The sequence below is a fragment of the Bos grunniens genome, chromosome 6, assembly GCF_055505025.1.
Source record: "Bos grunniens cultivar Pamir isolate PY7600 chromosome 6, Bosgru_T2T1.0, whole genome shotgun sequence".
Taxonomy (NCBI): domain Eukaryota; kingdom Metazoa; phylum Chordata; class Mammalia; order Artiodactyla; family Bovidae; genus Bos; species Bos grunniens.
This window is the reverse complement of record NC_141170.1, coordinates 105,382,470-105,526,648: the sequence shown is the minus strand read 5'-3', so window position 1 is coordinate 105,526,648 and position 144,179 is coordinate 105,382,470. Positions and strand designations below refer to the sequence as shown.

The 144,179-nt window shown below is 39.1% G+C and overlaps 4 protein-coding genes and 2 long non-coding RNA genes across 36 annotated transcripts; 3 read left to right on the top strand and 3 right to left on the bottom strand.

The window, feature by feature from the left end:
* Positions 1–36,800: 36,800 nt before the first annotated feature.
* On the bottom strand, positions 36,801–54,228 carry LARP7 (La ribonucleoprotein 7, transcriptional regulator). Of its 11 annotated transcripts, none has more exons than XM_086407124.1 (14): positions 54,154–54,228; positions 52,333–52,655; positions 48,442–48,642; positions 48,189–48,289; positions 48,032–48,115; positions 47,737–47,901; positions 47,561–47,654; positions 47,141–47,488; positions 46,919–47,063; positions 44,852–45,000; positions 44,052–44,173; positions 40,603–40,762; positions 40,261–40,352; positions 36,801–37,123 (listed from the first exon to the last, which is right to left on the bottom strand). In XM_086407124.1, exons 3-14 carry the CDS (start codon positions 48,638–48,640, stop codon positions 37,043–37,045), a joined length of 1,740 nt encoding a protein of 579 aa, XP_086263250.1. In that variant the 5' UTR covers positions 48,641–48,642; positions 52,333–52,655; positions 54,154–54,228; the 3' UTR covers positions 36,801–37,042. The 11 variants fall into 11 exon arrangements, with proteins under 11 accessions (XP_086263250.1, XP_086263255.1, XP_086263257.1 ...); XM_086407129.1 differs by having other exon boundaries at positions 44,052–44,170; XM_086407131.1 differs by having other exon boundaries at positions 47,141–47,485.
* Positions 54,229–54,420: 192 nt separating this feature from the next.
* On the top strand, positions 54,421–110,316 carry ZGRF1 (zinc finger GRF-type containing 1). Of its 14 annotated transcripts, none has more exons than XM_086407116.1 (30): positions 54,421–54,694; positions 57,623–57,708; positions 58,539–58,619; positions 62,804–62,863; positions 64,356–64,541; positions 65,209–67,390; positions 70,703–70,776; positions 72,984–73,034; positions 75,081–75,167; positions 76,836–77,021; positions 78,786–78,888; positions 78,982–79,079; positions 81,434–81,557; positions 83,645–83,700; positions 85,202–85,340; positions 85,855–86,039; positions 86,827–87,023; positions 90,615–90,754; positions 94,163–94,306; positions 96,780–96,891; positions 97,955–98,217; positions 99,505–99,664; positions 103,137–103,214; positions 103,415–103,562; positions 105,141–105,268; positions 106,937–107,060; positions 108,363–108,539; positions 108,675–108,809; positions 109,528–109,789; positions 109,965–110,316. In XM_086407116.1, exons 2-30 carry the CDS (start codon positions 57,640–57,642, stop codon positions 110,123–110,125), a joined length of 5,910 nt encoding a protein of 1,969 aa, XP_086263242.1. In that variant the 5' UTR covers positions 54,421–54,694; positions 57,623–57,639; the 3' UTR covers positions 110,126–110,316. The 14 variants fall into 14 exon arrangements, with proteins under 14 accessions (XP_086263242.1, XP_086263241.1, XP_086263235.1 ...); XM_086407115.1 differs by having other exon boundaries at positions 96,777–96,891; XM_086407109.1 differs by having other exon boundaries at positions 83,645–84,303.
* Positions 110,317–110,539: 223 nt separating this feature from the next.
* Positions 110,540–132,988, bottom strand: LOC147371159 (uncharacterized). The gene is made up of 2 exons (XR_015165932.1): positions 132,849–132,988; positions 110,540–111,382 (listed from the first exon to the last, which is right to left on the bottom strand). It is a non-coding gene; the product is annotated as an uncharacterized LOC147371159 (long non-coding RNA).
* On the top strand, positions 132,406–134,850 carry NEUROG2 (neurogenin 2). Its single transcript, XM_086407136.1, has 2 exons — positions 132,406–132,535; positions 132,908–134,850. The coding sequence occupies exon 2, from the start codon at positions 132,909–132,911 to the stop codon at positions 133,719–133,721; it is 813 nt and encodes a 270-aa protein (XP_086263262.1). The 5' UTR covers positions 132,406–132,535; position 132,908; the 3' UTR covers positions 133,722–134,850.
* LOC147371157 (uncharacterized) lies at positions 133,888–137,621 on the bottom strand. 2 transcript variants are annotated; one of them, XR_015165934.1, is made up of 3 exons: positions 137,451–137,621; positions 137,106–137,255; positions 133,888–134,136 (listed from the first exon to the last, which is right to left on the bottom strand). It is a non-coding gene; the product is annotated as an uncharacterized LOC147371157 (long non-coding RNA). The 2 variants fall into 2 exon arrangements; XR_015165933.1 differs by lacking the exon at positions 133,888–134,136 and having other exon boundaries at positions 136,883–137,255; positions 137,451–137,620.
* Positions 136,234–139,831, top strand: LOC147371156 (uncharacterized). 7 transcript variants are annotated; one of them, XM_086407141.1, is made up of 5 exons: positions 136,234–136,368; positions 136,950–137,127; positions 137,239–137,391; positions 138,868–139,047; positions 139,673–139,831. In XM_086407141.1, exons 1-5 carry the CDS (start codon positions 136,366–136,368, stop codon positions 139,705–139,707), a joined length of 549 nt encoding a protein of 182 aa, XP_086263267.1. In that variant the 5' UTR covers positions 136,234–136,365; the 3' UTR covers positions 139,708–139,831. The 7 variants fall into 7 exon arrangements, with proteins under 7 accessions (XP_086263267.1, XP_086263269.1, XP_086263264.1 ...); XM_086407143.1 differs by lacking the exon at positions 139,673–139,831 and adding an exon at positions 138,560–138,600 and having other exon boundaries at positions 138,868–138,997; XM_086407138.1 differs by lacking the exon at positions 139,673–139,831 and having other exon boundaries at positions 136,950–137,121; positions 138,868–139,363.
* The last annotated feature ends 4,348 nt before the right edge of the window (positions 139,832–144,179 follow it).

The following is a 144,179-nucleotide window of genomic DNA, read 5'->3' as shown; positions in this document are numbered from 1 at the left end:
TAACTTATATGCAGAGTACATCATGAGAAACACTGGGCTGGAAGAAACACAAGCTGGAATCAAGATTGCCAGGAGAAATATCAATAACCTCAGATATGCAGATGTCACCACCCTTATGGCAGAAAGTGAAGAGGAACTAAAAAGCCTCTTGATGAAAGTGAAAGTGGAGAGTGAAAAAGTTGGCTTAAAGCTCCACATTCAGAAAACTAAGATCATGGCATCTGGTCCCATCACTTCATGGGAAATAGATGGGGAAACAGTGGAAACAGTGTCAGACTTTATTTTTGGGGGCTCCGAAATCACTGCAGATGGTGATTGCAGCCATGAAATTAAAAGACGCTTACTCCTTGGAAGGAAAGTTATGACCAACCTAGATAGCATATTCAAAAGCAGAGACATTACTTTGCCAACAAAGGTCCATCTAGTCAAAGCTATGGTTTTTCCAGTAGTCATGTATGGATGTGAGAGTTGGACTGTGAAGAAAGCTGAGCGCAGAAGAATTGATGCTTTTGAACTGTGGTGTTGGAGAAGACTCTTGAGAGTCCCTTGGACTGCAAGGAGATCCAACCAGTCCATTCTAAAGGAGATTAGTCCTGGGTGTTCTTTGGAAGGAATGATGCTAAAGCTGAAACTCCAATACTTTGGCCACCTCATGCCAAGTGTTGACTCATTGGAAAAGACTCTGATGCTGGGAGGGATTGGGGGCAGGAGGAGAAGGGGACGACAGAGAATGAGATGGCTGGATGGCAACACTGACTCAGTGGACATGGGTTTGGGTAAACTCCGGGAGTTAGTGATGGCAGGGAGGCCTGGCGTGCTGAGATTGATGGGGTCGCAAGAGTCGGACGTGACTGAGCAACTGAACTGAACTGAACTGTGTGTTTGTGTGTGTGTGTGTGTGTGTGTGTGTGTGTATGCGTGTGTACGAAGGTAGGTATACATTAAGTTCTATACAACTTTATCATTTATGTGACTCATATATCCACCACCAAAGGTAATATATTAAAGAGTTTTAACACCACAAGGATCTTTCACATTGCCCTTTTATAGACACCTCTGTCTGTCCTTAACCCTGGTAAGCACTAATCTGTCCTTTCTATCTAAAAATGTTGTCATTTCAAAAATGTCATATTTAATATAAATGAAATCATGTATTAGTATGTCATCTTTTGAGATTAACTTTTTTTGTTGAATTCCCAATTAAGCTGTTGCATCCACCAGTGAGTTTTTCACTCCTTTTTACTGCATAGCGGTATAACTTAGAATCTTAATACTATAAGAAGTGTGCTGTTATCAGATGCCACAGGATCTCCTATCACAACTTATTTTAAGAAATCACATCACAGTGGCTCTAACCATCAGGAATTATGTTATGAGGTTGATATAGGCCATGCCTGTTTTCAGGAATGTAATGGTAACTTCATGAATATCGTCCTGGATGTGGCTCAGGACAGTCTTTCCAATAGAAAATATGTAATATTCAGAAAACATTTCATTTGTTATGTGCTTTATCATTTTGTCAACATGATTTAATTTGAACTTAAGAGACAGAAACAGTCACCTTGGGTTGGAGGAAACCCAGAAGACTTCTGATGTTCTTCTCTACTGGGATATCTTCCAGCTCAACCAGGGCAGACTGCCTGGTGCCTGAAGAGCTAAGGTGAAAACCAGCTATCTGAGGAGGGCACCCGGGCAAGCAGTCTTTCATGGACTCACCCTTGTGTTTGGAAAAACTTCCTCTTGAAGAACAGGGAGTATCTTAGTGTACTAAGATAATATCGCCCCTTCAGAGCAGTTAGCAAACTGTGAAGGAAAAGGAAGACTGAGGAAAACTACAAATTTAGGACACATTTAACTTCACAATTGCTGAAACAGCTAACGTGTTTCAGAAAATGTAAAATAGTATGCTCTCAAATAGCACTGTTCTACAAAAGGAAACTAGAAGAGAAAACAATTGTGCAAATTCATAAGAATTCTTGCATATAATAGAACTTGTTTCCTTAGTGATGTTAATTCTTGGTAAGGGAATGGGGGAATATAAGCATAGGAAATCAAGTTAGACGTAGATTTATAGGTGGGAAAATGTACATTTGACCTTCTATGTATTTTTAATCAATTAAAATGTGATATAAGAATCTGTAAATAGAAGTAGAATATTCATGGGCAACTAGGAAAATCTGAATAGCAAATTTCATTGGTTTGCAGATGGCACATAAATGTGAGCTTGTAAAAATAGATCAGAAAGAACAGGAGAGAAATGGAGAGTAGTTTATGTCTGTGGCAAAGAAAATAACGTCTAGATCCCCAAACTAAACAATTATTTTCCTATTTCTGCAGAAAGTGCTTATATATTAGTTAGTTGTTAAGATAAATATCTCTATTTTTTTCAGTTTAACACGCAAGCAAATTTCAGTTTGTGTCCTTGGAATAGATTCCTCACTTTTATGCCGCCTTCTTTTTTTTTTTTTTTACAGTGCAAAAAGGAATATGGAGAATAATAATGAGAGACCTGAATGAGGATGAAACACCCTTTATAGGTCAACTATTCAGGCCCTGTCAGCATCTCTAACTCAGCATGTCCATAGCCACTTCAGCTGCTTCTCCATGTTCTCACAGAGAAAATTGGAAACTCAGAGGTTATCTCTCTCCTTTCTCTCTTCGTCCAGTCATGTCCACATCACTTATTAAATTCTCTTCATATCAGTTTCTTTTGTCCCAGTCCACTTCTCTTTCTTCATGGTTGCCACAATCTCATTTCAGGCTCTCACTGCTTTTTTTTTCCTCCCTGTTTTAGTGCAGGAACTTCTTGACTGGCCTGTCCCACTCCAATCCTGTGATCTATCTTAGAATGACCTTTATAAAGCAAATGTCTAACCAGGGGACACTTCTGCTTCCACCCCTTCAAAGTTTCTGTATCGTACTCAGGAAAAAATCTAAACTCTTGAGTTCAGCGCATGAAGCTCTTCACAGTCTACCCCCAACTACCATTCCTATACCTGCACACGTGTTCCACCGTCTTGCCTTCAGACATCCTGCTCCTTGTCACTCAAATGTTCTTCCAGTCTCTAAAACGCAGCTTAAGATCCCTTTTCTAAGTCCTGCTACTCCTACTCCCATATCAGTCTCGTTAATTTATCTGTCTTACATCCTTATTTTACCTATCTTACTCATTCATTCATTCAACAAACGTCTGAGTGCCTACGTGTGCCAGGTATTATATCGTCATAATGTGATGATGATTTATGTGTCTCTCTTCCCCACTTGAATGCAAACTCTGTGGATTCTGGGTTCAATTTAAATACAGTGTCTAGTGGATGGATGGAGATATTTAAGGATAGCTGACAGTGTTTCTTATAAGCATCAAAAATTTTTTATATTAATCATTTTATGTAGAAAAATTTCTAAGATATATTCTAACCTCCCTGCATTCTAAAAAAAAAATACGGAGACTGCTTGACTCTTCTAGATGACTCCTTATTGCTAGTCTTGGAAGTATTTGAGTTCTCCCTCTACATTTTTCTGTTCCTTCCTTGCTGATACGAAATCACCTGTCACTTGGTACTGTTGTCAATTTGCCGCCTGAGGCAGCTGCTCTTCTAACACCATTCTGATCTGTTACAAGTTCGGAAGCCACATCCTGAAAATTGCTATAACTGAAACAAGCAAATTGCTACAACAAAACACAGACAGATTCAGAACGAGGTCCTGAAGACTCTCTTCTGAGAACGGTCATGAATTCGAGGGTAGCAGTAGTACTCTTGCCTGGCAAATCCTGTGGACGGAGGAGCCTGGTGGGCTGCAGTCCGGAGTCGGACACGACTGAGCGACTTCACTTTCACTTTTCACTTTCATGCATTGGAGAAGGAAATGGCAACCCACTCCAGTGTTCTTGCCTGGAGAGTCCCTCGGACGGGGGAGCCTGGTGGGCTGTCGTCTATGGGGTTGCACAGAGTCGGACATGACTGAAGCGACTTAGCAACAGCAACAGATAGGGAAAAGGGCTTCCCTTGTGGCTCAGCTGGTAAAGAATCTGCCTGCAATGTGGGAGACCTGGGTTTAGTCCCTGGGTTGGGAAGATCCCCTGGAGAAGGGAAAGGCTACCCACTCCAGTGTTCTTGCCTGGAGAATCCCAGGGACGGGGGAGCCTGGTGGGCTGCCGTCTCTGGGGTCGCACAGAGTCGGACACAACTGAAGCGACTTAGCAGCAGCAGTAGCAGCAGTCATGACAATTATTTTTGCCTACTAAGATTGCTTTCCTTCATGATTCTTTGAGCTTTAGATAGAAATGGTATTAATGTATGGTATTGTAAAAGACAAATCACAAGATCAACTTAATTAAAAAATCTGACACAATCTGTGTATTCTTCAGTATATGAAAAGAGCATGAGCTTTGGAGACAGATAAATACAGGCCCAAATCTTTGTTCACTTTTTGGGTGACCTTTGGCTATCTCCCTTAATTTCACCTATAAGATCTGTAACCTGAAAAATAGATATAAAATCACCCTTCTTACTGACTTGTTTGCAAATAGAGTAAGATAATAATTTAAATAGTCAACAGTGATGTGCATTTAAAATTTTGCTGAGAGTAACTCTCATGTTAAGTGGACTTACCACAGTAAAATAAAAGAATTTTAAAGAAAATAATTTAAGAGTAGTTGCCTATTTAACATTTCGTCTTGCAAAAATGAGCACCTGCAAATAAGATAGGGGTATACTTCAATAGTAAATAGAAAGTTGAAGTTTCAGCAAAATGATAGATCATTAAAATTTCACTGGGCAAATCCTATAAACCCTTTAAATGTATGCTATCAGTGCCTCCTACAAGCAATCTTGTGACCTTTGCTAGTTTAGGATTATAGCCTTACTCAGGCTCCTGTCAGGAGCTCTCCCTTCTACTCTGAGTGGCTCCTCTTCCCTCACAGACCACCAGGCCATTTTTGGAGAGGGTTTTGTTATTTGGACTCTAAAACTGTGCTGAGCATTCATATCTAATAACTCATTTAATCACACTAGACAGGGTTTTTTTTATGTTATCTTAATTTTTAAGTGAGGTATAATTGACAAATAACATTATATTAGTTTGAGGTATACAATATGATTTCAATATTTGTATTATTGCAAAATGACTACCACAATAAGTCTAGGTACCATCCATCACCATGCATAGTTACAAAATTTCTTTTTCTTGTGATAACTTTTAAGATTTACTCTCTTAGCAACTTTCAAATATGTAATACAGTACTATTAACTATAGTCACCATGGTATACATCACATCCCTATGATCTATTTATTTTAAAACTGGAAGTTTGCACCTTTTGACCTTCTTCATGCATTGTACCCTCCTTCCTACCCTCCAGATTGTACTGTTCTTACACACAGTTTACAGATAGAAAAACTGAGGCAGAAGTTTAAGCCGAGTTGTTCAACATGATAGCCACTAGCTCATGTGGCATGTGAGCATTTAAAATGTAGCTTGTCTGAATTGAGATGTCAGGGTGAAGTACACATAAGATTTCAAACACAAATTAGCACAAATTAAAAGGATGTAAACTATCTCATTAATATTAGTTTACATTGATTGCATGATGAAATAACATTTTGCATATATTGGCATAAGTGAAATACGTTATTAAAGTTGATATCATTTGTTTCTCTTACTTTCTTTAACATGGCTATCAGAAAATTTTAAATTGCTTATGTGTCTCATATTATGTTTCTGTAGGACAACTCTGGTTTAAGCAAATTACCCCAAATGACCCTGGTAGTGTCAGAGGCAGGGTGAGAAACAAGCGGTCTAGAGGACTTCCTGGTGGTCCAGTGGGTGGACCACTGGGCGGTTAAGAAATCCACTTACGATGCAGGGGATGCAGGTTAGATCCCTGCTCGGGGAACTAGGATCCCACACACTGTGAGTAACTGAACCTGGCCTGCCCCAACTACTGAGCCTGCATGAAGCAACCAAGATCCTTTGGCTGCAACTAAGACCCAACACAGCCAAATAAATAAATATCAAAAGGAAAAGAAAGACCCAGGTGCTCTGGTCTGGTCTCAGAGCATGAGCTCTGCCCTACTGAATAAAGCACTTACTGAGTCTGGGCACTTAAAGTGAAAGTGAAGTTGCTCAGTCGTGTCCGACTCTTTGTGACCCCATGGACTGTAGCCTACCGGGCTCCTCAGTCCATGGAAATTTTCCAGGCAAGAGTACCGGAGTGGAGTGCCATTTCCTTCTCCAGGGGATCTTCCCGACCCAGGGATTGAACCCAGGTCTCCAGCATTGCAGGCAGACACTTTACCGTCTGAGCCACCAAGGAAGTTTGGGCATGTAGTGGAAGCACAAATTTAGCAAATGCAGTTTCCTTCTATATTCATTAATAACATGTCCCTTTTCCTGCACCTCTGCTTTCTTCTAAACTACTTAATAGATATTATCCGATTTAATTTCTATAGAAAGCCTACTGCTGCTGCTGCTGCTAAGTTGCTTCAGTCGTGTCCGACTCTGTGTGACCCCATAGATGGCAGCCCACCAGGCTCCCCCGTCCCTGGGATTCTCCAGACAAGAACACTGGAGTGGGTTGCCATGTCCTTCTCCAATACATGAAAGTGAAAAGTGAAAGTGAAGTCGCTCAGTCGTGTCCAACTCTTCGAGACCCCATGGCCTGCAGCCCACCAGGCTCCTCTGCCCATGGGATTTTCCAGGCAAGAGTACAGGAGTGGGGTGCCATAGTTGTCTGCTATTATTATCCCCATACAGACAAGGATATTGCAGTCTAGAGAGGTTAAGTCCCTTGGCCAAGATCACAAAAGCAGTGAGGAGTTAAATTATCTCAGAATACATTCATTAGCAAGGATCATAACATTCAGTGCATCTAAATTGCTTGAGACAACTCTACTGGGCATGCTCTGTGGAATCAGTTCAGTTCAGTTGCTCAGTTGTGTCCAACTCTTTGTGATGCCATGGACTTCAGCACACCAGGCCTCCCTGTCCATCACCAACTCCCCGAGCCTACCCAAACTCATGTGCATTGAGTCGGTGATGCCATCCAACCATCTCATCCTCTGTCGTCCCCTTCTCCCGCCTTCAATCTTTCCCAGCATCAGGGTCTTTTCCAATGAGTCAGTTCTTTGCATGAGGTGGCCAAAGTATTGGAGTTTCAGTTTCAACATCAGTCCTTCCAATGAATAGTCAGGACTGATTTCCTTTAGGATGGATTGGTTGAATCTCCTTGCAGTCCAAAGGACTCTCAAGAGTCTTCTCCAAAAAAAAAAAAAAGAGGCTTCTCCAACACCACAGTTCAAAAGCATCAATTCTTTGGCACTCAGCTTTCTTTGTAATCCAACTCTCACATCCATACATGACTACTGGAAAAACCAAAGCTTTGACTACACGGACATTTATTGGTAAAGTAATGTCTCTGCTCTTTAATCTTCTGGAGAAGGAAATGGCAACCCACTCCAGTACTCTTGCCTGGAAAAATCCCATGGACGGAGGAGCCTGGTAGGCTATAGTCCATGGAGTCACAAAGAGTCAGACACGACTGAACAACTTCACTTCACTTCACTTTAGGTTGGTCATAGCTTTTCTTCCAAGGAGCAAGTGTCTTTTAATTTCATGGCTGCAGTCACCATCTGCAGTGATTTTGGAGCCCAAAAAAATAAAGTCTCTCACCGTTTCCACTGTTTCCCCATTGATTTCCCATGAAGTGATGGGACTGGATGCCATGATCTTAGTTTTCTGAATGTTGTTTTAAGCCAACTTTCTCACTCTCCTCTTTCACTTTCATCAAGAGGCTCTTTAGTTCTTCTTCACTTTCTGCCATGAGGGTGGTGTCATCTGCGTATTTGAGGTTATTGATATTTCCCCCAGCAATGTTGATTCCAGCTTGTGCTTCCTCCAGCCTAGCGTTCCTCATGATGTACTCTGCATAGAAGTTAAATAAGCAGGGTGACAATATACAGCCTTGACGTACTCCTTTTCCTATTTGGAACCAGTCTGTTGTTCCATGTGCAGTTCTAGCTGTTGCTTCTTGACCTGCATCTAAGTTGTTTGAGACAACTGTACAGGGCATGCTCTGTGGAACGAGTAATTCTAGGTATTTGTTAAGACAATCTGCAGTCAGGAGGTTGAAATCAAGTTTCAGATCCCCGTAGTCACATAGAGACAACCTCAGAAAAATATCAATGCTGTCATATTTCTTCTGTCATAAGTTATACATCATTTCCAATATGAATTAATGCTAATCAATATATTTTAAATTTGTAATGCAATCAATCAAAATATTTCCAATTGTATACAAGTTCCTTTGTAGTACCTTGTATGCCAGATAGCTGATGCTGCTGCTGCTGCTGCTGCTAAATCGCTTCAGTCGTGTCTGACTCTGTGCGACCCCATAGACGGCAGCCCACCAGGCTCCTCCGTCCCTGGGATTCTCCAGGAAAGAATACTGGAGTGGGTTGCCATTTCCTTCTCCAATGCATGAAAGTGAAAAGATTTCTAGTACTTGTCATTGTACAGTCAGCTTAACACATTACTTTTTATAGGATATTTTGGAACTTTTCAGCTTTCAAAATTGAAATTAAAGAGCAAATGAAAAAAAAAAGAAAAGAACAAATGAATTTAATATGCCCTTATTACAAATCTTTGAGATAATTCAGAGGGGGGATCATATCAATAATCATTTAACAATTACTAATTGTGTTTTAATTTTCAAAAAATTAATTTTGTGTCTAGTAGTGAAAAAACAACAAGAAAATACCTTGCTTCAACGGAGCTTATGTTCTAGCCAGGGGAATGGTAGGGGCAACAGATATTACAAATGAATATGTAATATGAATATGAATATTCAGGTGGTTAAAGGGCCTATGGAGAAACCCAAAGAAGAATAAAGACACAGAGAATGACAGGAGAGTGGTGGATGGAAATGGGGCTATTTTTAATAGGAGAATCTGGGAAGTTCTTTTTGATGTGCTGACATTTACACAGGGACCTAAATGAAGTGATGAAGCAAGACTTTGCAGTTATTTTGGGGAAGAGAATTCCAGGCAGAGGGGAAGGCAGGTGCAAAGGACCTAAGGAAGGAGCAAAAGGCTAATGTGACCAAAATGGACTGAACACGGGTAGGCGATGAGGTCAGAGAGACGTGAGGTGGGGCAGAGGCAGAGGGCTGGATAGGCCTCAGTAGGGACTGCTAACTTCATTTTGATTGGCACTGAAAGTCTTTGGAGGTTTTCGAGTGGAAGAGTGAGAAATTCTGCGTCATGCTCTCACTGCTTTATGGAGAATAGATTGTATGCAGCAAGAACGAAAGTAGGGCCAGGGGCAGTTAAGAGCTTCCTCCAAACGCCCAGTTCTGGAAGTTTGGCACATTAGACTAGGATGGTACCAGTGCAGGTGATAAGAAAGGTCAGATTTGGGTTATTTTTGGAGCGAAGGCTGACAAAACCTGATTGGATATGAGATATGGGGAAAAGCTGCATTCAGGCAGCTAAACCGGCCTGAATGCATAGGACTTTGTCTTCATTCATTCATTCATTTGCTCATCCTTTCGTAGCGTCTGAACTCTGCCACTTGTCACCTGCGCCCAAGCCAAAACTCATGTTCATACAAAGTAATCCCTCCTCCTCCCGGATTGTTTTTTGAGTGATGTTGCTGTTGTTTTTATAAAGATAATTTTTCCCTTTAAAAAACAAGCTACATCTATAAAAAGATATTTTTTAAAGAAATAGAGGGAAAATTATCCTAGTTACATCTCCCTAAATCTACTACTAATGTTTTGTATATTTGTTTCCTAGTACTTTGCAAGATGCAAGCATATTTTTACATAATGACATTATTGGGCATAATCTATCATCTTATTGCACATTTAGCTTTGCCTTTTGTCTACAGAGTACTCAAAAGTAGCATTTATAATGGTTACTATTTCAATCACTATTCTCCTTGTGGCTTCTTCCAATTCTTCATTATTTATTATAAGCAGCCCTGAAGGAATGTTTCTAATTTTGGATTATAATTTTACACCAAATTTTCAGATTTGGATTGCTGGGTCAAAAATAATGAATAATTTGCCTAATAACATTCATTTAAAATATATCTATTAAATATCTGTATAAATAAGACCAAAGTTAAACTGAACTTGGTGAACATAAACATTTTTTGGAGGCCTAACATCTAAGTTTTCGGTAAAAAATCCCAGAAGAATAATCTTTTTCAAATTTTTTGGTTAATAGGTGAAAAGGCAGTTTTAAACTTCTAGTACTATGGCTTTACCATTTATTTCAAAAGTAACACACTTAAAATGTTTTAGAAATATTGAAAAATAGAAGTAGGAAAAACACTTTACTCATATTACACCCTCAAAGTCACTGATAGAATATTAGTGGACTTCCTTCCAGTCTATTTTTTAATGCTCAGATTATTTTTATTTTTCAAAAACGTATTGAAAAATAATAATATTTTTCCTGGAGAAGGAAATGGCAAGTCATTCCAGTATTCTTGCCTGAGAAATACCGTAGGCAGAGGATCCTGGTGGGCTACAGTCTATGGGATCGCAAAGAGTCAGAAATGACTGAGCGACTGTACATGCTGCAGTGTCATGTCCTGGAATGGAATACAGTCACAGCTTCAGGTTTCCAAGAGACAAAATCATATTGGCTTAATTGAAGAACGTATCCCAGAGAAAGCACAGCATATCAGTTCACAGAATTTAAGAAGGTAGAGGTTGCTAATCCCAATGCCCTGAGAACACTGGTATTTCAGACTTCGTGGCTGGTTCTTTGGAAGGCTGAATTGCTTAATATTTTGATTGTATCTGATGAGTCAGAAATCCAAAACCACATCCATGTTACATAAACATTAAATCCAGAGCAGCCAAAAAAAAAAAAAGACCATTTGTTTTCCTGCTATAAATACAATTTCACATTCCAGTTTATTCATTTAGCATCTTTCCACACAGTTTTCATGCCGCTGCTGCTAAGTCGCTTCAGTCGTGTCCGACTATGTGCGACCCCATAGACGGCAGCCCACCAGGCTCCTCTGTCCCTGGGATTCTCCAGGCAAGAATACTGCAGTGGGTTGCCATTTCCTTCTCCAATGCATGCATGCATGCTAAGTCACTCAGTCGTGTCCGACTCTGTGTGACCCCATAAACGGCAGCCCATCAGGCTCTCCTGTCCTTGGAATTCTCCAGGCAAGAACACTGGAGTGGGTTGCCATTTCCTTCTCCAGTGCATGAAAGTGAAAAGTAAAGTGAAGTCACTCAGTTGTGTCCAACTCTTAGCGACCCCATGGACTGCAGCCCACCAGGCTCCTCTGTCCTTGGAATTTTCCAGGCAAGAGTACTGGAGTGGGTTGCCATTGCCTTCTCCTTCCTTCTCCACACAGTTTTCATAAACATACTTAAATAAAAAACTTTTCTTTCTTTCTTTTTTTTCTTTTTAGCCACAGGGTTTTTGGGATATTAATCTCCTGACCAGAGATTGAATTTGAGGCCCCAGCAGTGAAAGTTTTGAGTCCTAGCCATTGGACCTCCAGGGAATTCCCATCCCAACTGACTTTTTAAATGACTGTCAGTTGGAATGAAATGGAATGGAATTTACGTGGATGTTAATACGATCTGTCTTTGACTATTGCTAACCCACCCATCAGAATTTAAGCAGGTTAATCCATCAAGCTCAGTGATTGTTTCAGCCGTTCCTTCCTCAGCAAGCTATTAGCGTCTACTGAACAGTTTTCCAAAAAAAGAAGGCTTATAGAAGTTTCTATGCTAGACTCTCTACAGTTTCCTTAACTATCCACCTATTATATTTAGTGTCTTTAATTCTATCTTGGTGCTACATCTGTTCTTATGTAGCCTTTCCAATTCATATGTTGTTTTCCACTTTTAAATATATTGGTAAGTCATCATATACACATTTTAAAGTTACATATAATCTTCATCTTCTTTATTAAAAAAGCAATGTTCACTAAAGAATATTATAAAATATACAAGGGGGAAAAAAAGGAATTCAAGAGCTGTAATCCAAGCAACAATGCTAATTCCTGGCATACACTGTTCTACATCTTTTTTTCTTTTTGGCCACGCTATGCAGCATGTGGGTTGTCTGACCAGGGATCAAACCAATGCTCCTTCCAGCGGAAGCACAGATTCTTAATCACTGGACCACCAGGCAAGTCCCCTCCCCCTGCCTTTTTTTTTTTAATGTATGTATATATGCCCCTTGCAGTTCACCTGCAACCATGTTATTGGTCATCAACAATTGAGAATAACCTAACTTTTCATCTTGAAGGGAAAAAAAAAGCTGCCTCCTTGAATGGAAGTTTCATATTGTTGTAAAGTTTTTCTCAAAGGGATGCAGGAAGCCTCACCTGTTCAGTTCAGGGCAGGGAAAAGACAAAGTGAGAGAAGGCTGATGTCAAAGAAAATGGAAAGAATAAGTCAAGGTCGAAGCGGAAGGACAGGCTTCAGAGGCACTGGGTCCTCAGCTGCTGTCGCTTCTCATCTTGCATTTGGCCTCCTGCCGGACACCAGCGCCTGCCCTCCACCCCCCACCCTCCTCCTCTGTCCTGCCCTTGAGAAGACACCCACTAAGAGGTGAGCCTACACTCCCACTCCTGTGCTAGCCGCACGGTGCAAATCCCCATGAGATTCAGGCTGGTACTGAGTTATCCCTTAAGCTCCTAATGATCAGCCTTGTTTTAGGGAACTTCCTTGTGTTTGGGAGACATTCTCACTTCAATAAAAGATCAAAGAAATCTCTTGCCACAGGAATACGCAATTTAAATAGTTTACTCACGTTCAATGTTCCATGAAATAATGAAACTGTATAGAAACTGTATGCTTCATATTTATATTCTACTTTATAAAACATTATCATTTGTGCTGGTAAAACATGGGTTTTGGATGTAATTTAAAATTGAAATCTTACTCCTGACTTTCCTACTTACTAATTGTGGGAACTTCATTAAGCAATTTAATTCTCTAAACTTCAATTTCTTTAGATGAAATGAAGCTAATAGTTCCCAACTGCAAATGTAAGTCTTAAATGAAATGATATATTTTAAATGACTAATAGAGTGCCAGCAGATAGTTTTTTTAATTCTTTATTTCTTATTACAACTATAATCGTGTCTCATGTGTATTTGTTGCAACTGAATTAAATAGATTAGCATATATAAACATGAGTTTAAATCCTTTGCCAGCATAGGCATCTGAGAATGTTTGCAAAGGAGACAGAAATTGCCTTGGTCCTTCAGTGTCGCAAAATGGTGCTTAGCACCGTCACTTACATGTAAGTACCCCAGGTTATGGAGTCTACTTGGGTGCTTGTCAAAGGAAAGAAAGGGACTCAGAATTTCAGAGTGACCAGTAGGACACAGATCTAGGAATTTTCACGTGTGTTGCCTGAGACCCTGGACTACTGAATTGATACAGGAGTTTGCATTAGCAATCAACTCTGCTACTGCTAAGTCTCTTCAGTCGTGTTCGACTCTGTGTGATCCCATAGAGGCAGCCCACCAGGCTCCCCCATCCCTGGGATTCTCCAGGCAAGAACACTGGAGTGGGTTGCCATTTCCTTCTCCAATGCATGAAAGTGAAAAGTGAAAGTGAAGTTGCTCAGTCGTGTCCGACTCCTAGCGACCCCATGGACTGCAGCCTACCAGGCTCCTCCATCCATGGGATTTTCCAGGCAAGAGTACTGGAGTGGGGTGGCATTGCCTTTTCCGAATCAACTCTAGGGACTCTCAATATAAATCTGGCTCAGGCAGAGAATTTAAGAAAGAGAAGAGAAATAATTGTCCTTCGTCATCCTTGAATGAACTTAGGGTCCAAGAGGGGAGAGAATATGAAGCATTAAAAGTTGCTCAGAATAGCAAATGAAGCAACTGACAAACAACTAATCTCAAAAATATACAAGCAACTCCTACAGCTCAATTCCAGAAAAATAAATGACCCAATGAAAAAATGGGCCAAAGAACTAAATAGACATTTCTCCAAAGAAGACATACAGATGGCTAACAAACACATGAAAAGATGCTCAACATCACTCATTATCAGAGAAATGCAAATCAAAACCACTATGAGGTACCATTTCACGCCAGTCAGAATGGCTGTGATCCAAAAGTCTACAAGTAATAAATGCTGGAGAGGATGTGGAGAAAAGGGAACCCTCTTACACTGTTGGTGGGAATGCAAACTAGTACAGCCACTATGGAGAACAGTGTGGAGATTCCTTTAAAAACTAGAAATAGAACTGCCTTATGATCCAGCAATCCCACTGCTGGGCACACACACTGAGGAAACCAGAAGGGAAAGAGACATGTGTACCCCAATGTTCATCGAAGCACTGTTTATAATAGCCAGGACATGGAAGCAACCTAGATGTCCATCAGCAGATGAATGGATAAGAAAGCTGTGGTACATGTACACAATAGAGTATTACTCAGCCATTAAAAAGAATACATTTGAATCAGTTCTAATGAAGTGGATGAAGCTGGAGCCTATTATACGGAGTGAAGTAAGTCAGAAAGAAAAACACCAATACAGTATACTAATGCATATATATGGAATTTAGAAAGATGGTAACAATAACCCTGTATACGAGACAGCAAAAGAGATACTGATGTATAGAACAGTCTTTTGGACTCTGTGGGAGAGGGAGAGGGTGGGAAGATTTGGGAGAATGGCATTGAAACATGTATAATATCATATATGGAACGAGTCGCCAGTCCAGGTTCGATGCACTGGATGCTTGGGGCTGGTGCATTGGGACGACCCAGAGGGATGGTATGGGGAGGGAGGAGGGAGGAGGGTTCAGGATGGGGAACACGTGTATGCTTGTGGTGGATTCATTTCGATATATGGCAGAACCAATACAATATTGTAAAGTTTAAAAAAAAAAAAGTTGCTCAGAATTTTTTTATGATAAATTAGCAATGATTGGTCCCCCTCTAATGATGGGTTAACAGTGAGAATATTATTTCTGGAACAATGTATTTTGAAACTTTTCTCTTTACTTTTTTAATTTTACCTCCTGTCACTAAAAAAAGAGCTTCATGCTCACATTGCCAGCAAAATTCAGGGCAATGCCTGGCTGGTCTTATCTATAGACACGGGAAGAGAGAAAATGAGGTGATTTCAGAAAGATGATACTCTGTGCCTAAAAATATCCTCCTACCCCTGAAATTCTATTTCAGAAGCTCCTTGTAAAATGCCTAGCACAGTGGTAGCACATATGTATTAACTGGTCAACATGTGATGGCTATTTCTATTACCAGATAATATATAAAAAATTGTATATTATGTTTACTTTTTTTTTTTTTTTGATCATGCTGCAAACATGCAGGATCTTAATGCCCTAACCAGGGGTTGACCCCGTGCCTCTTGCAGTGAAATCTCCAAGTCTTAGCCACTAGACTGCCAGGGAATTCCCTATTTTTACCTTTACAGTTTTGTGTCTTGGAAGAGAAGTACTTTAAGATGTTTAAGGTCACATTATTCTGCTCAGAACCCTCCAGTGGCTTCTCATCTGCTCTAGAATGAAAATTAAAAAAAATTTTGCAGTAACCTCCTTACCCTCAAGGACCTCTACCACCCGATCTCCAGCTCCATGCTTGGCCTCACATTCTACCGAGCTGTCCCCGATCTACTCCACAGCTGCGGGGCTAGCCTTGTACCTCAATAGCCAAGGCACGCTCCCACCACAGGGCTTTTGCATTTGATCTTCCTGGACTTAAAACCTAGACTCCCCCCCCCAAAAAAAAACCTAGACTCCCCCATCTCATATCCTGCCAGGTCTTCACTCACCTGTCATCTTTTCAATGACACCAACCCTTCCCGGCTTTATTTTTCTCCATAGAATGTGCCATAATCTAAAATAGTGTGTATGTGTTTCTATATTGATTGCTGTCTCCTTCCACTAGTGCATTAAGGTCAACAAGGGCAGATATATATTTTATTGCTGATGCTTAGCCATTGATAGCTACACAGTAAATATTTGCCAAAAGAATAAATGAATGAATCATATATAGTGCCATTTGAAATGCATTATCTAAGAAAATATTTTAGTAAAAGTATAATCTTGAGAGGGGGCATGAGAATCAGATGGGACATCCAAGGAGGTAAAGAGCACGGACCAGAACAGTCTTAGAAATCAAAAGATAAACTCATCTACCTGATCATTTTGCAGAAAGGCAAGCCTCTTTGGTGGGCCAGAAACAATACTGCATTAATCTAGGTGATTGAAGAAAACCTAAACCTCATCTCAGAAATTCCACTGTATTAAAACCCTGTTATGGACTGCCCCGGTGGTCCCATGGCTAAAACTCTATGCTCTCAATGTAGGGGGTCAGGTTCCATCCCTGGTCAGGGAACTAGGTCCCACATGCTGTAATTAAGAGTTTGCATACCACAACTAAAAAAAAAATATCTTCAGGCCTCAACTAAAGATCTTGGATGCTGCAACTAAAAAAAAAAAATCAACAATAAATCAGTCAATCACTCTTTTGTGGTCATTTCTCATTCATGTTAATAGATCTCTCCTTTTCCTCTAAGAGCACTAGAGCCAAAAAAGAAAAATTACTTCAAGGGCCCGGAAGGGAATGACTTAACTAAATATAGCCACATCGTACTGTAAGAAATAAAGACTGTGTAAGTCTGCCAAAATCAGATGCTATCAACAAGGAACACATTCTGTTGTTCCTTTCTTCAACCTTGAGATGGGAAAATTTCAGAAACTAAGATGTGCAATTCTCTATTTTCATATCATAATTAGACATTTAAAATGATCTTGTATTTGGACCATCTTTTCCAAGTGTGAACTGGATATTTAAAGGCAGAGGCTACGTGACTCCAGACAAAAATACACTGTATCATATTGGGAGCCATGTATGCCTCCTCAGCTGCCGCAGGAACATTTGTCATGTGGTGACAGCATTCTTCTCACTTCTGATAGCACGCACACTCTCACACCAGTGCCCAGGGCCTCTTCAAGTCTCTGTGTCTCTGTGAAGTCAGTTTTCAAGAACGCTTTGAGATTAGAACAAGGTAAGAAAGGTGTTAAGCTCCCTCCTACTTTTTCAAGCTATTTCAAAGGTAAGTATAGGATCAGTAGAGACAACATTTCAGTGATACACAGATTGGGGCTGGAGGTGTAGTGAAAACACACACTTCTTCTGCCCTGCACAGGGTCTCAGAGCCTTAGGGTTAAACGCCAGCTTTGGATGCCAAACCAAAGCAGAGTTGTCCAAAACTTGCTCTGGAAAACTTTTAATTATAACTCTCTCTTTCTTGGCATAGGTAAGTTAGGAAGCAGTGATGCAGTGAAAGGCTATTTTAAGGATGGTGTTCTTTTTTTACTTAGACGTCTTAGGGGAAGAGAAATTAAGTATAAATAGAGAGGGAGTATGTTGGAGGCAGACTATAGGTTACCCCAGAAGGGAATATGATGTGGGGCATAAGCAAGTAGAAGAAGCCAGATGATTGCAATAATGTGGCCTATGAGCTAATAATACACTTCCATGTATAATCATGAGACAGTCATGAGAACAGTGGTCCTCAAACTGTGGTCCCTGGACCAGTGGCGTCTCCATCACCTGGGAACTTGCTTCAGCTGTAGAGTGTCAGTCCCACCCCAGACCTACCGAATCAGAAACTCTGTGGGTAGAGCCCAGCAAGTTTACCCAGCCCCTCAAGGAGTCTGCTACACACTAAAGCTTGAGAACCACTGAACTAGTGAATCTGGGCCCTGTGCAGGAGTTCTGCAACGTTAAAGAGCTTCAGGATCATCACCTGGTGATAGATCACAGCCTCTAACGCCATGCTCAGACTAGGCTTTTCATCAGTCCTTGTGGGCTTGTGAAAGAAAGGAAAGGAGGGAAGGGAGGACTATATTCATATATCTCAAAGAAGCAGAACTTAGCAACTTCCATCATTCATCTCTCGTGTCTTGGTTTTTGTTATACTCAAGCAAATTTACAAAGAGATATAAACTACTACACATAACAAATAACAAGGACATATTGTATGGCACAGGGAAATAGAGCATTATTTTACAATGACTTTAAATAGAGTATAATCTGCATAAATATGGACCATATTGTACACCTGAAACTAATAAAATATAACAATTATACCTCAATTTGAAAAAAACAAATTTACAGAAAAATTAATCTCCAACACCATTTAAACTGTATGAAGTGGGTGTGCATAATATTTTACTGAGCTGAAATCAGTGTATATGCATTATCTTTGCAATATGATTTTAATTTTTTATTTATGCTTTTACCTTTATCTATTAAGGATATGAGGCTACCGCTTGTTTTTCACTTGGTACACACTCCCATGTATCAGTTTACCCAATATGTTTTTCATTTTTATACTTTATAATCTTTCTGTGTGTTTTCTTTTCAGTGGCTTAGAAATAGAAAAGAACTAACTCTGATTTTTATGACAAACAGTGGCAAGAGCATTTGAATCTCCTGCAGAAAACAGCACTGACTGCTACCATGTGCTAAATTCAATTCAAATAACAAAGAAAAAAAGAGTCAGTCCCAATTCTGTAGAGGCAACAGTCACATGAAGTAATTTAAGGAAATTAATTAGTAAGAAGCACCACGGTACTTAAGTGATTAGAGAATACACAGCAAAGAAGTGATCAGAATGGGAAGGCTCCCTGAAGAAAATTAAGTTTTGGATCAGCATTGAGAGGAAGTGATAGCTATGGACTGGCAGAGAGTAGGATAGTCACTCCAGGTTTACAGAATGGCCTTTCCAAAGGCTCAAAGACAGGAACTAGCAAGTCATATGCTGGGTGCTATTTGCCAATTAACTTGGCTCAAGAAGAAGGTCATGTTAGGGAATAACAAAAGTTGAGGTTGGAGAGTTGACAGTAAGCCCAGAATGCTAAACTGAGAGATACGGTAACTAGTAAACAGGGACTCTTGATAGATTTATAATGAGGCAGTGATGTGGTAAAAACAATTAAAAAAAAGGTTGACATCTGAAATGAATGCTGATGTAGAAGTAAAATCCATAGGTTTATATTGTTGGCAATATAAGTCATTTAGAGCAGGAATTGTTGTGAATAAGACATAATTGTTTGCACTATTATATCGCTCTCCTTTTGTTTCTGCACTTAATCTGCTTTATAAGTCCCCTATTCCCCAGCATCACTATGTAAAATAATTCGCACGTAAGTCAGATATGACTTAGCAACCAAACAACAACAAACTTGGGCTGGAAAAAAATCTCTAACACACCAAATTTCTATCATGCAGAAGTAGCTCAGGTTTTCAGAACCAACGCTAACACTGTATTTCTGCACTACATTTCTGAGCCTCTGCTTGCCTTCAGCTGTGAAGGCTGTACCACTTTACCTTAGTCAATCCGGTGAAGTCACTGCTTGCTACATCCTCTGTGTACAATGTCAGTTTCATTTAAGACTTGAGTTTCACCATCTTTAACTGGAGCAGCAACAAAGCTGGAAAAAGCTCTTAAAAATCTTGATATTTTAGAAATGTCAAAGATATTAAATAGGAGGAAAATGTGATGCTATCCAGTCCAGTACTAATCCTGAGCTTTATTTTTCTTTTTGATAGTCTACATGCATACCTGGAAAATCCCATGGACGGAGGAGCCTGGTAGGCTGCAGTCTATGGGGTTGCTAGGAGTCAGACACGACTGAGCGACTTCACTTTCACTTTTCTCTTTCATGCTTTGGAGAAGGAAATGGCACCCCACTCCAGTACTCTTGCCTGGAAAATCCCATGGACAGAGGAGCCTGGTGGGCTGCAGTCCATGGGGTCGGGAAGAGTCGGACACAACTGAGTGACTTCACTTTCACTTCATTTTCATGCATTGGAGAAGGAAATGGCAACCCACTCCAGTGTTCTTGCCTGGAGAATCCCAGGGACAGGGGAGCCTGGTGGTCTCTGGGATCGCACAGAGTCGGACACAACTGAAGTGACTTAGCAGCAGCAGCATGCAAAAGAAGGCATCTGTAAGTGAGCTCTAGTTGTTCACTCTGGGGTCCGTCTATATCAAGGATACCATGGTGAATTTAAATCAAGAGCAGATTTGACGAATAATAAATCAGTGTAGGAATTTTGCCAAGACTTCACAACCTGGAGGTGATGATTTCAAAGAGAAACTTTCCCAAACCAGTTTAGGACTCTAAGAGCTAGGGAGAACAAAGTATTGAAAAAGCAGAACTCATGGTCTTCTTTCAACACATGCTAAGGGTCAGCACTAACTTTTGGCCAAAAGTATATAGAAATGAGATTTTGTTTTGGGAAAGCAAGCCTCTGGGATGGTGAGAAAAGAAATGTAAGGATTTCCTACTTGATATAAACCAAAGAAAATCACTGGGTAGCTTCCTGGCCAGCAGACGCCCATCATTCTTGTATTTTCTTCTCTCTTTTCACTATTTCAGTTCCTCATGGGTGCCTGTGGGCCCATCAAATATGATGGAGTCATAAAATATGTATGTTGACCTTGAAAAGCAAACCATACATGCTCAGAAAGGAGAAAGGGAGAAAAAGAGAGAAGAAAAGGAAAGAGGGGGAGAGGATTGAGAGTGTGACAATTTGATTAGTATGGAAAAGTCTCCTTAATTGGGAACTGGGAACGTGCTCTTCCCTGACTTCTTTTTCCACAATTCTGAGTGTGATTATGAAGCTACACTTCAGCGTGCTTTAGCATTTACAGATTCGTTTGTCACACGACACGACCCTCATATTCGTTAGTGTTCACCTGTAGGAAGAGGGACCGCTTCAAAGAGTGGTAGAAAATGGGCTCGTTGAGCTTAAAGAACAAGCTTTTGCAGTACATTTGGGGGATTTTTTTTTACCGCAGGATACACTTGACTATTCGTGGTATTTCTATTATTATTTTTTAATCTCTTTTATTATTTTTTATTATTTCTTATTTTTCTTTTATTATGTTGATATACATTCTTCTATACCTAATTTGTTGAGAAATTTATTGTGAAAGGATGTTGAATTTTGGTAAATTCTTTTTCTGCGTATGTTGAGGTGACCAGCATCTCTTTTTTGATGCTTCCTATGTTCCAGGTGCAGATCTAGGCACTGGAGACACCTCATTTGAAATCCCAGCTCTGCCATTTACTTGCTGTGTGGCCTTGGACAAGTTTCTCAATTTCTCTGACCCTCAGTTTCCTCAAAGGTAAAATATATCTCCTAGGACTGTTCAGTCATTCAGTCGTGTCAGACTCTTTGTGACCCCATGAATCGCAGCACGCCAGGCCTCCCTGTCCATCACCAACTCCCAGAGTTCACTCAGACTCATGTCTATTGAGTCGGTGATGCCATCCAGCCATCTCATCCTCTGTCGTCCCCTTCTCCTCCTGCCCCCAATCCCTCCCAGCATCAGGGTCTTTTCCAATGAGTCAACTCTTCGCATGAGGTAGCCAAAGTATTGGAGTTTCAGCTTCAGCATCAGTCCTTCCAATGAAACCCAGGACTAATCTCCTTCAGAATGGACTGGTTGGAACTCCTTGCAGTCCAAGGGACTCTCAAGAGTCTTCTCCAACACCACAGTTCAAAAGCATCAATTCTTTGGTGTTCAGTTTTCTTCACAGTCCAACTCTCACATCCATACATGACCACTGGAAAAACCATAGCCTTGACTAGACGGACCTTTGTTGGCAAAGTAATGTCTCTGCTTTTTAATATGCTACCTAGGTTGGTCATAACTTTCCTTCCAAGGAGTAATCGTCTTTTAATTTCATGGCTGCAGTCACTAGGAGCAAATAAATGCACAGTGCTTGTAACTGTGCCTGGCACAGTAACCAGCTGTGAGTATTCTTTTACTGTTAATTCACACAGACATGTGTAATATAAAAGATGAAAATCAATACCCCATCCCACTCTGCATACATAACCAGTATTAATAGTCTGGCTAGTATATGTCCTATTTTTATATGCATATATCATGAATTGCAGCAAGAGTCGGACATGACTGAGCGACTGAACTGAACTGAACTGATAAAATTTACACCTAAATTAGGTGTGTTAATTCTATTACATGAGTGGGATCATTCTGCTCTTGAACTTGTTTGTTCACTTACCTATGTTTATTTCATTTATTCAGAAAGAAATGGATATTCACAATATATCACATAGAGTTAAATACAGGGACTTCCCTGGCGGTCCAGTGGTTAGGACTCCATCCATGCTTCCAATGCAGGGGGTGCAGGTTCAATTCCTGGTGGGGGAACTAAGATGCCACAATTAAGTGGCCAAATTTTTTTTTATTTAAACAAAATTAAATACACTATACATAAATTAAGTCCCTTCCTACACACCTGGGCTTTCCTGGTGACTCAGACTGTAAAGAGTCTGCCTGCAATGCAGGAGACCCAGGTTCAATCCCTGGGTTGGGAATATCCTCTGGAGAAGGGAATGGCAACCCACTCCAGTATTCTTGCTTGGAAAATCCCACAGACAAGAGGAGTCTGGCAGGCTCAAGTCCATGGGTCACAAAGAGTCAGACACGACTGAGTGACTAACACTTCACTTTCCACACACTCATAATAAAATATGGATAGGATAGTGACTTCCAGGCTGGCTTGAACCAAGCTGGATATTTTCTGGTTAGAGAGGATAAACGTGTAGTAGAGAATAGGGGCCTTTGGTAAGCTGGTAAATCTGTTTATTCATCGTCATTGAGGTCAGCCTTTCTTCTTTAAAAGTAATCTAATAAATCTTGATATATGATATATTAAATCTGAGACTAATGCCAGATCCATCCAAACCAAAATAAGTCCATAGAAACAGAGAACAGTCCTTAGGGCTGGTATTAGGTAGGATCAGTGAGGAATGCAAGTGAATAGCATAATGTGATTAGCAGCTTCTTCTTGTTCAGTTGCTAAGTTGTGTCGGACTCTTTGTAACCCCATGAACTGCAGCATGCCAGGCTTCCGTGTCCTTCACTATCTCCCAGAATTTTTTCAAACACATGTCCATTGAGTTGGTGATGCCATCCAACCGTCTCATTCTCTGTCGCCCCCTTCTCCTCCTGTCCTCAATCTTTCCCAGCATCAGAGTCCTTTACAAGATGCTTCTTTGCATCAGGTGACCAAAGTATTGGAGCTTCAGCTTCAGCATTAGTCCTTCCAATGAATATTTAGGGTTGATTTTCTTTAGGATTGACAGGTTTGATCTCCTTGCAGTCCAAAGGACTCTCAAGTCTTCTCCAGCACCATAATTCAGAAGCATCAGTTCTTCGGCACTCAACCTTCTTTACGGTCCAACTCTCATACTCACACGACTACTGAAAAAACATAGCTTTGACTAGATGGACCTTTGTTGGCAAAGTGATGTCTTTGCTTTTTAATACTCTGCATAGGTTTGTTATACCTTTCCTTCCAAGGAGCAAGCATCTTTTAATTTTGTGGCTGCAGTCACCATCCCCAGTGATTTTGGAGCACAATAAAATAAAACATGTCACTGTTTCCATTTTTTCCAATCTGTTTGCCATGAAGTGATGGGACCAGATGCCATGATCTTAGTTTTCTGAATGTTGAGTTTTAAGCCAGCTTTTTCACTTTTCTCTTTTATTCTCACCAAGAGGCTCTTTAGCTCCTCTCCGCTTTCTGCCATTAGAGTGGTATCATCTGCATATCTCAGACAGCTTATTCTTAGAAAAGTGTTTTAATCAGATAACTAAAACACTGAACACAAAATTGGGAAGAAACAGCGTATCCAAGGATTCATTCAGGCATCGACAGTGAGCAACTGGAGCTCAGAAACAGCAGGCATATTCAGAGGTTAAAAAAAGAAAATTATAGTGTCTTAGAAATTTCTCATTAGGTGTTCCTTTCTTCCAGTTTCTCTTATTTCACTTTGAAGATGGAAAGTTAGATCCTTTAAAGTGGCAGGAGAGAGACATACTCAGATTACTTTAGAATATGACACAGATGTCAACTCACCAGCCATTCCAGTCAAGCCTGTGATGAAAGCAGTCCTGTTGGAGAACCTCCCAGGAGCTCAGCTTGTTCCTCAGCGACCTACACCCGAGAGTGAAGATACCTCGGGGCCTGCTGGCACACTGACTGGAGTCACTGGATTCCCCCAGGCCAGCACACACATGTGCCTTTGCTCTGGTCTAGTCAGTCATGGTCACAGTAGCAAGTAGGTTCTTGACATGCATGGCATAAACCACATTAACTTTACAGGAGAGGCAAAGAAAGGCTGTTAGAAATATTTAGCAGGCCCTTACTGAGGATTTCATGGCCCAGCCTCCTCTATACTCCACTCCTTACCTGCCATGAACATATCTAGGAATTTATCCTAAGCACACACGAATACTTAGAATAATAAAAAAACAGAAAACTGAATGTCAAGCAATAGTGGGTTGATTCATAAACTTTGGGAGATAACGTAATGGCATACCAAATAGCTATTAAAAATAAGGATGCTATTTTAAGAGATTTGATGAATGATTACCATATGCCAAGCATGTGCCGAAAGGTAGGTAATATTACTATCTCTACTTTGCAGATTAAAAACCTGACTCGAAGAAATTTGTTGACAGAAAAACCTTTATAGTATACTACTCAGTAAACATAGAAAGTTATGAAACAGTGTGATATGATATATAGAATTTTGATGAATTTCTTATTTTCTTATATATTTTCTATTTTTTTCCTCAGAATTTGTATTATTTATGTATCTGAGATATAATAGCAGGGTAACATTTTTTTTTAATCAAAAATTTAAAGTTAATTTTCAGTACTTGAGATAATTTAAAAATAAATATATTTCCATTCCTTTAGTATTCCTTCCTTACCCTTAATAAAAAAAATTTTTTTTTAATCTAGAGAAGGGGCAAATAAAGTTGGTTTCCTTAGTAATAGCACCAAAAGCTTCCAAACATTCTTTTTGTTCTTCCCATTACTTTCTTTTAAAACTGTTTGGATTTCCTGAGTAATAGATATGCATACTAATTATCGGTCCAATTTTATTCCAGGGTTTTTCAAAATGATGACTGTGAAAATGGCCTGATTCAAAGTTTAAACCAACAATTTTAACAGCTTAAACAAACAATTAAGTGGGTCACCATCTCCTCCTAGAATCTGCAGAGCCTTTCCAACACTAGTTTAAGTTCAAGGGCCAATGTCTTATTGCACAAATGTCAGGAAGGGTTCTCATTTTAAATGTAAGGATTGTGTTTAGAGGATTCTTCAACTTTCTATTCATATTAAAAAAATTAAATACAAGTAATGCATTTTAAAAAATATGCAAACAGGACAGAAAGACATAATATTCTTTGTCTTTACTTCGGTTCTTCTTCACTGAAGGGATTGCTATTACCAAGTTTCCTGTGTATTATTTTAAAGTGTGTTTAATACATTTAACAGCACATGTATGATATATGCTTTTTTAAAGGAGACATTCTCTTTTTAATATGTTTGCCCAGATGGGCTCACACTATGATACTGGTTTGTGACATCTTTTTTCTGCTTCAGTTTAAATGCAACAGAGTATTCAATTGTATAAATGTGGTAGTTTAGCCACCAAGTTATGTCTAACTCTTATGACCCCATGGACTGTAGCCTGCCAAGCTCCTCTGTCCATGGAATTTCCCAGGCAACAATACTGGAATGGGTTGCCATTTCCTTCTCCAGAGGAATCTTCCTGACCCAGGGATTGAACCTATGTCTCCTGCATTGCCAGCAGATTCTTTACCAGTGAGCCACCAGGAAAGCCCTGTGTAAATGTACCACTATGTAAACAATTAGTCTCTTTCTGATGATTTAGGATTTTTCTTTTAGAAGTAATTCTGGAATGAGCAAAACAGTGATCAAAAAAGAACATCTAAATGTTTGATTCTATTTACATAAAGCACAAAATCAGGTGAAATTAATCTATGCTGAGTCCTCACTTGGTGAAGGGAGTGGGAGAGGTTTCTAGGGTACTTATCTGTTTTTTGATTTGGGTGCTGGTTATCCTGGTTATTTGGAGAAGGCGATGGCACCCCACTCTAGTACTTTTGCCTGGAAAATCCCATGGACGGAGTAGCCGGTAGGCTGCAGTCCATGGGGTTGCTCAGAGTCGCTCAGTGAGCGACTTCACTTTCACTTTTCACCTTCATGCATTGGAGAAGGAAATGGCAACCCACTCCATTATTCTTGCCTGGAGAATCCCAGGGACAGGGGAGCCTGGTGGGCTGCTGTCTATAGGGTCGCACAGAGTCGGACACGACTGAAGCGACTTAGCAGCAGCAGTAGCAGTATCCTGGTTATTTGAGTACAAATGTATCCCTTTTGTAAAATTTCACTGATGTTTACTAAGCTTTAAAGTACGTTTTCAGTATACAAGTTGTACTTTAATAAGAAATTGAAGAGAGTTGTTAGTGCAATTGCTGTTTGTAAGACTTAAACGCTGGTCCTTCTGGCAGCACACTGAATACGTGGGTTACTTTCATTGAGTTTTAGTTCTGTACTTTTGCATGTTTAAATGACTAAATATATGTTACAAATAAATGAATGATATATGTGACCTTATACCCTCTTCTCCAGACTACTGCTCTAGCATCACAGCCTCAATTAGCACAGCTATGTGGGGGAAACCCAAATCCCTGTGTTTGGCCTCTTGCTATTATCTGATCATGGTTCCTATTCGTCCAATAACCTGTAAAACATCACCACTTAGAATTCCACCCCCAAATTAGCACATATTAAGAAGCTAAGAATCATGCCTCTACCTTACCAGTCTACCTCTTGAAAATCAATTCTCCTTCTAACCCCTTTTTATTCTTTCTTAAAAATCAACTGCTGTGTTCTGCTACCCAGCCTAGAATCCCAGGCTTTGGCTCTTCCACTTCCATCAACATTTATTAAGTCTGATGAATCAATACAGATTGTCAGCTCTTCCTTGGACCCAGGCCTTGCATTCTTCATACCCTTTCCATTTTCACTTAACTCCACTTTCTCATGACTGAGATATTCTAGTGGGTTTCTAATCTTGTTTCACTGGTATCTGATTTTCCTTCTTCACTTCAAAGAGTTACATACTGATGTTGGTTTTATTGGACTGATATTTCATGATATCTTTCCCTTGCTTTTCCATGGGGATGGTCTTGATCCCTGTCTTCTGTACAATGTCACGAACCTCATTCCATAGTTCATCAGGTCTATCAGATCTAGTCCCTTAAATCTACTTCTCACTTCCACTGTATAATCATAAGGGATTTCATTTAGGTCATACCTGAATGGTCTAGTGGTTTTCCCTACTTTCTTCAATTTCAGTCTGAATTTGGCAATAAGGAGTTCATGATCTGAGCCACAGTCAGCTCCTGGTCTTGTTTTTTGCTTCTCCATCTTTGGCTGCAAAGAATATAATCAATCTGATATCGGTGTTGACCATCTGGTGATGTCCATGTGTAGAGTCTTCTCTTGTGTTGTTGGAAGAGGGTGTTTGCTATGACCAGTGTGTTCTCTTGGCAAAACTCTATTAGCCTTTGCCCTGCTTCATTCTATATTCCAAGGCCAAATTTGCCTGTTACCCCAGGTGTTTCTTGACTTCCTACTTTTGCATTCCAGTCCCCTATAATGAAAAGGACATCTTTTTTGGGTGTTAGTTCTAAAAGGTCTTGTAGGTCTTCATAGAACCATTCAACTTCAGCTTCTTCAGCATTGCTGCTTGGGGCATAGGCTTGGATCACTGTAATATTGAATGGTTTGCCTTGGAAACGAGCAAGATCATTCTGTCGTTTTTGAGATCGCACCCAAGTACTGCATTTCGGACTCTCGTTGACTATGATGGCTACTCCATTTCTTCTAAGGGATTCCTGACCACAGTAGTAGATATAATGGTCATCTGAGTTAAATTCATCCATTCCAGTCCACTTTAGTTCACTGACTCCTAGAATGTCGATGTTCACTCTTGCCATCTCCTGTTTGACCACTTCCAATTTGCCTTGATTCATGGACCTAACATTCCAGCCTCCTATGCAATATTGCTCTTTACAGCATGGGACCTTGCTTCTATCACCAGTCACATCCACAACTGGGTATTGTTTTTGCTTTGGCTCCATCCCTTCATTCTTTCTAGAGTTATTTCTCCACTGATCTCCTGTAGCATATTGGGCACCTACCGGCTTGGGGAGTTCCTCTTTCAGTATCCTATCATTTTGCCTTTTCATACTGTTCATGGGGTTCTCAAGGCAAGAATACTAAAGTGGTTTGCCATTCCCTTTTCCAGTGGACCACGTTCTGTCAGACTTCTCCACCATGAACCGTCCGTCTTGGGTCGCCCCACACGGCATGGCTTAGTTTCATTGAGTTAGACAAGGCTGTGGTCCGTGTGATCAGATTGGCTAGTTTTCTCTGATTATGCAAAAAAGCAAAATGGCTGTCTGAGGAGGCATTAAAAATAGCTGTGAAAAGGAGAGAAGCAAAAAGCAAAAGAGAAAAGGCAAGATATAAGCATCTGAATGTAGAGTTCCAAAGAATAGCAAGGAGAGATAAGAAAGACTTCCTCAGCGATCAATGCAAAGAAATAGAGGAAAACAATAGAATGGGAAAGACTAGAGACCTCTTCAAGAAAATTAGAGATACCAAGGGAACATTTTATGCAAAGATGGGCTTGATAAAGGACAGAAATGGTATGGACCTAACAGAATCAGAAGATATTGAGAAGAGGTGGCAAGAATACACAGAAGAACTATACAAAAAAGATCTTCACAATCCAGATAATTACAATGGTGTGATCACTCACCTAGAGACAGACATCCTGGAATGTGAAGTCAAGAGGGCCCTAGAAACCATCACTGCAAACAAAGCTAGTGGAGGTGATGGAATTCCAGTTGAGCTATTTCAAATCCTGAAAGACGATGCTATGAAAGTGCTGCACTCAATATGCCAGCAAATTCAGAAAACTCAGCAGTGGCCACAGGACTGGAAAAGGTCAGTTTTCATTCCAATCCCAAAGAAAGGCAATGCCAAAGAATGCTCAAACTACCACACAATTGCACTCATCTTACATTCTAGTAAAGTAATGCTCAAAATTCTCACAGCCAGGCTTCAGCAGTACGTGAACTGTGAACTTCCAGATGTTCAAGCTGGTTTTAGAAAAGGCAGAGGAAGCAGAGATCAAACTGCCAACATCTGCTGGATCACTGAAAAAGGAAGAGATTTCCAGAAACACATGTACTTCTGCTTTATTGACTATGCCAAAGCCTTTTCCTGTGTGGATCACAATAAACTGGGGAAAATTCTGAAAGAGATGGGAATACCAGACCACCTGACCTGCCTCTTGAGAAACCAATATGCAGCTCAGGAAGCAACAGTTACTGGACATGGAGCAAGAGACTGATTCCAAAGGAAAAGGAGTTCGTCAAGGCTGTATATTGTTACCCTGCTTATTTAACTTATATGCAGAGTACATCATGAGAAACGCTGGGCTGGATGAAGCACAAGCAGAAACACAAGCTGGAATCAAGGTTGCTGGGAGAAATATCAATAACCTCGGATATGCAGATGACACCACCCTTATGGCAAAAAGTGAAGAGGAACTCAAAAGCCTCTTGATGAAAGTGAAAGAGGAGAGTGAAAAAGTTAGCTTAAAGCTCAACATTCAGAAAACGAAGATCATGGCATCCGGTCCCATCACTTCATGGGAAATAGATGGGGAAACAGTGGAAACAGTGTCAGACTTTATTTTTGGGGGCTCCAAAATCACTGCAGATGGTGACTGCAGCCATGAAATTAAAAGACGCTTACTCCTTGGAAGGAAAGTTATGACCAACCTAGATAACATATTCAAAAGCAGAGATATTACTTTGCCAACAAAGGTCCAACCAGTCAAGGCTATGGTTTTTCCAGTTGTCATGTATGGATGTGAGGGTTGGACTGTGAAGAAAACTGAGCGCTGAAGAATGGATGCTTTTGAACTGTGGTGCTGGAGAAGACTCTTGCGAGTCCCTTGGACTGCAAGGAGATCCAACCAGTCCATCCTAAAGGAGACCAGTCCTAGGTGTTCATTGGAAGGACTGATGCTAAAGCTGAAACTCCAGTACTTTGGCCACCTCATGCGAAGAGTTGACTCATTGGAAAAGACTCTGATGCTGGGAGGGATTGGGGGCAGGAGGAGAAGGGGACGGCAGAGGATGAGATGGCTGGATGGCATCACTGACTTGATGGACGTGAGTCTGAGTGAACTCCAGGAGTTGGTGATGGACAGGGAGGCCTGGCGTGCTGCGATTCATGGGGTTGCAAAGAGTCAACACGACTGAGCGACTGACCTGAACTGAACTGAACTTCCCTTGCTTAAAATCTTCAGTTGCCTTTATGGCAAACCTCTGAGTCTGACATTCAAAAAATTTCTATAGACTTATCCTTATCAACCTATCCTTTTAGCTTTTCCTTCTTTCTTTTTACTTATCTTTTCAGCGGCTGAGATCCTTTGATATGTTCCAAACATGCCAGACAAGTTCCAAATTTATTATTTTTACATTTGCCGTCCTCTCAATTTCTGGAGCAAATGGCCTCCACAACTGGGTATTGCAGAAGCGTGGAGAATTCTGACTCAACTTAAGCAAAAGGTAGAGAACCCTCAATTGACTGAGATTAAAATCCTCCATGGGATGTGGGGCTTGAAACCGAGTTGAATTATATAGGAAAATAAAGTTACATTTCTAGGACACTTTAGTTTGTGGGCTGACTTCTACTGCAACAGAAACAATGGATTTTGTAGTATTTTAGGTAAAGATGTACATTATTATTTTCTATACTCATTTGGTTCAGAATGTAATTTATCAACTGAACAATGAATTCATGAGTTAACCCCCAAGATGTTTAATTGCTAACGATCCATCCTAATTTTGTCCATATCCCTTTATACTAAAATAAGGATTAGGCAGGTGTATGTTTGAAAGGTTACTTCATAAGTAATTCCACGAATTGCTCTAAGTACAGGAAAATAAACTCCTTAAATCATGACAATTTTTATTTACTCATACCACTAGAGACTCATGGAAATACAAATCTAAATCTATTCCAGGCAAAAGATTAACAAAGCAAGGGGCTTATTAAATGGATTCAAGACATAAAATAGCCTTTTCTTTGCCTGGCCATAAGCTATGTCTATTGCAGGGATATAAGCATGCTGATATTGGTATTGTCATTCTTTCAAATAACTGCTCATCGGTATAATTATTATTGTGTATACTACTGTAGATTCCAGTTGCATGGTGATAAAGTTCTATCAATTCACAATACAGCATATTACCCCTTTAACCCTATCCCTGACCACACTGGGTAATACTAATCTTTTTTGTCAATCTAATCAATCCATAAAAGGGCAGAACACTTTATTTTCATTTTCTAGATTACTAATGAATTTATGGGTCTGTTCATTAAGTTTATTGGCCATTTATATTTCGTTCAGTTCAGTCGCTCAGTTGTGTCCGACTCTTTTACGACCCCATGGATGGCAGCATGCCAGGCCTCCCTGCCCATCATCAACTCCCAGAGCCTTCCCAAACTCATGTCCACTGAGTCTGTGATGCCATCCAACAATCTCATCCTTTGTCACCCCCTTCTCCTCCTGTCTTCAATCTTTCCCAGCATCAGGGTCTTCTCCAATCAGTCAGTTTTTGCATTGGATGGCCAAAGTACTGGAGTTTCAGCTTTAGCATCAGTCCTTCCAATGAATATTCAGGACTGATTTCCTTTAGATTGACTGGTAGGATCTCCTTGCTGTCCAAAAGACTCTTAAGAGTCTTCTCTACCACCACAGTTCAAAAGCATCAATTCTTCGGTGCTTAGCTTTCTTTCTAGTCCAACTCTCACATCCATGCATGACTACTGGGAAAACCATTCACTAGATGGACCTTTGTTGGCAAAGTAATGTCTGCCTTTTAATATGCTGCCTAGGTTGGTCATAGATTTTCTTCCAAGGAGCAAGCGTCTTTTAATTTCATGGTTGCAGTCATCATCTGCAATGATTTTGGAGCCCCCAAAAATAAAGTCTGCCACTGTTTCCATTGTTTCCCCATCTATTTCCCATGAAGTGATGGGCCAGGATGACATGATCTTAGTTGTCTGAATGTTGAGTTTTAAGCCAACTTTTTCACTCTTCTCTTTCACTTTCATTAAGAGGCTCTTTAGTTCTTCACTTTCTGCCATAAGGGTGGTGTTATCTGCATATCTGAGATTATTGATATTTCCCCCAGCAATGTTGATTTTAGCTTGTGCTTCATTCAGCCTGGCATTTCTCATGATATACTCTGCATATAAGTTAAATAAGCAGGGTGACAATATACAGCCTTGATGTACTCCTTTCCCAATTTGGAACCAGTCTGTTGTTCCATGTCCAGTTCTAACTGTTGCTTCTTAATCTTGACATGCATACAGATTTCTTAGGAGGCAGGTCAGGTGGTCTGGTATTCCCATCTCTTTTAAGAATTTTCCAGTTTGTTGCGATCTACACAAAGGCTTTGGCGTAGTCAATTGTTTTTGTGGAACTCTCTTGCTTTTTCGATGATCCAACAGATGTTGGTAATTTGATCTCTGGTTCCTCTGCCATTTATATTAATACTTGCTAGTCCTTACTCACTTTTCTATTGGTGAGTCTTTCCTCGTTGGTTTATAGTATTAAAAAATAAAACACTTTTCTTAAGACCAAGCCCTGTTTAGTCAAGACAAATCTAAAAACTTCTGCTAACATAAATTATATTCCATACCTTTGGAGTGGAGTGAAGCTTTAAGTACTGCTACAGAACAGAATCATGAAAAACTAACAGTGTCCTTTAGTCGTTGCAAATCTCAGGAAGACGGACCACATTTAGAGATTCTTAATTCCTGACCCTGAAGTCTCTACTTAGATGATGATATGGTCTATATTACAAATCCTGACTCTTGCTTTGGATTACCTCAGACCTATCTGTGATGACTTAAAAGAATGTTCAGTTTTCGTTTTGTTTCCTTCAACAGTGGAAGAATATTCTCAAATACAAAGTATAAAAAGCTGAACATTCTTGTGCACTGGGCTGCCATGAACAGTGGGCAGATTGTGCACTGCACAAATCCAAGAACACCATTCACATTGTAACCTATGCAAATACTGCCATCAGTGTAAGACTTGTGCCTCTCTAGGAATAAGGCAGCCTTGTTGGTGTAGTAACATTAAGAAGGTCAACAGACAAGTGTGGACTAAGTACAAGTGACAATGTTGACTCTTTCTTAGTGTAACTCTTTCCTAGCTTTTCATTCCAGTTGCTTTTCTCTATTATGAACTTTCTGAGGCATTTTTTAAAATGTGTGATTTAAAAACAAGGACCTACCCATATAGCATAGTGAACTGTATTCAGTATCTTGTTAATAACTTATAATGGAAAGGGATCTGGAAAATATATATACATATATCACTTTGCTATATACCTGAAACTAACACAACATTGTAAATTAACTGTACTTCAATTTTTAAAAACGCTTAAAAAAATAAGGAAATTCAGGGGAAAAATTTTTAAATGAATAGTATAACTTTGCCACAGAAGCTCTCTTAAATCCAGAGAGAGGTAAGGAACCAAGATAGCACAGAAGTATGTCTTAAAAAACACAAACCAAGGATGTGGTTATTAGCATGTGGAATTCTCTAAAATCAGATAGGAAGTCTGCTGAGTTTCTGAGAAATTACTACTGCCTAATAAATTCATGAACCTAAAAGTATAATTTATTTTTTAAAGAATAGTATTGCTTTTTTTTGAAGATATTTATTTAAGGTTGTGATTGGCTGTGAAGAACAGACTCAACTCATGCTAACTCAAGAAAGATTTCTGCTTACAACTCTATCTTCTGGGTATCAAAATCAAGAAATGAAGTACAGACAGGACTCACAGGTTTCAGAAGGAGAAATCAAGTTCTGTTAACAGCAGATTAAAAGATAAGGCTCTAGGAATTCCCTGAGGGGCCAGTGGTTGACTCTGCTTTCGTTGCCATGAGGCCATGTTCGATCCCTGGTCAGGGATCCCACAAGCCATGTGGTGGGGCCAAGAAAAAAAAGAAAACAAAGATATAGCTCTGTAAAAATATAAAATATCTATAAAATAAAAGTGCCATAAACCAAATCGAAAGGCAAGAGATTGAATGGGAGAAGATATTTTTGAGAACACAATAACTGTTGCTGGCAGTGAAAGTCTATACAGCATTTTGGGACTATTTCAGTCACGTTATATAAAATAGATTTCTCCCAGCAATCTTTATTCCAGAAATCCATCATGAAGACATACACATGTCAACAAAGGTGGGGGATACAATGTTCATTGCAGCATTGCTTTCAGTAGTAAAACAGAGCAGACAACTACAAGTCCAGTAGAAGCACAGTTAAATTGCAGTACATCTCTACTACGGGATGCAAAGCACTGGTTAAAAAGGAAATAAGGAAGGAAGAAAAGAAGTTGGCAAGAGGTTGGGAGAAAGGGAGGTATCCTAATCATTAAATGTGTGATCTTCAGAATAAGAGAAACTGCGTTTAAGTCCTAGACTAGCTATCTATTACGACCTTTGGCAAGTGCTTCAGCTTCTTCATTTTTAAAGTGGTGATACCACTGGCACCTGCTTCACTGAGGTAACACAGCAAACAACCTACCGATGACAACAGCCAATACGGTTTTCTTTGTGAAAGTGATACGGAGCTACTGCAAGGTGCTTAAATCAGTACTGCAGTTAAGGGAAGCAAACCCCACTGACACGCACAGATAGGCGTGTAGCACACTTGAAAAAAAAGGAACATGAACACCGAGAATCAGCGACTTGAAAGAGAAAATATCTTTTATGCAACTAAATCAATCTCTGATCCTGGGGAACATCCTGCAGCACATATTCAACTCACATTTATTAATCAGCTACTATGTGCTAAGTGTTGGATAAAGAAGGGAATATACTTACCTGAAGGATCAAAGGTTATATATCTTGGAAGATCATGCAGAATTAGGACTCTGCTTTCAGGAACCTATCCCGTATCATCTAGACTAATTGTCCTGTTACTTATATTGTACTGCCAGTTTATATTGTTGACTTGCCAGTTTCCCTCAAGGCTGTAAATTCCCTAAAAGCAGGGCACCTTACCTTTTCTTCATGTCTCTCAAATCTACAGTGTGAGTGTCTGATATGTTAGTTAGTGTTAATGTTAGTCGCTCAGTCATGTCCAACTCTTTGCGATCCCATGGACTGTAGCCTACCAGGCTCCTCAGTTCATGGGATTTTCCAGGCAAGCATACTGGAGTGGGTTGCTATTTCTTTCTCCAGGGAATCTTCCGTCTCCTGCACTGTAGGCAGATGCTTTACCATCTGAGCCACCAGGGAAGCCGGGGTCGAATAAGTATTCCTTTAGTTAAGTGAACTGAAGAATAAATGCAAGAATGAATGAATGAAATTTTCTCCCCCTCCATCTTTTTCTGTTTGTCCCTAGGACTTATCTAACATTGTGTAATTTTTACTTATTTTTATTTATCGTCTCTATCTACTGCTGGAATATAAGCACCATGAGAGAGGGATCTTTGATTTACTTCACTAATGCCTCCCAAGTGCTACAATAGTGTCTTAATTAGGCTTTCCTGGTGGCTCAGACGGTAAAGTGTCTGCCTACAATGTGGGAGAGCCAGGTTTGATCCCTGGGTAGGGAAGATCCTCTGGAGAAGGAAATGGCAACCCACTCCAGTACACTTGCCTGGAAAATCCCGTGGATGGAGAAGCCTGGTAGACTACAGTCTATGGGGGTCGCAAAGAGTTGGACACGGACTGAGTGACTTGACTTTCTTTCTATCTTGTTTTAAAGGCTGCCAAGGGGAGAATTTCTGAAAGTTTACTTGATAACCTCTCCAAAGTCACCTATGACAGCCCTCCTTGAAATTAACTGAATTCTTGAGACATACTCCTACTATTGATTATTCTAGATCAACCGGAGCATATGTAGTCATAATCCTTATAAGAGGGTTTAGCAACAATTTACTGATCATTCTTTTTCTTCATGAGTGTGTATGCTAGCTTTTCTTCGTGGGAAGAGAAAAACTAGTGAGTCAGTGGCAACCTGCCAGCATGCCTATTTTTGGTAGTAAGCTGCTGCTACCCCAACCTGATGCAGCCAATTTACTTAAATCTCTGGCCCATAGGAGTGAACAGATTCTTGATTCTTTGCCTCCCACAATGCATCCAAGGGATATCCAAGTTAATCCCCCACTGCTGGACAAAGCTGATGGGACTAGAAATGGGTCTGTAGACCAAGGAAATGAATCCCAAGGTTATCCAGAGTACTTTCCTGATATCCTGATGAGAGATTAAGATGCCAGTCATGTACATCCCTGGACATTCAGTTCTAGGAAGGCCTTCAACACTCCCTTCTGTGATTTTCCTGAATAAAATGATACACTTCAATTATACCAAAGGCTGGTTCCCAGAAGATATTTTTTTCTGTGTTTACAGCATCTGGTACATTTTATTTTGTCTAATCAAAATAAAATGTTTACTTCATTTATGAAAACAAACTTAGTATGTTTAAAACATTTAAATTGCAAACAGTTCATATAGTCAGTTCAATGGAAGCTCGGACAGGCAAAGTACAATAAACAGAATGAAATACCACACACATGTCTCTGTATAAATCAACATGAAAGGATATCTAAGATATTTCAAATGGAAAAAGCAAGTTACAAAATAAAAAGCACAATGAGCATTCTCTGTTAAACATTTCCCCCAAGCTATTTATTTAGATAGTATTATTTTTGCATATATGTTGTTTTCGTAATATAAAAACATCAAACTTAATGATAATTTCAAACACATTTATTTTCTAAATCACCAGGTTTATTTGTGTCATATAATTTCAACAAATGCAACGTTTACAGAAAAACTGTGGTAAACAATGTAACTGTGTCCAGGAAAAGTATTTACAAGTCAAAGAACAAGTATTTAATTAAATGTAGGTTTTAGAAAAACATTATGCATTATCACCATAAAAAAAAGATATTCCTAAGAATAGCTCTAGTATCCAGTGAAATCTGAAGAGGTACACAAAAAATTTTTTTCAGTCATATTCAGAAAATCTTATGTGTTGACTTGCTTGTTGAGTCTTTTCGAGTCTAATCTTTTCAGCTTTGGTGATTAACTACAGAGAAAAAAATCAGAAATTAGAAGGAACTGGATACCTAAAAACAGAAAGATAATTATGACTAGAAAAATCTCACAACTATTACCTTGAATAAAATTTTTTAAAAAGGGGAAGAGGAAAACAAATGAGATAATTAAGCTCAGGTCAAATCAGTTACAGAGAGAACTACTAAATTAGAGCTTATTAAATATAGTAGATATTAAATTTTTGAATTATCTAAGATCCTTGCATTTTAGTTCTAGACTACCAAAATTTTTTCAATTAAAAATAACCAATAATTTGGTTATTAATTAATTAATAAATAACCATAATTCCACCAACATGGACCTACTATTCAGTATAGGGAATGCTCCTCAGTATTCTGTAATAACCTAAATGGGAAAAGGATCTGAAAAAGAACACATGTATATACGTAGTAACTGAATCACTCTGCTATACACCTGAAACTAATACAACACTGTTAATCACCAATGTGCCAATATAAAAGTAAAAAATTTTTTTTGACATTTTAGGAGGGTTGAGGACCAATCTTTGTTTCATCATATCCCTTTGGGTTTGAGTATTAAGACACTTTGCTTAGAAATTTGAGAAATATTCTAAATAAGGATCTGCTATTAAAAGTACTTATTATTACACCCTTACATAAATAATCAAAAATTTTAAAGAAGGCAAATGAAATTATGCAGAATGAAGAAGACCATTTAAAAATGCCCAAAAGCTTTCTTGATAGAAAAACTAAAGTAGCATATTTAGCTTTGGAGGAAATGAAAATCTTATTCTCTTATAAACATAGATTCTAATTACTATTCATTAAAATAGTTTTTTTAAACTGGTGATAAGTGGTCATCAGCAGGAAGTCACCATTATTTATTTTTCATTTTTTTTATTGTGGTAAATTTTTAGGAAGTCACTTTCAGATTAAACTAAACGCAAACTGATCAGTGGAGTCAAAATTTAAGTGTTTAAAACTCACAACCATATACTTTTTGCAAATTTTATGAATTCTATCTTTATCTGTTTAATAGCTGACCTGTCAGTACTTTATAAAGCAAAGATGATTTTGATGAAAACAACAAAAAATTCAAATGTGCTCTACAAGCTAAAGAAAAATGAGAAAAGCCTCACTGTGTCTCCAATACCTGTTATCTAATTTTACTAAAATGCTCAACGTGATAGGGTACACTAGAAAAATTTGATTGAGGTAGAATGAATGAGACCCCTTAGGGCATGTCTTTCCTTCATCTTACTGATCTTTTGTTACAGGTCTTAATTTATCTGCACTTGATTTTTATATGTCAAAATATCATACATAGAAAACAAAGTATTTCTTTATCACTTGTCTTTTAATTCTATACAAACTGAACAGAACTTAGAAAAGTGTCCCCAGTAGCCCTCTCCTCCATAAAGTGAAAAAGAAGAACCAGGATTTTCTATATAAGTATTTTTCTTTCACTCAAGTATACTACTGTGGAAACAGTAAAATGGCATGTCAGTGAGGTATTTACACTATACTTTTGGCTGTTAATTTTTTCTAAACACTTATTTTCTATTACTAATATGCTTGCTTGCTTCCTGTACCCCAGCTACACTGGCCTCCTAGTCTGATAATCTCCCTTCAAGACCTCTGTACTCTCAGTTGCCTCAGAGAGTAAAGTGGAGCACCTAAATTCTCCTGGCTTGTCTGCTCACTTCCCTAAAGTCTGCTCTACGGTCACCTTTGTAGAGAACTTTCCAAGGAACCTCATCTGATGTACCCCATTATACTTTTGAGTTTTCTGCACAGCACTGGTCATCATCTGACCTATATTAACTCTAAGCCTCATGAAAGAAGGAGACCTTGTTACTCATGGCTAGACACTCAGTTCTTACACAAACCAATACCAAAAATGTTAATTAAATGAATTAACAAAGTAGTAAACTAATAACCTCCTCTCCTCTGAGAAGCTAGGTTGTGTGGAACCTTTTTTCATTTTATGAAATGAGCAAACTAGTACTTTCATTGCTTTAGTTACAATTCTATACTTTCAGATGACTGCTCACCATACAAATCATGCTAATGATAAAAGCCTGATCCTGTTAATCAATACATGAGAACTCTTCAATTCAATGATAGAACTACTCACTGGTTTCAACCCAATTTATAAAATTCTCTGTCAATGTTTATTTCCTTGTCTCAAATTTAATTTATACAGATGGAGTCTTTCTTAAAAACAAAACTGCTTTTTTCTAGTTTTAAAAATACACACAATTCAAATGATATTTTACACCAATTAGAAGGAGAAATATTACTTAACAAAGTGATTTCAATTGTGAGTTCTGGATTAATGATTTTAACATTTAAGTTAATCAAAGCTTAAGTAGGCTTTGAAATTAACACCTCATAGACCTGAAAGAGTCCTTAAAGAGGAAGGAGGCCTCTCTATCTCAACAAATTCAGTCTGCATTCATGGAAAGAGAATTAACAAAGATCAGTAGAAAACCTCCTCCCAAGTCATTTTAAATTCCAATGAATCCTAGGAGATGCAAGACTAATGAAAAAAACTTGATTTTCCAATTAAAAAAAAAAAAAAAGAATTTTATACATAGGAACAATTAACAAACCCAGAACACAGGAAGTATGATCTTTCATAAAATAATGCACATACATCTTTTTGGATTTTATTGATTTTTACAGTATACAATTAGAAATTGATAATATTAATTATTTTGTGCCCTATTTTGCTCTAAGTACTTTAAGATGTACTTTTACACGTATAACATTTTTAAAAAGAATAAACAGCTTACTATCAATAATAAACATATGATAAATTCTTAAGTGTCATTTAAAGTAAAATTATTAAGAGACTTGCTTTAAATTATTTTTTTTTTTCTATAAACTATTTAATGAACTAATTTAAGCTTGTTTATTTCCCTTGTCAGCTATTCTAGAGAAAAAGGAATAAAGCTTACCATCACTATTGGGAATAATATGCATAGTTTCTGAATCTTATCTGTGGAGACTCATATCTTTAAAAACTACACTCTAAATACACACTGTGCTTTTTACCATTAAGACAATCTTTAAATAATCATTTACCACCAAGTTATGAAAGAAAACAGCCAGAAACTGAAATTACAAAGTATGAACTGATTACCTTCTCAGTGCCTCTTTTCTTTTCACGAGGTTGGTTAAGTTTGGCCTGCCTATCTACCAAAATCTTCTGCCAATACCTCTGTTCATGATCACCTTTAAGAAAACAAACACACACAAACATGCTTATCACTGAACAGAAGGATACAGATGAAGAAACACATCCACAGCTTTGTATTTTCAGTAGAACCGGAACAGTTGTCCGAGTTATTTAATGCCTTTTACGTATATTAGTGTAGAGAAACCTCCCCCTAGTTTTTCATCTGCCAAACTCGGAAATTATAAAACAATCACCCCAAAATAAGCATTGTTAAAAAACAAAAGAGAAGGTTCTATAAAGTTTTACCAGAAAGAATCTCTAGTTGCCAGCAGTGTTTCTTTTTAATTTCCGAATGTGCAGTTACTACTGCTTGAGCATCCTCAGGAGTTTTAAATCTAGCATGGCATTCTGTATCTCCTTCCAGCAAATCAACATAAACAACTTCTGAGATTGCTGCCAAAGTATCCTGCATTAGAATTTAGAAGGGCTTAAAATAAATAATAAAAACATTTCATTATAATTCTAAAATTATTCCAGTATAGGACCTATTGTAAAATTGAGCCATGTATCATTTCAAATGAGGAGTAACTATTTCATTTCAGTTAGCTTCCAAGATATATACAAATGGAGAATTCCTTGGCAGTCTAGTGGTTAGGACTCTTCACTCGCACTTCCAAGGGTACAGGTTCAACTTCTGGTCTGGGAGCTAAGATCCCATAAGCTAATAAGATGCCCAAAACAGACCCCAAACCAAAAACCAAACCACCACCTAAAAAAAGACCTCAAACAAAAACAAAAAAACAAATGCTCTTAGAAATAGACTTGGACAAAGTTGAGTACCAATTTAACATCAACTCTAACAACTTTCTTTCATTCAACAGTATCTTTAAAATCATGCTAGATGGGAATATGGCATAAGGCAAAAAAGATCTATAATACAGAATGTACAGACACTTTCCTCTAACACTCAAATTTAGAAGAAGGGTTCCATGTCTGGGTGTAAAGAGTAAAATAAAAAACAAAACTGAAATGGCATTAAGGAAGAAGTTGTGTTTCCACTTACCTGTATAAAATCACTTAGGACTTAAAATATATGCAAACTTTTTATAACCACTTGTGAAAAATGTTTCAAGGAGCACAGAAAGAAGCTTGGTTCTCAAGTTGTCTATGGGAATACAGATAGGGCCAGAGTTTTTACTCTGATAAAACATCTAAGCAACCTCTTCGAGTCACGTAGCAATGAGAAGTTTTACCTATAAGGCCTGCTGTGAAGGCAAATTAACAAGATTCCTGCATTCCCAAGTCATTTTTTTTTTTTCACAGCAGGTTCTACAGTGTAAGCAAGGTAATTATGCAGGAATGTTACACTAATTCTTAATTCATCAACTTCCATTCATAAAGCTAAAGTAACTGAAGGTTCCCAACTGAAAAGAAAAAAAAAAAAAAAGCCCTACCTACCTCAACTCCTTCAGTTTAAACCCAAAATTTCAAGGTGCAACTAATTTAGATTATTTATTAAAAGAAATATTTATTTGGCCACGCCTCTTGGCTCGTGGGATCTTAGTTCCCCAACCAGGGACTGAACCCAAGTCTTTCACAGTGAGAGCTTGGAATCCTAACTACTGGACCACCAGAGAATTCCCTAGATTACATTTTGATGTTGAATTTTAAAATTCTGAATTACAGAAAGAACTCAGCAATACCTGGAAAGGTTACTTCATAAGAAAAGTGCCTTAGTTAATAATAAAAAATAAGTAGTAAAAATCCATGCTTATATATTAATACAAGCCAGGTACTAAGTCTTAATTTATCCCAACAGTTAAAACACTGCCTATCACAAAATAGACACTTTATAGGCAAATTCAATTTAAAAACTGAAAACTGGAGAGAAATATACTTGCCAATTCTTCCCATTTCTCTATCTAGTTAATGAGTTTTTAAACACAAAGAAGGAAATATAAGGTATTAAGTGATGAAATTTGAATGTGTTTATTGGTAGTAATGAGAGTTTTGTAACTGATATATTTACTAAATATCCATTATAATGTCAGGCTAATCTCCAGATTTAAAACCCTTCTTAGAATGACAAATTAACCTGGCAATCACATGGGAAACTCAGAGACAGCAGTAAGAATCATAGCTCAGTTTTTGTTCCAGCAAAATGTAAGTAATTAATAACTTGCTTAATGCACTTATTTTATGATTTTGGTGATCAAAAATGAATTTGTAATTGACATAATTACCATTTAGATAATAAAATCTCTCTGATAAATATAATTAAACCTATTCCAGTTATTCAAAATAACAAACTTTGAGTAATTTTTCTTTTAAAACTTGGGCCATCTGACTAACCACAGCAGCATTTACACTTCAATGTTTTAATCCTTCTTATTGCAAAGCCTATTTTGCTACCAAATTTTGAAGTTCAAGCTAGTATATCAATTTGGGATTGACCAAATTCCTAATCAATACTATAGTGAGAGTCTAGATTTACGTCTTAGTGACAGCTACAGGATTTTAAGGAATAGGGTTTCAGATAAACAGTGCTTACGGATGGTTACAATGAGCAACTTTAATGGTAACAGAAGTTAAAAAATGTTGACTGGTAACAGTCTATGGAAAACCAAAACAACATACCACATGGTGCTGACCTCAGCGTATTTATAAATATACTTGCTAGTTACAGAACACATTACATAGTTTAAAAAGAAAGTGTTTCACTTAAACGGATGACAAAATTTAAAAGTAAATAGGGTACTCCACCTAAAAAGAGTATGTGAATAACAAATATTGCCATGCTAGTACAAAATGCTGTAGAGGATAAACTCTATAAAGTGAAAAAAGACAAGAACAGCAGGGATAGGAATTTAAAGTGTAAACTATAAATTTTTGGAGATTTTCAAAATACTTTACACTTTCCTGTAATTGTTTCAAAAATTTTAAAATAATCGATGTGGACTGAAAATACCAAAAAAATTTTTTGGAATAAAATTTTTAAAGGCTCTTCTTGCCAAAAACAACAACCCTGCATTTTTTTCAGGAGAAAATTTCAATTCTCAAGAGGATTCATTAACAGACAAAAATAAACTAAGTCTACGGTAAGTGAAAAATATGCACACTATCCCTTTTATTTCAAAATAGTTCTGATTTTTTTTTTAAGTCACAAAATCTTTCAGGAATCTATTGAAAACTAAAAGCTCTAATGAAAACAAATCACAAATTCTCTAGTTTGCTCCAAATAAGACAACAGCAAATAGTTACAGTTTTATTTTAGAAACAATCACAAACCAACTTTAGTGTTAGTTCAATCTTTATGAAAGTTTTATCCCTAAGTATTGCCCCAAAATCTAGTTTCTGTGGATTTTTCTGAAAAACAGAAAAGGTCCCCTGAGAAAACGAATATTGGGAAAGCATTTTACTTAATCTCCTCTTTTGCTATAATAACTACAGTAGGGTTTCATCTGTTTCCTATACACAATCATTGGGCCACCAATAAAAATAGCACAAATTGCTGTTTTCCTATAAAAGGATTAAACTAAATTCACTATAAATTTGATTCAGTGAGGAATTTCAGGTATCAGAATTTGCTTCAAGTCAGACTTAAAGGGTTATTATGGAATCAACCCAATGAGCAGTTTACCACAAGAGAACAAATCCTAATTTGATTTGCCTCATTTTCCATATTCAAAACACTTTCACATGGGGGTTTTTAAGAAGAAAGAGAAACAACTATCATGGGGATTCAAAAGCATTACCCTGACTTGTTTCCTGCCAGGTAAAGGCTCGGTGCTAACGATCTTCACAATCACACCACTCACAAACTGCGGTCCTGCTGAATTAACTTTCTCCTGAGGACCACACTCTTCACTGTTTGCTGCTGATGCAAAAAGAAAAAGACCAGGAAAATACCTCTTACTTTAATAATTTAACGCTTATAGGCCTGCTCTAGAGTATCAATAATGGTCTCCCAGCTTTATTTAAGTAATTTAAACTTACTCATAAGGCCATTATGTTGTAAGTTATACTATTTATTACAGATTACCATAAAGTAAAATACAGAAACTCTTATTATTGTAAATGCAAACTTCTACCCTTAGAACAACACGTTAAAAATCTTAAAAATGTCCCCTTTCACTGAACCAATAAATTGTTTTACTCATAAAGAAATAAACAGGCATAGGTATACCATTACAATTCAAATGTGGAAATTTATATTTTCAACTTATGGGAATTTAAAATATAAATATCAAAGATCATCTTTGTTTCTACAAATGTGATGAACTACAGACTAGGCACTCATCACTAATTTTGATTACTAATGAAAACTGTATAGAGAAAATTTACGTGATTAAAAAAGATTCAGTTTAAAATGAGCCCTTCAAATATTTTTAGGTTAAGGATAAATCATATCTGGACACTTGAGAAATCAGTAATTGCTCTAATAACAACCACTATATAATTGAGTTTCAAAAACTAAAATTTATCTTACAATAACTCAGTGCGTTTTAGCATAAGTACAATATAATGCTACAAAAACTATCATATTGATGCTTACTTTTTTCATTTTTCATTCCGGAATTAGTAGGTACTCCATTTGTTTCCATTTCTGATTGTGATTTTATTTGGGATATTGTTTTTTTTAAAGAAGCCATGCTGGCTTTTTGCAGTGCTAAATACTCTTTCTTCAAATCCAACCATTCTGTTCTGTAGTGAAAATAATTGTACTTTTAAACAGTGACAACAGATCATTAAATAAAAAGTAAGTCTCAAAATATAGACATTCAGTGACTTTTAACTACTCCTTCTCCCAAACTTTCTTTAAACACAGTTAAATTATCTCCTGAGTTCTAAGTCTATCTGGCAAACAAGAAAAGGGGAGTTCCCTCCGTCCCAACATTCAGATTAAATGTTTTATATTTGCTGATTCAATTCTTTAGTATTTTTCAAATATGTGAGTGACAAAAATAAAAGCACTGAGTTAACTAACTAGTAACATTTACTAGAAAAGTCAGTTAACTCTGGGTGAAAAATTAAAATTTTAAGATTTGTTAAACTGCTTCCAATTTGAAAGGTAACATTCCTCAGTATTTACAGGAGTCAAAGGAATTTCTAAGAAGAAAAAAAACACCCCATGGAAGCAATTTATTTATTTACATACATTTAACGTGTAGAGGTTTCTTCAAACAGCTAGAGCTCCTCCAGATAGAAACACAATGCCTCTCCTGGCTCTGCAGGAGCACTCATTGTTACCCTAATCTGTGCCATCAAACAAGCAGATAGGGGATTTTTTTTTTTTTTTAAAGAGGAGAATATCTGTGGTAATGGTTTTAGCTGTTAACATTGACATCTGTATACTTCAAAAAAAAAAAAAAAAAAAATCCAGACCCACCCAGGACCATACATTCCCTGAGAGCTGATACATTAGAATAACAAAGGGCTCTTGTAATGATTCTCTGAGATAAAAAGGGAAAAGGAATTCAGGAGTTAAGAATAGTATAAATAGAAGTACCCAAAGTCCATGCCTTTTAACCCTCCAAGAGGAAAACTGGAATCTTTGGAAACTGTAATCCAGGAAAGTTAAGAAAGAAACTCTTGTAAAAGGTATGCCGTTTTCTTTCTTCTACTTATCTTCCACCTCTTGAGAAGATGGACTCCCTTTAACTTTAACATGGTAGTACTTTCTGTGACTTTTGAAATAGTAAGTGCTTCCATGTTTTAGTAGAAGTGAATCCAAATTATGCCCCTGGATACAAGATGGCAACTTTTATAATTTATCGAAGCTAAAAGGGGATCCCCTCTGCTTTAACATGGGGGTACCTGCTGTGTAAAGCAAAAGTAAGTGCTTCCATGTTTCAGTGGAGGTGTCTCCAAGTCAATACTTTAAAAGGATTTACGATCTGGTATTTTACAGAACAAACTGTTGAAACTGGCTATTAATGAAGCTCTGAAAGTAATGGAAATGTAGCATTGCTTAATTTCAAATAAAAGATAAAAAGTAAGTAGTCCTTTTAACGATGACATTGTTACCATTTTTTATCATTGTTATATCATTTTTTATCATTGTTATATCATTTTTTTTATCATTTTATATCATTGTTACCATTTTGCTTAATGTAAGTTTGTCAGGCATTTATTCTGTTCCCAGACTATTTTCTAAATGTACTTTTCAGGTTAAAGAAAATTCACGATTTTTCCCAAGACTGGGCTCCCCACCACTTAAACGTGGATGTACTTGCTTTATAGCTAAAAAAGTAAGTGCTTCCATGTTTTAGTGATGGTAAGTCTTCTTTTTTCATTTTATCTTCAAGAAAATGCAAAGAGTACTTACTTACACTGCTGGTCTTTGGCATATTCAAGATGTATTTTTAAAGCTATTAAGGAATACCCTCTACTTTAACATGGAGGCACTTGCTGTGACTTCATAAAAAAATAAGTGCTTCCATGTTTTAGTGCGGTGGTTCCTTTTTAAACCTCAACATTGTGCAACTTCTGTGCAGATCATGGCTTCAGGCCATTACTGTTGCTAATATGCAACTCTGTTCAATTCAAATTGGAATTGCACTTTAGCAATGGTGATGGAGTGTGTCATTTGCCAACAATATAATTTGTACCGGTGACTTACTTTGATAGTACTCGTAATGGAATAACCTCTTCTCCCATTTTATGCCTCTCTTTATGTTTTTTCTTATGCTTTCTTTTTGCTTTCAGTAGGGATCCGTCTTTTATATCTCCAGTATCCTTTTCCTCTTCCGTAGAGACTTCTAATTCTAAATTAACAGAAATAAAGACATGAGTTAAGAAGAAACCCCTCCTTATCTAATCCTAAACATAAAGTCAGAAATACCTTTGTTTTCTTTACAAACTTCTGGAGCTTCTTTTTTAACGTCTTTCTGTGACACTTTCTTAACTTTCACTTTGGGAGTGAGGCAGTCTGCATCTTCAGAGCCGCTTCTTTTCCTCTTCCCTGCTTTGACTAAAGGTAAGCTGGATACTTCAGTTTTTTCTCGTTTTTTCTTTTTCTTTGTGGGTTGCTTTTGGGGTTCAGTAACCTCTACTTCAGAGCTCTCAGATGTGGTCCTTGATCTTTTCTTACAGACACTTTCCTTGCTCGCGTCCATATTTGACTCCTTGGTCTGGATATTGTCGTCTTTCTTTGTTCGGCCTTTCTTCTTTTTTTTCTTTTTCTTTTCTTCTGTAACAATGTTATTTTATTTACTTATTTTACTTCATCTACGTGTAAATAAAGTATTTAATAATAACTCACCAGTTACACTGAGCGCAGGAATGGGCTTGTTTTTCACGGTCTTGGGAAATATACCAGGTTTTCTTGGTGCTTCCTCTGGCGGGTTATTAAGAAACTGAAATGAAATAAGCAAAATTTTGTTACTGTTTAAGACACTTAGTAATTTTCTTTCTCTTTCTTTTAGGTTGTGGACCTACCTCAATAGCTTTTGCAGCTTGTTCTTTTGTTTCAAATTCCACGAAGGCAAATCCCTTTGGGTCCCCAGTAGATTTATAATGTGGTATACTTATATAAACAACATTGCCACATTTCCCGAAGACTCTCTCAATCCAGCTGTGGTTAACATTTTTGGGAAGTAATTCCTATGATAAAATAGTAATAATAAATTGTTAAAAACCTTAACTGAAAATAAAGCTTTACTTAAATTCACTACTACTACAATGTTTCTGTTGGGTGACAACAGTTCTGAGCTTTTCCAGAAAAACTGCTTACCACATACACTGTCCGCTCATCCTCATCCTTTGGCCTTTCACCCAGTGGCTTTTTCCTCCTGATTCTGGTGCCTTCTAAATCCAGCTTTAAAACAGTACATAAAGTCAGTATTAATTAACAGTATCATGTGACACATAATATATGTAACAATTCTTACCTCTACAACAGCAGAACTTTTTAGTGCTCTGGCTATTAACTTTCCATCAGTGGTCAATTTTTTCATTTTGTTGAATGACACAAGAAGTGATATATCAACATCTAATGAAAACATAAATTTAAAAAAGTTTCAAAAACATTTTTAACTGTTTAATGTTTTATACACAGTGGATATTGTACATTATATGCAGCATATATAGATTAGAAGTAGATACAGCTCTTACAACTTGTATAATACACTGAAGGAAACTTACATCCATCTCTAGATTTTTCTATCTGCTCTCGAAGAAATCTATCCTTGTGGAGATTTGCATCTCCAAACCAGAAGTCCACTTGCTTCACAATATCTGCAAGCACCTGTTTAACTCTAGACCGTTTCTTTTTTTCTACTTCTTTTTTCTTTTCTATGCTTTCTTCCATTGCCTTTTCTTTATTTCCACTTTCAGCTTCCATTTCTGTCAAATAGGAAGAAAAGGTAAATATTTTAAGTATTAGTGACATAAAAAATACTTAATTTAGCCTTTATCTGAAGGGAAATGGGCTCAAATATCTCTACCAGAGAACAAACTTCGGATATTTTCACTATTAGCTGTGGAAACTTTCATTTTGCCTGTTTATCTCCTATGTTAACAGCGTTTTTTCATACATTCGAGTATAAATAAGGAATGACAGACTGAAGTGTTCATTTCACAACCTCCAAAGAGAGAAAAACACTTGATTTTTAAAACTGTTCTTTGCTTGCTGAATTGTCAGTGAGATCTCTTATAATCAAGACTGCTAAGTTCTAGACAGACAACTATCTCTTTGCCCTCTTTTCTATTGCCCTTTTTAAAACCTTACTGTTTATGCTAGAATGTAAAAATGATGTTATATCTTTGTTTTGCTCACCGGTACATTCCCATTTCCTGGTATACAGTAATTCAAAAATCTGTTGGATGGTGTCATCTTAGTTGATACACTAAACTTACACACACACTAAAAATGAGTTAGCAAAGACCTAACAGGAGGCCTGGGGTGATACTAAGACAAATGGGAAGTTTCCTCTGTCTTCTCTGGTGCACTGGGGTGGGAGATGCTGCTGGTTGGTATGCAGGCCTTGAGGCTGTGACCAGCATGACAATAGATTGGTGGGCTAAAGCTTTTGGGTATCAAGGTGACCAAAACACCATACTAGTCTTAGATAAGGGTACGGGAAAGCAGTGGATTTGGGTTAATTGCTGTATTTGGGGAAGACTGGGACTACATATCCAGAAGAGATGAAGATTCTGCCCCTACGCTTATCTTCTGTCTTATATCCTTTAAAGCTCAGTAAACAGTTATTAGATTAAAGCCTATTTGTGTCTCCTGAGTCTGTCAGCTATAATCTGAAAGTGCAGCAGTGATGCTGCAGATAGAAACAGATTTTGTTTCAAAGTGACATCCAGGAGGAGGGTACGAAGCCATTAATGCATTTCACTTCAAACCGCCAACTCAATGTGCATTCTCATCAAAGGAAGAGTATTTTGGCATTTTTAAAACAGGCTTCTGTTGGTCGGGTAAGCACTAATTTCTAAAACATAAGTAAGTTATTTAGATGATGCTAGCCTAACTCATAAAATGGAAGTACATACCAAAATTAACCATTAGAAAAACAATCAGGTGCTGCATAACCATTTATTTCTCACCTCACTCTCACTTCAACCCATCCTGTCAGGCTTTCCTTTCCATCATTCTAATGAAACTGAATACTAGGGTCTCCACTGTCTACCAGACCTCTCAGGAGCATTTGCAGTTGCTAACGCCCTCGCTGAAAACATTTTCTTCATTTGGCTTCCAGGAGTTGTCTTCTCCATTTCCTTTTCCTTCTCCGGACCCTCCGACTCTGTCTGCTCTACCTTTCCATGATGCTCAGGACTGCATTTAGTCCTGGGCTCCCTGATCTACACAGATGCCCTTTCAGAGGGTCTCTGGCTTTAAGCTCCATGGCTCTATATGTTGATGTTTAACAAACCTATCTGCCCCACTCCCGACTTATCCCATTATCTCCCCATTCCAACAGGCAAATACCCACCTGACCTCTTCACTTATTTATCTGAAGCATATCTCAAGCTTAAATTGAACTCTCAAATTTTAGTAAACCATGTTTTTTGCCTAGTTTTTCCCATCTCAGAAAATACCAGTAAAAATTGCTGAGAGGGCAAAAACACTGAAATCCTTCTTAATTCCTCCCTCACACCCCACAGCCAATTTATCAGCATTTCTGTTGGCTCTAGCTTTTCAAAATTCATATGAATTCTCATTTCTTCCATCACAACCACCTGTTCCAAGCTATCACGGGTGTCTTGCCTGCAGTTCAAACACATCCTCACATTTACTCGCTTCTACTCCTCTTCCATTATCAATTCTCCAGACAGCAGCCAGAATGATCATTTAAATATATAAGTAAAATGTCAATTTCTTGAACAAAATCCTCCAAAGGTTTCTTATCCCAGTCAGAATAAAATAAAAAATCCTTATTGTGGCCTATAGGTCCTATTAGATCTGGCCTAGGGATTTCACTCTAACTTCATCACTTGCAACTTCTTTCAGGGTGCTCATTACAACCTCAACACACCATGGTTCCATTCCTTGAACAGTCTAATGCATTCTCACTTCACGGCTTTTTGTCCTGCTGTTCCCCAGCTTTCCTGTCACACCTGCAGGGATTACTTCCTTGTTCACCCAGGCCTCTGCAAATGTCACTTTTTCAAAGAGGCTTTCTCTTTCACCAAATCTAAAATATCCCTTCCCTGCCAACCATAACCCTACTCTCTCCCTCACTCACCACTTTCTATACTTATATCCTCTTATTCCTACCTGGAATTATAATTTTATTGCCTACCTGCTTCATTATAATATAAACACTACGAAGGCAGAGACTTCAGCTTGATCACAACCTTGGCATTTATTGAATAGTTAAGTAACATAACTAACAGTATCTAATAAACTGTCAAGTATTGAGCATTTCAAGTTATTTTGTAAGGGGGTAGAATTATGAACAAAATACAAATGTAGGCTATGATTGTCACTACAGAATTCACTATTAACTCTTCTGAAAAATCTATAAAGGGCAGATTACCACTTCTCCATTTGTTTTCATAGTCAAAGCCACCATCTAAGGAGATGGTGGACAGAACTACATAAACACAGAAAGCCACAAATCTCCAAGAAATCAGACTTTTCCCAGCATTCTCTTCTCAGCCCTGATACTCTCCTTCCTTCCTCTCATATATATATATATACATTTTTTTTTTTTTTTTGGTGGCCTGGAGAATTAAGTTCAGAAAATCTTGCCCCATGTGAATAACACTCATCTGCAATTTTTAATCTTAAAAATCTGTAGAGAATCAAATATATCTTCATTTTTGAGTACGGATATGGATTAAACAGGAAATAAGCTATGGTACAAGTTCTCTTCCCTACCTACAAATTGGTTTCAGAAGATCAGGAAGTTACATGATAGTCATAGTTTACTTTCTCAATGTCCTATGATAACAAATAGGTCATTCCAAACATTCCAAATCAAAGTTGTTATCTTTCTTAGCAATGTCTGTTCTGCTGTTCTCACCACCCTCATTTTATTTAAGGATGACATATTCTACTTAGTTAACCAGTCGAGCTATTTACTAGCTGTATGAATTTTGGGCAAGTTAACTCAACTTTCTACGATCTACAAAGTAGAATAAAATTTATACTGACATAATTGGAGAAGGCAATGGCAACCCACTCCAGTACTCTTGCCTGGAAAATCCCATGGACGGAGGAGCCTGGTGGGCTGCAGTCCAGAACTGTAACTGGCTGCACCAGTTACAGAAGCTGTGTAACTTGTCTAAACACAGGTCTAATTTTGTGACTCTGATGTTAAAACTTTCAACAATAATAATTCTTTAGCATCTTTTGGTAACACAACATGTATTTTTAAAAAATTAAATGAATCAACTAGTTTCATAGGCTTTAAACAAAGAATAACAGTTACTGTGTAACACCAGTTACTTTACACACCTTGTTTTAAATCCTCATAATCCCTCTAGGTTGTTTCTCTTAACTTCTTTTTACAAAGGCTCAAAGGTTAAGTGACCTGGCTAAAGCTAGCTAGGTAAGTAAGCTCAGGTATGTTTAACTCTTACCCTGTTTACGTTTTAGTAGAACCTCTTGCAACCTCTTACCATGTAGTCTATGTTTTGACTCAGAAATCCTTTTTTTAAATTGTTAAAAAATTTTTTTACAACGTTGTGTTGGTTTCTGCTGTACAACAAAGCGAATCAGCCATTTGTGTGTTCGTGCTAAGTCGCTTCAGCAGTGTCTGAGTCTTTGTGATCCTATGGACTGCAGCCATCCAGGCTCCTCTCTGTCCAAGGAATTCTCCAGGCAAGAATACTGGAGAGGGTGGCCATGCCCTCCTCCAGGGGATCTTCCTGACTCAGGGATCTAACATTGCATCTTACACCACCTGCAATGGGAGGCAAGATTTTTTTAACAGTAGCGCCACCATCAGTCATAAATATACATATATCCCCTCATTCTTGAGCCTCCCTCCCCTTTCTCCATCCCACTCCTCTAGGTCATCACAGAGCACCAGACTGGGCTCCCTATGTCATACAGCAACTTCTCACCAGCTATCCATTTTACCATGCTACTTTCTCCATTCATTCACTCTCTCCCTCCCCACCCCCACTGTGTCCACAAGTCCATTCTCAACATCCTGGCTCAGAAATTCTTAACCTGAAATCCATGGAATTTAGGGTGGATTTCAAAAATTATTGTGAATCCCAAGAAATTTTCAAAGGTAAATTTTAAAGAAAAGGTGAAATCATGACTTTTCTACATTTATAAAATGAACACATGTCAATCATTTTATTTAAGTAATTAACCAGGGAACTAATTAAGTCCTAAAAACCAGTTCAAAGGTGAACTCAAAAACTAGACAAGCATAAATACAAGCAAGCAAAAATATTGAAATGAACTTGTTAACAGATGTAACACTAATCAGGGCAATAACTCTGACTTATTTCAATTATAACTTACATAATTGTAACATAGCTCAGTGACAATGAAAAGCAGAGGTAAGCTGGAAAAGTAAGCCAGACACCTTTTATTTTGGCCATTTTAACCTCTTTCACAATTTTTCTTTAAAAGGTTATAGAAAATGTTTAGACATGTATATGCATTTTCCTGGGAGGCTCATTCATATCTTTTAAATCACATTTTAAAAGGAAATGGTGTGTCAAAAAGGTTAAGAACTATAGTTCTAGTCACAGCTGACTATCCAGCAGTGCCCACTTTCTTGTCTCTGCCTCTGCTTTAAATGAGTCTTCTCGTCTTCCTTGTCTTATCAACTCTTACTCAGTTTTCAAGGCCCAGGTTAAACGGCATCTTACTCTTTCTAGCTTTCTGCTAGCACATTTTCCCTAAACAATCGCCTCATCTGTTTCCCTTTAGGTATGTCTATTAACGCACTCAATAATACACTGTATTTTTTCTTCCTTCCATAACTGGATTTTCAGCTCTCTGATAGAGACAAAAGTTCTGAAAAAGGAAATGACTTAATTTTATTTTTTGACTTAATTTTAAAATACAAGTCCACATTCGCTATCTGTTGGCCACCAAAACTCGAATCTGCGAAGAAAAGCAATTCCCCTTTTACCTACTGCCCCTTTAGGTACCCATCCTTCCTCGCGGAAGACGTCAAACGCGGGACTGCCCCAACCTTTCAAAACCGGACGACAGGCGCCCCCAATCACTAGAAAACTGGAACTGCAAGGGCTGCCGGAGAACTCTTGCGCGTGCGCACAGAGAACTAGGACACTAGGGCAATCGAACTGATGGGTGGGTGGGAGGGGGCGGGATGAGAAGGACCAGAGACGACAGAAAGGACTGCATAGAAAAACACTGAGAGTAATTGAGACCTCACCCAACCTGGGCTACCCTAGAGTCCACTTAGAACTTACTCTGTCCAATTCCCAAAACACAGGGCCAGAGACTGCGTTCTTCAGGTCTTCGCGTCCCCCGAACCTTATAGTCGTGGTTATTTTAGCGTCACATGAGCGACACTTCTTCCGAACGCCTTGGAAAAGATGGGCCCAGAGGCTGTGCGACCGTCATTTACGTCACAGGCGTAGGCTCGCTCAGCGTGGGGGCGGGACATCGGAGAACGCAGTCGCCACAGAGGCTCGCAGCCAAAGAGGAATTTGATTGGCAGTTTGAAAACGGCCGTTCAGGTCCGGAGCCGTGGTGGGCGGGCTAAATAGTGGGGTTTGATCCGGTGCGGTCGCGAATTGATGATGTCACGACTTTTCGCGGGAGAAGTTCGAAAGTGGGTGTTGTGCAATGAGCAAGTTAAAAGAGCTGTTTCTACTCGGGAGTTTCTGGGGAGTGAGGGTAGATAGGCTGGAGTTTTGAGCTCCAGGTGCTGTCACTGATTTTGATGCGACGGGCGAAGGAGTTTGCTCCGCCAGACGGGGTCCGGTAAGGAAGCTGTGTGGAGACAAGGTTGGTTCACGGCTTGCCCCAGCAGCTTGTAAATAATTCGTGCTTCGTCTTTACCACCTTCCCCCAACTCCTGCTGTGCAGTTCCGGTATCCGTGTGAGAACCCGGGATGGTTTTGCTGTTTATTTTTAGGACTGACAAAGGGTCTCTTCTTCATTGTCATCTGGTTACCCAAGATAGTGATAATTAGAACGTTGGCAAATGAAATGTGAGCATCTTTTGGTTGTCTGAACTGGACGGTTTCTTAAAAGCCTCTTGGGCTCGTGATTCTTAAATTTTTAAATCTGTGAACCATTTAGGGATTCGAGAGATCCTGCTTGTTCCAAAAGAAAAGGACCAAAAACGTCTCATCGTACTTAGTAAGAACAGCTCATATTTTAGTGATAACACCGAATTTTATACATAAATCTAAAAAACAGCACACTAATGTATGTGTGAAGATATGTATGTAATTCTGTACTAAATTATCACAAAACATCTAATCTCTCCTCTTTTTTTGAAGTGTAATCCTTTGAAGTAATCTACCACTTACAAGAATTTGGACCTTCTCAATACCTTTTACATTGCAAATCCCTCAAGTAGTAATTCTAATTTAGGAAAACAATGGGGGAATTTATTTTGCAATTGATAAACAGCATATAAGTAATCCTAAAGAAGTAAATACTGGATTTCTAACCTGTAAATTGTGATGGTAATAACAACTTTTCAGGATTATGAGACTGATAAATATTTTATGTAAAGAACCCAGTCCCATTCTTGCCTGATACAGTAGGTTTTACATAGTCACATAATGTAGTTTTTGTGAATGGGAACACCAGAATTTAGACTACTTAGTTTTGAATTCTGAATCTGCCATTTATTTACTTCATGATCTTAGGCAAATTACATACTTATTATGTACCTCACTTCCTATTTTTGTAAAATGAGTGTAAAAAATAGCATCTGTACTATAAGGTGTAAATATTTAAAGCATTTTAACAGTGTCTATCATATAATTTGCACTGAATAAATAATAGCTGTTATTAAAGCAATCTAATGTTAACTGCTACATGCCAAGCATTGTGTTGACACTATGTAGTCTTATCTACATATATAGGAAGTCTAACCCATTCACTGGCTAGAAGCAAGTTGCTGTAAAAGCAGCAGTGAGCGATGTGTTTCTTTGGACCTCTGTTACCTTCTTGGCATTCACTAGGCATCTAGCAATCCTGTAAGCTGGAGGGGAGGGATTAGGATATGGAGTTATATTTCTGAAAGGCAGTGCATCTGTAGGTCTGGTCCTGTGCTGTGAACTATGTCATGGGACAAGTATTCATATCTCATTTGTGTACCGTTTGCCCTGCCCTTTCTCCATTTGGCAGCCAGAGCAATCTTTGTAAAACCCAAGTCAGATCATGTAATCTTATTCTTAAAATTCTGCCTTGGCCTCCTACTGTCTTTTTAAAAAGTCCAAACAACTTAGCATAAAATAGAATGCCCTTCGCATCCTGTTATTGCTCACTTTTTCAGTCTTATCTCTCACAACTCACTATCTTACACTTGATTGTAAACTGAAGTTCCTTGGTTATGCCTTGCTAAGTCTTCCACAGGTCTTTTGTACATGTTATTCTTATTTGGAAATACCCTCCTTGGAATTTTTCCTTAGTTAATGATTATTTCGGTTTACAGTATATGCATTATGTCTTTCAGGAAGCCTTGTTTGATGCCCTAGACTGAGTTGGGTGCCCCTCCAGTGCTTTTCCTTCCATATTTTTTGTAATTACTGTTTATTACCCTGCTATACTGAAAATTCCTTGAGACTAGGAGCAGTATTTTGTTCATTTTAGTATCTTGGCCTAGTGCTATGTACACATAGTACATAGCACACAGAAGTACTAAATATATGTGATTTATAAATACCATGTAGGTGGCCTATTTTTATACGTTTTGTATGTATAAAGGATGACTTTAATCCAGAATTGCAAATCATTGCTTTATTGGATACCTGTAGGTTTCAAACTTGAGTGTGTATCACTGTCACCTCCAGTGCTTTTTAAATTACAGGTACTGGACCCCAGTGCCAGCCTTTATGATTTAATAGGTCAAGACTCAAGAATTTGAATTTCTAACTAGCTCCCAGGTGTTGCTAATGCTATTGGCCCAGAGATCTAAGGCCGTGCTTAAAAATAATAATACTTTCTTTGGCATCTCTATTTACTTCTTCAGTTCATCATCAGTGATTTTAGATTACCAGATTTGCCCACAATAACAATTTTATCCAATAGCATGGGATAAGTATAATTGCAACTCATTGCAATTATATTGAAAAAGTTTTTCCTTGGAGATGTATTATAATGTATATTTGGTTTTAGATACTATGTTCCATTGACTTTGAAAATGTAAAAGGAAAAATTTGAAATGCAAGGGGGCCATCTTGTGGTGATCATAGTAATTCAGAGAATTTTAGAAATTGAAGCTCTTTCTCAGAGAAACCCAGCTTCTGGGGCAGGGGAAAATCAATTTTCTGATACATATTATGGCACCTGGAAAAACGTCTGCAGCCTACTCATTATTTTATATATTTTACCTAGATTTCTCTTTACTTGGGAAATTCTTTTTCCACAGTGTGGTGTCACTATTCTGTTGGGTCCTCAGTGGCAGGTAATTTGATTACATCCTTGGGTTGGTTTTTTTTTTTTTTTTTTTTCTTTTGGCTTACCCTGGGAGCTTGTGGGATCTTAGTTCCCTGACCAGTGAGTCACCCTTTGCGGTGAAAGCACAGAGTGCAAGCCACTGGACTGCCAGGGAATTCCCTACATGTGTGTTTCCCTTGGTGATTACATGGTCTCAACACTTAAACACCTCTCTCTGGTCCAGAGTTTGTGGGGAAAGATTGTAGTTGATACTTATTCTGTTCATCAGGGTTGAATATTTGTCGTTTTTCATTTTAGGTGCTATAAATAGTTGAATGACTACTGATTATTTTCTGGACCTGACTGTAATATCAGAAGAAATAATGGAAAGCCAAGAATTTATTGTAAGTCTTACTTGTGTTCACTGTTTCCTTTTTCCTTCCTTCTTTGCATGTTTCACAAATGTTTTGCCAGATTTAGCTAAAAAACCTAAAACAAATTTTTTAAAAACCCCAAACCTGGGACTTTCCTGGTGATCCAGTGGCTAAGACTCCTTGCTCCCAAGGCAAGGAGTCCAGGTTCGATCCCTAGTCAGGGAAACAGATCCCACGTGTTGCAGTTAAGAGTTCACATGCCACAGTTAGGGATTCTGCATGCCATGGTGAGGATAGAAGATCCCACGTGCTGCAACCAAGACCTAGTGCAACCAAAGAAAAACAAAAAACAAAAACCCAAACCTAAAATAGGACACTCTGTTAAATTTGAACTTCAGATAAACAGTGAATAATTTTTTAGTATAAGTATGCATCTCTTAAATATTGCCCTGTATTCTGTCTGGCAACCCTGTATTTTGCCTAGAGTTCACATTGGTTATGCAAAGTTCTTTGGAACAAATTCTTTGGAAGCTTGGAACCAGGAAATAATTTCTTTCTCTCGAAAGACTGGCATGTCTATTCTATCTGGATTAATGGTTCTTAACCTGTTTGGTGTCAGGACCCTTTTATACTCTCACCTCTCCTTTCTCCCCTCCATTGTCTTTAACGACCAGGTTTCTTTCTTTGTTTTTTTTTTAAATTCATGTTTCATTGTTATGTATCTATGTTTTTATTTTGATAAATAAAAGATCCTTGTGATGTTTTACATATTTTTTGTATAAAGGAAGGGTATAAAAATATATAACATTTAATACGTGTAAGTAGAAACCATTTCTTTGCTTTATACTTTTGGAAATAAGGTACTATATACTCATCAAAAGACGAAGAAGTCAAAAGTATGGCAAGATGGAATTCTGAAGATCACTCACTTAGGAAACAAAGTAAGTGCAAAACAGTGGACTAAGGAGTCTAAAAGTTGGGTTCTTTTTATTGAATATTAAGAAAAGTCTGTAGATAAAACCTTACATATGTCCATAAGCTGATATGATGCGAAAACAGAAGTTGTCAAATGATTCCTATATCACAGTGATTAATTTGTGGATTATAAAAGCTCAGTTAATACTATTTAATTTCCTTTGATTTTTTAAAAAATCAGATTTTCATGAAACATTTTAGGAATTTTGACACTTTTTTTCTTTGCAGTAGTAAGAGTTTATACCAAAAAAACTACTATAAAATATATTTATACCACAATAATGCTCACAGTATAATGGTACATATAGAGTTGACATATTTTAGAAAAGCTACCAATTTCTGAAATTATGTGTAGGGTTCTTTTCTTCTGTTTTTGGATTTTCTTCATTATTTTCTGATATCCTATCAAGTTTTGAGAGAACTATTTACTAGGATAAATCTTTGACCCTACTAGATATAGTGATCCTTCTATGGGTTTCTTTTCCCACCCTGATTATCATTATCTTCATCTGTCAAATTTAAATGTTCGACTCTTACCCATTCTCAGGACCTTATTTAATACCCTTGTCTCCTCATTCATCATATCACCTCTTCTTCATTTGACTTCTGTGACACCACACTCTCCTAATGTTGCTTACTGTCCACTTCTAAGTATTTTCTGCTGGCTAATTGTCTTCCCATGATTAAAATTTTTACTCAGGACTCAGGCCTTCATGCTTTTGTAGAGATGTATAAAGATACATAAATTATCTCTTCCTCTATGGAGGAAAGGGAGATTTATTAGAAGGAATTGTGTAATGTGATTGTGGAGGCTGACAAGTTCCAACATTTGTAGTTGGCAAGCTGGAGTCCCATGAGAACTAATAATGTGGTTTTAGTGTTTATGCCAACAGGCCTGACACCCAGGAAGAGCCATTATTTCAGTTTGAGTTATAAGTTAGCAAAAAACTGATGTCTCAGGTCAAAGACAGGCAAGAGCTTTTCTCTTACTTGGGCTTTTTGTTCTGATTAGGCTTTCTACTGAAGGGATGAGGGACAGCAATCTAGTCATTTATTTTATTGAGGTATATTTTTGACATGTCATTATTTTAGTTTCAAGTGTACAACTTAAAGATTTGTGTATACATTGCAGAATGATCACAGTAAGTCTATTTCCCATCCATCACCATCCATAGTTAGAAAAATTCTTTTTCTTTTCCTTGTGATGAGGACTTTTAAATTTTACTCTCAGCAAATAAACAATTGTTGTTTTTTAGTTGCTGAGTTGTGTCTCTTTGTGATCCCATGGACTATAGCCCGCCAGGCTCCTCTGTCTATGGGATTTTCCAGGCAAGAATACTGGAGTGGGTTGCCATTTCCTTCTCTAGGGGATCTTCTCAACCCATGGATTGAACCTGCATCTATTGTATATTTTGGACTTCCCAGGTGGCACAGTGGCAAAGAACCCATCTGCCGATGCAGGAGATGTGGGTTCTATTGTTTATCTTAATATTACCAAATTTAAAGAAAGAACTTTATTACAGATGGGTTGATAACATATTGGACACATTGGCAAGATTGTATCCTCCTGAGTGAAGCCAGCAGTTAAAGATCTCCATATTCCCTCCTTATTCTGCTTATACATATTTATCACTCTGAAATTATCAGTAAAAGAAACTTTTTAATATAGAAAGACTACTTGTAAGAAAACAAACCTCTTAACCAGGTACCAGGCACATTTAAAGCATGCAGTGAATAGTAACTATTGTTACAGATTTTTGTCTTCAAGGGACTTTTATCTAATTTTTATCTAAGAGCCTAATAATTAAAATATGTACAATGATACGCTTAAGGTTCTATGAGATGATAAATGAGAGATATCAAAATTTGACTCTGTTAAAAAAAAAAAATTGACTCTGGTTAAAAGAAATCTTTCTGGATAAAGAGTATTCTTTTGAGTATTTATTACGTTTTGTAAACAAAGTTGATAGGTTTGAGGGAAGGAAGCTGAGCATGGTGTCATGGCTGTAACAGTGTGGAGGTGTAGCACAGAGTGAAACACTTCTGGGAACTAGAAACAGTTAACTGTGTCTGGAATAAGGATCCATGCTGGAAAACTGTAGAAGATACAGCTAAAGACGTGGGCAGGAGGCGTATTATAAAGGACTTTGTGTGCTCAGCCTGAGGTGCCACTGAAGAATTAGGAGCAGAAGAATGACGTAATCATGTTCCTATTTTTAGAAAGATCCCTTTGGCAGCTATGTCTAACATACCTTTTAAGTGACGTAGGATGAAAGATTGGATTTAGAAAGACTATTAATAAAGAGGTTGTAGAGTAATATAGACAAAATATAATGGGGCTCTGACCATGCAGGCGTTGCATTGACAATGGAGAGAAATGATAATAGAAATTGTGAAAATATAGAATCTGAAGGTCTTGGATATGAAGGAGAGGAGAATCCAGAATGACTTTTAGGTTTCTGTATTATGCTCGTGGTACTGAGTGAGACAGGATCTCTGAAAAAGAAAAGCACATTTAGAGGGAGCAATGAAGATTTTGAGTTTCATTTTGAAACTCTGTTTCATAGACTAGGCTAAAGCTTTTGACTGTATGGATCATAACAAACTGTGGAAAGCTCTTAAAGAGATGGGAATGCAGACCATCTTACCTGTCTCCTGAGAAACCTGTTTGCGGGTCAAGAGGCAACAGGTAGAACCCGGTATGGGACAACTGATTGATTCAAGATTGAGAAAGGAGTACGACAGGGCTGTTTGCTGTCACCCTGTTTATTTAATCTACATGCTGAGCACATCATGAGAAATGCTGGGCTGGATGAGTTACAAGTTGGAATTAAGACAGGCTGGAGAAACAGCAACAACCTCAGATATGTGAATGATACCATTCTAATGGCAGAAAGCAAAGAGGAACTAAAGAGCCTCTTGATGATGAGGGTGAAGGAGGAGAATGAAAGACCTGGCTTAAAACTATTAAAAAAACTAAGATCATAGCATCGGGCCTCATTGCTGCATGGCAAATACAAGGGGAAAAGGTGGAAATAGTGACAGATTTTCTCTTCTTGGGCTTCAAAATCACTGCAGATGGTGACTGCAGCCATGAAATCAGAAGATGATTGCTTTTCAGCAGGAAAGCTATGACAAACCTAGACAACATGGAAAAGCAGAGACATTACTCTGCTGACAAAGGTCCTTATAGTCAAGGCTATGGTCTTCCCAGTGGCCACGTACAATTGTACGGTTGTGAGAGCTGGACCGTAAAGAAGACAGAGCACCAAAGAATTAATGCTTTCAAACTGTGGTGCTGGAGAAGACTCCTGAAAGTACCCTGGACAGCAAGGAGGTCAAATCAGTTAGTCTTAAGGGAAATCAACCCTGAATACTCGTTGGAAGGGCTTATGCTAAAGCTCCAGTATTTTGGTCACCTGATGCAAACAGTTGACTCATTGGAAAAGTCCCTGATGCTGGGAAGATTGAGAGCAGCAGCAGAAGAGGGCGTCAGAGGATGAGATGGCTGGATGGCATCACTGATGCAACGGACATGAACTTGGCAAACTTCGAGAGATGGTGAGGGACAGGGAGGCCTGGCTTGCTGCAGTCCATGGGGTCGCAAAGAGTCAGATATGACTGAGCAACTGAACAGCGAGCAGCATGGCTAGAGAGCTAGAGAGACACAGAAGGCCAGAAAATGATCATCACCTTAGTTTCCTTTTTCTCCTATATCCTGCACATTCAGTAGGTTTTACTTTGTATGCCTCAAACAATTGTCTTATCCCATTGCTGAGGACTTATTTCAAGTTCTAATCATCTCCTTGATCCTTCATATCACACCATTAGAATAAGTTCTTTATTGATAACTGTTTCCTGATTTGCTTCCTGTAATTTATTCCAACTCTGTTTTCTCCCCAGTTTCATTCTAAGATTCTCCTGGTAGGGATTAATTTCTTGAATTTATGAGTATGCCTTTGCTCTCTTACACACACTGAATGGATGATTAGTAAACATTTGAGATAGATGCACTTTCTAATCCAAGTTTACAAAGTGGGTAATCCTTTCAAGACATGATTTTATTTGCTTTGAAGATATTTAAGAAAAGTAGAATTATGTTGTGTCCTTTTTTTAAAACATTGTTAATATTTGTTTTGTTTTAATATAGGCAATTTTATATGATGACAAAGGAGGATGTTTGGAGAGTTTATTTCTTAAGTGCCTTGAGGTATTTTAATATATCTTGTTTTTAAGCTATTGTTAAAAAAATCTTTTACTTCCTTTGTGAATATTGTTCAATAGTAATGGTACTAATGTTAGTAATAGTAATAGTAATGGTAGTAATAGTACTGTTAAATAGTAATGGTACTATTGTTAAATAGTAATGGTACTAATATTAGTAATTATAGATAATATTTATTGAACATTTATTATTAGCTAGACTCTGCTAAAGGCTTTTAGATATTGTTTCATTTGATCTTTATACAGCCCTGTGATTTGTATAGACTAAGAGTATAGTACTGAAAGATTAAATAATTAACCCACGTTTATAGAGTTAACAGTGATAAGGCTAGGATTTGAACTAAGAAAGTTATTCTAATTCTATTATATGTTTTGATAAGCAGAGAACTACAGTGGGATATATATTGTGAAATTGTTCTTATTTAAAATATTTTCTCAAATATTCATGTTTTTTCTCTGGAGAAGGAAGAAAAGGGAACCAAAAGCATATTTTAATATAAAGAATAAGGACAGAAGAAGTTGTTTGTTCTGGATTTATTTCCCACTTTCACATACTTCCTAGCTAACCTAACTTCTCTATGTTCACCCTCTCTACTATAAAATGAGGACCATGGACGTATTCTACTTGATTGGCCAGAAAATTAGAAATAGCTTAGGTAAAGTGCCTCACTGTTTAGTACAGTGATTCTCAAAGTGCTAAAATGTATATTTTTATTATCATTGTGTTGATTTTGGCCATGGTACTTAATCTGTTTTAAAATTTTATGACAAAAATGGTGGTGGAATTCTAATATTTATCAAAAGAGAGTCTAGGAGGAGCATTATTTAGTAGATACTTAATTGATGGTAACAATGGTTATTGTTATTTCATTTAAAGTTATTACATGAGTAAAGATTGAGTACCTTGTCTGTGATAATACACAGATTTTGCATATTACCAACAGGTTAATAATCTTTTTATGTTGCAGTCTGAAATGGTAATAGTACTGTATTCTGTTTATTAAAGTGATTGGAAATGCCATTTTGGAATATAATTGTTTAAGTAATAGTTTATAATAATTTGTGATAATTTTATGTATCTAATTTAATTAATGTATAAAAATATATAAAACTGATTATTTAATATCTCTAATTTAAGAATTACATTTAATTTTATGAATTCTAAGTGAAATCCTTGAGATGAAGCACAGTTTTCTTGTTTGTCTTTGTATCGCAGCATGTAGCAAAAGGGCTCATATAATCCTTAATATGTATTGTTGAATAAACAAATTAGTGAATTTATTTTGTTGTATTACTTTTTTGTGTGCTTGTGGCTAGTTAACTAGTGCATAGTAATAAATAATTTAGTTATTGATTCATTTGGCAACTATTTATTGAATATCCATTGTGTCTTTGCCAGTGCTAGAAGCTTATTGCAACACATATATAATCAAATAATTAGACATATATGATTTTGATGTTTATTCTTCAAAATTTAGGTTAAACCTGGAGATGATTTAGAAAGTGATCGGTACTTAATCACAGTTGAGGAGGTTAAAGTTGCTGGAAGCACAGCTGTCAAGCAGGATGTCATTAAAGAAGCACCAGCATTAAATTCAAAGAGGTTTATGTCTTCTGGCCGATCCCTTGGGTGTCAGCCTGCTGGTTTAAAAAGGAAGTTCACTGTAAGTTTCTCTGTTGAAAATAATAAATCAGTATATATTTATAAAATCATTTCAAGAAGTAGTGAATTGCAAAGCTATTGTTCTTTATGATTAAAACAGTACTTCATAGTATAGGCTATGGTAGAAAAGACTTCCCTGGTGGCTCAGACAGTAAAGCGTCTGCCTACAATGTGGGAGACCTGGGTTCGATCCCTGGGTTGGGAAGATCCTCTGGAGAAGGAAATGGCAACCCACTCCAGTACTTTTGCCTGAAAAATCCCACAGATGGAGGAGTGTGATAGGCTACAGTCCATGAGGTCGCAAAGAGTCAGACACGACTGAGCGACTTCACTTTACTTTCACTATGGTAGAAAGGAAGTAAACTCTAATCTTAATACAAATGAGTGTTTGCATTTTAGCATAGCAAAATTTATCTTTTTTTTTTTTTTTTGGCTATGCTGGGTCTTAGTTGTGGCATGTGGGATCTAGTTCCAGACCAGGGATCAAACCCAGGCCCCCTGCATTGGTATCGCGGAGTCTTAGCCACTGGACCTCCTTGGAAGTTCCCCAAAATTTATATCTTAATTATTACTTTATCTTGTAAAACATGCACATTCTTTTTTAGCCAGTTCATTTTACATTTTCTTTGTCGTCTATAGAACAGCTAATAATTGTTTAATATTTTTAGGGTTTTCAAGGACCACGTCAAGTGCCAAAGAAAATGGTTATTACAGAAAATAGTGACCCAGCTGCTTCACTTGAGTCTGAGAAACCTGGTCCTGCCTTTCTTTCTCCATTGTACAGCACACCTCCTTTGTTTCCTACAATTGGCAAGAAAGATGCAAGTAATATGCCAACAGACTCTGAGAACATTGTCACTTATAAGAACAGAGAACGAAATGGCATACCTTTTTCTTCAGTTATCTCTACTCCATCCTTCAAGATTAACCCAGAAGTGCTATGTGAAGAAAATTATGTTTGTTCTCCTGTCAGTTCTGTAAATAAGCATTCAGATTCTTTACTGACTGATGAGTCCATGAAAAGAGACAGTTTGGTATCTCACAGTTTAGGAGTTTCACAAAACATTAGAAGCAAAGCCCAGATATTAGCTCTTCTGAAGTCCACATCCACAAGTACGTCTAAGGAGTTAAATTCTGAGATTATAGGCCATTTCCCTCAGATACAACCACAAGGAAGTTTAGAAATTCCTGCTGAACCAGATTGCTTACCTGAACAGGAAGAGTATGCTGAAGTGAAGAGCACAGAAAGTTTACACAACCAGCATCAATCAGAAAATACCATGAGAAATAAAAGCCGGTGGGCCGTGTATTTATCCTCACGGAGGTCACCTGTACATTCTTCTACAGTAGATGGAAAAGATATAGAAAAGAAACCCAAGACCCAAGAAGGTCATTTAAACTTGAAAGACCTTTCGATGCAAAACAGGATCCAGTTCTTGGAAACATGTGCTGAAAAGGGAAAAAGGTATAATGAAGATAAGTCAATAGATGATAATGATCAATCCTGGGATCAAGAAGGAAAACTAGAAATTCCTTCATTCTGTGAAAACAGTAGCTTACCAATTAATTGTAACATTGTAGTAAATGATGGCTTATTATTAGATTCTGACATTCAAAAAAATAATAAAAGATCTGTTGATCAAAATGACCAGATAGGCAAAAAAGGATCAATTCTTCTTAGAGAAAAAGCACAGGAGATAAATATAAATGGAACACCAGAAAAGAAGTATGAACATCTACAAATTGAATCTTCACCAAGTAACAATTCTGGGATCTCTGATGATATATTTTCTAAAAGTAGTACTAACAATGAAAGCCTTAGTAGTATTCATGAACCCATGAGTGATATATCACAGCCATTTGTGGAAGTCACGTTTAATCTAAACAATTTTGAAACCAGTGACACTGAAGAGGAATCACAGGAAAGCAGCAAAACTTCCCAGGATTCAGAGGATTCAACTTTGGTTAATAGCAGCAATTCAAGATGTGAGAATATAAGCTGTAAAGAAGTTGGCAGTGAACATCTGCCTCTCTTAACGTCTACTGGGGGCAAACTTTCAGAGACATTTCCCATGAAAGAGATTCTGCCTTCACAGTTTTGTGATAAAACTTGTGTAGGTTATGACACAGAAACTTGGAAAGCTGGAAACACTGGGAAAGAAAGAAAGGAGGTGTGTAGTGACACATTAAGCAATTTTGACTCATCTTTAGAGTGGACTGATGATAGATATGTAGAAAATGATGAAGGCGCTAATAAATCCATTAGTGCTTCCTTCCCAAGTAAATCTGAAAGGATGAACACAAATTTACATATTCCTCATCTTTTAAACATAGCCACTGATCAGAAACCTGAAAACAACCTATTTTCAGAACAGGCTCAGACTGTTCTGGGAAGTGACTTAGACAAAACAACCAATCAGGTTTTACCGTTAACCTCTAGCAGTGGCAACAGTATCCAGATATTAAATGCCAAACAGATTCACTCCAAAGAATGTACTGCACTTGATAAATCACAGACCCAAGGTTCCAATTCTTTGTGTTACCCTTTGGGAAAAACACATATTTCCAAAGACACAGAATCACATATTTCTGAAGCTGAAGAGGTGGGAAGGAGTCGAGGTTTATCCCAGGACCATATTGATGTAGAAACTTCTGGAGAAAACAAACAATATGGGAATAATCTTAGAAATTCTTCAGAAATTTCTGGATTAGTAAATAGCATTTCTCTCTTAAAATCATTGACTGAACACAGTACGGCTTTGGAAGGCTTGGAAGTATTGAAAAAGAAAAATACCTCCTTGAAACAACAAGGAACTCTGCAGACATATGAGCCAGATAGCAGTCCTGAAGGTTAGAATGGCAGGTCTCATCCTCGTTTTATTTGTTTACAGCTGTGTAATATTTAATGTGTGGTTGAACCATCATTCATGCAACCAGTCTCCAGTATTTTGTTATTGCAAATAATGTGACAATGGTAACCTTTTATGTCTGTATAACTCTGTGGGTGTTTTGCATGTTATTGCAGGTGTGTCTCCAGGGCAGATTCCTTCCTAACAGGTTTGTTGAGTAAATGTGTGTCTACTAGATGCTTCTAAATTCCCTCAAAGGAATCATACCATCTCTCACTCCCACTAATAATGTATCAGAGTGCCAGTTTCAGCATAGTATTGCCAATAGAGTATGTTGCCAAGCTTTTGAATTTTTACCAGTCTAATAGATGAGAAATGAGAGTATAAATTTGTATTTCTATTACTACAAATGAAATTGAGCTTTTCATGTACTTAAACATCATTTGTCTTTTTTCTCAAACTGTCTATTCTACCTTTTTATCCAGTCTTTTCATGGTTGTTGGTCTTTTTATTCTCTTTTACTTGGAAGAATTCTTTAAAGATTAGAAATATCAGCCCTTTATGATATATGTTGCAAATATTTTCTTTTAGTATGTTATTGATTGATTGGCTTTTTGACTTGGATTATGGTATTTGCCAACAGCATATTTTTTAAAGAAAAATAACATAGGACATAATTAATATTATGTACATATGAACGAATGAACAATGTACTTTATAATATTCAAAAGTTAAAACTGAACTCTTATTTGATTATCTCAAGGAATCCCTGAGAAAAATAGTAATAAATTATTGTATCTAGAAAATTTTTTTAATGTAGTTAAATTTGATGGTTATTATTATAGTTTATTTTCTAAAAAATTAAAAATAAAAAACTATTGAAAAATAAATGTGGGTAGATGTAGTTATGCAATATCAGATAAGGATATAAATTTCTAATATAAGATTTAGGAATTACAGATTTTAGTTTTGGGAAATTTTTTATTTTTTCTCATCAAGTTGGAGAAGAGGATTTTAGTTAATTCTCATTATTCGTGTGATATATGTGCTATACAGTTACCAAACAGTAAGTTAGTGAACAGTAGGCCATTGCTTCTAGGAGAAATGAAGGGTAGGAGAAATGCAGGGTTAGTTTCCTTCAAACCTCTGGTCAGAACATATTCATCAGCTAATCAGTATAAAACCTTGGTTTTTTATTTATTTTATCAAAGGATAATTGCTTTACAGAATTTTGCTGTTTTCTGTCAAACCTCAACATGACTCAGCCATAGGTATACACGTATCTCCTCCCTCTTGAACCTCCCTCCCATCTCCCTCCCCATCCCACCCCTCTAGGTTGATACAGAGCCCCTGCTTGAGTTTCATGAGACATAACAGCAAATTCCCGTTGGCTATCTATTTTACATACGGTCATGTAAGTTTCCATGTCACTCTCTCCATACATCTCACGCTCTCCTTCACTTTCCCCAGGTCCATAAGTCTGTTCTTTGTCTGTTTCTCCACTGCTGCCCTGTAAATTTTTCAGAACCATCTTTCTAGATTCCGTATATGTGCGTTAGAATACAATATTTATCTTTCTCTTTCTGACTCACTTCACTCTGTGTAAGAGGTTCTAGGTTCACCCACCTTATCAGAACTGACTCAAATGCGTTCCTTTTTATGGCTGAATAATATTCCATTGTGTATATGTACCACAGCTTCTTTATCCATTCATCTGTCAATGGGCATCTAGGTTGCTTCCATGTTCCAGCTATTGTAAATAGTGCCTCAGTGGACAGTGGGATACATGTGTCTTTTTCAACCCTGGTTTCCTCAGGGTATATGCCTAGGAGTGGGATTGCTGGGTCATACGGTGGTAAAACCTTGTTTTATGTGTGTTTCCATTTAAAGATGCCTTACTTAATATATACTGGTGATTGATTAACATTGAAGTTACGACCAACAGCACTCTAACTCATGCCTGAATGAAACATCACTTGTTTTCTACATGAGGGATACCATAGCCTTCTTGCACTTAGGAACGCTAGGCAGCAGTAACTTAGGAAACATTTTAAATAGCAGAGTCACCAATAAAAAGCCCTCAACTAGGAAGAATGTACTAAAGAGATCACAAAAGGGACAGGTGGAGCAGGAGAGCTGAAATTACCAGGCGGAGTGTCTCCTTGTTCTACCTCAGCTGGGAATGTGCTCATCAAGAAACTCATTTTTCCATAGTTCTGCATGTCTGCAAATGACCTCAGAAATATAGCTTTGATTTGGGGGTTACAAATAAATTTTAGTAAGTGGGATCTGTGAATAATAAGGATCGACTGTATTTTCTGACATAGATGTTTCTCTAAAAAATGACTAAGTTGGTTTTCTTGAGACAGAGGAGATGAAATTTCTTACTAGAATTTAACAAATGACTTCATGGATTTTAATTCAGAATTAGAGAAGAATCAGTTTTACCACCATTTTAGGATGTGTGAAAATGTTTAAAAAAAAAACACAAAACACATTTTCTCCAATATGTTAAAGTTTTTGTGAGATAATGGGATATAGTTTAGAAATGTTAATTTAGAAGTTTATTCTTGAGTGAAGGCAGTGAAGGAAAAAATAATTTTCATGCAGTGCCTTTTAAAAATTATCCTTATAAATAAGCTCAAGTTCTAAAATTTTTGTTTCATTTAAATATAGTCTGAATGTTTACAGGAAAATAATGAAACCAAAAATAATAATTGGTAAAAAATGAAGTTTACACTGGATATAGCTATGTTTGTTTGTTTTAACCAGAAGTAATCACTTAAAAATTATAGTCTTATTGGTGACTTTAGAAGAAACTGAGATTATTGAATTTCTTTTAAGGGAAAAAAAAAATCCCGTTTTAAACAGATAACTGATAAGGTGTTTTGACTTAGCTACCCTGTCCTCCTTTCCATTCTGCAGCCTTACCAGCTTTTCTGTCTGAGTCTTGACACTTCTTTTGCCTGAAAACCTTTATTCCTGCATAGCCGGTCTTCTTATCCTCAGGTTTCAGCATTTCTTCCCATGAGAGATCTCTCCAGATCATCCTGCTAAAACCACTCTAGCATATTGCCCTGTGTTATGAAATCCTTTGTATCACAAGCTGAATTTACTTACCTTCTGTGTCCCTCTGTTGTCAAGGGATCTTGTTTGTTTTGTTCACTGCTGTTTCCCCAGTGTCTGGCATACTGTAATTTCAAAATAATGGTTACATTCCTTGTTTCACTCAGTTTTAGAAATAAGTTTTAAAAAATTTTAGAGCACTACTGTATGTTTGACGAATAAGACCGTTGGATTTTGTCCATTATAGTTGGGAAACCATTGACTACAATAGTTTCACAAGCTATACCAAAGTCTCCTCATCTGAACCAGGATCCTCATCAGGTACATTTTTTTCTGTCAGTATATTTATTATTTTCATATAGAATGCTCTAGAATTTGTAATAATATTATAGAAATACCAAGGGTTTGAAGCTATCTTGGTTCACCACCTCCCCTGTATCTCAGTGATTTTATGCATCGCTTGGCCAAAGGAAATACCTAGCAGTTCCATTTATTCAGTTCAGATCAGATCAGTCGCTCAGTCGTGTCCCACTCGTTGCGACCCCATGAATTGCGGCACGCCAGGCCTCCCTGTCCATCACCATCTCCTGGAGTTCAGTCAAACTCAAGTCCATCCAGTCGGTGATGCCATCCAGCCATCTCATCCTCTGTCGTCCCCTTTTCTTCCTGACCCCAGTCCCTCCCAGCATCAGAGTCTTTTCCAGTGAGTCAACTCTTCGCATGAGGTGGCCAAAGTACTGGAGTTTCAGCTTTAGCATCAGTCCTTCCAAAGAACACCCAGGACTGAATTCCTTTAGAATGGACTGGTTGGATCTCCTTGCAGTCCAAGGGACTCTCAACACCACAGTTCAAAAGCATCAATTCTTCAGCGCTCAGCTTTCTTCACAGTCCAACTCTCAGATCCATGAGAGTCACATACATGACTACTGGAAAAACCATAGCCTTGACTAGTTAGTAGTATTGAAAACTTACCATGCCCGATTAATTTGGCAAGCATTTTGGTTTTTCTTTCCAGTTTTATGGAGATATAATTAACAGTATAACATTGTATTAGTTTAAGATATATAACATAATGACTTGATATATGCATATATGATTGTGAAATGATTACAATAAGCATTTTATTTTTAAACATTTACTAATGGAATGCATGTGCTTGCTGGACACTGTCCAGTTTCTCAAACCTTGAAATAGATTGAGTTTCTAGGTCCACACTGATTTTTGCATGGTAATTGATTTTTATCATAGCAGTTTCCTAAAACCCAGCTTCACAAAGATAAGGTATCACTGACAGAAATGACAGGAGATTTGATGTTGAAACTGAGCTACCTTGAATTAGTAGTTTGTTCAGTTTCTGACAGATGTCTAATGACATGTGTTTCCCTCAAATTTAAATCATCTTATGGAGCCCCCATTGAGTACACTGAGGCACCCCAAAGTACCTTGTTACACCAGTTTGGGAACCATGGAAATAATGTAAAAAATAATAATACTAATTAGGGTGAACTGAAATTCTAGAATAATGTAAATTAGTGTTTCCCAGTGAAGATGCTTTTAGCACGTTTGAAGAAACAGTTCTTTTATTGTTTCATTTACCCCCAGTTTGTATCATATTTTGTTTTTCATGTTACTGTTTTTTAAAAAATAATATCAATTTTTTCCTCATTTTTTTAAATACAGAAAAAGGTAAAAAAAAATAAAACTTACCAAACCACCGAATGGTAAAGAACCTTTGTGCCAGTGCAAGAGATGTAACAGACATAGGTTTGATCCCCTGGTTCAGGAAGATCCCTTGGAGGAGGAAATGGCAAACCACTCCAGTGTTCTTGCCTGGAGAATCCCTTGGACAGAGGAGCCTGGCAGGCTACAGTCTGTAGGGTCTCAAGAGTCAGACATGACTGAAGCGACTTAGCATGTATTATCACCTGGAGATAATTACTGTTAACAGTTCCAGCTTTTTTTGGCATATTAAAAAATGTGGGTAGATTAATGGGTACAAATAGTTTTATGTCCTTTCTAAATAGTTTTATATCCTTTCTGCTTAATATCATATTTTTTCTCACATTATTAAAAACTCTTAAATGTACCTTTTAAAGGTTACTTATCATTCCATCCTGTGGATATCCTATGCTTTGGACAAGCAGTTCCCTATTTTGGACGTTTAGATTATTTCTAGCATTTTGCTTTTGTAAATAAAACTTTAGTAGATAATTTTGCATGTAAATGATTATTTACATTTTAAAGTGTTTCCTTAGATTTGATTCTCAGAAGTGGAACTGATAATTTGAAAGGCCAAGAACAATTTCTTAGATGTTGATAAAAGTCAGATTGAAATATTTTAATGTTTTACAATATGAATATTTGTTCACTTTATATTTACCAGTACTAAGATCTTTTAAAATTCTTCCTAAGTGAAATAGTATTTAATCAACACTTACCTTTTATTTCTTTGATTGCTAGTAATGGTGTCCTTTATTTTTTCTAACTTACTATTACCTTTTGGCTTATATTAATATTCTATTCCTAAGATGATAAAAGAAAATGAAGCTGAACCAAGTGAATCACGTCAGTCTTTGCAGGTGAGTTAACTTTTAAAATGTAATACAATCAGATATTGTATCTGTATATATAGGTATGGCATGTAATTATATGTTTGTGTTTTATATTGCCAGTTTTCAAATTTATTTGTAATTAGTTACCCTTTTCTACTCATTTAGATGAGCCTACTGGCTTGTATAAGTGCCCTGTGTAGCCAATAGGATTTGGTTAAATAACAAATCTTTTATCATAAAGCTAATTTTGCAGACTTGCAAGCATTACCTAATCCAAGAATTGCCATTGACAGTTACAGCTGCATCTGCAGGCTGTGTTCCTTAAAACAGCACAAAACACAATTCATTGTGGTGACTCAGTCATTTTTCACCCTTATGTTAGTATTACAAGCTCAAATGTGTAACATAACAGCAGCTTCCTAATTTAACTTACAAATGATCACATTCTTACTGTTCTTTTTTTCACTTAAAAAAATATGGTTTAAACTTTTTCAGTGATAATTATCACAAAGTATAAATTTCAAATTAACACTGTCACTGTTTTTCCCTTCAGGATGAGTTGCCATTTAAAATAAATGTCATATATTTTTAAAGCAAAATATTTTATAATCTCACAGTAATGAAAAAGATCTTATAATCTTTTGCAAAATAAAAGTAATTTAAATCTCTTTAGTATTAATATTGAAGTACATTTTTGTTTCTATAATAGCTTTCTTGCTACAACTCTGAAACAAACTCTTCATATATAGTAGTGATAGAAGGAACTTTCAAAATTTAAAGTTAGGGTGCTCTTTGAGGATATACTTAATGCCACCTTCACTTTGGAGAAGGCAATGGCACCCCACTCCAGTACTCTTGCCTGGAAAATCCCATGGATGGAGGAGCCTGGTAGGCTGCAGTCCATGGGGTCACTAAGAGTCGGACACGACTGAGCGACTTCACTTTCACTTTTCACTTTCATGCCTTGGAGAAGGAAATGGCAACCCACTCCAGTGTTCTTGCCTGGAGAATCCCAGGGACGGGGGAGCCTGGTGGGCTGCCGTCTATGGGGTCGCACAGAGTCGGACACGACTGAAGCGACTTAGCAGCGGCACCTTCACTTTAGTTCTGTACGTGTAATTAGTCACACATAGCAAAGGAGCTAGAAGCTATTATACTATGCTAATTAATTTTAAAAATTCACTCTTGTTAAAAATGCTAGTTCTAAAATATGAGTTGATTGTTTTTAAGAGCTACTTGATTGGCAGTTGTGCTTACAGAGTTATAAAAGGAAAGTGACCATTGTGTGAACAAATACAGTTTACCTATTTTAGTGACAACTCTTTTCTTCGTAATTATTAAACATAAAATTTCTCCTACAGTTGAGTTCACTTGTTAAGTCTCAAAGTCTCTTAAGTCTATAATTCACATTAGAAATTATGGATATTTTAGTTACTTGAACTGAAAATGACTAGTTGCTGTTGTCTATATCTTGTGTTTTATAGTTGCTAGAAAATGATTCATTTTTTAAATAAAGTGTTACACTATTTATGATTTTCCTCTTTTAATTTCACACTAATTTTTGAATTAAATAATCTGCATTAACATAAATTTTAGTATGGGATTTATAACATACTGTTTTAGAAGATTTCAATTAAAGTTTAGAATTAGAATTTTCTAATATGCTCAGGTTTTAAATTAACTAGTATAGGTTCGATGCACGATGCTGGATGCTTGGGGCTGATGCACTGGGACGGCCCAGAGGGACGGTATGGGGAGGGAGGAGGGAGGAGGGTTCGGGATGGGGAACACATGTATACCTGTGGCGGATTCATTTTGATATTTGGCAAAACTAATGCAATTATGTAAAGTTTAAAAATAAAATAAAATTAGAAAAAAAAAAAATAAATTAACTAGTATAGTCCTTTCTTTGCTAGAGCACTCCTTTGCCAGGGGTAGTTTATTTTGTGTATGTATAGAGAGACGTGAGATGGAGATGACGTGTACTTTAAGTTTGGGAATATTTTCCCACCAAACTCATAAACCACCTATAAAATTATTTTAGCTAACACACTAATTGATATTTTATCCTAGTTCATTCCCTTGGGCACTGAAGAAGAGACTGCTTTTCTAGCTGTTATTCCTAAACAAATGGAGAGAGAAACCTGTAAAGACCCCAAGGTAAAATTTGTGAATTGATTTTTTAACCCACTGTTTTCCTGCTGTTTTTTATACAACTTTGAGTTCGTAGACAGGTTAGTGAGCAAAATGAATTAACCTGATTTTAAGAACAAGAAAAACTAATGACTCTTACCCCTTTTTTGGTCTTGAGCCATCTATCTGTTACTGATTAATGCATTATAGGATACCCTGGGGATTGGACACGACATATATATATAAAGTACAGTTAATGAATGTTCAGTGCAGAACAAAGTGAAGATGTCCATGGCTTTTCATTTACTATAGTTTACTTCACCACTCTTACTTCAGGCTAAATGGGTAGAAGTATATATAACCAAAGCTCTAAGTAGTACTACCCACTCCGCAGCAAAAATTGATAGAGATAACAGGATATATATGGGTGGGTTTTGTAAATGATGATTCTGTTCTTAAAACTCAGCATACCTCTGGAAAAGATAGACATAGCAGCAAAGAAAGCAAGGCATTTATTTGTTTATAGAGAATTTGTATTCCCCATCAAACAATGTAGAAAATACAGTCTTTAAAGATTTAGACTTTTTTTTATTGATATGTGTTATATTTTAAAATTCAGAGTGTTTTCAACAAAACTCCTGTTCCAAAGTCATTTTAGTTCCTTTAAAATGTGTGGTTTAAAATCTTAATTTTTAAGTAAGAATGTTCAGATTATATATTATTGTCACTTTGTTAATTTATCAGTTAGAAATAAACTCATTCTTTACATACTTTGCTTCAGCTCTACACACTATTTTTCCATCTTGTGGGTAGACTTTGTCACCTTGTGTAGAGTAAAAATCCTAGAACCCTCAAGGGGGCAGCAGAGAAAGCCATTTGCAGTGTGAAAGCGGACCAGGTCTCTGAGTGGGTGAGAGCACCCCTCTGAGGTACATGTCCGTCTCGGTACTCTTAGACCTCCTTTGTCCTCAGAGCTACAGGAGCTGATTATCTGGGAGGCTGAGAGCCCAGCATCTCCCTTGCTAATAGCCTGATGGTTTACAAAACCTTTAAACAAAGGAAATGCTTCCTCCGTTCCTTCTCTTTCTTCCCTTAACACATTCCAAGCATGGTGTTAAATGCATATGATACCTTGATGAAGCAGAAGAGTTTCTGCCCTCAAGGAGCTTGCAGTTCAGTTAGTAGACAGAAAAGAAGACCCTTCATTGTAGTGTAATATGATGTCTATAGGGGCTTCCCCAGTGGCTCAGCAGTAAAGAATCCGCCTGCAGTGCAGCCGCCACAGGAGACACGGGTTCAAACCCTGGGTCAGGAGGATCCCCTGGAGGAGGGCATGGCAGCCCAGTCCAGTATTCTGGCCTGGAGAATCTCATGGACAGAGGAGACTGGTGAGCCACAGTCCATAGGGTCATAAAGAGTTAGACACTGAAGCAGCTTAGCATGCACTCACGCACATCATGTCTGTAATGCAAAGCTGTGGGGAAGTTCCTGGTGGTTCAGTAGCTAGGACTCTGTGCTTTCACTGCCTAGGGCTTAGGTTTGATCCTAAGTTGGGGAACTAAGATCCCATGAGCTGTGTGTCATGGCCAAAAAAAAAAGTAATACTTAATAGAAAACTGAATTATGCATTGTTTTCTTTGTACATATGCACTTTAAATATATTTCTCACTACTCGTTTTTAATAATTCACTGTAGCCTGTTGAGTTTCAAGGGCACCAAGTGAAAGGCTCCGCTTCTAGCGCTGTGATGGTCAGAGGACACAGCTCACAGGTTGAATGCAGTCGGCTTTCGGATAGCACTGTGTACGGAAGCTGCACGACAAACACTTGTTTTTTGACACCAGAGTTGCCTAGCACTCGTATGCAGATGGGCTTCTTGCAGGTAAAATGATTCTTATAGTCGCACCTTGCCAAATCATTTTCTTTATGTCAATACTAAATTTTGCAAAGAAAGCATATTTACATCCTTGTACAGCTGTAAGTTAAAAAACAGTTTAGTAAATTCACATGAAGCATCATAAATCAAACTAAGACAAAACTGTTTGAAAGATTTACTGCCTTTTTTGGGATCAGGAACTTAAAGGATTACTTTTCACTTCAGAGAATATTAGAAATTCATGACAAGAGCAAATAGGCGGATTATAATAGAAAATATATTTTATAACAGCTACTAGATTTGTTTTCCTTCTAATATCCACCCCTCTCCGCCACTAAGTAGATGCCAAGAACCTCTCATTGCTTCCAAATAGAAGAGGTTATTGAGAAAAGGATGTATGCATGTATTTGAAACAGTATCTGTTAAAGAGATTTAAAATTTTTCCATTTTTTATTAAAGCATAAAACACATACAAAATAAATGCACAGACCGTAAGTACACAGCTCAGTAATTACCACAGGGTGAAGACAGCCATGTAACCTCCACCCTTAAGAAACAGAGCATTACCATGGGAATTGGGGTTTATCAGTTTGTTTATTTCTTATTGGGATCTCTTGTAGTAGGTACTTTGGTTTGACTTTCTTCCATATTGCTAAGCCTATACTGTTTCCCTGTCCTTTTAATATACTGTAATTCAGGGATACCATTATTTCTTAGTTTCATGAAAGGTAAGAGGTGTTTCTATTTCTCATTTCTTGGTTTTTTTTTAAAGAGGAGAATTGAGAAGTACTCCATACTGAAAAAGAAATTTACGTCCATTTGTTTTATTTTTAAATATTTTCACATACATCAGTATGGTCGTGTTTTATATCCCAAGTTTATAAAAAATGTTCTAAGGCAAAATGACTGGACTTACCAACAGAGATAAGAACTTTGAGAAGTGTGACAGATTGCTTGCACACAGCCGTATCTGAACTTTAGAAATTATCTTGTATTTCATAAAATCCCAAGATATTATAATTAACTGTAAGAAGCACCATTGTAATATCTGATACTAAGAAATTAACACTAGTCAATTAACATTACACAGTGCTTTTTCACTGCCTTTTTAAAAAATGTGGTAAAAAACACATACTATAAAATTTACAATCTTCACCATTTTATGTGCACACTTTGGTAATGGGAAGTACATTAACAGTGCCATGAAATAGATCTTCAGAACTTTGTTCACCTTCACTTGGATTTTTAATGTTATATTTAGTGAAAGACTCTTAGATTTATTTGAACATAGAGTTTTATTGTATATCACACTGCTTTGTTTTCTTGTCTTTCCATGAATATAATACTTTTTGTTTGATGCTAAACCCTAGTTTGATCTTCTTGAGGACATATAAACAATAGAACTACTTTAATATGTCTAATATTAATAATGCACAAATTCATATTTGTGATCATTATTTGACCAGTATGACTCTTTGCATACAGTTGCACTGCACAGGCAGAGATAACTATGTCACAGCTGTTGTCTGTGCTATAGAGATGTAGAAATGTCATTATTTTTAAGGTGTATCCCCATCTCAAAGATGTTAAGAGATAAGAAATATGAGCCATAAGAATTGATGAAATATAATATATTCTACTTTCCCTGAATGGAATTGGCTTCATAACATCTCTTTGTTTTTCTGTGTCTCAAGTTATAAACTATATAGGTAAAGTTATGGATGTATACACACTTTTTTCTAAACTGATAAATGGATCTCTATTTTCTAGTTCCCAAACGAAGAAAACTTTACAAAAGGAGATACTAGCTTTACTGTTGAAGACAATTTACAAGTGAGAGCTGAGTTTAATAAGGACTTGACTAAAAATGATTGTAAGTATATTATAAATAAAATATAATATTAAAAAGTTATTTGACGTTGAACAAACTAGTGTATAAATATTCATGCTTTTTCCCCCCCGACAGCAATTTTAGATTTCCCTCCTAAAGATTCAGACCATTTATATAATTATTTGGATTATAATTTTAAATCAACAGAGAGGACTTCGTGGGAAAAAAATAAGGTATAATGTGAACAAAGTTGTTTTTCTTTTTGCTTTGTTTTTGTGGCCACACCCTGCAGCTTGTGGGATTTTGGTTCCATAATTAGACATGAACCTGGCCCTGATAGTAAAGCGTTGAGTCGTAACCACTGGACTGCCAGGGAATCCCCTAAACAGTTTTAATAGTTGTGAGTAAAAAAATTTGGTGAATCTTAGAAACAGCAAGTGAGATTGAAGAGCTGGGTGGGTTCAAGAATGTGAACAAAGGCCATAGTAGCTGGATTGTGGAAAGTCACAGGCAAAGCAGTAATCAAATGAAATTGGGAAAGTGAGCAGGACCAGATGCACGAAATCTTGCAGGTCAGATTAAGAGGTTTAATATTGGTCTACGTTCCATTGTGAAATTACTGAAGGGCTTCGGCAGAAAACTCATTACATTTACATTTTTAAAAGGTGTTGCTGGCTGCTGTGTGGAAGATGGATTTGATGGACACTGTGGTGGAAGCAAGGAAACCAGTTAAAATGAGCTGTAGATGACAGTGACTTGAAGAGACTGGCAGTGAAAGTATAGAGGAGTTGGTAATTAGATTTAAGATAAATTTTGGAGTCAGAAGCATGGATGTTGCTAGGTTGGATGTAGAGAGCAGAGTGAAGGAAGGGGAGGAGAAAGCCTCCTGGATTTCTGACTTAACAAAGTGGACTGAAGTGGGCTTTACTGAGTGGAGTCAGCTGCAGATCTCTGTTAGTCTGCTAGGGCTGCTCTAACGGAGGATGAGTGACTTAAACAACAGAAATTTATTTTGTCACAGTTCTGGAGGGTAGAAGTCCAAGATCATGTTTCTGATGAGAACTCTATTCCTGGCATACGAACGGCTACCTTCTCACTATGTCCTCATGTATACTTCCTTGGTATGTGCACATGGATAAAGAGAGTGCAAGAGAGTGAGAATTCTCTTCTTATAAGGACACTAATTCTGGTGGATCAGGGTACCACTCTTACGGCCTCATTTAGCCTTTGTTACCTCTTAAAGGCCCCGTCTCCAAACACAGTCACACTGGGAGACAGGGAAGAAAGCAATAATAAAAGGTGTTGCGTCGTACTGGGGACCCACTAAGAGGCCTGTAAAACAAAACTCAGGATTGTCCTCCCTGAAGAATAAGAAAAGAAAGGTATTCACATACCAGTTCCCATCTGTCTTTGGCTGAAGGTTACTCCTGGTCATATTAACCACCTGGCACGTTTGGCCTGCTGTACCTGCTGTCCCAGCCACTGTCCTCAGACAGAAAGATGCAGATGCTTGAGATAGGAAGCCTGGGACAGGTAGGGGAGCAATTCTCCAATTGTAGATGACCTCAGAGATAGGCCAGGGAGACATGGCAGGATAGCAACAGCGTCTGCTACAGTGGTTAATGGTGGGAATCTTAGGAACTTTTCAGTGGGCTATGCTTCCTGCCATGCAGAGGAGTCTGGTCTACTGGGAGAGCACAGAAGCGGACTTTCAGAGAAAGAGACAGAGTTAGTGGCAGCAGAAGCCCTGATTCCAGCTGGTTTTGAGGCCCTGGGCCCAGCTCTGTTCAATTCATACTAGATTTTTTTTTTCATTGGAGGATAATTGCTTTACAATGTTGTGTCGGTTTCTGCCACATATCAAGATGAATCAGCCATAGGTATAGATATGTCCTCTCTCTCTTGAACCTCCCTGTCACCTCCCACTCCATCCCTCCCCTCTAGGTTATCACAGAGCACTGCAACCCATATTAGATTTTTAAGGTGATTAATTTCTAGAAGTAGCAACACAATTAAATCCTATTAGAAGGAGAATAACATAGAGAATGATATGACTGTTCAGATATGGAATATATTAAAGAAGAGTTTATTCCATTTAGAAGCAGTATTTTGAAGTTTTAGATCAACTGTAGATATACCCTAGACCTAAGGACATAAAGAAAAAGCTGTTCAGGCCTTGGGTTTGCAAGAAGTGTTGTCTTCCCAGCTCCAGACATGAGATCTGCTTAAGCCTGTGTCCCTAAGACTGGAACCTGATCTTCACAACCAAATCCTCATAACTCATATCAATCCAAATCAGAATCTGACCCATTTCAAATAAATCCAACAGGTTTATGTTCTGTATTTCACTTTCCAATATCCTTGTTTATTTTAGTGCATTTATTCTGTCCTGCCCCTTTTGGAAGGAACTTTGCCCCCCTATAGCTCTACACAATGTGCTTGAAAGCATTGTTTTTTTTTTTATTTTATTTTATTTTTTTTGAAAGCATTGTTTTTATAATACAGTTACTAGAATTTGTTCAGACTGTAGGGGAAAAATGCAATAAGAGGATTTTGGTCTGTAGTTTTGTCTCTTCTTTCTGGATAGGTGACGTCACCAGAACAGAAGATCTCAACATTAAGCCCTGTTTCTACTTTATCTTTTAACTCGAGAGATGATGACTTCATGCTAGAATTCTCTGAGGAGTCCCTGAAAGGGCAAACTTTACCTGGTAATGTTCACTTTCTCAGCGTAGATAATTGCTCCCGTATGGTTCTAATCTATCTGTCCATGTAAAATGAGATTTTTCATTTGAGAGATTGCTGCTGCTGCTAAGTCGCTTTAGTCGTGTCCGACTCTGTGCGACCCCATAGACAGCAGCCCACCAGGCTCCCCCATCCCTGGGATTCTCCAAGCAAGAACACTGGAGTGGGTTGCCATTTCCTTCTCCAATGCATGAAAGTGAAAAGTGAAAGTGAAGTCGCTCAGTCGTGTCCGACTCTTAGCGACCCCATGAACTGCAGCCCACCAGGCTCCTCTGTCCATGGGATTTTCCAGGCAAGAGTACTGGAGTGGCGTGCCATCGCCTTCTCTGTGAGAGATTGCTACTAAACTAAAAATAATCTTGAAACCAGACTCAGTGTCCTATACCCTCACACCTTCCCACACTCTGCTTTGACTTTTTCTGTTGAGGATGGCTCTTACTTCCAAATCCAGTACTCCCTTCTAGCTCTCTGGTACCTTCTTTATCCTCTCATCTTCTCATCTCAGACCTCTACCATTGCCAACACTCCTCACAGCTGTAACTCCAGAACCTGGCCCCTCTGTAGCCCCTCCCCCCCGACCGGGGAACAGGTTCATTGTGAATGTCAATCATGGTTGACCTTCTCATAACCTCTCAGCTTCCCCTCTTTTGCTTTGGGATCCTGGCATTATCAGGGAGCTCTTCAACTGCTGTGACCTCAACTGCATTCTCAGGCTTCTGTGTCTTCATACGTTACACCTCTTCTTCCCTATGAGTAATTTCCTGCTTCTTGATAAGATAATACATTTATAGGATCTCTTCCACTAACTTCTGTTCCTTAATCTCATCAATGTATCTTCCCTTGATTCTGAAGTTAGGCTGAGTGACGAGTAAAGTTGTAGGTAATCTTTTGGTCGTGGGTGGATGATATAAAAATAAAAGCTTAAAGTGTCTGGAGAATTGGGTTGGAGAAGGTTTAGTGGGTGTGGGTGGTAGAGGAAGCAAGGTAGGAAAGAGTCAGTATGGGAAGAGTGAGCATCTGAGACAAGTGAAGCGACAGTGACAGACAGATGGTCGACACAGTGCTGCCATGACTTACTATTTAATCAGGTGTTAACTTTTCTGTCAATGTCGCTTAGTCAGTTTGTTAGGAGTACATCATAACACTTTACAAAAGAATGCCATTGACTTACCTGCTGTCCTGCTACCTTCCCAAGTGACCACCAGGGTTTATTTCCAACGAAACAGAAACTCTGTCAAGAAGGAACATTATTATAAAACAGGAAACCATAGCATTTTAGGTTAAAACTTTAAGCTGATATAGTTCTCCTGCAGTATTACTATTTATTCAGCAAATATTACTGCTTTTAATATTTTCAGGAATATATCAACTACTAGTGATGCTGAAAGGAATTCTAAAACTCAGCCAAAATCTGCCATAACATGTGTTTAACACAGTTGAACTCTTATCACATAACAATGTATCAAAATAAAGCTAAAAGTCTTCTTTACCCTGAAGGTCAACATATTAATCCATGAGTGTAATAAATATATGAGAGGTTATAACACATTAGTAAATAAACCTTGAACTTCAGTCTCTGGAGAAGGAATATAAAATTGAGAAAAAAACCTAAGTTTGGTTTCTTGTCTTAACTCTGCCAATTGGTAGTTATGTTACCTCTAGGCCTTGGTTGGCAACCTCATCTGTAAAGTGAGAATGATGAATCCCTTCTTGGTTGTAAAGTACTTGAAAGGTTCAGTGTTATATAAATATAATGCAGTATTTGGGGGGGTAGGTGTGGTGGTGGTGAGTGGAAATTATTAGCTAAGAAAGAAAAGAAAAAGAGAAGGATTTCAAGTTTATCAACCTTAAAAAAGTTTCAGAGTCTAAAATTAAATTTGAAATCTTTATTTTTTTGAGACTAAAAAATTAAAATTTTTTAAAAGGAAATGTGATTTTCTTTTTCTGGCACGAGGCATGTTGCTACTTTTTGCTTTTTTGTATGAATACCCACCGTTTTCTAAAGATTGAGTGATATCTGTAATACATTTTTAATCAGCTCTCTCTTTTTCAGTAATGAAAAAATCAAGTTCTCTGGAGAATAAGAACCTTCAGAGGCTTTCCTTTGAAGTAAGTAGAACCCGAGCTCCACTTGTTGCTTTGCCGCCTGCCAGTGGGCCACCTGACTCAGATTCTTGTTCACGTATGATGGACTGTGACAGGCAGAAGGCTTCTGGTCCTCCCATATTCAGCCTGCGTGAAGAGTCAGCAGTTCCTTCTTTCAGCTTTGGGCCCAAGGACCAAAGCGAAGCTTCTTTCTCTAACGAATCTAGGGAAGTGACTCCAAGTGAGGTTTCCCTTCTTGATAATACATCTACTCAAAGCAAGTGGCTGAAATATCAAAATACACGCCAGTGCAACTTGACTACTCCAGACAGAGTTGATGAGAAAGTAACAGACGGCTTCTTTGCTGAGGCTGTTTCTGCGATGCATTTTAGTAACACAGGTGAAAGAGAGAATGATGCTGTGAATGGAAGTTCTTTAGACTCTGTGTATTTACAAATGATGAAACACATGCTTCAACAGCAGCAGCAGGATTTTAGCAGTCAAGATTCGGTTTGCAGAAAGAAGGCATTTTCTTTGAATATAAACGAGGCTTCTAAGACTGAGGAAGTTCAGAATATGTTAGGAGAGTATGCCTGCTACAACTGCAGTGTAACAGGAGATTTACAGGTGAGGAAATGTCCCAGTGTTTTCTTGGTGCATCTTTTCCAGTACTTATCTGAATTTCAGCAAAAGAATTACCAAAGTCATACAGGTGAAATGATTTTAGTCTTGAAGCCAGTGGCTTTGGGATTTTTTTTTTTTTTAAGAGTTTTCCAGAACTTTTGCTACAGTCACATTTTTTAAAAAAATTCTTTTTATTTATTTACTGAATTTATTTGGCTGCACCAGGTCTTAGATGTGGCCTATGGGATCTTAGTTCCCCAATCAGGAATCACACCCAGGGTCCCTGCAGTGGGAGCATGGAGTCTTAGCCACTGGACCACCAGGAAAGTCCCAGTCACATCTTCTTTGACTTAAGACCTTTCTAGAGGTTGTAAACACTAAATTACGTATTTGAAAGTGTCTGGTACAGTATCTGGACATAAAAGGTACTTAAATTATAGTTCTGTTTCCACCATCACTTCCACTACTACTACTACTATTGTTTTCATTTTTACAATCAGCTCAGTTTTGATTATTTTCATTTCACTATGAGCTCAGTTTTGCTGACCAGATCATTATTAGGGTAAAGGTACATCCTACTTACATTGGTTATGAACAATTCTTACTGTAATTGTGACCAGAAGTAGAGATACATAATGATTCACTCACATCAGTTAAATTTTTCCTACAAAAATATTTAAAAACTTATTAAGGGGCCGACAAGAGAAGTTAGTCTTATTTATCATTAAAAGTGCCATGTCATAGCCTTTCCTGCTATACTCAATTTCCCATTTAAAATTAGAAAATGATTTCATGCATTCTGGAAATCAAAAGAAAAATATAATATTATCTATAGAATTTGCTTATTAGTAAACAGTATTTTTCTGGAATTATTGTAATAACTTGAATTATTGCATTTCAGGAGGTAAAAGACTCTGAGCTATGCTTCCCAAGTGGGCAGAAAGTAAAATCTGCATGTATTCCCCAAAGGCAGATTCACATACCAGCTGTTTTTCAGTCTCCTGCTCATTATAAGCAGGTTTTTACATCTTGTCTCACAGGTATGAGACAAGATTTTTTTTTATTTTATTATGATTGATTGCTGCTTAATGTCAATAGTATAACTGTGAGAAAGTGTAGCATCTTATATTATGAATTTTTATATTAAATTTCTACTTGACATTTGCTATTTTCTGTATATTTAATCCAGGTTTTGACAGTAACTTATATTTTAATTTCATATCAAAATTGAGTTTAAGAGTGGGAAATGACAGCATTATCTTGTTCAATATGTAGTGTAAACATTTTTTTAAAACTAAAAGTGTTACAGGTAGTTTTGATAAATCAAGTAGGAAATTTTAAGTATGGTGTATGATTAGTTTTGATTGTTTTTTTTATACAAGAGTAATACTCGTCTTTTTAAAAATGGATGTTAGTGTTATGTTACAGTTTACTCTGTCAAAGGCTATTTTCAGATTTATCTAATAGTACATATCTGATACAAACGTGAAATTATTTTGTATTTAATTTTCATCTGTATATATTTTTAAATTACCTTAACAATTTTTTTTGTAGAACATTTAAATATATTGCTATTTGGATTGGCACAAAGGTTGCACAAAGCTCTTTCAAAAGTTGACATATCATTTTACACATTATCAAATGGAGACAAACTGAAAAATGTAGAAAATAATGTGCCATCCTGCCATCATCAGCAGCCTGCAAAACTGGTCATGGTTAAAAAGGAAGGTCCAAATAAGGTATTTTTCCCTCTTCCCCTCCTTTTGTTAGACTTACTTGTTTATAAAAGTCTTGGTACCTGTTGCTTTACAAAAAGTTTAAAGTGTTAAGTCTTGACTAGGAGTCTTCTGCTTGAGGCATTAGTAACTAACATATAGTAAACACTCAGTACATTTTTCCTGAAAGATGATCTGCATTCGAGGATACAAAAATATGAGTTAAGATCAGCTTTCAGATTGCTTGGGAACTTGCTGCATAGTAGCAGATGGAGAAAAAGATGTAAAAGGAAATTTTATATAATACTGGAATTTATAAAAATAGGAGGGATGCGCAAATTACAGGAAGGGCACTAAGAAGGGAATATGTCCCCACCTGAGGGCTTAGAGAATGCAGAGATGAGCCTGAAGAAAGTAGGGCTGAGACTGGCCTCTAGTACGAGTAACAAAGCTGATACGGCTGGAGGAGTAGAGAAGCACACTGACTTAATTCATATTGCTGATGACATTATTATGGAAGAAGTTAAGTTAGTGAAATGTGTGTAATGTTGACTGATGGTTTGTACTCGTGACTGTACTTTCACTCATAATACAGCTTTCCTCCACTGCTTGCATATTCCACTTTGTTAGTTGAGTATGTAAATTTGGATTTAAATTTAGTTGCAAAAGCAAGAATTCATAAGTAATATTGGAGAAGTCTCCAAGCAGCCTTTAGAAAAGTCTTGACAAACATGGTACTAAAACAGTAAAATAAGTAAATAAATAAAAACATGATTTTTCTCACTAAGTTTCAATATCTTTGTCCCCTCAGGGTCGTCTCTTTTATACCTGTGATGGACCCAAAGCTGACCAATGTAAATTTTTTAAGTGGTTTGAAGAAATGACCCCAGGATATTTAACACAGGAAAAATCTCTACCTAGCATGGTTTTAAGTGATATAAAAAGTATTGGCTTCTACTTAAGAAGTCAAAAGATACCCCTCTATGAGGAATGCCAACTTTTCGTGAGGTATGTTTTATGATGCTAAGTAACTGCCTCTAATTGTATCAAAATAGCAACCTCACAGAATTATCACCAGTTTTCAAAGAGTTTGAGTTAGGAAAAATATCTAAAAGATACCTCAGTTTTTATAACTGTAAAATGGGAATAATTCTCTAAAGCTGTTTATGGTCCTGTCTAAATATTGAGCAGATATTTGGGGTGGCTCAGTGGTAAAGAATTTGCCTGCAAATGCAGGAGATGCAGGACATTCCTGATCCCTGTGTCAGGAAGATCCCCTGGAGAAAGAAATGGTAACCCACTCCAGTATTCTTACCTGGAAAATCCCATGGACAGAGGAGCCTGGTGGGTTACAGTCCATAGGGTCGCAAAGAGTCAGACACCACTTAGCAACTAAACCACATTAAACAAGCATTGAACAGTGTCAGCAATATGAAGATTACTGGCAGGAATGCCATTTTTCTAACCACTTTTACATTAATCATAATCCTAAGGAAAACTCTGTGGAACAAATCCCAAGAATAATTTTTATCAGTGCAGGATAATACATAGGAGAAGGCAATGGCACCTCACTCCAGTACTCTTGCCTGGAAAATCCCATGGATGGAGGAGCCTTGTAGGCTGCAGTCCATGGGGTCGCAAAGAGTCAGACATGACTGAGCGACTTCACTTTCACTTTTCATTTCCTGCATTGGAGAAGGAAATGGCAACCCACTCCAGTGTTCTTGCCTGGAGAATCCCAGGGATAGGGGAGCCTGGTGGCTGCCGTCTATGGGGTCACACAGAGTCGGACACGACTGAAGTGACTTAGCAGCAGCAGATAATACATAGTGATCATTCACAAACCTCAACTACATAGTTTATAGTATCATAGAATGCTACTTTTTGGAAACAGTCATTGTAAAAGTTGAATTACCCAAAAAGTGAAATAATGAGCATTTGGACGATAATTTAATAATAACAGATTTATTGGGAGCTTGTATATGTCAGGTACTCTTCTAAACACTCTGAAATATTATTTCATTTAATTGTCATAATTTATAAGCTATGGAAATATAGTCTATTACTCCATTTTACAGTTATAGAAACTGAAGTAGTCTATCTTTTAGATACTATTCCTATCTGTCTCTTTTAAAAGTAATGATGTTTCTGTGAGGCTTGTCTTTGACACAATATATTTTTATTGTGTATATATACGAGATCTAACCAGTCCATCCTAAAGGAGATCAGTCCTGGGTGCTCTTTGGAAGGAATGATGCTAAAGCTGAAACTCCAGTACTTTGGCCACCTCATGTGCAGAGTTGACTCATTGGAAAAGACTATGATGCTGAGAGGGATTGGGGGCAGGAAGAGAAGGGGACGACAGAGGATGAGATGGCTGGATGGCATCACTGACTCGATGGACGTGAGTTTGAGTGAACTCTGGGAGTTGGTGATGGACAGGGAGGCCTGGCGTGCTGCAATTCATGGGGTCGCAAAGATTCGGACAAGACTGAGCAACTGAACTGAACTGAACTGATATATATGTATGAAAGTGGGTTTCCCAGGTGGCTCAGTGGTAAAGAACTCACCTGCCAATGCATGAGTAGAAAGAGATGCGGGTTTGATCCCTTGGTCAGGAAGATCCCCTGGAGAAGAAAATGGCAACCCACTCCAGTATTTTTGCCTGGGAATCTCATGGACAGAGGAGGCTGTTTGGCTACAGTCCAGTTCAGTTCAGTCGCTCAGTCATGTTGGACTCTGCGACCCCATGGACTGCAGCACACCAGGCTTCCCTGTCCATTACCAACTCCCAGAGCTTGCTCAAACTCATGTCCATCAAGTTGGAGATGCCATCCAACCATCTCATCCTCTGTTGTCTCCTTCTCCTCCTGCTTTCAATCTTTCCCAGCATCACAGTCTTTTCAAATGAGTCGGTTCTTCGCATCAGGTGGCCAAAGAATTGGAATCTCAGCTTCAGTATCAGTCCTTCCAATGAATATTCAGGACTGATTTCCTTTAGGATGTACTGGTTTGATCTCCTTGCTGTCCAAGGGACTCTCAAGAGTCTTCTCCAACACCACAGTTCAAAAGCATCAATTCTTTGGTGCTCAGCTTTCTTTATAGTCCAACTCTCATATCCATACATGAATACTGGAAAAACCATAGCTTTGACTAGACAGACCTTTGTTGGCAAATTAATGTCTCTGCTTTTTAATATGCTGTCTAGGTTGGTCACAGATTTTCTTCCAAGGAGCAAGCATCTTTTAATTTCATGGCTGCAGTCACCATCTGCAGTGATTTTGGAGCCCAAGGAAATAAAGTCTGCCACTTTTTCCATTGTTTCCCCATCTATTTGCCATGAAGTGATGGGACTGTATGCCATGATCTTTGTTTTCTGAGTGTTAAGTTTTAAGCCAGCTTTTAAACTCTCCTCTTTCACTTTCATCAAGAGGCTCTTTAGTTCTTCGCTTTCTGCTGTAAGGGTAATGTCATCTGCATGTCTGGGGTTATTGATATTTATCCCAGCAATCTTGATTCCAGCTTGTGCTTCATCCAGCCCAGCATTTCTCACAATGCACTCTGCATATAAGTTAAATAAGCAGAGTGACAATAAACAACCTTGACGTACTCCTTTCCAGATTTGGAACCAGCCTGCTATTCCATGTCCAGTTCTAACTTGCTTCTTGACCTGCATACAGATTTCTCAGGAGGAAGATAAGGTCGTCTGGTATTCCCATCTCTTAAAGAATCTTCCACAGTTTATTGTGATCCACACAGTCAAAGGCTTTGGCATAGTCAATAAAGCAGAAGTAGATGTTTTTCTGGAACTCTCTTGCTTTTTTGATGATCCAACGGATATTGTCTATTTGATCTCTGGTTCCTCTACCTTTTCTAAATCCAGCTTGAACATCTGGAATTACAGGGTTAAAGTCCATGGGGGCTACAGTCCATGGGGTCACAAGAGAGTTGGACATGACTTAGTGACTAATCAGAACAACAATATATAAAAGCATATAAACATACACACTCTTTGGTTCTTTCCTTTTCATACTCTGTTTTAAAGAAAATTTTTAAAAAACGTTTGTACTTTCAAACTTCCAGTTACAAAATAAATAAGTCCTGCTGATGTATACATCATGGTGACTGTGGTTAATATTATTTTACTGTATATTTGAAAGTTGATAAGAGTAAGAGTTCTCATTACAATAAAAAAATTTTATACATGCAATGAGTTCTTCAGTGCTTTTTAAAAAAATTCAATATATTTATTTATTTGGTATGCCTTGCAGCATGTGGGATCTTAGTTCCCCAGCCAGGGATCAAACCCAGGTCCTCTGCAGTGAATGCTTGTCATCCTAATCAATGGGCCACCAGGGAATTCCCCTTAATTTATTTAAAAATAAACAAAAACACTTCATTTTTTTTTTTTCAGAAGAAAAAAACTTTGTGACTGTGTGGTGATGGTTGTTAACTTGACTTACTATGGTGATAATTTCGTAGTATACACATAAATCATGATGTTGTACACCTGGAATAATATAGTATATGTTAATTATCTCAAAAAAAACTTCATACTTTAATATTCAAATTCAGGTTTGGCTCTTACTCATTTTGCAGGAAAGGATTTGATTTTCAAAGAAAACGGTTTGGTAAACTAAAGAAGTTTACTACTGTAGATCCTGAATTTTATAATGAACCTAAGAGCAAACTTTATCTTAAACTGAGTCGGAAAGAAAGTTCATCTGCTTACAGCAAAGGTGGGTTGATGTGATGATGCTGTGACTGAATCTAGCCTTGTATCGTAGTTTTATGTGTGGTGTGCTGTGTGCTCAGGTTGCTCAGTCGTGTCTGACTGTTTTATGACCCCGTGGACTGTAGCCTGCCAGGCTCCTCTGTCCATTGAATTTTCCAGGCAAGAACACTGGAGTGGGTTGCCATTTCCTCCTCCAGGGGATCTTCCTGACCCAGAGATCGAACCTGAGTCTCCTGTGTCCCCTTTATTGGCAGACAGATTCTTTACCACTGAGCCACCTGGAAGCCCCATCTCAGTTACATACAGCTCTGTATGTAAATTCTTTGTATTAAAGAGATTTTTAAAAGTACAGTTGCACAGTATATATCGTGAATTATTGTGTAATGAATTAAACCATTTCTTTTGAAAATAGCATATTTTATTCTCCCCCTCACCCCTAGAAAATATATTTAAAATTTTATTTTTTAAAAAACCTTATTATAGGCTGCCAAAAACTGTTTAATTTTGTTTAAAAAGTCACATGAGCTCTTGGCATTGTATGAACTGAATTTAATATCAAAAATAAGCTGAAAATGTAGAGTTTTTTGATACTTCTGTCACTGCTGCACAATATGACAACACTGGACCCCAGCTTTTGTATATTTGGAGATAAAATTCTTAGTAAATTATTTTTCTAAGGACCTTATGTACACTAATTTGGGTTAATTATTATGTTGGTTTCATGACCTACTCTTGTGATTTATCCTCACCTAGCTTGCTTTAGTTATTTGATTAGTTATTTTAAATGATAAAAGTGAATCAACAAAGCAAAGCTAAATCTAGTACCAATTATAGCTACCTATAGTTCATACAGAGAAACCCCAGTAACTTACCTAGTTGTTTCTCCTAAGGCAGTTAGCATTTCATCCCTGTGTTCATCAACATCTTGCTTTCCTTTGTATATGTTTATACAAATGAATTCCTTAGAAAGCATATTTTAAGTTTTAAGGTTTTTAAAATGTTACTCAAGTGATATAGTTCTGTAAGTAATCTTATAGAATTTATCTTTTTTACTTACTAGTATAATATATTGCTGCAGTATATAGATATTATTGATGTTGATCTAAAATCTAGTCTAGATTACTTGTGTATATAGTATTTTATTTTGTGACAGTGCCACAGTTCATTCATTCATTCTTCCATCGATGATCATTTGGTTTCTAAGTTTTGCCATTGTGAACAGTGTGCCATAAATATTCTTATGCTATCCTGTAGATGTGCAAGAGTTTCCTTTAGATATAATCCTAGGAATGAAAATGCTGTTACAGGAAATGAAAATGCCACACAAACCTGTAGGCTCTAGTGCCCAACTGATTTCTAAAGCGGTTACATCAATTTACGCTCCTATCTGGTGGCTCAGCAGACTCAAATGAGCATAAAATGATCTCATTGTGGTTTTAGTTTACATTTCTCTGCTTGCCAGTGATGTTGAATAGCTCTTCATGTGTTTATTAGTTACATATTTCTTCTTACCCATTTTATTATTGTGTTGTTTATAATCTTACAGTTCTTATATATTTTTCATGTAATCTTTTGTTGATATATAAATATATATATAGTGACTAACTTCTTTCATGTGTAAAACAGTAATAATAATACTACCTATCTGACATTTAAAATGTCTGCTGACCCAGAACGTGACATAGGTTATTGTGTTTTACTTAAAAAACAAAATTCCCATACATACATGACCTGCTGATGGACTCTGATCTATTTACCTATCCTAGGTTCTTAGCAGTTATGTGGGTTGCTGCCCCATTTCTCATGCTCAAAGCCCTCTCTGTAGCCTTAGTTTTTTCCCCAGAGTTTAACCTCAGGATGGATTCTGGAGTCAACTGCTCCAAGAGTGATAGGATTATTCCATCATCTATTAAATAATGTCCCAGTTGGCCTTCTGTACCCGTAATTCCTTGATTGGTAAGCTTGGAGTTAACCTAGCAATCTGTTGGGGGAAATTCTTTGTGTGTGTGTTTTCAGAATTCCTTTCTATCTGTGCAGGATTAGTGGTTTCCCAGCTTTGTAAGATTTTATCATCCTTTTTGTCCCGTTCCCTTTGTGACTTCCTAAAGCATCTCTGAAATAAGTCTGGCTTTCCCTGCCCCACTGCTGGCTGTTTGCCAGTACTGTACTGGATTTGGATTTCATATTTCTTCTGTCATTTCAATAGGATTTAGGGAGAAAGAGGTTTTTTTTCTGTCAACTACTTTGAATTGGAGATCTTTTTAAAAATTGTCAATATTAAATAAAAATGTATTTGCAAATAGGAAATTGCTTAAGTATATGTTACCTCAATTGGCAGGTATTTTTAAATAAATTAGGTATAAATTATACTATAGGTCAGCTTTTCCTCAGTTTCCTAAACATATTTCCTTAAAAAAAATAGTTCTGTGGGGGTATTGAATGTGAGTTAATATAAAAATTTTAAAAATTGGTTTCACATTAAACAAATAACCTTAATTCAAGATTTTTCAGTTTTAATATGTGATTTACATTGGACTTACAAAGTAGGAATGTAGTTTTCTTTAAACAGTAATTTTCCCCTTCATATTTATAGTGATTAAGTTATAAAAGAGTGAGTGAAGTTGCTCAGTCGTGTCCTACTCTTTGCAACCCCATGGGCTGTAGCCTACCACGCTCCTCCATCCATGGGATTTTCCAGGCAAGAGTACTGGTGGGGTGCCATGTCCTTCTCCAGAGGATCTTCCCGACCCAAGAATTGAATGTGGGTCTCCCGCATTGTAGGCAGATGCTTTACCATCTGAGCCACCAGGGAAATCACTAAGTTATAAAAGTATAGTAGCAAAGACAGCTATTACTATTATAAGTAAGTTTTAGAACAAATGCAGTTGACTCTTTGTAGGTGTAAATTCAAACTGATGGTAGAAATAATGCAGGGGCAGTCTGGAAAGTAGCCTACTAGCCATGAGTGCTCAGTGTGCTGTGGAGAAGAAAGGAGAACATTCATTAATCTGGAGCATCTCTTAACTGGAACTTGTATTCTGTGCACAGATTGCCAGATTTATTTGAGCATGGAAACCATTAAAGGGCAGAGCATGTTTTTAGGCTAATATTCTCCCTTGGGAAAATCAAATGTAGCTATAAAACTGTTTTATAAGAGAAAAATGAGTTAGATGTTGTTTTTATTTATAGTGTTTTTTTTAAAAATAATTACGAAGTAACTTTAAAAGCATAAAATTGAGTTAAAATCATGGAAATGAAATGTTATGAGTTCTGCTCTCTGGGTGGAATTATGTCAATTATGATAACCATGTTTGTTTTTTGAAAAACAGTGTAGAACTAAGCACCAATGAAAATCCGAGGTAGCTTTGGATTGAGCGTTGTTCTGAGACCTGTAGAATGTTTGTCTTTTCAGATGATCTTTGGGTGGTTTCGAAAACCCTCGACTTTGAATTGGACACTTTCATTGCATGTAGTACTTTCTTTGGACCATCATCTATCAATGAGGTAGAGCTTCTACCTTTGAAAGGTTATTTCCCTTCGAACTGGCCCACTAACAGTAAGTATTACTATGACCATATTACTTTATATTAAAAAAGAATGAAAGACATGTGATGCACTGTAAGCAAGCCTGCTAACTTTGTGTGGGATTATTTGATTAAAGCCAACAAAAAGGGAGAAGGAAATGGCAGCCCACTCCGGTATTCTTGCCTGGAAAAGTCCATGGACAGAAAACCCTGGTGGGCTGCAGTCCATGGGGTTGCATGACTGAGCACACATGCATGAGGTGGGTGGAAGCAGATGGATTGGTAGCAATAACAAAGCCAACAAAAAACATCCGCCTCTACTTCCTATTGGGCTTCCCTGATAGCTCAGTTGGTAAGGAATCCACCTGCAATGCAGGGGACCCCAGTTCAGTTCCTGGGTTGGGAAGATCCACTGGAAAAGAGAAAGGCTACCCACTCCAGTGTTCTGGCCTAGAGAATTCCATGGATCATACAGAGTCAGACAGCGGGGAGTCGCAAAGAATCAGACACGACTGGGCTACTTTCACTTTCACTACTTCCTATTACTGTATATGATGTTCCTAAAAATGTGTATTTGGAGAAGGCAATGGCACCCCACTCCAGTACTTTTGCCTGGAGAATCCCATGGATGGAGGAGCCTGGTAGGCTGCAGTCCATGGGGTCGCTAAGAGTTGGACACGACTGAGCGACTTCAATTTGACTTTTCACTTTCCTGCATTGGAGAAGGAAATGGCAACCCACTCCAGCGTTCTTGCCTGGAGAATCCCATGGACAGGGGAGCCTGGTGGGCTGCCGTCTATGGGGTCACACAGAGTCGGACACAACTGAAGTGACTTAGTAGTAGTAGTAAAAATGTGTATACAACAAAATATTTCTATAGCTCAAGTCCCAGAGCACTAACAGTACAGTGAAATCTTGACCTCTCACTTAAGTGTTCTGTTATAGTTGAATTTTACATGGTATATACTTGATTTCTAAAAATATAAATAAGAATTTTCTTAATTTCTTACAAGTTCTGGTTCTTGATTTATTTAATTCTCTTGGTTTGTTGTAGTAGTATATATTTAATAAACCATTTTTATATTGAGAAGGTCTTGTAGATTTTACAGGAGATTTTGTGAGCAGTTGGATACAATGATTTTCATTTTGAGGCTATCTTATCATCTGCCTTTAGAAATTCTTTTTTTTTCTTTTTGGCCATATTGTATGGCATGCAGGATCTTAGTTCCCTAACCAGGAGTTAACCTGTGCCCCCTGTATTGGGAGCATGGAATCTTAATATCTAGATTGCCAAGGAGGTCCCAAGAAATTCTTAATAACACAATAGGGTATGCTGCTGCTGCTGCTGCTGCTGCTGCTTCTAAGTCGCTTCAGTCATGTCCAGCTCTGTGCAACCCCATAGACGGTAGCCCCCCAGGCTCCCCCGTCCCTGGGATTCTTCAGGCAAGAACACTGGAGTGGGTTGCCATTTCCTTTTCCAATGCATGAAAGTGAAAAGTGAAAGTGAAGTCGCTCAGTTGAATCCGACTCTTAGCGACCCCATAGACGGCAGCCCACCAGGCTCCTCCGTCCATGGGATTTTCCAGGCAAGAGTACTGGAGTGGGGTGCCATTGCCTTCTCCAAATAGGGTATGAGCCTTATTTATTTATTTTAAAATTATTATTAGTTTTTAATAAAGAAAGCTTTAGTAAGCTCAAAGTGAAAGTGAAGGTCACTCAGTTGTGTCTGATTCTTTGCGACCCCATGGCCTATATAGTCCATGGAATTCTTGAGGCCAGAATACTGGAGTGGGTAGCCTTTCCCTTCTCCGGGGATCTTCCCAGCCTGGTAAGCTGAATCCCTATCCAATTCTATGAATCTGTTACTTCTCTATACATTTTGATCTCTGGAATAATTTCTGATGGTTGAATTTGATCCATAACTAATTAAGACATGGCATTTAATGACCCACTTCACCTATTTCATAGACTTTTTAAACTTGATTTTTTTTCCCTTTAGAACTGAATAAACCTAGTCAATCAGCTTGAGTTCAGTAAGAGCCTAAATAAACATTTGTCATTTTTCAAATGCATATTTTCAAATTTGTTGCAGTTGTTTCCTCACCAATAAACAGCATTCTAATTTTCTGCTTTCCTTATTTTTCTATAAAATAACTGAGGGAAAAAATGTTCAAATTACACACACACTACTATGCAATACAATGTGGTATGCTGATTAAATGGAACTGCCAGCTGCTAAGCAGTGTCACCATGCCCTAACTCAAGACAGTTGTCCTTGTTTCATTATGAAAGTCCAAAGTTGATATATTATGCAGTTTATAAAGGATGAATGAGCAGGTAGTATACTGGTTTAATGGATAAAAGGACCTCTGCATATACTTAAGGGTTTATTTTATGTTGTGACTAATCCATATAACTCTGAGTTATATGGACATTTAATAGTTTTTTTCTAATGGTCCATTTGTTTACATTAAATGTTCATTTTTTGTATTCTGTCTACAGCAGTGGTCCACGCCTTATTGGTTTGTAATGCCAGCACAGAGCTGACCACTTTAAAAAATATTCGGGACTACTTTAATCCAGCTACTCTACCTCTAACACAGTACCTCTTAACAATGTAAGTCATTATTTACCTTTGGGTCATTGGTATTCAAAAATGGTGACTAATCATGAAAATGAAAATGGAGTAAAAGTACATTACACAAATTTTTGCCAATGAAGTGTTAATTTTCTTTGGGGGATTATGGGGTTCCTCTTCATTAGTAATTAAAAAGAGAAAGGGGAGGTACACATCATTTCCCAACAGTTCCTCTATTTATTTATTTATTGTGGCTGGGGCTAACAAGGATACTGCAGATATTTTTCCTTTTTTACGGAATAATTTATTAAGGATCTTTTGAGTGTTTTTACTTTTTTATTTATCTGTACTTTTATGTTGCAAATTATTAAACATTTAAAATTATGTAACATTTTACAGCTTTAATATAGTATGGTATTGATACTGATCTTATTCTTGACATAACCTATATCTTCATTTTTAATTTGTCAACCACCTTGTCCCTTTCTTTAAAAAACTGGAAGTGACATGTTGAATTCACTGTAAAGTGATAGAAAAAGTCTACATTCTAATTTGGATTGTTGTGATCTAACTTGTGGTATTTCATTTTTTTCACCATAATGAAGTCCTAGGTAAAAAAGTAAATATTCTTATCCATTATGTCATTTATCTACTTTGAAATGAATTCAGTCTTAATAGAAATAAAACCAGTTTATTTCCATTTTACCTTAAATGGAAGCTATATTAATTGTCTAAGTTGATTTTGTTTAACAGAACATGGGCTTTAAAGTCAGCTTATACACTTATTAACTGTGTGCTTTTGGGGGAATAAAAGGTTAATATTTCTATATCTCTATATGGGATAATTAAGTACTTAGTATTGTGAAGATTACATCAAGTAATATAAAATGCTTAGCATGATGCCAGCATATAGTAGATTTTCAACAAATGTTCTGTTTTCATCCACCTTCCTCCAAACTGGGGTATATGTTCATTTATGTCTCCAAAAAAATATTCTCTGTGATGCTTATTAAGTGAAGGCTAAGTTACAAATAGGTCTACTTACCTGTTTCAAAAGCCTTTTATTTAAAAAAAAATCTTTTTCACGCTGCCTTTTTACTAGGTCTTCATCAACTACAACGAGCAACAAGAGAGTCAATAAGAGAAAGTTTATCCCACCAGCCTTCTCAAATATCAACGCAAAATTTGAACTACTCAGTATAGAAGCAACATTGAAGTTGGCCAGTGAGTTAATTCAGGTGCACAAGTTAAACAAGGATCAAGCCGAAGCTCTAATTCAGATAGCTCAAATGATGGCATCACGCCAGAGTGTCGAAGAAGCGAAGGAACTGGCAATTCATACCCTCCCTATCACGATCATACACGGTAAGAAGCAGGAAAGAAAACAGTTCTAGTAAATACATTGTTATATAAGCTTGTGTCACTCAATCTGCACCTTTGTAATTTCCTAGTCAAACAAGATTCCAGAATAACTCAATAGATTATTTCAAACCTGAATCCCCTTTAGTATCTTTCTCTCTAGATGAAGTGATTTTCTCTTAACCGTCCTCCCTCTCTCTTACTGTTTCTTTCCCCCTATTAGATCAGTCACTGAGATGTCGCTTCTAGTTTCCTATTTTTCATATTGATATTTCATTTTCATTTCATATTTTCTGTCCTCTCCCACCCATTTGTACCCACTCAGTCCAGGCCTTTAACATACTTCCATATCGCCTAGTTAGTGAGAGTGTAGGCTCTCTTAGCTTTAATTCCCTCCTCTGTAAAATAATGTTTGATAATAGCATCTGTCTCATAGGTTTGGGGGATCAAATGTTAAATAGGTAAAGAGCTCAGAATGGTACCTGGCACACGGGAGGCACTTAGTAAAGTCAGCATGTATTCGTTACCATGATCTCACACAGCTTTCTAATTGATCTGCCTTTACTTTTTCCTTTTTTCATATTTTCACTCAAGTTGTTCTTCAGTTGCTAAGTTGTATCCAACTCTTTGCAACTCCATGAACTGCAACAAGCCAGGCTTCACTCAAGTAGTTTTTCTTAAAAAAAAAAAAAAATAATAATCTGATTAAGTCAGTTCCATTACTTAAAATTCTTCATTGATTTCCATTGGCCTTTAAGATATAATTCAAACTTTTAGCCTTAGCACGCACAACTCTGTGATTTATCCCCTTGTCTTCTTTGTCAGACCACCTCCTCTCTTGCCTTTTTGCTACAGGCCATACAGAAATATTTACCGGCTTCATGCTTTGTCACATCTCTGCCTGGGATGATCCTTTCCTTAAGAGTTGGGATATCTTACCCTGGAAGACTTAGTTCTCCTATTCTTTTTATTTTCAGGAAGCATTCCCATCTCCACCAAAGGAAAGAGAGATGTTCTTTCTCTGATGCCAATAGTGTTACTTAACTGTATTGTTTTATCATTTTTCTTTACTTGTCTGTCTTCCTAAGTTGACTGTGGTCTTGTTAAATGTGAAAGTCTTTTGATTATCTATGCATGTCCTCCTTGTGCTAATTAAACACATGGTGGGCCCGCAATATTTTTAAATAAATTAATTAAATGGAGAGAGGGAGATGGATGGATATTTCTTGTGCTTTTCAGAAATTTATTTACGATATTGCCTTTACTTTTCTTCCCCCCCTTTAAAATAATTAGGCGTTTTCGGAGCAGGAAAGAGTTACTTGCTGGCTGTGGTGATTTTGTTTTTTGTGCAACTATTTGAAAAATGTGAAGCTCTTACAGTTGGAAATGCAAGACCGTGGAAACTTCTGATTTCTTCTTCTACTAATGTAGCTGTTGACAGAGTGCTTCTTGGGTAGGTAGGACAGGAGTATTTAAGTGCCTGATGTTTTAGGTGGTTGTTGAGAGGCGGTCTACCATGGGCCCTGAATGTCCATGCACATTTGTGCTGGGCATGCCGGACAGGCAAGGCCTTTGTCTCTGACTCAAGAACCAGAGTCCATGAAACAGGAAGAGGCTGACTTAATAGTTTGTAAGCAGGATAAAATACGTACGAAACCTGACAGTTTTGACACAGGATGGGATACTCATGTAAAAATCTAGCTAAGGACATATATTGTTGGGGGAGGCAATCCACCATGCATGCCCTGACCACTCTAACCCAACACATTTTTCCCAGTTGTGTTTGCAGTAAGCAACCTTCACTGATGGTGTAATATCTCCCTCCAGGACCAAGAGCAGAGTTGCTGATTTCTTGTTAAAAAACAGTGGATGTCCAAGCTCAGTGTTCTTTCCTACAGCTCAGTCCACGCAGTGCAGGTGTCCATCTGATTCTCTGTGTCTCCTCATTCAACTTGGGGACCACAGGAAACCACTGTAGATACGTTAGTGCCTATGCTGCTTCCTATGCCAAGAATAAAAGTCCTTTGTCTCTGACCCAGGAGCTTAGGGTGACTACTTTAAAGTAGGCTAAAATTGCAGAACCAAGTTACAGGCTATTCTCTCGTCTACCTGCCCATATGAACACATAATACTAAAATAGCTGAACAGTTTGATTAAATTATGTTTTGGTTTCAATAAGAGGGATCCACCTCTAGTTTTACCTTTATCCCATCCTTGTGCCAGAATCATCAGGTTTTTGTATGTGATTTTTTTCCTTGTTGCTGTTGTTTAGTTACTAAGTTGTATACAGCTCTTTATGACCTCATGGACTGTAGCCCACCAGGCTCCTCTGTCCATGGGATTTTCCAGGCAAGAATACTGGAGTGGGTTGCCATTTCCTTCTCCAGGGGATCTTCCCGATCCATTGTTCTAGGGATTTAACCCAGGGATTAAACCCATGTCTCCTGCATTGGCAGGTAGATTCTTTACTACTGAGCCACCAGGGAAGCCTGATCTTTTTTCCTACTTACAAACTAAAAGGTTAGCCTCTTGCTGTTTCATGGAAGCAATAGTGCAGTCTGTTACACAGGGTAAAATTTTTGTGTAAGATTTTATTAAAAACGCAAAGACAGTATTACAGTATTCCAATGTTTAATGATCTGAATTTCAACATAAATGATAAAGCTTGATTAGGGGAAATAATCCATTATTTATAAGTATAGCCTTTTTAAAAATTAACTTTTATAATTGCATTAGGTAATGGGTATAGTAGAAAATATGCAGACCTCAATGGCACCCCACTCCAGTACTCTTGCCTGGAGAATCCCATGGACGAAGGAGCCTGGTAGGCTGCAGTCCATGGGGTTGTGAAGAGTCGGACACAACTGAGCGACTTCACTTTCACTTTTCACTTTCATGCATTGGAGAAGGAAATGGCAACCCACTCCAGTGTTCTTGCCTGGAGAATCCCAGGGACCGGGGAGCCTGGTGGGCTGCTGTCTATGGTGTCACACAGAGTTGGACATGACTGAAGCGACTTAGCAGCAGCAGCAACATTTTATTATATTTCTTTACAGACTTTCAATACATTCACACACATTCATTTTGTTTTCCAAACTTAGTTTTCAACAGTATATACTGTTTGTTTTGTGTCCTGCTTTTTTTTTACTCAAAGATTATTTCTTTATGGTATTAAATCTTAGAAACCAAAATTTTCATAGCTCTATTATATGTCATGATTTACATAAACAATTTTTGTACTATAAACAATTTTTGATCAGTAAGGTCTTTACAAGCTTTTGCTATTATAAATAATATTGTAACCAAGATCCTTAAACATAAATCTTTGCCTCCATTTTTGATTCTTTTCTGAGGACAAACCTAGGCCTAGAACAAAAGATATGAACATTTTAAAGCTTCTTGATAGATTGCCCTCTAGGCAAGTTCTACCTGTGTGTACTATTCTAAGTAATCTAAGACAGTGGCTGAGGACATTTTTTGACTCAGGATAATGAACAGTTACTTGGGGACAAACTGGAAAGAACTTTAGATTGCTTAGCTTGAGATAAAAATTTAACTCTGTTTAGTAGAGAAGAATCAAGAAGCTAGAAGATTGAGGACTGACTATGAAAGGTAACAAAAAACACAGAAGAGATTCTTTGATGCTTAAGCCTCTGATGAGGGCCTGAGGACTGTGGACTGCAGTTAGGATCTGTATTTATCCCAACTGCATGTACGCTGGACCCAGACATTTCTTCACACTAAACTGACATTTAGCTATGTACTTGGGTAATGCATTTCAACTGCAGTGGACAGAATAGGATGAAGAATTTCTTGAGAAGAAATAAAATATTTTTTGCTCCATGATGAGGATACTACAGTGTTCTCATAGAATTAACACACTTATATTGAAAAAAATATATAAACTAGTTTTTCAGACTGAAAAATAGCTATTATCCAAGATAAAAACTAAAAAAGTGCAAAACCTGAAGTCTGTTCATGTATTGCTTGACATTAAACAAATTGCTTCAAGATTATCTAGGAAAACGATGTTTGAAGAGCCATAGTTTCTTTCGTTTTCCAGTTCTTTATCCCCCATTTGAGGTGATAGATGTTTCAGGAGTCCGGATGTTCAGTGAGTCCCTCCTCCGTTCCTCACATAAAGCAGGAGCTGTAAGATACGTAAGAAGGAAGGGAGCTGAGGGCTGCAGCTGCACAAAGCCCTACTAGGGGGTCATGGATGTGGAAGAACAGTCACCCGTATCTTTTGGAGGTAGACAGACTTGCCCAGGTTTGATTCATGATTGCCTCACTTATTAGCCACGTGGCCTGACTTAGCAAAATACCTGACTTAGAGCTCTGAGTTTCAGTTCCTCATCTCTAAGATGAGATATCGTGCAGAGCTGTAAGGAGTATTAAATTATCAAGGCAACGTATATAAAGAGGCTGACACTCTTCCCACTAAATCTTGATGCTAACTATATGGTAGCTCTTGCTTTCCATGATGTCTTTAGGGCAGTTTTGTCTTTTTTGTTTATTATTGTGGGGTTTTTTTTGGCCATGCCATGCAGCTTGTAGGATCTTCTATAATTCCTCAACCAGGGATGGAACTGGGCCACAGCAGTGAGAGCACAGAGTCTTGATCAGTAGATTGTCAGGGAGTCCCTAGGGCAATTTTATTTGTGATAAATTCTAACATCAGTATTTTATGAATATTTCATGAGCCCTCAACATAAGATAATACATATTTTTAAAATTCTCTGAAACACATTTTATAAAGTTTTTCAGCTACATTGCCTTTGAGTTTAGGCATTTCACATTAAACTACGTAACTATAAAATATATTGTTACACAAAGTTATTTTAATAATGTGTATATTATATGAAAGTTTGTTTTAGATTCTGTTTTCTAAATAGTCAATCTGTTTCACCCTGTTTTCTTTAAAGGCTTCTTAGTCTTGGATTTGAAAAGTTTGTCAGAGTTGGGAGTGTCAGAAAGATTGCCAAGCCAGTTTTACCTTACAGGTAAGAATGCCAAATTCCAAAAGTCACAGAATGTGCACAGAAGTATAATTTTACATAACTCTTACCTTAAGTTTGGTTTTTGAAGAAGACTAGAGAAAGCCTTTTTCTTGGTGTTAATTTAGGAACTCTTGTGTTTTGCTTTTTTGTGATACTACTAAAATAGAATAAAAGGGTATTCTTTTATGTCATTGTTCTTTAAGTTTGTATGCTGGCTCAGAAAATGAAAATGAGCAATTAAAGGAACTGCATGCACTCATGAAGGAAGACTTGACTCCTGTGGAAAGAGTCTACGTGAGGAAAAGTATTGAGCAGCATAAACTGGGGACCAATAAAACCCTGCTGAAACAGGTGAGAGGAAACAGCGTCAGTTGTTTATTTCTTTAATTTATGTATACGATTTATATTATTTTTATTCCTATTGAGAGGAATATTATTCCTATTTTATTCCCCTTAAGTAAATTAAAAAAAAACCAACTATGATAGCTTAGATTCAACTAAAGTGTGCCTGTCTATGCAATCCATGTTTTATTTTATTGACGCTGGGCAAAATATCCAAGTGAATTTTACCTTTGATGCTTTCCTAGAAAACCAAGCCCTTTGGGGTCTGTTTAAAATCTGTCCAAGAACCTGGGAGGCTCAGACCATGGATCCCAGGTGTTGGGAGCCCATATTGGACACACAGGGTCTCTGGCTTAGCAAGTAGCATCATCGCCTTTGTCAAGTTCTGACTCAAGACAGGGTGTCAGCTTTGAGGAAAGAAGTCTTCAGTAGCTTTCTCCTATAAACAAAGCATGGGAGAAGAAAAGGAGGTTGTCCACTTGTTGGACAGTGTGGACATGGGTCACTTTCTGCAAGAGATTTGGGACAGTCAACGTGCTTGGCACCGTTTCAGTGAGCTACTGCTGAAATACCATTGCTTAACAAACAAAATCTCAGTAACTAAAGACAACAAATTTAATGATTCAGTGATTCTACAGGTCAGTTGGTGTAGGTCAAACCTCTCATTCTGAGAACAGTTGTCTGTGGCATGATGGCCCTCTCCTGACAGATGGCAGAAGTGCAGGAGGGCAGGCTGGATCATATAGATACATGTAAAGCTTTTGTTCATAGCATGTCTGCTAAGATTCCTTTTGCTGTAACAGGTCTTATGACCAAGCCCAGCATCAGTGGGGCTGGGAAATATACTTCACCTACTTCTCTTGGGGGGAAGCACTGCAAAGCCATACAGTAAAGGGTGTGGATGAGTAATAAATACTCTCACGGTGAAGGAGAGAAAATTGGAAACAATAATGTCTACAATAAGTTTTGGTTCCAGGAGTCCTCAAAATGCTTCAGACTAGCTTTTTATTATCACAAGTATGAACTTAACTTCCCTCCTTTTTCCCCAACCAAATCCAGAAGGGCTTAGTTTGACTACACTCAGGTAGTGCGAATTAGTCATTTATGTGAACCACTTGGGCTTCTTTGGTGGCTCAGACGGTAAAGAATCTGCCTGCAATGCAGGAGACCAGGGTTCGATCCCTGACTTGGGAAGATCCCCTACAGAAGAGAATGGCAACCCACTCCAGTATTCTTGCCTGGAGAATTCCATGGACAGAAGAGCCTGGTGGGCTGCAGTCCATGGGGTTGCAAAGAGTCGGACACGACCGAGTGACTAGCACACACACACTTATTTTACATCCTTATCCAATATACTGATATGTTACTATAATCTATTGCTCATTGGTGTCACTTGTTCATAAATAAAATTTTTTTAAGAGGAATTCCTTATGTGGGAATAATGAAAATGTAGATGTCAAGTGGCCTATTTTCTGATTGGTGGTGATTAAATTAGGACTAGCTCATTTATGGTTTTAGCCTACAAGTTCTTTGGGAAGTATATTCTTTTGTTTAATAGTTGTTAATAACATTCTCATTACAATGAAGGTTCGAGTAGTTGGAGTTACCTGTGCAGCCTGCCCATTCCCGTGCATGAATGATCTCAAATTCCCTGTGGTTGTCCTGGATGAGTGTAGTCAAATGACAGAACCGGCTTCTCTCCTTCCCATTGCAAGGTAACCTAAAAGATTCTTTTCCAAAGACTCTCGGATGTTACAGTTATTTCAAACATTTCCTCAAACTCTTACCAAACTTTTGTGACAATTCCTAGCAATTCAAGTACTAAACTGATTCTTTAAAAGAATGTGAAAGGAAATTTGAGGGGGGGAGGAGTTCGTATATCAAAATTTGGTTAGATGACAGTTTAGACACCTGAGTCACATAATTCATAAAAGCCTTGAAAGTTCTAGTGCTAGATTCTGTTGGAACATTGCAGATCTCTTAACCAGATTAAAGGTGCCTCTTTAGTCACAGTTTAAGAACCTAACTCTACTGAAGAATGTTCTTTAGTTCTTACCTTGATATAATTCCAGTGTTTAGGTTCGAAAATCGTTTTTAGATTATGAAAGTAGATAACATATATAAAGAAAAATAAGTTGAAAATGAAAAATTATCTACTAAAATGTAGGAAACTATGAAATCTTCTGAGCTGTCTCAGCCCATTGAAACACTGCTTTTAAAGCGTCTCTTTCTGAGGAATCCTAAAGGCAGAGGAGGGTGTGCTCAACTAGACCAGACTAATGGGCTCGAGTCCTAGGCCCTGTTCTGTCCCCCTTTGTTGTTTTGCGTTTTCCTTCTTTATAGTAAATGTTTAATCTTCTGATTTCCAGTTTACAAGTGTTGAAAATACACAAGAAAGATTTTACTTCACCAGTACTTTCATGTTAATATATTTTGATGCAATATATATGGCAATAAATCTCTACACATCATAACCAAAAGTATGGGGTTTCTTCCCTTAAAAAAAATGGGGATGTAACATTAACAAACACTTTTAAAATAAAGCACACAATTATTTTGGTGAATTTACAGATCTTTTTCCCCAGGTGTAAAGGTTGAGGGAGGAGGGCATCAACTGTCATGCTCTGGCTGAGACTTGGGAGGTTCCTGCATCAGGGGGCTTTCAGGGTTTAAACTGGGACAGTCCTGGGCACCAGGACCAGTTGGTCACCCTAATCAGGAGCCAGGGATGGAGAGAGTAAGGCCCTGTGTAGAGGGTAGAGGAGCAATATTTGTGGAGCATCTACTGTATACTAAACACATTACATGCTTAAATCCTTACAACAGCCATGCAAGGTATTATTATATCAAGGTTACTGATAAAAATACTGACACTGTAGAGATTAAATAACTTGCTGTGTCCATAGAATATAATAGAGCTAAAACTTGCATATAGGTTTTTCTACAAAACTTGGATTTTCCCCCACTATATATTACTGCTATTTAAAAAGACATTTAACCCATGAGAACCTAATAGGCTTCATCTCTAAAACAAAAGTTTAAGCTAAATGACTTCTAAGAAAGTTTTTAAGTCTTAAGTTTATAGATTCTAAAAATCATTATTCTCAAAGTGTGTTGTGTGAAATACTGATTCCTTGCCAAGGCAGGGGACACTTAATAGGTTTTATGTGGAGACAAGTAAAGTTATGTAGAGGATTCTTTACTTACTGCATAACTTTTTAAAGCCTTTGAATACACCTAGTAGCACTATTAAGCCTTGTATGTTCTCAGTACATTTCATGGTATTCAGATTCTTTGAAATACATTTTAGAAAATAGTGCAGTAAATTTTGTTAATGCATATTTTTCTCGTTGCTTAGATTAATTTGTAGAATTTTGTTTTAGGTTTGAGTGTGAAAAGCTGATACTTGTTGGAGATCCCAAACAGCTTCCTCCTACTATTCAGGGTTCTGATGCAGCTCATGAAAATGGACTGGAACAAACTCTTTTTGACCGACTCTGCTTAATGGTACTACTTCTAAATTCATACAGTTGTCATTTATTGATTATAAATGATAGAACATAAAATATATTTAGGGCAAGACCAGGTCCTTGCCCTAAAATTATTTTAATTGGAGTCGTTTAGAAAGTACTCATCTTAAAGATAAGGAGAACACTAATAATCTAACAATAAAATGAATCTTTCCCCTGTGAATTTTAGTAGTGGGTAGTAAGTATATTGATTTTGCTATAAAATAAAAAGTCTATAACGTTTCTCTTATCCATGTCCACTGTTGTAGAGCTCCAGTGCAACTGCTGGGTCTGATGCTATTTCTATGTCCAACTTTTGAGAAACTGCAAACTGTTTTCCATAGCAGCTGTACCATTGTACATTCCCAACAGCAATGTGCAGGAGTTCTAATTCCACCACATCTTTACCATAATGTTATTTTTCATTTTTAAAAAATTAATGGCTATCTTAATAGGTGTGAAGCGGTATCTCATTGTGTTTTCTCTAATGTATAATGATGTTGTGCATCTTTCATGCACTTATCTTTGGAAAAATGCCTGTTCAAGCCCTTTGCCTATTTTTGAATTGGGTTGTTTTTGTTGTTCAGTTGTAGGGGTTCTTTATGTATTTTGGATATTAATTCCTTATCAGATAAATGATTTGTGAATATTTTCTTCCATTTGATAGGTTGTCTGTTCATAAATTTATGCCCTAAAAGAGTTTTGGGAATTGATTTTTTTCTCACATATTTTTCCCCTTTGTCCATGTGATCACTAACCCTGCATTTTATTACATATTATTATCAGAGTACCTTGTAACTTTTCAAAATGTTCAAACAATATTATAGAACATTTTGCAAATAAAGACCAGGAGAGCCCTGAAATAGATGGGAATTAGTTTATGACATGTTAAAAATTGGAAACTTGTTTGAAGATTCAGAGTGAAAATAGCTTGTACCCAAGGAGGAAAGTTAATGGGTTATCACCAACAATTTCTGATTTGTTTTTAAAGAATTCTTTTCAATTTAGTGTTAGGCCAACTCCACATAGGTTCTGAAGGTATAATGTTAGATACCAAATTTATTAGTCTAAGATTTGTTTGTTTTATAATTTTAATATAAAAAGTTTACTATGAAAATATTTTTATTAAATTTTTTTAAAGTTCTTTTCATTTATAGTCCATTTTATCATGGTTGTAATTTATTTACTAAGGGCACAATATGGCAGTAATTTTAAACTTTAAAATATTATTGTGGATTTTTTTCCCCTAAGGAAAAAAAAATGTTTTAATTCCTTATTTTTCTGTACTTAAATTTCTTAGGGCCACAAGCCAATTCTGTTGAGAACTCAGTACCGTTGTCACCCCACAATCAGCGCTATTGCTAATGATCTGTTTTATGAAGGAAATCTCATGAATGGCATTTCCGAAACAGAGAGGAGCCCTTTACTGGAATGGCTCCCAACTCTGTGTTTCTATAACGTAAAAGGACTGGAACAGGTAAATAACATTAATGTTGATAAGAGTCAACACAGTTTAGTTTCCTGTTTTAATTGTATTGTTGTCTGTATGATTTTCTTGGACTTTCTGTATCATTTCTGGGAAATATAATCTAGGTTCTGTTTCTTATTCCAGATTGAAAGAGGTAACAGCTTTCATAATGTGGCAGAAGCTGCTTTTACACTCAAGTTGATTCAATCACTGATTGCGAGTGGCATAGCGGGCTCCATGATTGGGGTGATAACATTATACAAATCCCAGATGTACAAGGTCCGTACTACATATGATGATACTTATCATTATTAAATATTATAATTTCATATTATATTATTTGGTATTACATTCATCGTGCTTTGGGTTGTATTGGTTTGGTGCTAGAAAAGCTTTTAGGACTTTAAGGTATTAAAAAGCAGCATTTAGATTTTTGTCTACTGTGGCTTTTTTCTATATAATTAGATGTAAACCTAACAAGGTTTAATTAAATTCCGTTTACAGCTGTTGGGGCAAAAATGCAAATAAACAAATTAGAGGGAAGGAAATACGGTGTATGCTTTGTGTTTTGGGACAGATGGGATTGAATCTGTTTTCCAAAATGTTCTTTCAGTATTGTTATATTTTATCAGTAAATCAAAGATAGATCCCAGATATTAATCTACTCACAGCCAGTTACTTCTAACTAGTTTTAATTTATATTAATTTACTTTTAGGGTTTTTCATGTTTCATTATTAGTTTATCAACTCTAAATTAGCATATCCAGATGAGTTCCCAGCAATAGATAAATCACCACTTTGATTTTGCTTTGCAACTTATATTATCATCTAGTTATTTATCATTTCAGAAACTAACTTAAGTCTCTGTGAGTAATAACAAAATGAAAATTGCCCACTATTAGTTAAATGATAAAGGCTGCCAGGGGCAGGTGGAGAGGTGTAGGTTCTTCATGAAGACACTCTGCACTGTGTGATTCTTGCCATCTTTCCTCTGTAGCTCTGTCATCTACTCAGTGCGATGGACTTCGACCATCCCAACTTGAAAGCTGTGCAGGTGTCCACAGTAGATGCTTTTCAGGGAGCTGAAAAGGAGATCATTATTCTGTCCTGTGTAAGGACCAGACAAGTAGGATTTATTGATTCAGAAAAAAGAATGAATGTTGCATTGACCAGAGGAAGGAGGCATTTGTTGATTGTAGGAAATTTAGCCTGTCTGAGGAAAAATCGACTATGGGGGCGTGTGATCCAACACTGTGAAGGTAAAACAAAAATGTATTTAATTCAAGCATTTTGAATTAAAACTGACTTTTGTGTTAGTGCCTGGGGTGTTTTGGGTAGGAACTACTCTGAATTTGCCACTGTGGGTGATGAATGAAATGATGAAATGGACACCACTGTAAAATATGGTTGTCTCATGTTTTGTATCTTTTTAAGGGAGGGAAGGTGGATTGCAACATGCAAGCCAGTATGAACCACAACTGGACCATCTCCTTAAAGATTATCTTGAAAAACAAGCAGAAGAAAAACAGAAGAAAAAGGCTGAAAAAGATAAATTGACAGATAAAAAATCTTATTCACAAAAAGACATGGTATAGTTTGTAAAGTTCAAATTCATTTTACACTGTACATTTGTATATTTTTACTACTCCCTAACCCTTGTAATTGGGGGGAAAAAAGATTTAAATATAAGTAAAATCTGCTCTTCATAAAAAGTGTAATTACTTAAGATAGGCAAATGTTGAAGGAACTATAAAATCTCACCAATAAAAATTCTTTCTGAAAATTACGGCTCTGTTTCTAAAGAAATGAATTTTTCAAGGAGCAGGAAAAAGCTTTTTTGGGGATGTTACTTCAAAAATAAGTGATTATCTCAAAAACTCATCTTTTAAAATGCATCTACACAGTTATACCAATATACTCCTTTCTGAACTACAATGCTATCAGAATCTTAAAAAAAAGAAATATAATGCCCTATCATTCTGTAAGTAAAAACATATTCACAATAAAACTTCCTTTAAAAAAATATTTATTTGGTTGTGCTGGGTCTTAGTTGCAGCATGTGGGATCTAGTTACCTGACCATGGATCGAACCTGGGTGGCATGCCCAGATTGGGAATGCAGAGTTTTAGCCACTGGACCATGAGGGACATTCCTTCACAGTAAAACTTTTAAGAAGTACAAAAGAAAGAAAAAAAAAGTATCTAAAAGTTCATTCCTAGAGATCAGATCAGATCAAATCAGATCAGTCGCTCAGTTGTGTCCGACTCTTTTCGATCCCATGAATCGCAGGCCTCCCTGTCCCTCACCAACTCCCGGAGTTCACTGAGACTCACGTCCAGCGAGTCAGTGATGCCATCCAGCCATCTCATCCTCTGTCGTTCCCTTCTCCTCTTGCCCCCAATCCCTCCCAGCATCAGAGTCTTTTCCAATGAGTCAGCTCTTCGCATGAGGTGGCCAAAGTACTGGAGTTTCAGCTTCAGCATCATTCCCTCCAAAGAAATCCCAGGGCTGATCTCCTTCAGAATGGACTGGTTAGATCTCCTTGCAGTCCAAGGGACTCTCAAGAGTCTTCTCCAACACCACAGTTCAAAAGCATCAATTCTTCGGTGCTCAGCCTTCTTCACAGTCCAACTCTCACATCCATACATGATCCATCCATAGCCTTGACTTGACGAACCTTTGTTGGCAAAGTAATGTCTCTGCTTTTGAATATGCTATCTAGGTTGGTCATAACTTTCCTTCCAAGGAGTAAGTGTCTTTTATTCATGGCTGCAGTCACCATCTGCAGTGATTTTGGATAGTGGTGCTCAAAACTGGCCATGACTCTGCAATAGTAGGTGCTCAATAACGATCTGTTGGATGAACAAAGAATGAATGAAAGACTCCCTTTGGCTCATTTCCTTCTGGTCTTTTTTCTATGCATTTGTTTGCACAGTAGTTACTGGTATATATTATAATGGATTTTAACCATTATAAAAAGAATACATTCCCCTTATAGAAAATTTGAAAAATTCAGAAGAATATACAATGAAAAATAAAAAGCATCTAGAGATTCCCTACCCAGAGATAATAATTGCTAATATATTGCTTCAGTCTTTTTTCTATGCTTATATTCTATATTTATGTATGTAAATAAGTTAAACCATTTGTATGATTTTTAGCCATTATTAACAAAGGAACATTTACTTATCCTTCATGGAAAAATAGCAAGGGCTTGATTATAATTAATAATCAATGAAGTATTTGTCTTTACCAATTACAAACTCATGGCTCAAGTCACTCTATTTACTTTAAAGATGCAGGACTTCCATGGTGGTCCAATGGTTGAGAATCCGCCTTCCAGTGCAGGGGACATGGGTTCAATCCCTGGTCATGGAAGTAAGATGCCACATTGCACAGGGCAGCTAAGCCCGCACTGTGCACCTAGAGAGCCTGCCAGCTCTAGAGCCTGTGTGCTGCAGTAGGAATACATTGCCACAATAGGCATAATATGCCACAATATAGATCCAGCACAGCAAAAAAAGATGCAGAAAACTGCTTACTGGAATTATTTCACTATGAAAAATGACCCAGTCCACCTCTATGAAACTCTTTTGTTTGGGAGAAAATGAATCTAACAAACAAAAGTTGTAATTCTCCAAGCCTTGTCCACAAAGTGTCAATGTTTACAACAGCAGGTGCTCTTTAGATGTAAATGAAAGCTGTAACTTGAGTTCCAGATGATACACAACTGGATAGGAGACACCCCAGAAATCACCCATCGCCTGCTGCAGACCCCTGTGAGCTCCGCATGTCTTCAGTAGGTTAACTCGGACAGAGACCCGGGCCTGGAGATGGTGTGTGAGATGCCACCTGCAGGCTAGTCAGCTGAGTGCCCCAGCTGAGCTCTGCATCACCATCTTGAAAACAGGAGTGGAGAGAAGCCTTTAGCAATCTGTCATTACCCTAAACAGGCCTCACTGAGCCAGAAGTTACTATGCTACCCTGGAATTGTGTGTCTTACGACCGGAAGAAAAGGAGTAACCTTAATGGACCTGTTTACTCCCAGGCTCTCTTGAGAATTCAAACTTGAGCACCACATGATGTCAATTATATGAACAACAAAGGAGCCACATTTTCATGATGTGAAAAGATGGCAGAACAGAAGGACTTTGAGCTCTTCTCTCATGAGCACACCAAAATCACACTGACTGCTGAACAACCGTCAATAAAAAGACTGGAACCTAGCAACAAAAAAAAAGATTCTACATCCAAAGACATAATGAAGAAACTCAACAAGATTTTATTTGATATAATCAAATCCCAAACACTCCAGGTGGGCAAGCTGCAAACTGAAGAACAATTACATTACACAAGTTCTTCCACAGGAGTGAGGGTTCTGAGTCCCACATCAGGCCTGGGGGTCTGGCATCAAGAGGAGGAGTCTAGAGCATTTGGTTTTGACGTCTAGCAGGGCTTGAGTGCAGGAGCTCCACTCTTGGAGGGCACACACAGTCTCACGTGCACCAGGACCCTAGGCAAAATAGTGACTTCAGAGGAGTCTGGGCTAGATTACCTGCTGGTCTTAGAGGTTCTCCTGGGGTGCTGTGGTGCCGCTGTGGTGCACTGTGGAGCTCACCAGTGACAGAGGTACTGGGGAGCATCCACTGATGTGAACTGTCCTGGAGGCTGCCATTTGGGGACCAAGACCTGGCCCCACCCAACAGCCTGTAGGCTCCAGTGCTGGGACATCTTAGGCCAAACACACAGGGTAGGAATACAGCCACATCCATCAGCAGTCAAGCTGCCTAACGATTTCCTGAGCCTATAGCCACCTCTAGACACATCCCCTGACATGGCCCTGTGCCCCAGAGGGCCAAGACCCAGCTCTACTCATCAGTGGACAGGCACCAGCCCCTCCCATCAGGAAGCCTGCACAAGCCTCCAGACCAGCCTCACCCACCAGTGGGGAGAAACCAAAAGTAAGAAAACTAAGATCCTGCAGCCTGTGGAACTAAATCTGCAGATGCAGATCAGAACCTACCCTGGGACCAGCTGGTGCCTGGCCCTTGCTAGGACGCGTAGGACATCCCCCCCAGACGACCACTTATCCAAGGTTGAGAATCATAATTAACCTTCCACATACAAAAAATACAGATATAAACTGGGACGAAATGAGACGGCAAAGGAGTATCTTCCAAATGAAGGAACAATACAAAACCCCAGAACAACTAAGTGACATGGAGATAAGCAGTTACCTGAGAGGGTTCAGAGTAATAATCATGAAGATGTTCCAAGAACTGGGAAAAAGAATGGATGCACAGAGCAAGAAGCTACAGAAAGTTTTTAACAAAGTCAGAAAATATAAAGAACAACCAGAGTTGAAGAATACAATAACTGAAATGAGAATCACACTAGAATAAACAATAGCAGAATATATGAGGCAGATGCCCTGGAACAGAATAAAAAGAATGAAAAGAAATTGCGACAGTTTAAGAGACCTCTGGGACAACATCCTGCACTCTGAAAACTCTAAGATGCTGATGGAAAAATCAAAGATGATACAAACAGATGGAAAGATAAACTGTGTTCTTGGATTAGAAGAATTAATATTGTCAAAATGACTATACTACCCAAAGCAATCTACAAATTCAGTGCAACTCCTATCAAATTACCAGTGGCATTTTTCACAGAATATTTTTTAAAAATTTGTACGGAAACACAAAAGACCCTAAATAGTCAAAGCAATCTTAAGAAAGAAAAACAGCTAGGGGAATCAGGCTCCCTGACTATAGACTATACTACAGAGCTACAGGAATCAAAACAATGTCGTACTGGCACAAAAACAGATATATTGATCAATGGAACAGGGTAAAAATCCCAGAGAGAAAACCCATGCTCTTATGGTCAATTAACCTATGACAAAGGCAAGAATACAGAATGGAGAAAAAAGAGTCTCTTCAGTGAGTGGTGCTGGGAAAACTCAACAGCTACATGTAAAAGAATGAAATTAGAACATTCTCTAACATCACATACTCAAAGTAAATTAAAGACCTAAATGTAAAACTGGATACTATAAAATTCTTAGAGGAAAACACAGGCAGAAAACTCTTTGACATAAATCGTGGCAATGTCTTTTTGGATCCACCAGCTAGAGCAATGGAAATTAAAACAGACAAATGAGAAGAAATAAACTTAAGAGCTTTTTTGCACAGCAAAGTAAAACATGAACAAAATAAAAAGACAACTTACAGAATGGGAAAAAATATTTGCAGACAATACTACTGACAAGGGATTAATCTCTGAAATATACAAATAACTCATATAGCTCAATACTAAAAATACAAACAACCTAATCAAAAAATGGGCAGAAGATCTAAATAGATTCAGTTCAGTTCAGTTCAGTTCAGTCGCTCAGTCGTGACTCTTTGCGACCCCATGAATTGCAGCACGCCAGGCCTCCCCATCCATCACCAACTCCCGGAGTTCACTGAGACTCATGTCCATCGAGTCAGTGATGCCATCCAGCCATGTCATCCTCTGTCGTCCCCTTCTCCTCCTGCCCCCAATCCCTCCCAGCATCAGGTTATTTCTCCAAAAAAGACATACAGATGGCCAACAGACACTTGAAAAAATGTTCAACATCACTTATTATTAGAAAAATGCAGATCTAAACCACAATGGGCTATCACTGTACTCCAGTCGGGATGGCTATCATCAGAAAGTCTACAAATAATGCTGGAGACACTGTGGAGAAAAAGGACATCATACAAGGTTGGTGGGAATGAATATTGGTACAACCACTAGGGAGAACACTATGGAGTTTCCTGAAAAAAACTAAAAATAGAGTTACCACATGATCCTGCAACCCCACTCCTGGCCAAATATCCAGAGAGAGCCATGGTTCGAAGGATACATGCACCCCAGGATTCACTGCAGTACTATTTAAAACCAAGACATGGAAGCCACCTAAGTCCCTGTTGACAGATGAATGGATGAAGAAGATGTGTTATATAATGAATACTACTCAGCCATAAAAAATAATAAGAATGTTCTCTAAATTTTTATTTACAAAAAAGTCTGTTTGTGCATCATAGAATGAAACAATCCAATTTCTAGACTGAAATACACTCATCAATTGCCTTTGCTTTATACAGGCATTTGGGTATATATGTTAGGTTTTTTCCAAGATTCTTTTACAAACACCACATTGATCCCTAGGGAGGAGAACAAGTAGTCTCCCCACTTTATAAATGATAAAGCCAACAGAGAAATTGAAGTGATCCATCTAATTGACCATAAGTAGTACAAGACAGGGCTAGAACCCAGACTAATCCAACTGAGGCTTTTCTACTACACGGTACTGCCTGAGTGGTAAGTCATTCACTTTATCAAACTGTGAAAGACACTGAAACCAAAGATTCTACAATCCTCTTTGATTAAACCAGACTGATTTCCTGTTAATTTAACTTGGTTAATTTATATGCAACACTTTACTAGTAATTTGTTTGAACAATCTATACCTTCCTGGTTAAATAAACTTTGCTAGAAAAATGGGATTGTTGAATTTTCTTTGAAGTTCTTGAAGGTCTACATTTGCTACTAGAAGATCTGTTTGGATACAATGGAAGAAAACTGATTTATCAACAAAGAGGTAGTAATGTGGCTGAGCTGGTAATTTTTATTATCAAAAGCTAATGAAAAACAAATAATTATGATTCATATTCTGCTCCACTCTGCAGCAAACCCCTATCCTTAGAAACATATGTTTCAATATTTGAGTTACTTGTGAAAAATCAGAAGTTAAAATCTGAGATTATGAAGCCCAGCTTAAAACTTCAAGATAAAACATAACTATTGGTATAGTTCTTTAATATTTGAACAAAAAGAATGTTTGATTTGGAGATGCCAAAGCAAACCCCACATGCTTCATGCTCTTCTTGACTACGGTTTAATTTAAAGACAGCTGTGAAATAGCTTTATACTAATTTGATTTTTTTATATTAAATAAGAATGAAATGGAAATTGGTGATTTGCTCGACAGATATTGGACCCTGAAAATTAAATAATTGCTCTAAAAGCATTAGCTCAACACTGATTTGAAATGCCTGCTTTGTAATTAGTCTTGAGTGAAATGTTTGTTTAGTTCAAGTTGTGTTTTTTGGTTTATATTAGTATGATTTGATTATAAAGTAAAGGAAAAATACAATCCAAATATCACTGCAAGCCTTTGAATTCCTTTCATCCTAAAACACCAGTTAGGTTGATTTTTAAAAAACTCTTCTATTAGTCTCATAATTATTGATATTCTTTACTATTTTACTTTCTAACTGAGCAAATCTGATCTTGATAATGTAGTAAATGAAGGTCTGTATATGTGTGTGTGTATGAAAAATTAAGAAGTAGTCAACTCACAGGTTAAAGAATTAGTGGAGAAGACTTCCTAAGTGAGTTTTAAGGTACCAACTGCTTATTAAAACAAAATCTTCAAGTCCATTGATTTTATTGGCTGAATGAAGATGGATTTGTAGATTCTTAGAACAGAACAGATTCTTTGGCTCCACTGAAGTCAGTGCATTCACTAAGCATCTACTTTGTGGCTGGTCTGTGTTACATGGAGAGGAGTCTGGTTCATTCTGGAACAGACATGTGGAACTTGTTTTATTTGTGAGCCCAGGCATGAAGAATAGGTGAATCAGTTACATATCACTCTACCCCTATATGGGGCAAGCTCAGTTCAGTTCAGTTCAGTCCAGTCGCTCAGTCGTGTCCGACTCTTTTTGACCCCATGAATTGCAGCACGCCAGGCCTCCCTGTCCATTACCAACTCCCGGAGTTCACTGAGACTCACGCCCATCGAGTCAGTGATGCCATCCAGCCATCTCATCCTCTGTCGTCCCCTTCTCCTCCTGCCCCCAATCCCTCCCAGCATCAGACTCTTTTCCAATGAGTCAACTCTTCGCATGAGGTGGCCAAAGTACTGGAGTTTCAGCTTTAGCATCATTCCTTCCAAAGAACACCCAGGGCTGATCTCCTTCAGAATGGACTGGTTGGATCTCCTTGCAGTCCAAGGGACTCTCAAGAGTCTTCTCCAACACCACAGTTGAAAAGCATCAATTCTTCGGCACTCAGCTTTCTTCACAGTCCAACTCTAACATCCATACATGACCACTGGAAAAACCATAGCCTTGACTAGATGGACCTTTGTGGGCAAAGTAATGTCTCTGCTTTTCAGTATGCTATCTAGGTTGGTCATAACTTTCCTTCCAAGGAGTAAGCGTCTTTTAATTTCATGGCTGCAGTCACCATCTGCAGTGATTTTGGAGCCCCAAAAAAGAAAGTCTGACATGGGGCAAGCTACAGCTCTCCTAATAGAGAAACTGGGTGGAATCCTGGAAGTAAGAAAATTGGGCTTTTGGGGGGCCTAATTTTGGAATATATACTTCTAAATAAACCAAGAACCAACAAGGCCATGATGTATTGGGAGCTCAGGTTCCCAGTATCCTCAGGTTTCTTATGATAGAGTCAGTATCAGGCTTTCACACTTAAGATTTTGAGGTTGAGGCCAGACACTGAGGACCAAGTAAGGCAGTGTGGAGTAAGAAGAGGGATGGCTATACGTGGTGAAGAAGACACATATGTGGTTGACAAATTGTGAGGCGTGAAAAAATTCTAGGTCTTTCAACACAATTGTGTGCGTCCAAATGACATCTCCTACTGGTCTTTGACTTCTTTTAACTATCATGGGCCCTATCGAGTGTTTTGAATGGATAATGATAATCTGGACCCACGTGGTGACATCACATGAGTCCGGGTATCAGGCAAAGTGTAATTACTGAGTCTAGATATTGTATGTGACTTGCTTTTATGTGCTGGCATACTCTATGAGCAAGCTGACTAAATATAAAGAGTCAAGGACAAAATTGATGACATACTGCAAAGAAACTACACATATAACTTTAGTGCCAATGGCTCTTCAGAATGCTATTTTGCATTTATAATTTGGGATCAGCATTATCACAGGAGATGCTAAGTGTTTAGACAATATAATCAAGTGATCTGCTTTTCTCTTCTTTGATTGCCTTCTTATTGAGCATTTTCCCCTATATTTTAAAACAAACCAAACAGGACATGTTTCTCTTGCCGTCTTCTCTGGGTCATTTATGTGCCTAAGCATATATAACTTGAAGCAGACCTTCATATGTTAAATATGACAACCTCATTTTGTGTTGTTTGTATTCATTATAGCACATCTATTACCTTTTCCTTGTTTTTTAGTTTTATTTATATATTTTTGATAATAACATATGTGTGGGGTCAAAATTCAAGAGGAACTGAAGGGAAGAGAATGAAAAGTCTCCCTCCATCCTGTGTCCCCAGCTACCTAGCTGCCATCTCCAGAGTCAACTGATACCATATTTCCTTCAAGAGACAGTTAACTAACATGGGAGTCCATACATATAAGTGGTCTCCCCCTTTACATGGTAGCCTACCGTGCTGCAGTCCACGGGGTCGCCAAGAGTCGGACACGACTGGGCAACTGAACAGCAAGAAACGACAACTACCACACATCCTCCGGTACCTGGCCTTTTTCACTAAACAGCATATCTTACAGTTCATTCCATGTTGTCTATACTCTTTAAAAATTGCCTGAGATTTGTCATCACCTAAATTACTTCAACATGTCGCTGACCACAACCTCACCCTCCCTTCACCTCCACATACTTGCCAGCTCCACCAACATCTCTCATCTCCTGACTCCTTACCATTCTCCCAGCCTCCTTTTATCTTTTCCTGTCTGTCAAGACACCATTGTGTTTAATCATTCTCAACAGTCCTGATGCCTTGCCGCTTTGCTGCAGGTTCTTCCAGGGATTAGTCCAAACATCCTCTTCCATTTTCTTACACCTGGGCAGCTGGGTGCTGGAGAGAAAATTATACTAACATGAAGATGTTGCCACAATACATTTATGATAACTGAGCTCACAGGTCCCATAGGCCCAGAAGTTATATGTCCCTAATAAGCGCTTCAGCTCATTGTTTCCAGTCACTCTTCCCACCAAAATGATTCTTCTAACATGCAAAAATCCTATGAATTCAATCAATCTCTCCCCCACATGCTGCTGCTGCTGCTGTTAAGTCGCTTCAGTCGTGTCCGACTCTGTGCGACCCCATAGATGGCAGCCCATGAGGCCCTCCCTGTCCCTGGGATTCTCCAGGCAAGAACACTGGAGTGGGTTGCCATTTCCTTCTCCAATGCATGAAAGTGAAAAGTGAAAGTGAAGACACTCATTCGAATCCGACTCTTAGCGACCCCATGGACTACAGCCCACCAGGCTCCTCCGTCCACGGGATATCCTCCCTACATGAGATAACCACTAATCTACTCTGTCACCATAGATCAGTTCTGCCTGCCTTAAAACTTCATGTAAATTGAACCAGTGTCTACTCTTTTGAGTCTTTTCACTCAGCATGTTTTCAGGTGTATCCATGTTATTACATGGATCAGCAGTTCATTCCTTTTAATTTGAGCATATTCGGTTGTATGAATTTTGTTGTGGTTGTTTTAAATCTGTTGGCCAGTTCTTCACTTCTGAGATAATTTCATCTTCTCTAGTTTCTCTGTTCTCTCTGAAATTCCTATTAGTCAGATGATGGACTCCTGGAATGATAAGTATCTTATCCTTACTGCTGTTTATATCTTTGATATCTTTTTTGCTTTTAGATTAAAAAGACTTTATTGGTGCTGCAGTCCATGGGGTTGCAAAGAGTCGGACACGACTGAGCGACTGAACAACAGGCTGAGTGTAGGTCTGCTTCCTTTACAAGAGGTAGTTCCTGTTTCCCCAGTTTTCATGAGGTATCAGCCACACGTATTAGCCTTTAGGAAAGTACTCCAGAAAATGTTGCCTCCTTTGGCTACTTACTGCAACCTAACAATATAGGGTGAAGAAAAAACTACAAAAGAAATCATTCCTTTAGAAGACAGTTCTGGACTTCCTGGTAGTCCAGTGGTTAAGAATCTGCCTGCCAATGCACGGTACACAGGTTTGATCCCGGGTCTGGGAATGTGCTCTATTCCACGTGCCATGGAGCAACCAAGCCTGTGCACCACAGCTACTGAATCCAAGCTCTAGAGCCTTCGAGCCATAACTACTGAAGCCCATGCACCTAAAGCCTGTGCTCCACAAAGAGAGAAGCCACTGCAATGAGAAGCCATGCACTGCAACAAAGAATAAGCCCCGCTTGTTGCAACTGGAGAAAGCCCAAGTGCAGCAAAGAAGACCCAATGCAGCCAATCAGTAAAAAACACACTAATTCTCTTTGAAAAAAAGTTTTGCCAAGAGCACTGTTACTGATCTGCACGGCCTTGGCATAGCCATGCAGTACATACCATCTGATCCATATTAATTAATAAAGAGGAGGAAATGAAAAAAGTGAGAGTCCTCATGCCTTGTTGACCTTAGTTTTGACTTAGCTGTCCTACAATGATTAAATTCACTCTCTGTTCTATAGGTACAGGTTTATTTCTTCTTAAATACTGAATTAGAAATTTCCAGCTGCCAGCAAATTGTGATTGAGATCACATCAAGGGATTCTTTCCTGTCCAAGTGCGTGGGACCGAGGAATGTATTACTGACTTCTGATTAGACTGTCTGCATATGTTTTCATTATTATTTTAAAATTCTGTATGGCATATTTTTATTTCATCCCTATTTTGTGAGGAAAAGAAAAACACTTGGGATAAGAGGAAAGGAAAAGGCTGTTATTTTAATACCATGATACTTCATAATTAGCTTATTTCAAACAAAGGGATTGTTTTCAAGCATCAACACAGGGAAAAGTGAGCACTGTTGATGCCAATTTCATGAGACTGAGGATGAAAGTAAGGTTCAGAACAGAATCCAAAATACCATGTGATTCTTTGAGAGTGGCCAGCAACTTAAGGAACAATGCACTTAGCCCCAGAACAATGTCCTTGGGCCTCCATGACTCGTTTTCTGAGAAATAGTGTTGGTCTCAAATCCAGTACAACTCAAATAATTGGTATAAGAGCAGTGGTCACTAGGTTCACAGAAATATTAAAGCTGTACTTCCCTCTAATTTTTAGTGACACAGATTCTCTACTGGGAAATTTTTTAAAAGGGAAAAGCTATATTCGAGTTAAGGCAGTAACAAGAGTTCAAGTGTGGGTTAATATTGACATAAAGTTTCAGTTTCTATTTCTAGACTGTTTCATTTTTTTCAGAATTTCTTAGTAAACATTTACCATGAAAATATCTCTTGATTTTTCTGCACAATATTACATTGTGAGATTATTCTTTCTTTTCCTTCAAGAGAAAATGAACTCTCAAATGCTCCAAAATAAAAACCCAGGAGAAAAAGAGAATTTGCTGAGAAGAATGCCAAGAATTATCCTCTTGCAAATCCTTTCCTTTCTCTTATTCTGAGTCCTGCTGTCTCATGCACTGACAATAATACAACATAGTTTCAGTGTGGTGATTGCTGCTTTAAAAATGCAGAGTTAAACAGAAACCCACAATAGCCTCCCTTGGGGTAAAGATGGTTTCTGTCAACAGAGAAAGCCTAAGACCTAAAAGCATAGGTAAGCAAAATTCAGAATTAAACATTTTCCGGATCCTGATTAATTTTATTTTATTTATTTATTTTTAAAAATCATTTATTTATTTTAATTTGGCTGCACTGGGTCTTAGTTGCTGCATGTGGGATCTAGCTCCTTGTCCAGGGATCGAACCCAGGCCCCCTGCATTGGGAGCGCAGAGTCTTAGCCACTGGACCACCAGGGAAGTCCCTGATTAATTTTAAAATAGAAGCTTTAGAAGCCATATATTCAAGCACAGAATAACAGAGGAGGCAAGTTTTTAATCACCTCTGAGGACTGGTCAAGAAACACATTTAAGAAAGATTAAACACAAGTAATTTCCTGTTAGCAAATATTATTAAACGAGAATTATTACTTTGAGACATTGGTAAAAAATCTTTCTTTAGAAATTCATCAAGTCCCTGGGATCTCATCTCTCTGGGAAAATTAGACGTGATTTACCCAGAAAAGCATTGAGAAGCTTTTCTTTCTCTGTGAAACCCCAGGAACTGTGAGTAAACAAAAATTAAATTTTGAGACAGCAATATGGAAACACATACATTACCATATGTAAAGTAGATATCCAGTGGGAATTTACCATGTGACACAGGGAGCTCAACCCAAGTGCGTTGTGATGGCCTAGAGGCTAGGATGGGATGGAGATAGGAGGGAGGCTGAAGGAGGTGGTGATTTCATGATGTAGGGCAGAAATCAGCACAATATTATAAAGCAATTATCTTCAAAAAAAATTTTTAATTAGCACTGAATGTTTCTCTTCCATACATTTCCATCATAGTTCAAGAACAAGTTTTAAATGTTTGTGGGGAAAAAAAAGTTACAATATCCTGTGTTTGTGCTCAGTCCTGTCCTACTCTTGGCAACCTGATGGACTGTAGCCTGCCAGGGTCCTCTGTCCATGGAATTTTCCAGGCAAGAATACTGGAGGGGTTGCCATTTCCTGCTCCGTGGGATCTTCCTGACCTGGGATCAAACTTGAATCTCTTGCATCTCTTGCACTGGCAAGCAGATTCTTTACCAGGGAAGCCTTTTCCAGGATTCTTTACCTGGGCAGCCCTACAATATCCCATGTTAACCCAAAGGGTCCAACTCCTAGGGCCTTAACTATAACTGTGAGCAAGTTCTATGATATAACTCACCTTACTTCAGACATCTCTGATCTGAAATTTACTCCCAATCTTTAATAATAAGAGTAGAAAAGACAGAGGCACTTTGCAGAAGGCCAGTGTTGTTGTTGTTTTTTAATAACAATTTCTGATTATAAATGTTCCAAAATTTACTCGGAAAACACAAAAAGAGAAAATTTAAATTACCAATAACAAAAAGATAGCCACTATGAATACTTTTTTGTCCAGGATGTATGTGTTTGTATTTCCCTACAATCAGAGACATATATCATATACAGATTGGGGTCACACTAAGCATTATATAGAAAGTTTTAAAAATTAAACATCCAGGCTTCTCTGGGGACTCAGTGGTAAAGAATCTGTCTGTCAATGCAGGAGACATGGGTTCAATCCCTGGTCCGGGAAGATCCCACGAGCTGCAGAGTAACTAAGCCTGTAAGCTGCAGCTACTGAGCCTGTGCTCTAGAGCCCTGGAGCCACAACTACTGAAGCCCTGCAACCTAGGGCCCACGCTCAGCAACAAGAAAAGCCACCACCAGAAGTCCTGGCACAACTAGGGAGCAGCCCCAGCTCGCAGCACCAAGAGAAAAGCCTGCACAGCAAGGAGGATTCAGCACAGCCAAAAAATAAAATAAATAAAAATTAAGTATCAATCAAAAATATGATCTTAAAGTCTGCATAATATTTTGGTATTGTGGCAGTATTGTATTTATTATGAGTCAATCTCTACTCTTGGCAGATGAACAGCTTAAAACATTCACAGGTACACTTGGCAAAGTGCAATTTTGCCTGACAAAGTTAAGGACAAGCCAACTGAAGCAGGAAAGCAATGAAGCAGAGGGGAAACAGGAATGTGGGTGTCTGGATCCAGGGGATGAGGCCTAAGGCGACTGCACTTGGTGCCTCTCGCACTCCTTTCCCAACATTTTACACACCCGACATCTAGCTAAAATGGGCACTGAACACCAATTCGGAAGAGAATAAAAAATACCAGGGGAGCGACAAGCAGTCTGGAGAATGAATCTGGAAATGGCTGTAGGTGGGAGGAGAGATACTGATCCGTATAGATACAGTATATTCCCAGCAAGCGCGTAAGAGGTCCTTTTATTAGTCTGGAGTCCAGGGCTTTCCCCCAAAGTACTTAGTCTTGGCCTCACTTCTAGCTGCTAAACAGCTAAATCCTCACAAGAAAGTCTTGGGACCCAGGCCCGCTCGTCTCAAACTTGGCAGCCATCAGAACTACCGGGGGCGGTGTCTTACGCGTCTGTTTATTTCTACTCGGAGAAGCCCACCATCGACAATTTTGAGCCTGAAGGTTAGAAGTGGCCGAGCCTACGCGCTCGTAACCGGAGCCACAGGTGAAGGCCCCAGAGCGCATCCCAAGAGGAATGCGAAACGTCGCCCAGCCCCACGCCGTGTAGGCTCCTCCGCGGACCCCGCCAGAGGGCACCAGGACCTCGCCGCGCGCGCAGCGGCCCCGCACCTGCGGCCAGACCTGCAGACGTTCAGGTGCCACCCCGCAGGCCGCCGTGGGGTGTAGGGGGCGCCGCCTCCAAACCCAGCCGCTTTCCGGCTCCCTCGGCCAGCGCCTGAGACGCTGTTTTGTGTTTTGTTTTAAAAGCCTTCCCCTCCCCGGTACTGCTTGAAGGCGTAAATGAGAGAGAGTGGGAGGGGTGAGAGGGGGAAATGGAGAAAAGAGGCGCGGGAGGACTGAATGCCTTCTTTAAATTACTGCTGACACCTCGGTTCCAGGCCCCTAAAATCTCAATCAACAATCCATTAGAACTCAACAGGAGTAAAACGAAATCCTCGTTTAAGTGTATTTATCCGATCTCCTTTCTCTCTTTCAAATGCTAAATCCATTTCAGCATATGCCCCCTTCTTTCTCTAGCCTTTCTCTCAAGACTGGCAGCCCATACCACTCTTGTAAATATGAAAGATGCTAATCATATGACATATCACGTCTCCGTCGGAGCCGGAATAAAGCCTTCAGATTTGGGATCATTGCCTCCAGACAACAGCTTCATCAGCCGGAAAGTTGGTTTTTTTCTCCTTTCCTTCAACTCTCAATCCCTTCTTTGTCTGGAGTAAAATGCAGCCGACTCGAGCCACCCAGGCCATATGGTTCACTCTGTATTTTCTTAGTTGAATTCTGAATTGTTTCTGTGACTTGCGAAAGTTTTTTTGGAAGTGCGTATAAAGACATAGAAGAGCTACTTGTGCAGGGAGCGCTACCGGGCGCGCCGCGGCCGCCCCCTCCCGGCCTGGAGCCCGGGCGGTTGGCTGCGCGGAAAGTGATGCCGGCCACTGCACGGTCGCGCGGCTAAGACCCGCGGGCCACAGCTGCCGGTTCGTTTGCTATGCGGCCTCCGCGCCTCGCGGAGGGAATGAAATTTGGGGGGAAAGAAAAGATGAATTAATCAGGTGCTAGGGTCGACCCCAAATGGTTTGTGTCCTAAAGTATCGTTTTGGATCCGTGAAAATAAAACATAGCCCGGCTCTCTTCCGACACTGTATTACATTACAGTCTTATTGTCTACCTAACACGGTTTTCTGACATGTGTTAACTTTTTCATTTTTTGTCTACCTATTTGAATGTAAGCTCTTTGGGGGTAGGAATGGTGTCTGTTTTGTGCAGGGGTTGTTCCCAGGGCTTGGTGCAGTGCTCGGCACACACTGGTTGCCCGTGTATGTATAAAGGAGGGATGACTGAATGAGTGCGTTAAGTAGCAAGATGATGTTGCCCAAAGGAACACATTAAAGAACTTTCTCTGCTTAAGATTCGAATTTATTCATCCCAACCTGGCTCTTTTAATTTATATTATCAACAAACAATAATTTCCAGAAGAGAATTCAGTGTTTGGGGAGGTTACGTTTTTCCTTAGTTGGGAGAAGAGAGGGAAAATCAGCTTTCAGATCTTTTTTCCATTGCTTTGAATGAGTTTTGTGTTTTTCAGGTTTGGGACTGTCCCTGCGAGAGAGCAGGCTGCCAAATTTCCTTTCTCTCTAACTCCTTACACAAACCCCAAAGAGTTCTTTCACCAAATCATTAAATTCTACAGAGGTGGTCAAGCTCGCACTGCTTTTCATGAAACGGAGAAAGAAAAGGGTCCTTGAAGTTTAGAAGATGCCCAAGGAAAACTCCTTGAATGACATCAAAAGAATGAGTTTCCATAGCTGTTGAAGCACGAGGGCCATGTATCCGCACAAAGAGGGACCGGGGCACCGGGACGGGCTCACAGCTCTGTCCCAGGACAATTGGGTCACTGAAATAGGGAATTAATTACCATTGGAGAGTGGGCAGCCCATTCACCACTGGCTGAGTTTTATTAAACGCCAATATAAATAACAAAACAACTCTTGTGGCTGCACTATTCCTACACGCCAAAGGAAGGATTATGCCGGGGATTAACATCTTAAAGTCTATGAGACTTTCTGACTCAAGGCTCGGAGCTGGTAATCGTGTTTGTCTCCTGGTTCAGCGATTAGTGATCTCTTTCTTGCACTTTCCCCTGGATAGCCAATGTCCCTTTTTGCAGGCACAGAGGGGTGAGGGGGGCTTCTCTCCCTAGTGGGCCCCCAGCCCCCAATTCAAGCGCCGGCTGTTCTTTTCCCCTTACCTGAGGAAAACAATCAGAAAGCTGGCGGAGACTGGTCAAATTTCCTACAGTGACTTCTTTCCTTCGTGGGAAAGAAGAGGAGTGCTCGGGCAGCGGGTCGCCTACCGAGTGCAGAGAAGCCTGCCGGGTTCTGCCTCTCCGGAGCTGGTGGGAAGAGGGTAGAGAGGGCGCAAAAGGAAGGGAGCCTTTCAGCACCTGCCGGGTGGATTTCAACACCATCAAGAAGACCTCCTGCGTCAAGCTGGAGTCCCTGAATGGTTGGCTTGGGGCGCCAAAGCACATTATACAGGTTTAGGACAAGGGAATAAGGGTCCCGAGAGAGAGGGGTTACGACCTTCTCTGCCTTGCACCTCCTCTTGTAGATTCCCCCGGCCGATCCCCAAATACGGAAGAGGGTGGGGCTGGCCCACTGAAGCTGCCGCGCACCATCCTAGCTCTGACCTCTGCAGGACTAGAGTGACAAACCCTCCCCCACAGGACCCGAGGGAGAGATCCAGGATGAGACAGAATTCCGCACAGGGGTCCAGTAAGAAGGCGGGGAGGGAGGGGGTGATGAGTTTACACTATTAGTGTTCTTGACCTCCTTGCCTCCACAGAAGGGGACCCCCCAAAAATCCGAGCCCACTCTGCCTCCCAACGCTTCACCATCTGCTCATCACTAGTAATGAACTCTGGCCTAGCAAAGAGCCCTCCCCAGGGAAGGGCGGGGGGATGCAGAGGGGGCTAATCATTTCCACTCGGTCTTCAACCACTCTGGAAATCGGAGTGTTTCTAGTCCCCAGCAAATAACTAAAGCTATTCAAGATTGGCTAACTTTTTCTTTCCATCTTTCCGCCTTTTGGAGAGCTAACCGGGTGGATTAGGATTTAGGCTACAAAGCCATCCTTGGCAGACATCATGTAGTCCTTTTTAGCAGAGCAGAGCCCCTCCCTTTCCTTGAAGGCAGGACGGTTTACTGTGAACTGGAGGACGGGCTGGTTGGGGAGGCAACTTTTGCTCTTGTGCTTTCTGGGAAAAGGACCTTTCTTCACACCCATCCCCGCCCCCCCCCCCAACATTCACCTGCAGCAGCAAAAGTATGGTGGGGTGACCATTTGTCCTCTTCGGCCACTTGTGAGGTCGAAGTGTGGATGGGATGTGTGGATGGGCCCCACAGCAACACCTACCCTAAACTTTAGAGCTCTTGGGTCGTCTCAAAGTTCAAGCTTCTTAAAAACAACAAAGACTTTCTAAAGGTCTCCACCCCCCTCCCTGCTCCCCTTACTTCACTTTTCTCTCCCTACACAACCTCGGGCCTCCTTTCTTTTTAAGGCTTGGGGATGAGTTTAAATCATTGGGCTCCCATTTCTTGATTACTGCCTGCTTTGAGCTTTTGTTCTCTTAAAGTAGGGATTGCACACAGAAAGAGGGGCTGAAGATGAACAGTTTGACCCTTTAGGACAGTTCACGCAATGGACAGGAGCGGCCCTCGGTCACCAAATTCACTGACGCTATTCACGCGCTCCCCTCCCCCTTCGCATAACATTTCAGCCTCGTTTCATCTGGACAATCTTTTAGACCACACAAGTGCCTCTTGAATTTATTTAAGTTAAAAGAGTGCTAGAAGCATCCAGCTAAGGATATCTGGCACTGGCTTCGTCTTTGCAAATCTGAGTACAAATCGAAATTGCTTTTTTTCAGCAAAACCAAGCAAAATGTGGAACAAATAAAATATTGCGGATGAGTGTGAATGGCTGGCTTCTGAATTGCACTAGTGTGTTAATAGTTCTTGATGTTCTTCTCTTTTAAAAAACAACACTCTTCATAGTAGGAAATATTTCCCGAAATATTATGAACAGTGATGCTTTTCTTGAAGGCTACTAAGCAAAAACAGAACCAAAATTCTTAAAATTCCAAGATAATGTTATTGTTTAGTCACTCAGTCGTTTCTAACTCTTTGCAGCCCCGTGGACTGTAGCCCATCAGACTCCTCTGTCCATGGGATTTCTCAGGCAAGAATACTGGAGTGAGCTGCCATTTCCTTTGCCAGGGGATCTTGCGGCCCCAGGGATTGAACCCAGGTCTCCTGCATTTCAGGCGGATTTTTTTTAAACTACTGAGCCACCAGGGAAGCTGGAAGATAATATAGGGGGTGATTAAAAAAAAAACAAACTTGTACTTTTGCACAGTAATCTAACACAAACCACTCACTGCATATAGCCGACAAATTCCTTACTTTAAAAAGTTACATAAACTCCATGGTATCTTTATAGCCACATAGATTAGAGATTGATTTCTGTCATTTGAATATGTACACAAGCTTATGTTTCTTTTGCATACTTTTTCCTTTTGGAAAGAATCTCCTTTCCTGGAAATTTCCAGAATCAGAAATGTGCGATTTACCCTAATAATATTTTACTGTTACTAAATATCTGCACAGGATACTCTTAAATATTCATTATTAACTTCTTACAGACAGTATAGAAAGTTTGGGTTTTGACAAAGAAAAGCATGTACCCTTTCAGCGCATCATAAAAACATAAAATCTTGAAAGAACATAAAAACTGAGGGGTCAGACACCCAAACAGTCTTAAAAATCATCTAAAGAAACCCATTGTGTGTTTCACTAGCAATAAACATTAAAACCAGCTTGATCTTGGAGTTTGTTTGGAGTTATACAAAATTCATCCGGTTTTCCTTTAAGCCTCCACTTAATTAGATTCCGATTCTGTTTTCCCCCTAATATATTTTATCATCAAATCAACCCAGCACTTCCTAGCCAGACCAAAAATTTAAAGACCTATCTAAAGTATGTTTCTACTGATACTAAAGTAAACTTTCCTTTGTTTCTACTACATTAACCTTGTCTTTCTTTGCAGGCCACTCCTGCCAGGAGATGTAGGTATGTAAAAGCTGACACTCCATAATATCTCCCATCATTCCAGTATTTGTTTTTAGCAGCCTTTGATCATTTCCTCAGAACCTAGCTTTCTCGTCCTATTTCTTTCAAAATTAATACAAAAATCCTGCATCCACTCCCATGTGTTCCTTCCATTTTTGACTAGACAAGACATAACAGAGTTTTCTTTTAGGGGGACTGTAAAGAATATTTACTTATTTGGCCTCAGTGATCATATCCTATAAAATAATGCTAATGTGTGCATCAACGATGGTAAGCATTTTTGGTATCTTTCACTATTGATGCATTTTTTTCTTGAACAAACTCTTTTATGAAGTTCTTCTTCTGCGGGTTCATGATACAGAGAGAGACACCCAAAGAAGGGTGAGACAGAGGTGAGACAGGCAGATGTTGTGTTCTGAAAAGACTAAACATTTCCCTTCTTTCTTGTTTAATATCTGCACTTCTGCCATATGAAATTAAGCTGTTCTAAAAGAACTGAGCAGGAAACTAGGGAAATAATGCTATTATGTTTAGGGAATTTGTTTTTAAAGTGGGTGGGGGGAAGAGATGCAAAGCACAAGTATCAACCAGCAAGGTGAAAATTGTGGCAATTTTCAAATATTTCAAGACAAAGAAGTCTGAGGTTGGATAGCTGCAGCGGGTAGCAGTCCCTTTCATGAGATTCTAATTTTCATTTTCTTTACTTTATGCCTTCCAAGCCTGCTCATTATCTCCCTGAAGAAAACATTAAACAAATTAAAACCATGCCCGAACACTTTCATCGTCCCTTTCTCTGAAATACAGCTTGTTTCCAATTCCCACAATCCGAATGAGACCGAGACCAGAGACAACATTCTTTTTCTCTCACCACTTCTCAAATCTTAACATTCCTATTGAGCCTTGCTGAAACTTAATCTGCAAAAGAAACTCCTCTGCAATCTACTGGAGTCCAGATGCATTCCCGCTACCCATGCACCATCTAACACTCGGCCCAGCACACACTTCTGGGTGATGTGGTTCTAAGAAGTCAGCCACTTCGACAAGAGGGTGGGCGTGAGGAGGAGGAGGAGGGAGGGAGGGATGGCTGTTGAGCAATTCAGAACAAGTTCCCTCCGAGGTCCAGTAGCCCTCCAGCTCTTTTTTCCTATTGAAAAGCCGGGAGAATCAGGAGGACGGGCCCCATGTCCCTACAACGCCCCCCAACGCGGAGCAGAGGTCATGGAAATGTCAACGCAGCCCATTCGCTCTGCCGAGCTACAAGTCGGCCGCTCCTCCCGCTGCCACCTAGGCAGGAAGCCCTTTGCGGTCCCGCCCCACCATAAACACGGGTTAGCCCGAACGCGCCCCACCCTTCCCCGAAAACCAAAAACCTGTATGGTGCTGTGTGTCACACGTAAAATGAGGAGGCCCCTTTTAGCTCTAATAAGTGAGTGTTTTTAGTTTCACCTCCTCTAAAAGTCCATCAACTGCTCCCCTACTCTATCTCCCTGTCAGGAGACGCCTCTATAAATCCTCCAACGTCCTCTCTCTTCACCCTTCCACGTCAGTCTTTCTGGAACCTAAACATGCTTGCCCGCCAAGTGACCACAGCTCGCCATCCATACCCTATGCCTCCTTTAACCAAACGAAAGCGTTTTGAAATACTTTACTATTTGAGACCATTCCTAAGAAGCTTTGCCAAGAGACGTCCGGCTGCAGCAGAGGGCTTACTACTTTTCCTGGGATTCTGACCCCTATTAACTAATTTCTAGGATCCCGACGTCCGGGAGCTCAGAGGCCAGACAGCGCCGGGTGCCTTGAGGTGCGTGCGCGTGCGCGTCGGGACGGGGGTGGGGTGCGGCCGCGAGGACTGGGACCCGGGCGGTCGCCTTGGTCTCCCCACCCGCCCCCAGCGCCCCGGCCCCTAATGAGCCGCTGAAAGGGAGCGGGCTCCTGTGCGCGTGGCTCGCAGGCCTCCCGGAGTCCGGGGCGCCCTGATTGGCCAGCTGCGCCTCGCGACCTCCATTCATTAATAAATTAGCGGCACGCTCCAGCCGAGCGCGAGCCACCAATCACAATGGGCAGCGACGGCGACAACAGCCGCAGCTTGAGCCGATGCCGCAGCTCCAGCAGTCCGACCGCAGCCTCGAGCTCCAACGGGAGCTTTAGAACCGTGTTATGCTGATTAGATAAAGGGGGGAAAGAGAGGCGGGGGGCGATGGAAAGAGGAGGATGGATGGATGGCAGGGCCAGGGGAGGGGGGGAAGTGGGTGAAGAAAGAAAGAAATGAATGATGATAATGCAATGAAAAGAGTAAGCCGGGTAGGGAAAAGCGGGGGAGAAGGGGGGCCAGCACAGGGGAGGGGAGGAGAAAGCGGCGGCCGAGGGTTGGAGGGTGGGGTGGGGGCCCCGGGGGCAGATCTGATTGTTTTCTTGGTGGTATATAAGGGGTTTTAAGGAGAGTCGTGTGCCAGACACGCAGCCACTGAACCACAAGCAGCTTCGCTTTAACTGGAGTGCCTGGGAGTCGCGTGCCAGGAGTCGCGCGTCCAGGGACTGACTGACAAGACAGACACGCACCACCACCACAACACACGAGACCCGGGCGGGTCGCCGAGGCCGCCGGGGCTCTTGGCAAAGTCGCCGGTCAGAGAGGTCCCCCGCGGAGCCGCGCCGCAGCAGCGCCAGGCCCGGTGCCTCCAAGCCGGCAGAAGGAGCAGCGCTGAGCTCCCGGCTGCGCGGAGAATCGCAGCACGCGCCAAAGAGCGACGCCGAGGCACATTTAGAGAGAGAACCAAGTGAGTACCCGCGCTGCGGCTTCCAACTTAGGGGCGTTTCCCGCACGGCGTCCCACCACATCCGAACGCCCTTCGCCCGCGACGAATCTTTTGTCGCGGGGTCGCAGTCCCTTCCCGGGAGAGAACACAGCTGTCAGGGCGTGTCAGAGTTCGGAACCCAGTTGGCTGGCGACAGGGTCACAACAAGGGGCGCCCGCGAACTGGGAGAGCACAAGGCAGGGTTTCCTCCCCAATTTACTTTCCTCCTTGGCGCGATTCCGAGCGGGTCTTCTCGGGCGCGCAGCAGTAAGTCCCTATAACACTGACAGCTTACCTCTGCCGCTATATTCACACCCCATTTGGTTCTTTCTCCCTCTCTGCTCTCTTCTCCAGGATGTTCGTCAAATCCGAGACCTTGGAGTTAAAGGAGGAAGAGGACGTGCTGGTGCTGCTTGGCTCGGCCTCCCCCGCCTCAGCGGCTCTGACCCCTGTATCTTCCAGCGCTGACGAGGAGGAAGAGGAGGAGCTGGGCGCGGCGGGCGGAGCGCGTCGGCAGCTTGGGGCAGAGGCCGGGCCCGCGGCTCTGGGCGGCTCGCCGGGAGGAGCCGAGGGCTGCCGGCCGGCGCGGCTGCTGGGTGTGGTTCATGAGTGCAAGCGGCGCCCTTCGAGGGCAAGGGCTGTTTCTCGCGGCGCCAAGACGGCCGAGACCGTGCAGCGCATCAAGAAGACCCGTAGACTGAAGGCCAACAACCGCGAGCGCAACCGCATGCACAATCTGAACGCGGCGCTGGACGCGCTGCGTGAGGTGCTCCCCACATTCCCAGAGGACGCCAAGCTCACCAAGATCGAGACCCTGCGTTTCGCCCACAACTACATATGGGCGCTCACCGAGACCCTGCGCCTGGCTGACCACTGTGGCGGCGGCAGCCTGCCTGGGGCGCTCTTCTCGGAGGCAGTCATACTGAGTCCGGGAGGCACTAGCGCCGCCTTGAGCAACAGCGGAGACAGCCCTTCGCCCGCCTCCACGTGGAGCTGCACAAACAGCCCCGCGGAGTCTTCCTCGGCGTCCTCCAACTCCACCTCCCCCTACAGCTGCACTTTATCTCCCGCCAGCCCGGAGGGTTCAGACATGGACTATTGGCAGCCCCCACCTCCAGACAAGCACCGCTACGCACCTCACCTCCCCATAGTCAGGGACTGTATCTAGAACTGCCATCTCTGCTACCCACGCCAGGCCTTAGTGGGTACCCTTTCCTGCCCCCGATCAAGCCCTCCTCCCATCCCCCGCTTTCCATGCCCGGGAAACCGTCTCACTACTCAGAGCATGTGTAGCCGTTCTGATTACTCGGTTATTGGTTGCATTCCTTGGCTAAGTAAGGGCTTCCTTAGTTCAGCCGGGCTCTCTAATTTATTGGCGTGATGGAGCTTATTGTCGAAGAGGATTGTAGAGTTGGGGGCCGGGAGGAGGGAGGCACTTAAGGTAAAAAGATGCTGGGAAGAGATAAAGGTGACACTTCTAAAGAGTTTGTAGAGCGGACTGACGCTCCTGCCCTCTCGGTGCGATTCATGTGAATCTCCCAGGGGGAACGCAACCGGTTCCTGTGATCTCTTCACCTTTGCTTCTACATAGAGATGTTAATGTCGAGTAGAAAGAAATGTATCTTAGCATCTGAATGATTTTACCGGTAATAATATTATCCACAGATTTGCAATGGCTGGCATCTGCTTTATTCCCAGTGCTGCCTGCGGGCTGTGGGAATTTCACCTGTCAAACCAAACTTTCCCTCTCTGATGTGCACTTTGTTCTGTTTCCCAGATTCGTCACAATGCCTATTGTCCCGCTCTTCTCTTTCCTTTTTCTTCTCCATTTTGCCATCTGTCTCTTATGATTTATAAGGGGGAAAAAGTTGTTTTGTTAGAGGGCCAGGTTAGAAGTCATTGTATAATTTGTAGGCTTTGTAATGATTGAATGCAAGCGTGGAAATTTAGGCTGAACTCTCTATCAAAAGGAAAAATGTGGAGGAAAACGGAAAAATCAGGAGGGAGGATTGCTTCATGAATTATTTATCTCGACCTTTTAGGGGAGAAGAAACTCCCCCATTCTTTCAAGAGATTAAAAATAAATCAACACACTGAAAACCTAAGCAGACACGGAGCATTATCAGGATCAGCCACACACGTGTTTCCTTCTATTTATTATAAAGAAAAATTTCATGGGAAAAGTATGTATTTTTTGTATATTCTACAGAGTTTATTCTAGTATGTATTTACTTCTTGAAAGAACAAGAAAATTGTTCTTGTGATTAAACTATAAATAAAGTATCTAATTTTCATAATTTTTGTGTGTTTATTACTTTCCTGTTTAGGTGGCTTTTAGAAGAATAAGTTGCATTTTTTTTCTTAACTCCCTATATCTGAGTAGAGTACTTGTTTGTTTTTGTTTTGTCAATGTTTGTGTGTAGAATTCATTGACACATAAGGTCTAAGCAATCACAGGAAGCTGAATTATATTCAAGACACTAACAATGACATAAAAGTGTAACTCTCCATACAAATAAAAGCTTGTTTTTTAAGAAATCAATTTCTGAGCAAACAAGATTAGTTAAAAAAAAGTTTGGGGAATTTAAATTATAATTAAGTAATGATGAGCACCAAAGTTCAGAAACTTTGCTTTTAAAAAATAGTGGAGTTGAACTATCTTGACGGAGTGTGTAGAAATTTGGTTCTTACACTTCACTTCTTTGAGCTTCAGTTATCGTCTGTAAACAAAAGGGACTGGATAGTGATCTCTAACATCTGTGACGTAACTGAGTGTTTATAAATTCATTATTGGAAGCTGATTTCATGTTAGCCAATTCAGTCTTTGTTAAAGCAGTTTACATAGACAAAACATCTTCAGAGAGAAAGCAAAAACGGTTTCCTAATCACCAGGATACATAACTCTGTAACTTGCAGCTCAGTCTCCAAAGCAGAAATCAATGCTCTTTGACTGGCCTTGGGTCAAAGATGATCAGGTGAAGGCTGACCACTTTAGAGGAGGGTGGCCAAGACTTCACAAGCCAAAAAAAAAAAAAACATGCCAGCAAAGAAATGTTGGTTGTTCATAGTTCCTCCCACCCTCATGAATTTCATATCTGCTTCCGCTTTAAGCAAATCCTCCTCTACTCTGCATATACCAATGATCATTCTAAAATGTCCTAACTACTCCTTCTCTCTGTTCATGTAGAAATATTGTGTTTAATAACTGAATAGCTATTTTTAATAAAAGGAAGAACCAACCCAGCATTTGTTTGGTTTTCATCTTTGGATGTAAGGGAGACTTGTTGGAAAACCCCTTCTAGTTTAAAGATTTTATTATTCTTAACCACTCTTGATTATCTAATAAGGAGAAAGAGATATTTCTCCTACACCTTTATGTTTCTAGTGTTTAAAAAGCCAAGCAATTGTAGTATGAGAATTCTAAAACACAGTTTTAATGCCAAATCACTGTTCTTTTAGTGATGATGGTGGTTATTGTGAGAGCAGACCTCTTTTGGAAACATGCCAAGAAACAGGTTCCTGACATGTCTGGGGAGGCAACTCTTCAGGTGCAGGTACTCAGGAAAACCCAACTGGAGGGGGAAGCGGGGATGGGAATCCTATAACTAGGTGGTGACCCTAATGGCTTATTCGGAGAGGCATGGATCGAGAGAGGGTTCAATAGTCATAGTTTTGATGAATGGTAATACAGCTAATGACTTAACCTGTGACCCAGTTGAATCTAGCAGTCACCTCTGCACAGCTACTCCAGGGCCAGAGTCTCGTTCAGCCAGAGTTTGCAGGTCCTCTTACACATCAGAAGCACCTCATATATGGTAGGAATTTCGTCTACCACCTGTGATCTACACTCAGGCTTTTCCTTCTCTATCTACAACACACCTTATTTCACACTGCTGCTGTTACTTGGTCTCTTCAGTTGTGTCCGACTCTGTGCGACCCCATGGACTGTACCCCACCAGGCTCCTCCATCTATGCGATTCTCCAGGGAAGAGTGCTGGAGTGGGTTGCCATTCCCTTCTCCAGTGGATCTTCCCAACCCAGGGATCGAACCCGGGTCTCCTGCATTGTAGGCAGATTCTTTACCACTGAGCCACCAGGGAAGCCCTATTTTACACTAAATAGGTGCAATTAATTTTCTTTATGGCGTCTAATCACTTTTAGCGATTAAGAACGTTCTTTCTGCCTCACTTCGCACTAGGAGTTTTCCTTGCCAACCCACCGCAAGCTCCACAGCCTGTGGGTTGAGGCCCAGTCGTCCTCTTCCCTCCCCTGTAAGAATGAGAATTACAGGTCTCAGCTTCAGCAGAAGGGAATATAGTCGCTCCTCGATTTAATCCATTCCTTCCTCCCTCATTGTGCCTGCCTGTGACCAGCTTGGTTTGTCTGCACCAAGTAGGTTCCTGGGCAAGCTAAGCCAAGCCATTCTATTTCTGGAGCCCTCTGCCGAGAGCCGCTTCAAGCAAAACCATGGAAATGTTCTGATGACAGTCCCACACCGCTACAGTTGCCAGATCTTCCCAGCGCCAGCGGCGCGCGGCGGCGGCGCGTTTACCTAAGCGCGGAGAAGTGTGAGGGTTGGTCCTGCCCCGGGTGGATCGTCGCTTTGGCGCCGTCAGGCTTCAGGCATTGATTGTATTTACTTGTTCTGAAGTGCCCAGGACTTAAGGTTGATTTTCCTTCACCAGATTTAAAATACATTCATCTGTGGGCGAACAAGGAGGAAAAGAAGAAACAGAGGGCTGCCAGGCGAAGCGGGAACCAGAGGAGTACCCGGGCGGCCCTGGGCAGGAGCCGGGTGGGCGCCCTTTCGGGAAGAGAGCCCGGAGGGCCCAGTGGAGGTGAGGGCGTCGGAAGGCCCCGGGCGGCCTTGGCCGGGAAGGAGCAAGGGTCCCGTTACCCGCAGAGGATATCTAGGCCCAAGGCCCGCTTCTGCCGCGCCCGCCCTCCGGTCTGGGTCGGCTGGGCTCCCGGCTGCGTCAAGGTCGGGTCTGCTGGAGAGACTGGAAGTTGCGGTTCGCTGCCGCCCACCGCGTGCGCCCCCTGCATCGCACAGCCTTGGGCCTGTTGTGACTTCTGGGCATCGACACCTGGAACCCGTTAAAAGCGCCTCCTCCTCACGCCCGGCCTCGGTCTTTCCCCACCCTCAGGCTCTCCGGGCCCAGGCGAGCTTTGAATGTATTAATTAAATAAAGCAGGCAGCCCTTGAATCGCTCCAATGCAGGGCGCTCCCGGGAGCGTGAAAGTCCTGGCCTCCGAATCCGCCAAAGAAAATGTGTGAAAAGAGAATTAGTGAAATTAGGTTAGACCAATAAAACGTGAGGGCGCCAGCATCCCCCCCTTCCCTCTCCCCCAGCCTGGGGCTAGAAGGGCTATCTAGTCTGATCTATTGTTTCCCGCCCTGGCAGGGGGTTCATTGTTTGATAAATAATTCCCCCTCCATTTTATTCTTTAAAAAAAAAAAGGGGGGGTATTTGCATAATCACTGCTTTGATGTGGCCAGAAATCGGAGGCTTGGTCTCCCCAAGTCTGCTATTGGTAGCGAGGCAACCAAGCTCGGTCCAGATCTTTTACTTCACTGACAGTGTGTGGCAGACTGTCAGAAACGGCACTGTTCAGCTGCTGCCTCCTTTTTAAAAAGGATCCACTTTAATGATTAAACCTAAGGAATGTCCAAAAGGAGGGGGGCAAGGGGGAAGGACGAGGGTTCTCACCCCCCCTCCACCTCCCTCTGTCCTTCAGGGTTCATTGTTCCCAGCAGTTTCTTTTCCAAATCCCTGGGGTGGGGGTGGGGGTTGCCTCTCCCTTGGGGCTTCTCCACGTGGCTCGCCGTGGGCACCCGCAGGGGTCCACCCCGGGCCGAGGAGGGGCGAGGTCCGCTAGAGCGGTCCTCCTCGCCCCTCACCCGTTTTTCTTTCCCCAGTTTGGTTTACCCAGCACTGTACTCTCGCGCTCGCTTCGCCTGGCGGCCCACCTCTGTTTCTTCTTTTCCTTCTTGTTCACCCACAGATGAATGAATGGATGGGGTTTGTCTTCTGCAGGATGCCGAAGTGAGCTGCTCTTTGGTTCTCGAGTGGAAACGGAGTGGGGAGGGTCCCTGGGAACGCAACTTGGGGGCAGTTTCAGATGGTTCCCGACAGGCGAGAGGAGCAAAGAAATTCACTCATCCGGAAAGCAGATCGAGAAAGCCAGTGTGGCCGGAGCTGCGATTTCCCTGCAAGGTGGCGGGAGTCGGAAGATGGAGTTGGGAAAGAGTCCTGATGGTGTGTGCGCGCTACAATAAATGACTTCTCTGTCTCTCTCTCTCTCTCTGCCAGGGTCGCGGGAGGAGGGGAGGCGATGCGAGTGTTCCTGTTTGCGTTCGCTTGCGCCAGCTTCTCCAGCCCCTCAAGCACAAATGGGGAAAAGTCAGCTCGGATTATTGACTAGAAACACTACGTTAGGAGCCGGGGCTGCCCCAGCAACTGGACAGGTGCCAGCTCTGATCTCCAGGCTGGGTAGGTCTCACCTGTGGCAGAAACGCACAGCCTCCCCCGCCCTGAGTCCAGGATTTCGGGAGGGCGGGAGTGGGGAGACTCCCGAGGGGAAGAAGGATCCCCGAAGCACCTGCGCCACCGGATCCCACTACCTGTGCGTCTTCCGAGTCCCCGCATCCTCCGATCTGGACCCCGGGCCATTTTTCAAGTGTCTCACCAGCTTTTGGACGCAGAGCCTCAACGGTTGCTTAGCTCATTATAAATTCTCTTCTTTATACTTTTCAAGGCTGTAGCCGTATAAACAATCGGTTTTCTTTGTATCATATAAAATAAAAGATTCAAGATTTTTCCCCAGCGGCAGTATACTTGTAATTTTGTTTGGACTTTGAGAGCCGCTCTGTAGACACTATAGGGTATACTGAATTCCAGAGATGTAAGAAATCGAGAGGCAAAAAGCTAAAATTATTTCAAAGGACACATCTCTAAGAGACACTGTTGGACTGTAGCTGGTCTTTGAAAGATTTAATAACAAGTGTATCTCTTCTCTGATCTTGTTGAATTGTAGAACAGACCCTGACACCAGCAATTTTCTTCACTTTTCCTGCCTTTCTAATGATTCCATCACTACTTTCTCTTTTTTCTTCAGGACCTGCAGGCATACTTGGAGACATTAAACCATGAAGCAAAGAACCAAAACCTTTCACCAATTTTATTTGATCTAGAAACAATTAAGTAAAAGTGCTGAAGTCCATGTTATATGGGGAACAGGAAACTTCAAAATAAGCAGAGAAAGCTGGGGGCTGGTTTCCATGGTAGCAGCTTGCAGTAAAGCCTAATTCCTTGTGACAAAGAGGTCATCTTCCTTTTCAAATGTGTTTATGATCCCTTTGTGCATTGTATTTTGGCATAAAGGCTTCTATGCCCTGTCAGGGCTCCGCAGGCAGCTCTATGACTCTCAAGGGGGTTTATTGCCTCCTTGGTATAAGAATAGCAGAAAGACGCCAAACTAGTGCCAGTGTGACAAAAGATAACCTCACGGGCTTGCTGTTGCTTTCTTTCTGTTAACACACAAATCTTGCTATGCACTGAAATAATTTAAAAATGAGAGATTCTGGGATAACTTTGATTTTGTGTTTTTTCAACCTTTTACATAAATTGAAACACTACATGCAAACATGTACAAGAAGATTGATTCAGTGTGAGGATATAATTATTTTTGCCTCACTTTCCAGATAATTTTGAAAAAGAAATCAAATGAGGTAAAACCTGGAATATACCTTTGAAGATGTATGGAGAAAGTCTAACCATAAACTTCAGAGGGCTATTGCATTAATACATTAATACTTCTTTCATTTCACAGTACCTAGAACATGATCAAAAAGAAGACAGAATCAAATCTATCTAAACTAGTATCTTCCTTAACTCAAAACTGCCATGGCAGCAGCTTGAAATAGACAAATAAGAAAACTTGAATTTTGCTATTAGAGCAGTAAAGCCACTGAAAAGTTTTGAGTTCAAACCCAGTGTTTCTTCTGAATTAGAAGGAAGTCAAACCTTACTAACAGAGTTCTTGATGGCTTTGCAAAAGAAGTTCCTGTCACTTTCAGGAGACCTAGGAGAGTCCAACTGACATGTTCAGTCTGGTAAGAATCAGAAAGACTGTAGTGAAAACTGAGTTTTATTTCTCGGTGAGCAAATAATTCAGTTCTACTAGAATAAAACTTCTGGAATCTTAGACTATTCTGCTCGCTTACATTCAAGAGAGTTGTCGAGACTTCCTAGAGTTTTTTTCAGAGCAACATGGTTCTAAGCTACAGAAGATGAAACTGAACTGACAAAGGCACTGGCCAGAGACCTTTACAGAGACCTTTACGTTATTCTGAATCTCTCAGATATTAATGTCTTTCATGATAACAACATGTATAAGATGGTAATGGTGATACTGCATTACAAAGCAGGCTGGAGCAAATCCCTATGGTGACAACTACCTGGTTCTTAGCTCTCCAGATAATTGCTAATTCTTTTTTTTTTTTTTAATTGGAGGCTAATTACTTTACAATATTGTATTGGTTTTGCCATACATTGACATGAATCTGCCATGGGTGTACATGTGTTCCCCATCTTGAACCCCCCTCCCACCTCCCTCCCCATCTCATCCCTCTGGGTCATCCCAGTGCACCAGCCCAGAGCATCCTGTATCACGCATTGAACGTGGACTGGCGATTTGTTTCACATATGATAATACATATGTTTCAATGCCATTCTCCCAAATCATTCCACCCTTGCCCTCTCCCACAGAGTCCAAAAGACTGTTCTATACATCTGTGTCTCTTTTGCTTTCTCACATACAGGGTTAATCATTACCATTTTTCTAAATTCCATATATATGGTTAGTATACTGTATTGGTGTTTTTCTTTCTGGCTTACTTCACTCTGTATACAGAGTGAATAGGCTCCAGTTTCATCCACCTCATTAGAACTGATTCAAATGTATTCTTTTTAATGGCTGAGTAATACTCCATTGTGTATATGTACCACAGCTTTCTTATCCATTCATCTGCTGATGGACATCTGATAATTGCTAATTCTATCTCTTTCCACCAAAAAGACAACAAAGTTCAATTTTCTTCAGTGGTGCTCTTTTCTAGTCAGTCAGTTTGGTCGCTCAGTTGTGTCTGACTCTTTGCAACCCCATGGACTGCCGCACACCAGGCTTCCCTGTCCATCACCAACTCCTGGAGCTTGCTCAAACCCATGTCCATTGATTCCGTGATGCCATCCAACCATGTCATCCTCTGTCGTCCCCTTCTCCTCCCACCTTCAATCTTTCCCAGCATCAGGATATTTTCCAATGAGTCAACTCTTCGCATCAGGTGGCCAAAGTGTTGGAGTTTCAGCTTTAGTATCAGTCCTTCCAATGAATATTCAGGACTGATCTTCTTTAGGATGGACTGGTTGGACCTCCTTGCAGTCCAAAGGACTTTCAAGAGTCTTCTCCAACACCACAGTTCAAAAGCATCAATTCTGCTCAGCTTTCTTTATGGTCCAACTCTCACATCCATACATGACTACTGGAAAAATCTTTGCTTTGACTAGATGGACCTTTATCAGCAAAGTAATGTCTCTGCTTTTTATTTTTATTTTTGTCTCTGCTTTTTAATACTGTCTAGGTTGGTCATAGCTTTTCTTCCAAGGAGCAAGCATCTTTTAATGTCATGGCTGCAGTCACCATCTGCCCCAGCAAAATAAGGGATGTTACAAGATCTTTTGTAAGAGAATAGGAGAGTATTCATAGATGTTAGACTTCACTTTTTGATATTCATGACACACTTTAGAATTTTGATAGCATACTTGAAGGGATTGGGAGTCTTCAAAAAACATAACAAAGCAGCTATGATTATACCAAACAGTATCTTCACCATGTCTCATGGAATCTGTAACAGTCACAACCATCAGCCACTGCCCTTCAGCACTGTATCACTGTTTGAAAAGAATTATTTCTTGTCTTAATAGTGCCTCCTATATACACTTGGCAATATTCCTACACATTTCATTGGTGCCATCTTTATTCTACTCTGGAATTCTTAAAGCCTGTGATTTCATTTCATTTCATCTGGACAAAATCCTGCTGCTGGATACTGTGGGGGACATTTCTAGTCTCTATCAATGTCTGATGTTCTAACCCTACTGGGCATGCTCAGGCCCCTTACAATAGACAAGACTCCATCTGTGGTCTCTATCTTCCTCTTGTCTTGAGTGGGTTAGGCCAAAATTTCAAAGCTGGTTGGACTTCTAGGGGATCATATAAAGAGTATATGAAGTGTCCACCTCAACTCACAGTGGATGTTACTTGAGGGAGAAAAACTTTTGAGTTAAAAGCCATGAAGATTGGAAGGTTGTTATTGCATCATAACAGCCCACTTTGATTAACATGGATATAGTTTATTTGAAGACTTTATAACTTATTTGTAGCAAAGAAAAAAAAAGTTTGAAAGCTTGGTGGCTCACCTCTGAATGGGGCTTCCCCAATGGCTCAGTGGTAAAGAATCTGCCTGCAGTGCAAGAGTCACAGGAGATGCAGTTTCAATCCTGGGTTGGGAAGATTCCCTTGGGGATGGCATGGCAACCCACTCCAGTATTCTTTCCTGGACAGAGGAAATGGACAGAGGAGCCTGGCGGGCTACTGTTCATAGGGTTACAGAGTTTGAAGACTCTGTTATAAAAGATAATTTTAGTTTTGGACATGCAAGAAAGCTTTATGCCTCAAAGTCTATAGCCATTCTAAAACTTCCCTGGTGGCTTAGAGGTTAAAGTGTCTGCCTGCAATGTGGGAGACCTGGGTTCGATCCCTGGGTCTGGAAGATTCCGCTGGAGAAGGAAATGGCAACCCACTCCAGTATTCTTGCCTGGAGAATCCCATGGACGGAGGAGCCTGGTGGGCTACAGTCTACGGGGTCGCAAAGAGTCAGACACAACTGAGTGACTTCAGTTATCACTTCAGTTATCATTTTTAACTGTACAGTTAGTTTAAAGTATATTCAGTGTTTTCAACCAATCTCCAGAACATTTTCATCTTACAAAACTGTAACTCTACACACAGCAAACAACAATTCCCCATTTCCCCTCCCCTCCAACCTCTGGCAACCAATATTCTTCCTTCTGTTCCTTTGAATTGACTACTTTACATACCTTATGTAATAAAAGCTATTTTATTTTTAAAGCATCTAGTGTCACTGTCCTCATTTTCTCTATTTTATTTTAATAAACTAATTTTATTTCTCCATACTGCTGATGTAGAAGTAAGTATGTATAAAGTCCTTTTATTCACCACACCTAGCCTTTCTGTTATCTTGTGGGAAATAACAGTATGGAGCTGTAGTCTCCTTTACATAGTGTTACTCATTGCCTGAAGGCGGTTTTCTGGGAGGGCATCCATTATTTGAAGCCATCTATCCTTGAGAGAGTCCTGCACATAATTATGTATTTGCTACATCCTATCCAGAATGTGCTCTTGCATGCTTAGTCATGTCCAACTCTTTGCGACGCTATGGACTGTAGCCCGCCAGGCCCCACTGTCCATGGGATTCTCCAGGCAAGAATACTGGAGTGGGTTGCCATTTCCTTCTCCAAGTGGAAATCAATCCTGAATATTC

Bases quoted from the DNA above. Each gene is read 5' to 3' on its own strand.
- LARP7 (XM_086407126.1), bottom strand. From the start codon at position 48,640: ATGGAAGCTGAAAGTGGAAATAAAGAAAAGGCAATGGAAGAAAGCATA. The intron at 47,902-48,031 runs GTAAGCAGTTTT...ATTTTATCATAG, and splicing joins ATGAGCGGACAGTGTATGTG to GAATTACTTCCCAAAAATGT. The intron at 37,124-40,260 runs GTAATCAGTTCA...TTTTCTCTGTAG, and splicing joins AGAAAAGAGGCACTGAGAAG to TTAATCACCAAAGCTGAAAA.
- ZGRF1 (XM_086407108.1), top strand. From the start codon at position 57,640: ATGACTACTGATTATTTTCTGGACCTGACTGTAATATCAGAAGAAATA. The intron at 79,080-81,433 runs GTATAATGTGAA...CTTTCTGGATAG, and splicing joins CTTCGTGGGAAAAAAATAAG to GTGACGTCACCAGAACAGAA. The intron at 96,892-97,954 runs GTAAGTCATTAT...CCTTTTTACTAG, and splicing joins ACACAGTACCTCTTAACAAT to GTCTTCATCAACTACAACGA.
- NEUROG2 (XM_086407136.1), top strand. From the start codon at position 132,909: ATGTTCGTCAAATCCGAGACCTTGGAGTTAAAGGAGGAAGAGGACGTG.
- LOC147371156 (XM_086407137.1), top strand. The intron at 137,128-137,238 runs GTTGGTCCTGCC...TTCCTTCACCAG, and splicing joins AAGCGCGGAGAAGTGTGAGG to ATTTAAAATACATTCATCTG. The intron at 137,392-138,867 runs GTGAGGGCGTCG...TCTCTCTGCCAG, and splicing joins GCCCGGAGGGCCCAGTGGAG to GGTCGCGGGAGGAGGGGAGG.